Below are 144,179 nucleotides of genomic sequence, written 5' to 3' on the forward strand. Positions count from 1 at the left end.
GCAGGCAGAGCGCTTCACTTCTCCGTCCCCTCGAAATCTTCCCTCGAAATAGAAGTAGCTTTAGAGCGCACCCCTGAGGCGGCGGACCTGATTTCCGTGGAGGCTTGGCCGCCACGGTGCGCAGTAGTCGGAGGTTGAGGTTTTTGCTTCTTTGGGCGAGTTGGCAGCCAGGGTGCCAGGGCCCCCGCGAGTAAAAGAGCACAATAATCCAAGCGGCTGGCGAAGCGTTCCGGCGTGGTTTTTTTCAGTTCGCGTGACGGCAGGAGCTGACTTTGGCGCAGTACTTGGTGCTGGTGTTATGACTGGTTTTGGGCCCGGACGGCCATCTCTTCGTAGCTGGGCGCCGCCGCAACACGAGCAGCGACTTGTGATCCCAGTTCGATCCATTCAGCTACTTCGTCCGCGGAATCCGGATGAGGATAACCGTTTCTCGCAGAGTTTGATGTCCATGCCTTGAAAAAAGTACTTCACATTTCATGCGTTCCCGCCAGTCTAACGGAGGAAGTTTACTGGCCGCTGCAATACGAAAATTCCAGGGCATATTCAGCGAAAAGAACAGTTACCTTTGCTGGGATGGTTTTACTGGTATGCGCATTGCCGCAATGTTTCTGCATCAGGATCCCTGGAAACGAAGACGTAACGTCTGGAGGAACCCCCCCCCACTGTGCGAAAGTGTCGCATTCAGCCTACCACGCAATTACGTAGAGAGTAACTGTAACCATTCAGCAGCTATGCCATCCAGCACTGGATCCAATGTCTCGGACTTTTTCACGTTCAGAACGCATATAGAGTCATCATACTCTTTGCATATGGGCATCGAAGGTTGTAGGATGAAGTAGGAAGTTTCGATGCAGTCCACGTCAAAACGAGCCGGGATGGGCGGTCCTGTAAAATCCTTCTTTCAACAGCTCGAGGCGCGTGTTGAGGCTTTGTTGCTGCAAGGAGGTAAGGTGGCGGGACTGGCGGAACCGGGAGTGGCTGAGGCGCCTCGGGTTAGGGAGCCGCTGGAATCGGACCTCGAATTACCGTGCCTCCGGAGAGGAGAGGAGCTGTAGGTGCCCGGGAGACTCTATCTGGAGACCCCTGCGTCCAGTGTAGCCCACTGTTCCAGGTCGAGCTACAATTCTCTTTCTTTGCGTGTGTTAGGGCGTCCTGGTGCACATGCAAGGCCGCCCTTTCCACGATCCAATTTGGCTGCGTTCATCCTGCGTTGTATTGCTGTAGTCAGTTCATGCCGTGTTTGGATAGCCCTGATGCGCTTCTCGCTGGCGCTGTAAATCCATTTTCGATTGATCCAGTACTTTGTCATGGATTGTCAGATTCACTGCTGGAACTGTCGACGCATAGCTTCTTCTTTTCGCGATCCAACTCCATTTGGATTTCTCTCCGGCCGTTGCTTCTCTAATGGGTCCTTCGTTGCAGAGTTTCACGCTCCCTCTTTCCCAGAGTTCGCGTTGGCGCTCCCCAGGCGAAGTTTAGCTTCACGCAGCAGGGCCACTTTCATCGTCCCAACCTTTCCTTCGAGAGGGACATTGCAGGAACGGGTCAGGGTCGGGAGTTAAGTTCCACCTCAGAGCCGGACTTTTTTCTCGATTCCTCCGACCCGCTTCCACGGAGCTCTTCCATCCGCTTCATTTGCCCCCGGCTCCGGAGCCGAGGGTTTTAGTGTGGAACCTTCTACCGATCATCATGATCCGACGCTGCGTCATTGTTCCAGCCTCAGCCGTAGTTTTGGGACGCGCCCCGGTGCTGCGCCACTGCTGCTCCTTTGGGAATATCATCAAAGTATTTGCCTCTAGGAATCTTTCCATGGATTCCTGGGTGTCAGCTATTGGATGAAGTTTGTCAGTCCCAGCCAGTTCCTCAGGGACTGGCGCTGTTGCATTTGGGGTTTGTAATCGTCACTGCGTTGTCGGAGGGAAACTTGAACCGATCGAAGCAGGAGCCCGATCCATGGATAATGCACCAAACGTTGCGTGCATCTCCACGTAATCAGGACCCACCTTTGTTCAATCCCAATGAAACAAGGGCAAACTTGTACTGTCTCTAGGTCACCGGAGAGAGAGTCACGAGGGAAAGCGGCCCAGCTCCATCTCCTAGAGATCTCCTCGGAATCTGGAAGGGAAGGCTACAGGGAAACCCTCTATGGGGGCTATCGGTAGCGGCTTCCACATGGTCAAGAGTACTCAATCTCTGCATGCTCGAACACCAGAGGAATCCACTTCGATGTAACAGTAAAGGTTAAAATGGGATTCCTGTCATAATGTAAGGAATTCCAAAGAGCAGAAATAAAAGGCTTTTGAATATAAGTCCGTTTATTCAGACACATCTTAGAAAGCACACACACACGATATGACAGGAATGAGACCTCCGTACCCAAACTACGGAAGGTTATAACGCATTGCGAAGTCCCCCCCTCCCTGGGCCATCCGGGCCCATCTCATGAGAACGGAATGCTCATCCTGGACAGCAAGATAAGCCGTCCACCAAGGTTGTTGCTGCTGAATCTGGCCCGTCGCCCGGCTGGAGGCATTCCGTCAAGGCCAGCTGGCTGGGAGAGAACCAGGCAGAATTGCCATCCTTACAGGCACCATCAACGGCTGGTTCCTCCAAAAGCCCGGCGGAACAGCTCCGTCTTACAGGCCCTGCGGAACTCACCAAGGTCCCGCAGGGCCCGGACAGCTGGAGGGAGAGCGTTCCACCAGGCCGGGGCCAGAGCTGTAAAGGTTCTGGCCCGTGTGGAGGCCAGCCGTATCGCCAAGTGCAATCCTAAGCAAAGTTATACCCATAGTGCAATCCTAAGCAAAGTTATACCCATCCAGGCAATAGGCTTAGAAGGGTGTAACTTTGCATTATTATTTTGTATTCCACTGACAGGAAAACCATAAATATTTTAGGTTATATAAAGAAAAATAGTCTCTGATTGACAGTCTCAAATATATGTTTGTAAAACTGTTATAACTGCTAGGTTCATCCCACATAATAGCACATATTTCCACCCCAATTCCATTTTGCAGGATATTTAAACTTGCTTTCACATTCTTGAAATCTAAGCATTCTTACTTAGTGCTGTTTACTGCTGAATTCTTCCTTCCAGAATTCATTAACTTGGGGAAAAAACATCCATTACCATATACACGATTGCCAGAACAAGGATGTTGACCCATGATACTTTAGATTACATTCATAATTAATACACACAAATGGCTTTTACAGAGGCCAAACACAAAATTACCTAGAGGACACAGTAAATCTGCTCTGAGTTTCACGGTGAAATCCGCAATAACACTGAAGTCACATACAGTAAATAGATATTATATGGATTTGTCACATCTCTTTAAAGGAATCATTCTTCATGTGGAAGGAAAAACTGAGTGCATGGTGTGCAAGAGTATTGGAATATATTTGAAAAGGGAAAAGGTCATAACCTCTGTGAGATATTCCAGACTGCCAGGGAGTATAATTTCATAGAGTTCTGCTTCATAACCCTTTCTTGAAGAAAATTACTGATCTGTATTACTAATCAGGAAAGATGCACAAAGCATCAAAATATATTCTACATAATCGGCTAATATCTATCACTATAAATCAAGGCTTAGTACACAAAAGAACTCACAAATAGATGAATATCCAGGCTGTACTTGGGAAACTGAAAACTCTCCTTTCTCAGATCCTTGAATCCAGCAAATTATTCAAAGCAGACATTTAAAACCACAAAATTTGAGCAGGGCTTTCCTTCCCAGATACTATACTGCTAGAATCTTGAGTACACTTAAATACTATAAGTGTATTTAACACTGAACACCCTCCAGCTCTCTTCCACTGGCTGTCAGAAAGGGCTGCCTCAGGTTCTAAAAACATGAAGGCCTCCCATTCACCTCCAAAGATTTCTATACATTAAGTATAATTATCTATGTGATGCTCTTGGAAGAGATTACCTGGAGATTTTGAGCAAAGTGTCATAAATAAAATGATAACATATGACACTCTTTTCCAGCAAAATCCATGGCAGTAGCAGAGTTGTCAAGAGCCAACATGTCAAGAGGTGTACAGCCTATAGGAACATGAGGTCACCCATGTCCCCCGGCAACCCCCCCAGCACATGACTAAATGGCGTGTGCCCAAGCCGCACACCACCGAGCTCCCCCCCGGGGACGGAAGGTGTCGGCCAGCAGAGAGGTGGGGCTTGGTCCAAGCCCCACCGCAAGTCCCAGCCCAAGCACAAGGGACACAGGGCAGAGGGGGCCCAGAGGAGATTTTGCCCCCGGAAGTCATTTTCCCTTATTCTGCATGGGCTCCTGGGCAAAGATTCCACTTAGGCCCACCATATGATCCTGATCCAAACCAGATATCATAACAAAACAAATCACTTGTCTAGCTATTAGTGTGCATTTATAATAATAAAAGAAGCCACTTGTCTGTCCATTTATGTCAGATATAACTGATTAGAAAATAAAACTAGAAACCTCAATATTCCTACCAGTTTCAGGATGATCACGGGAGTCCCAGGGCCAAACATGAAAGGGAATATCCTGGCACAGGTAATCTCCAAAGCCTCCCCCTCAAATGCTGTTTGCAATGGAAGCTAAACTAAGTTCCAACTTCTGTTCCTCATTTATTACCACTAAGGCAGATTAATATTCTATTATCATGATGTAAAAGGTACTTTTACTAGTTTGACAGATCAAGGAGAAATATTAATTTCTTTCTTCTGTTCATAATGTTAACAAAGTTTGCTGCTCTACGACTATTAAATATGTTCTAAGTTGCCAACCAGAATGGAAAAGAAAGAGTTGACACCAAGACTGCAAAAAATGGTGAGGGGGGACAAAAATTAGAAGGAGGGAGAGAGGAATTGCAGATCATTAAAGGAAGAGAGCAAAATGAAGGAAGAGAGAGATGTGTTAGAATGGATTAGAGAAATGAAGAAAAAGACAAGATCTGTATGTGCAGACAAAATTTTGGAGCTGGTAGGCACTAAAGAGGGAAACCATTGACTGGAGATAATTACCTGATTGGGAGGCTGCATTCTGGCAATGACTGTAGCAGTGGTGTATATGCCTATTGGCAAGGTGGGCAGTTGCCCAGGGCGCCACCTTGTGGCGGGCGCCAAAAATGCAGGTTCGTTTGTGGGGTTTTTTTGGTATTTTTAGGGGTTTTCTGTTTTTGGCCTCCGGGGGGGCAGTTTTTAGGCTAGCAGCACCAAAATTTCAGGGATTTTTCAGGAAACTCTCCTGATGATATCACCCAGGTTTGGTGAGGTTTGGTTTATGGAGTCCGAAGTTTTGGACTCCCAAAGGGAGTGCCCCATCCCCCATTGTTTCCAATGGGAACTAATAGGAGATGGGGGCTACACCTTTGAGGATCCATAACTTTGGACCCCCTGAACCATATTAACCAAACCTGGGTGGTATCATCAGTAGGGTCTCACAAAGCTACTCCCTTTAAGATTCTCCCTTTAAGGTTGATTTAAAAAGAGAAGCTGGGTTCCCTAGTTTAAACACCATTGAAAATGATGCTGTTTAGGGGTGGATTCCAGGGAGCCCAGATTCTCCTTTTAAATCCACCTTAAAGGGAGAATCTGGGGTCCCCAGTTTACATAACATTGAAAGTGATGCTGTTTCCCCCAATTGGGGGGACTGGATGCAACACCATAAAATGTTTTCATATCAGCAATAAAACATTTTGAAAGCATTTTGAAAATGTTTTCAAAAAAATATTTCTGCTGTGTGGCATGGCCCATTGCTCAGATTTGTGAGTTGGGGCATATTCTATAATGTGATGGTGACTTTGAAACAACCTGGTGTGAAAAAATCATTGTTTGGTCACAGTGAGGGAGGCCGGCTGCCGGGGGGGGGGGGGGCAACTCAGGTTTTGTTTACTGGCTCCAGTTTGCCTACATATGCCTCTGGACTGTAGCTTATCATGGCTAGTGTTGATTTGCTCCATTGCTAATTTGGCTGATGGGTTTAGCAGGATCTTAGAAGCAAGAGTTTCTCTCACCTCATAGTAAATAGTGCAGAAAGGCTTGACCAGCATAGTCAGAACTCCTAATGGCTGCAGTTCCAAACTGCACTAGAAGGTTAAAAGAAGCAAATGCATTTTGTGACTTCAGCATGTCACTAGCTCCAAGGGCTCTCCAGCTGTCCTGGCCCTGAAAATTTGTCCCCCTAGACCCCTCACAGTGGTTCTGGGTAGAGATTGGGGATCTGATTTGAGAGGTCTCAGGACAGAGGGACCACACAATTGGACCAAGAAGTGTTATACTTGAATGGCTAAGAAAGCAGGTCTCTCCTCCAGGTGTGTTGTTGTTGTTGTTGTTGTTGTTGTTGTTGTTGTTGTTGTTGTTGTTGTTGTTGTTGTTGTTGTTGTTGTTGTTGTTGCATGCAAATATCAGTGAAGTGCAACATCGTAGCTTTCAAGAATAAAGTACTTATCTCAAAACCATTCTGCATGTTGATATGCGTGGACACAAGTATCTCCTCAACCACCAACAACAATTGGTGGCTTGGTAGCATTAAACCCCATTACAGCTAATGATTCAGGAACTAACATTCAAGGCTAACATTCAGGAAATGAGCAAGTGCTGCAAAAGTATAAAGCTGTGTAGCCATGCTGCAGTAGAGTCCTTCAACTCACAGGTGTTCCAGTTCCTCTGAGACTACAAGCCAAACATCACTCAACTGCCAGCTTGAACTATGACAGGATGGAGGCCCAGGATATATTTAGAAAGGATTCTGAAGCCAGCACTCACTCCCCATTACAGTGGCTGACTAAACTAGGTCGCTCATAATTACTAAACCAGTTCCCTTGGGCTCCTTCTTGGACTTGCATTTTTGGACTGGACAGCTCCAAGAATTTGAGACATCTCCATTGTTTCCATGTTCTCTGTTTCTGCTGCGAGAACCAAGGAATGGTTAGAGAAACAGGTGTCTTGCCATAAAAGGAGTGTACAGTTTTTCAAGTGCTGCAAAAGTCTGTCTTCTTAAGTTTAAGAAACTTGACTGTTTCTGAAAATAACTAGGATTGCCAATTTTCCCTCAAAGCCAATCCTTAAGGATCTTATGCCAAAAGATTTCATTCACAAACAGCATCCCCGTCAGGGTGTAGTGAGGTATGGTGGGAGCCAGGGAAGTGCCACGACTAGAGAGACTGAGAGGCCTTCTGCAAATCCATGCTTGGCTGCAAAGGTTAGTGGGTGACCTTGAGCCAGACACTATATCACAGATTAGGCTCCTTTATGGGGTTATGAAGTTCGACATGGGAGAAATGTATGCTGTCGTGAGCTCTTTACAAATTGGTTGTGAGAAAAAGGCAATAAATAAACATGATTAAATGGTTTCTTGCTGTTTATATATATATATAAGTTTTGTTTTAGGCTTCTACATCTGGTTTGTCAAAGGAAACAACCCAAGACAACTCCTTTTAGGGACTGTACAAGCTTCACAAAGCAAATTCTCCGAGAGCAACAGTGGTGTTAGCAGGATTTACATGCGGGCAAGGGCTTAAAGCTAAAAGGGCAGCCAGAAAGGGAGGGGGTCTGAAGAGAACATGTTCTGAAACTAGAACTCTCTCTCCCTGAAATGTGTCTCCTTCCTCAGGTTTAGGAAATGGATCCCTGCTGGGATTTCCTTTCAAAGGTGACTTGTAACCTACTCTTTAGGGTAGATTTCTGCAGGGCACTCACTAACTGTGTCTTTGGCAGGGTCAACCAAAAGCTGTGTGTGTGTATGTGAGTGCAATTTGGGTGAGGGGGAGCACTTGCTTCTCAAAGGGTGGAAAATACCCACTGCCTGTGGCAGCTGCAGCAGCAAAGTAGAAGCTCTGAGAGGAAGAGAGGAGAGGCACAATGGGCACTATGGAGTTTCAAAAAGACCTCAGTGCGGTAGCTCTAGAAATGCTTCTTATAGTCCAGCCTGAGAAGAGGAAAACCATGCAGAGGTTGCAGTTAGACAAACAGACGGACAGCCGTTCTTCACACCAAAGCCAAGGTAAAGGAATCTGTATTGATGTGGCAGCTTGCAAGCATGGGCAGTGCATGCAATCCCAGAAGCATTAACTAAAGGCTGGATGAAAGGAAAGATCTTGAGAAAGGAAACAACTTCTCTCACACACTCTTAACAATGTATAGAAAATCCCTTTGTTTTAGTTCTGTGAACTTTCAACTTATTTCCTACCAACCTTCAAGTGAAAAAGTTGGGGAGGTGAGAATCTTGTATTGTGTGCAAAGCAACACAGAGTATCTCTGTGGCATACATGGGGAAAGTCTATACAAAGGAATGTGGAGGATAATCACCGTATCATGTACAGTTGTTATGAGGATAATAACTGAACACTGTCTTCAATGTGTGATTTTACGGTGCAAGAAACCTACAAAGTGTCATTCAGAAAATGCCCTCAGTCTGCAGAGGAAGCCGCAGTGTGGGTTGAAACACAATGATTCTGTAATTCAATCTCTAGGCTGTTGCCATCATAAACAAAGGGAACAAATACTTGAGCAGTGTGTGTGTTTATATGTTTGATTGCATGCATGTGTGATTAAAGACTGGAATGAGCCGCTTATAGCTGCAGTCACATAAGCTGCAGAATCACAATTTTGCAGGGGCCATAATTTAATGGTAATCTAAGTACCCTCCTTTCACTGTACAGAAAATAAAATCGAATGAGTGGCTGTGAAAGGGGAATTCCAGGTGAAAAGCAGTTGGGCCACTGAATCCTGAAAACTGGTGAAATAAGCATTTCCATTGGCCACAGGGAAAGTGACTAAATGATATAAGACAATGAAGATGAGGAGGGGAGTGTATAGACTATCTTTGTTGTGGTAGTAACATTTTTCTACCACCTATAGTGGCCCTCTCTGCTTATGACTAACAGGCTCTCATTCACCTTGAAGTATATTTGCATTCCTACACAATATGACTTAATCATAATAGCACTCTACTAGTAGACATAGATAAGGCAGCGTTTTCCCTCATCTGCAGTATAACAATGATTTAGCACTGGACTTTTATACAGATTTCCAAGAATATGTATGCAAAGCACTTTGCAGTGTTTTATGTACCACATGGTTTATGTACCACATGTATCACATGGTTTTATGTACCACAGCGTTTTATGTACCACATGGAACCTGCATTGTGTCCAAAAGTATTCTAACAGTCCAATAAGGTCACCAATATTCAGAATGGGGAATGGGCTGGGTAAAATTCTGGGAGATTTTGTGTCCTAGGGCCCCTGAAGCCAGACAAGTCATGTATATTATATATTTGAGCTGGGCATGGGTGGTGGTGGGCATTCCAGAGGGAATCTTTGTCTGGGGCCCTGTGATAGCTCTTGGCAGCCCCCATTGCACATCAGAGGATAAGACAATAGTGGCTTGTATAAAGCTACTAATAGTGTCATCCTACAATATCTAAGCCCATTGACATCAACTAACTTAGAAGAGTGGTAAGACTGCTTAGGAAGGCATTAATATTGATTTCATAATAGAGGTGAAGTTGAATGAGGACCTGTCTCACAGCTTACATTCTAAGCAACTGAACTACACTAGTTCTCTGGTACAAAATCCCATTTACTTTTCATGACAATGGGAGTTAACCAACCTATCAGTATTATGATGCTAGATTTCTTCTGCATGTGGAAGATCCCATTAATGTGCCCGCTATGCAGTCAAATTGGCAATAAGCAGAAAAAGACATTTTGCAAAACTTAATCCATACTGAAGAGATCTAATTCTTATGGGAGGAAGAAGGGCCTATGTACTGTAAACATGTATCACGTACACAGTTCACAAAGCATTTTGCGCTGAACAATATATTAAGAAATAAAACATCAGTGACTGAGGTGCATTATTGTGAACACAACATTATTAAGAGTAGATGGAGACTGTTTTTTATTGGTAACATCTTCCAGAGAGATAACTAGATAAACATACTAAAGCAAAACAAACAAAAACAGTCTAACGTACCTTATGAATTTAAGAAAAGTTACATTCTTACAGACCAGTGACAAACAACCTTTAAATGTATGATGTCTTGAAAACCTGATGGGATTACCGTAAGTCAGAACTTTGCACAAGGGTGTAACTCTGCTGAGAACTACAGTATTATTTTGGCATAAGGTTTTGTGAATGAAGTGGGCTCTAGTGCATAACTGATGGTACCACAATAAATTCACAGTGACATTGGATTCTTTACTGGTTTTTATTACTTTTCTTGGGATGCTAAATCACTTTTTTCCTGATTTTCAGTAATTATCTGTAGTAATACAGATAAGAGAACATTGCAGATCTATCAGCATTTGTTTCTGTGGGTATAGCACAACATAAATAATCTCAGCAGTTTCCCCAATGCCTGATTTAAAACAAACCAGACAATTACTGATCTAGCTAGCTCTGGTGATATGTGGCTAATGCAGAAATAGAACTATACCTAAGGAACAGGAGTACCAACTTCCAGGTAGGACCTGGGGATTCCCTTAGATTAGAGTTTATCTCCAGACCACAGACATCAGTTTCCTTGGAGAAAATGGATGCTTTGAAGGGTGAACTCTATAGTATTGCACCTCTCTGATGTCCCCATCTTCCTCAGGCTCCAACCACAAATCTCCAAGAATTCCCCAACCTGGCTTTGGCGACCCTGCCCTTCCATCCCCTATTGGTGGCCAGGGGGCCTGACAACCATACCAAGTAACAGGGGACACTGAATTTCAGAACATTTCAGTGTTTCTAGCACTCGTCATGTTTTTGTGATTCTTTTCTGTTTTCTGATATCCTACTAATCAAGCTGCATACTAAACTTCAGAAAACTAATCAGAGGGCCTGTAATGAAATAGAAGCAGGCAAACATTTCAACATTTTAAAATCTTAAACAATAACATGATTCGAAAGCCAGTTAAATTTCTGTTCTCAGATGACTTAAATTTAAGTAGCTCTTCTGGCTTTTGTAGCACCATTGGTGGATAAAATAATTACTGAATGGCTCTTTTTAGTTTGTAGTTCCAGGCCTACTTATTTCAGAACAAATACCATTGACCTTTGTAAGATTTTCTTCTGAATGCACATTAAGGTTGCCAGGTCCCCCCTGGCCATCAGTGGGAGATGAGGGATATGGTTGCCAGATCCAGACTGGGAAACTGCAGGAGATTTGAGGATGGAGCCTGGAAAGGATAGGGACCTCAGCGAGGTACAAGAAGAAGAAGGGGAGCTAAAGGTTCCTGAGATGTTCAAATTCTATACAGTGGGAGACACAGACCCCCAGATAACCTTCCTTAGTCTCACTAATTTCTCTCCTTCCCCTGGTCAAGGCACTCTCCACTCTTCTACCTGCACAGCTTCCCAATTCCTTGTCATTCCACTTCCCCCTTTCAAGAACCACACGTTTGCAGTGGCTGCAGTAGGTTTTGGACACATGATACTTTTGGGGGGGAACTTACAGTGAATTCTGAACATCTACAAAGAGAGAAGAGTTTTGGAGGCTGGTGACCAATACCTGTTTAGAATGCCTGATTTGCCCCTCTTTCCCACCTCCCTGCCTTGTGCTCTGCTGAGACACTGCAAGACCTGGAGCAACCTAGAGTTGAATGGGGCAGAGAAGGGGATGGGCACTTCTCTCCCCACCTCTCCACACTTTAAAACTGTGAGTTGTGCTGTGCTTGGCTTTGCCAAAGGTCACAAGTAGACCTGAAAGACTTGACCTTCCCCAAAGAGCCTGATTTTACACCTTGTTTGGAGGTTCTAGCAGGGGAGCGCAGCTATCATATAGCCTTGACCGAAGAACGATACACTCCTTCTATCTGGGATGGTCGTCCTCTTCCACCGAGCTTCGGGAGGGATGCACATGGAGTGGTGAGGGAGGTAAGGGACACCCGCCTAGCCAGCCAGATCAGCCGAATCAACCCTGGCGATCAATGGGGTGACAGATGTCGCAGCCAGATCGCCCTCACATCCGATTTTACACCTTGAGAGTGAAGGAGGAAAGCAAGAACAGTTCATATATGTTATGTGCCATCAAGTCATCTCTGATTTATTAATCAGTGACCTGCAACATGTCTTCTAATTAGCAACTTTGCTCAGGTCATGTAAACTGAGAGTTATGGCTTCCTTTGAGTCAATCTATCTAATGGTGGGGCTTCTTCTTCTCTATTTCTTCAACATTTCCTAGCATTATTATATTTCCCAGTGAATCTTTTGCAGAGACTAAAGTACTGTAGCTTCAATAATTTTAACTTCTAGCAGCAGAACTATCAGATACAGATTTTCTTGGGCTGTACTTTTTCAGACTGTGAAGGAGCATAAGGTGTGTTTAGTATTTCCCACATCAAAATTATGTGTTCTGTTTTTTAAAAAAATGTCTGGGAAAAGGCTTGGCAGAAACCATTCCCCTAGGTTGGGTTTTTATGCATGTAGAGGGGTTGAGGGAATATTCAAACATTACAGAAAGATAAAATAATGGAAAAGTGTAATAATTCATTAAGAGTTCATAGAGGTCAATGTAATGCACTCTCATTTTAAAGAGTTGATTATTTATGTTGATTGTATACATATATGTAAAGAAAAAATATGGATATAATATATGAGGGCATCATTTTGTACTTTTGCCTGCTTTAAAAAATATAGATTCACCCTGAAAATAATCACACAACTTTGCTTAGAATTTCTCTGCAGTTTCATCTAATTCTATTGGGAGAATGCTTGATGAGAAATCCTAATAGTGGATCAAAAGCTGCTAGATCAAAGTCTGTAGACAGAAGCAAGCCTGCCAGTCTTCAGTCAGTGGAGAATAGTTATCCAGGAACAAGTGTCCGGAAAGCGACACTGTAATGACCTCATATCAATCAGACTTGGATTTCTAAGCAGTGGAGTGGATTCGTTAATTAGATGTTTAATCCATAATATTAACTACTTATTGTAATCATTTTAGCCTACAAAGTGCTTCTAAAAAATATCCACCTCATTCTCCCTAACAACAACTTGGTGAAGCACACCTTTCACGTTTCCTTTTTCCAGATGAGGCTATCAGCTATTGTTACAGCCAAGTCCTCTCATCCCATCTATAAACTAAGATCTGAAAACTGTGTTCTCAAGTGAAATAAGATTTTACCTACCAAACCAATCAGATTTTACCTACCAAACCAATCAGCAGGAATATATATATGCATATGTACATATGCATGTATATGAATTGTTCATGTTGCATACTATATGTAACCCAAGGCAAACTGCATAATGTCATGCATTCTTAGATTTTGTTGTTATTTTAAGAAAGTATATTCATCATTCACATGATCACAGGAGGAAATTGGTACGCATGAACTGAAGATGCTTACAAAGCCAGAAGGTCTTTGAGATACTCCTGTTCACTTGTCATAGAAGCAGTTCTTCCCTTCTGTTTCTTAACATCTCTTCCTTATTCTCCCATTTTCCACAGAAATAAAATACTAAGGGCCCAATCCTGATTGGGGGACATCAGCCTGTGGGAGCAGTGGAGGGCCATGCTGGGCACCTACAATGGTGGGGAGATCAAAAACACTGGTGTGTGTGTGTGTGGGTGTTGCACAACTGCACAACAACTACACCCAGAAGTATTCACCACCTGGGAGCTGTGCCAACTTCTGAGTGCAGTAGGGGGCACATGGGGGCCTTCCCAGGTATGAATCTGACTTTAGTTGGCTTCTACCCCTGAGAAGTGTGGTGACGCCTGTTTATCCTATGGGGATATTTGGGCAACAGGAGGGTTTTTCAATTCCCTCCTTTTTGCACTGCCCAAAGCTCATTTGAAGGTGACATGGCGGTCCCTTCACCTCACCATTTCTGGCCACCGCAGAGCTCCCCCATCATCTGGATTGGGCTACCCATTATCCTGATTTACCCAAATAAAGATAACACTATACCCCAAAAGGTGGCCCAGTACAAAAACCAATCTCAAAACTTCCTTTTGAAATGAACATTTTACTACAATTGTTTGTAAGAAAACTTTTCTGTCTAGTTTGCTGGCTTTCCATGTATGTTATGATGAAGGAAGAGATGTACTTGGGGAAACATCAGGGTTGCCAGCCCCTGGATGGGAGATTCCTGGAGATTTGGGAGATGGAACCTGGGGAAGGTGGGGTTTGGGAAGGGGAGGGACCTCAGAACTGTGTAATATTTTAGAGTCCACCCTCAAAATCAACTATTTCCTCCAGGAAGAAGACGACAAAGAGTTAGATTTATATCCCCCTTTTCTCTCCTATAAGGAGACTCAAAGAGGCTTACAATCTCCTTTTCCTTTCCCCCGTCACAACAAACACCCTGTGAGGTGGGTGGGGCTAAGAGAGTTCAGAAGAACTGTGACTAGCCCAAGGTCACCTAGCTGGCATGTGTTGGAGTGCACAGACTAATCTAGTTCCCCAGATAAGCATCCATAGCTCAAGTGGCTGAGCAGGGAATCAAACCCAGTTCTCCAGATTAGAGTGCACATGCTCTTAACCACTACACCATGCTGGCTGTAGGAGAACTGATCTCTATAGTCTTCCAATTAGTTAATTCAAGGAGATCTCCAACTCCCACCTGGAGGTTGGCAACCCTAGGAAGCATTTAGTCACCACCAGCAGACTGAAATAATTAGAAGCCAAGGGGAAATGTAGCACACTTAAATGGGCTCTGAGAAACTTATGTTATAATTTATCATATTGTAGGTTTTCAAACGGATGGGAATAGAAACAGGCCTCTGCAATACCAAGGAAATTACCATCAAGGTATGTCACTTTCTCTCACACTGTGTCCATCCATGTGAGAAATTCACCCTGTCATGTTGCATGCTATTATTTGCTAGAAACAACCTTATTGTGTCGGGAGAGAGTGAGTCTTGGGAGTTTAACTATCCTCTGCTTGGATTTGATAGCCCAAGGCAAGCTGTTGCCTGAAACAGAAAGTCTAAATGATGCATGTATTCTAACAAGGCAGTAAAAAAATGTAATAATCCTATTATACAAAAGGTTAGCCATGGTGGCAACAACTCATGTCCAACCAATCGCCACACACAATTCACTTCCAGCTAGAGGCATATTGGGGGGGAAATGACACCCGGGGACAATACCTGCTCCAGCAACTTTCTGAGGCAGGCTGCCAGGGGCCCCCCACCTCCAATAGAGGTGGGGATGCCGGCAGAAGCCGGTGTTGGACTGGGAGCCTTCCGCAAGCTCAGTGGGCCTGCGGCAGGCTTTGGTGCATGGGAAGCAATTTTGCAGAGGCCCCCCACGTGACCTGGTGGGCAACACCAGGTACAGGGGATACCCTCTGTCCGATATGCCCCTGCTTCCAGCCAACTGTCATGCACACATGGTTTGGGAGCAGAGTTAACACAGAACAGATTTTAAAAACACAAACAAAACAGTGGAATGTGGCAGTTACTCACTCTCTCACATGCTTGACCTTCTTTTCCACTGCTGAATAATTACAGTTCCGTACCAACCGCAGCTGACTGAGGGAGGGTCGCAACTGTTGGTGGTTGCAACGGCCAGTTCTCAGTCAGCGGAGAACATCCAGGAAGAGGAGGAGGAGGAAGGAGATGTTGACACAGGGATGAGAGGGGAGGAAAGGCATAAAGGACTGCCCCCCTTGATCGGCACCATTAACCTACCAACAGTTTTCTAGAGACCATTGTATTTGTTTGTACAGTGGGCTTTGCTGTTAGTAATTTAAATAATTGACAATTAGCTGTCCTTTATCAGCATTCCAACATCTGTGCTTATCCTGGCTAATGATTCAGCCCTGATATCAACATTACTGGCACCTTTGGGCACCTTTTTGACTTTCCCCCCCAAAATATGGCAAAGAACAGACAGGAACTGAAAGGAACTGGTGTACATGTAATAGGATTTTTTTTTGTATTGGATAATGGGATTGGAAGAGAGAACTGACTCCCAAAGCCCCTTAAACTGACAAACATAATGCATTGTTATTAGTAGCAACCTGAATTTTCACAAACATTTGGCCTTGTGCAGCCACTCATGCAAACACTCCCATTCTGCTAATGACAAACCACAATAAAGCGTGCTCATGCCATGTCTTATCCAATGCCAGCTGTCACAGAGCTAATGTCCTAAAGCAGGAACTCTTTTATTTTACCAAGAAATCTGCAAGGCTGCTAAGAATCCTCCTGGATTCCAAGTCAGTAATTCCCTCAGGGACTCTCACACCACCCAGACCCATCCCTAAATCATATGCAAACAAATAACACAACTTCTTGTTAACAGGAATATGTTAAATTGGATCTCTATATGTAAAACATGCATTGTCTTCAATCCATTTTCTCATATTTATGGCCTATCCTGCCTTCAAGCTGCTCATGGTTCGCCCTTTTTAAAAATCTTTACAATAACTCTGAGGCTGAGAGAAAGTGACTGGTTTAAGGTCACACTTCTTACTCCTCTCCCTGTATTTGAATGGATGCAGAAAGAGTTGCAAACTGGCCCTTTAATAAAGAATTAATATATGGAAATGGGCAGCTGAAGCTTTTCATGGCATGGAGGTAAATAGCATCTTCTGGTAAATCATTATTTTAAGCCTCTATTCCATGTTTTAAAAAGACATTTTTTCTCCAGACCTGTTGGTAACCCTAGCTGCTGAATTTCTGACTGTACACCAATGCTGAAACTGCCTTCCTGTGGCACAAGATGACCCCTCCCCCTGAAATTTGTCTGCCAACCTCAGCGTCACTGGAAATCTGGGCACAAAAGCATTCACTAAATCCAATAATAATTTACAGCAATGTCCACCTTCTCTTGGGTATTTACTAAGGATCTCTACTTAGATAATGCAGTGTCAAAAAAAATCTCCTTGTACTAGCCTGGAGGTGTCAACAAATCAATTTCAGGCACTGTGGTTGGATTACTATACTTGTGAAGTCTGACACCATGAAGCAGCCGACCTTATTTTTGAATGCTATGATGTAACTGCAGATTGAGCCATATTAAAACAAACACATGGCCATCTCCTACACTGCAGCAATATCCCATCATTCATGAGCCTGAGCCATGACAGACATAAGATATGTGGTACCCAGAGTGGCAAATGCATTTTTGAAATGCTGCAGCTTCTCTCTGGAGATTGTCAAGATACAGATCTCTGGAAGAATAAGGATGCAGCCTGGCATTCCTTTACACAGCCTGATCCATCATGAGAACTTGGAGCAAGTAACAACGGTAATAAATCAGTATCAAATTGCAAGGCCAAAATAACAGAAGATAGCCCAAGCCCTTGTCCTCTGAAAACCAGTTTCGGGAAGATAAAACTACTTTGCTGTATTAGACAAAAGATCAATTTTGCCCAATATTCAGTCTCTAACAGTGGCCAGGTCAAAACAATGGGCTCCCAAGCAGGAAACTATTGTTGCAACAAAACCCCACAGCTTCTCATACATTTTCATGGCTTGATGCTGGCATGTTTCCAGCCAGGAATTCCTTGGGCTTAGAACGATCCTCAAAAATGCTTCACATATGCGGCCTTATCAGTGAATGATATCTAAGCAAGTAATCTCATTGGATCTTGAGTTCTGTGGTGGGATAAAGGAAAACAAAAATAAAATAAATAAAAGTAATAGAAAAGGCCTAAAATCTGCCAAAGCAGGCTTTAAAAGGTAAATCTAACCCCTCCAGTTTGCTCCTGCCAATTTACTTTGCACACAGCAACCCTTGAACAGCCCTCAAGAGGAGCCCCCTTTTTGTCACAATTATATAGCTTCAAGCAGGGCTTAATTTGAATCAGAGCTCTGTTCAGAAACATGTGCCTCTGAACATATGCCTAGTGCCTTTCTCTCATCATCAGTGCATAACCACAGAAAGCCCAATCTAGGATTAGAAGAAAGAGATTCTGGATCAGAAGACGTAACGTCCTGACAAATCTAAGTGCCAGTACAGAAAGAAAGAACCTGAAGATTATGAAACTATTGATCTTCACTGTAAGAACTGAATCGAAAAGAAAGGTACTAGCCACATAAGAGTCCTATAGCACAGCCATATTTGTAATACCATATACAAGTCTGGCATCCCCATCTCAAAAATGATATCAAGGATGTGGAAATAGTACAGAAAAGGGAAACCAAAATGATCGAGGAAATGGAACATCTTCAATATGAGGAAAAGATGAATAGGCTGGGATTTTCTTTTTAGAAGAGACACAAAAGGGGGGATGATAAAAGTCTATAAAATTATGCATGGTGTGAAAGAGTGGACAGAGAGAACGTTTTATCTTCTCTCAACATATAGGAATGTAGGGACACCTAATGTCATTGATGGGCAGTTTGTTCAGGCAGGTAAAAGAAAGTGTGACTTTATACTATGCATAATTCACTTGTGAAACTGGTTGCCCTCAAATGGGGTGATGGCCCAAAATGTAGGTGGTTTTAAAGGAAGACTAGACTAATAGAATCTGTCCATCAAAGCAGGATGCTGGACTAAACTTTCTGCATTTACTAAACTGTTACAGCAGGTCTGCATTTCAAATGAAATTTGCATTGACAATTTTAGAGAGTTCCATTTCAGTGAACTTCAGTGCCAAACTTCAAATGTTGTGACTGAAATTCAGGTTTTGTTACATTCCAACAACTCAGTATTAGCGCAGAAATTTAAAATTTATAAATGGAAATGTCATTTTTTAATTTATATTTTGTTGCTATGCTGTCTATATTACAAATTAATTTCAATGTATTTAGCTTTCAGGTTGTACAGTACACTGACTGTTGTGAAATGTACTCATTTTTGTGCACATGTTAAATATTTCCAACATCAACTTTATTGTTGCTTTTGAAATTTTCATTAAAATTTAACTTCATCTTTAACTGTTCTATCATTATTTTCTGCCAGTGGGGAAGTAATTTCTATTTTGTTGGGCATCCCCTCTTTAACCTTCTGTCCTGTGTAGGAGTTTTGTTTCATTGTTGTTAATATAAATGTATTTTTAAAGCTGGTTTAAATGTTTTTCTTGTTCGCCACCTTGAAGGTCCTAAATTGGGTGGGAAGGCAGCACAAGAATGTTATAAATAAATAAATAGCCTGATTTTGCTATGACTGGTACCATCACTGCAATTCTATACCATGACAGAAGTCCTGTTCTTGTGGTTGTAATACTTCCTTTCTATCACCAGGTCAGGAGGTTCAGATGCAGCAAATCATTACATCCTGCTCAGATCAAGGTATGTGGTAAACTACTTAATGAGATGGCAGTTTTATGTGCCAAGGCTGCAAGTTCTGTGAGAAAGGTTCTTCTGGATTATCATAAAAAATCAAAAAGCACTTAGAAAAGTCACTGTGACATCCCTGAACAATAAAGTCCAAGAAGTTCACAGAAACACCATGAAATTCATGTCTGAGATCTAGCTTCCACGGGGTAGAATAATTATTTTTTCTGTTGCTGTTTTCAATCTTATAGACAAGGTAAACTCATGCAGACTATGAATTTACTTCAGTATGAGAATATGGAGAAATGTAGCTGGTAATCTGAATAAGCCCAGTCTAGATAGATACAATTCAATGATTTGGTCCAACACGATAAGCTGCTTGTCAAAGTGTGTGTGAGGAGAAATATATCTGCTCCTCATTAGTTTATTTTGCTATGCAATCTCGGGAACATTTTTTAACTTGACTTTCTAATAAAACCAATCAATATAATAAATGTTTAAGACTTAAAGATGCAAAAGTATAGAATTTAATTTCCTAGAAGGAACTAGCCTAGTCCTGTCCTGGCTGGCCCAGTCTAGGCTGATTTCATCAGATCTCAGAAGCTAAGCAGGGTCAACTCTGATTAGTAATTTGATGGGAGACCATGCCAGGGTTGTTGTGCAGAGGAAGGCAATGACAAGCCACCCTTGTTAGTTTCTTGCCCTGAAATCCCAATGGGGTTGCCATAAATCACCAATCTGGTGACACTTTACACACAGAGGCTCTTTCCGCACGGGCCAATAACAGCGCCCTAGGGACGGCAAAAACGCCTGCCCTGTGACTTCCGAGCTGTCGCGCAGGGCAGGGGGGGCATGTCCCCTGGCCTGTGCAACGCGCCAGAGGCCTGAGGATACGGTAAGGCGTTTGGGAAAGGGGGGGCTGGAAATCTGTGTGCGCAGCTTAGGGGGAACCCAAATGATGTTATAATTTAATATTGGGCACTGCTAGTCTCCTCTCCTTTTCTCATCTTGTAATACTTTAAATATAATTTTTTTTATTTTTGCTGTTCCATATGAACTTGTCTATCTGTTTTTAACATTCCTGCAGAGTTTTTTCTTGCACATAAATTGAAAGTGTCTGACATAAAAGGATATACACTGACAATGTCTGAAATGAAAAAAAATAGTTATATATATTCATTTTGGTCAAGTTCAAAGACCTTTATTAGGCATTAAAACATAGCAGAGCTAAGTAATCCAAATACAGTTTTACAAGATAAAACAGGTACTCCTGTTTCAAAAATGCATACATCAGAGCGAAAGAGGAGACCAGGAAATTATTTCGTAATAGTGAGCAAGAATTTGGCCACTATGTCCAATTGCTTGGGATTCTCTGTATTCAGAAGATAGTTCAATTTAAGATTAAAAAAGAAACTTGGATGGACCAGTAAAGGGATCCCCTAAAAAACAGGTTTGGTCTAGGCTCTCGTTAAATTTTGGACAAACTAATAGAATGTCACTCCAATGACTTCTCAGAGGTTTGACAGAGTATTCACAGAATGCACTTGCTTTTGCTGTGAAAGGTACCCATTTGAATCTCTCTGGAGAGAAAAGGTTATTCATTTTTTGGTATATATTCATTTTCTACTTTTGCTAATTTTTTTTTCCTAATACGCAAAACGGTATAATTTAAACTAGCTTTGTATGCCTTGTATCTTCATCCATAATGTTTTATAGTTGACTTTACTAAATATATTTGTTTGTCAGTCCAAGGACTGGACTGTTGGACATTTAATTGGATTTGACATTTCAATACATCCTGCTATCTTTTTAATATCTCCTTCTTCCTGCTTCATTAAAAATTTCAAGATTATTTTAGTCGTCTTCCTGTTGATTTTATAGCCTGAGTAAAAATTCATTTTTCTCCATTTGTTCTATTATGCATTGCATTGATAATTAGGGGTGAGACATTTTGTCATACCACATCACCAGCATAACTTTTTGAACTCTTCTCTGTCCGCTTTCAATATATATTGACCTCAGGAAGGCGCTCTCATGGTTTTCCTTTTAAGATATTTCTCAAACAATGATGCATAAAATAGATAAAATAGCATAAATGGCATACAACGATGCTCAGATTAATTAAATAGTTTATACTGAAAGCATGCATAATAGTACATTAGACATATGTGGAATCAGTTCATGAAGAACAGCTATGGTTTTGTTAAATACAATACAAATCAGATGAGCAAAAGATTAAACAGTGAGGGAGGAGGATGACAGAAAGAAAGAAATGGTCAGCAACTGATTAACAAAAAGCATGTAGCATTATGCTGTGACTTAGGGAAATAGTTTCCTTTTTTCCTATTCTTTTGGGTTGCGTATGTGTTTATAAATTGAATTGCTGTACCCAGTTTTGATCATCTTCGAAATTTTTATTGGTTTTAGGTACTCATGTAACAGTAGAGGTACATGCTAGAAATTCTACCCCACAGTTGTTCAAGAAACTCTCTTTTGGGAAAGGTACGCCATTTTTTAAAAACTAACTTTTTTTGTAAATAAGAGCAATACAGTTCAATTCACATGTGTTGTTTGTAACAATAGCTCATCTCAGAAAATATAATATCAAAAACAGCACAACAGACTGAACAGGAAAGATTGTGTTTGAAGACTGTAGTCTGATCCAAGGATCCTGAAATGCAGCTTCCGTTTTGAAGGGGTTTTAGTGAAACATATGATTTTTTAAAAAAACAAAAATTAATAAATGAATCTCTGTAGTTCCTCAGAATCTTGAAACCCCTATGACATCTCTACCGAACTAAAGAAACTGAGGTGCTAGTCTAGCTTGATAGCGGCTTAACCACTTATCAGGAGATGGTGTCTTCACTCCAGTCCTACTTTTCCGCAACAAGTGACTGGGGTTTCCCCTCCCCATTCCCTAGGCAGTCAATCTGTCAGACTTGACTATGTATTTGGTGGTGCAGATGGATCCTTGGTCCAGCAAATGGGGCTGCATAGGGGAATCTGGGTTTGTTTACATGATGCCAGTTATCACAGCATGATTACCTATATATCAAACACATTTGGGTGGAGGGAGGACTGATTACTGGAATTAAACAGCAAATCATATATCAAAAAGATCAAAACTCTTTCAAAAGTATACAAAATTTGTTATAAGTTTGACCGTCAAATCTCCAACCCTCACAACATACCAGAGACACATGGATACACATCTGTTTTCAGTCACATTTAAATTCATGTTTTGGCAGTTTTATTAGTGGGAAATTCTTACTTTTGTGGAGCCAGTTTTTCAGTTTTCTCTCACACTGAAATGTTTAAGAAAAGAAGAAAATAACCAGAAGCTATATGACACAAAAGTTTGGGGGTATCTGACCTAAAATCCTAATTTGGATATAATTGCTTCACAAATATACACATGACAAAATAATACCTGCAACACCTGCAGGACATTTCTCTACCTATCTGTAAGAATTCTGTCTCTGGGGAAAATTAAGATTCTTGAAAATAGAATGAGAGACTGTTCCGTACTCACTTTCTCCCTTTCTTTTCTGCTTTTTCACTTATTATTTACTGTCCACGGCCTTTCATTCTTTCTCATATTCTTTTCATAATTCCATAGGTTTTCAAGATAATGGAAAACGTAGGCTCCGCCCCCCCCCTGAAACAGATCAGCAGCATGGTAACTACAGGGCTATTCTGTGCCATCTGTCTAACATGTACACTGTTGTTTTCAAAAAAAAGGAACAAAATATTCTGAACAATTCTGAACAGGAAGTATTATTTTAAATGTAAAAAATGAGGGCACAAACTTATCTATATGTTCATGGAGATGGATTTCTGCACACTGATCAATCTTACCAACTAGCTTGCACTCACACAAATGGGGTCCTGGAGAAAGACATCCCCACATCCAGCACCAAAGGCAGAGTATGTGGTGCTACCTAATACATGTTTACTGCCAAATAGATGATCAATGATACCAGCTCAGATCATCTATTTGGAGGGTCAAGGAAGCTGTGTCCCCTTTGCCCTTCCCTCGACACTTACTGTATACTGATGTGGTGCACCACACAGGTTACTTACCTGCCTTGTGTATGTATTGAGGAGATTCTGGGGATAAATAATGCTTAACAGCGCCATCCATGACTGCACACAAATATGTTTGGCTCAGGGCCAGAGACCCATGTAATGACTCTCAAAGCCAGGAGCTTTTGTTTGATTGATTAGTTTACTTATGTATGAATTATATGAGATTCCTAGGGAAGCTTAGCTTGTAGCTTGAATATATCCCACTGGAGTTTAATGTGCCAGATTAGAAGGTATTCTAAGTTCCACAGAGTTCTAGTCCAAAGGATAGCACACACTGGCAAATGTAGGGATAAGGGTACCAAGTTTGGTTGATACTGAAGGGAAAGGGACGAACCCGTTTTACCCCACATTCAGACTGTGGCAATACTGCACTGTTTACTGTCCCCTTATAAAAGCAACTAGAGGGTGAGGGAAGCAGCCAGAGGAGGTTCTTAGAGGGTTGTGTGTCTCCAAGATCCTCTCAAGTCCAGGATCAGGCCAGTTAAATTAAATAGAGTAAACCATCTGATACATCTGCTATACCTCACCTCCCCCCCCCCTCCCGGTGTTTGTGCCCACCCTTCATATTAATAAAATGACATGGATTCCAAAGTATCCAGTCACTAGTGCTTTGAACATGCTGTTACCAGTTTGGGACAGGGGTATTCTTTGGAGACTCAGTAATGGAGACTGGTGGGACTTCAACAGGACAGTGTGCCGCGCCTGGGCCATGCTCCAATGCAGCCATTGAGAAATCAGTTGATCAATAGGCCCAAGATTGCCAGGGCCCTCAAAAGTGCTGTGAACTAGTTAGATGTAAATTTCTTTCAAAAAATCAGCTCCTTCCCATGGAATACAGGCAAGGCAACCAAAATATAATTTTACTCTCTTTCAAGCTGCTGTCTATCCATCTCAAATAACCAAGTTGTAGTCCACACTCTTCTTGACTGCAGATATTCTGCATCACAGACATAGCCATTTATAAATCAATATATGAATGCTAAAATGCAACAGTGCCTATGGGTGCGGCCTGCTTTTAAAAAACTGGTTAGGAATTATGCATCATTTAGAAAGCATAATATTCCCTTTAGGTGTTGGCAAGTATTTCCAGAATGATGCTCCCCTGAAAGAACTGCATTAGATTAAGCATACTGAAAGCGAGGCCCGTCAGTTTTACCGAATGTTACCAAGTGTTTAAATATTGCCTTCTTTCAGTGTTCACAACATGCCAGAAGCTCGGTATGCAATTTTAACCTCTACGAATGTAGCGTGGCAGACTATATATGAGTTATTATGGTGCACTTTGGCTGGAGGCAGCCTTTTACGATTGCTGATACAGCAAGACTGAAACTGATGAAAGCCGGTGGAAGAACTTCCCACAGCTCCCAAATGTGCGAAATGAAGTACCTGTTTTCTGAGCAGTGTTAGAGGCAGGGAACCTTTTGAAATTAAACCATGACATCTGGCTGTAGCTCATGCAGGTCCTGTAACAACCCTCTTCGATGAAGGTAGATGAACTCTGAACAAACCTGTTACAGACAGATGCCTTGTTAGCGAGTGCTTGCATTTGAGACGAGACAGATGGCTGTTCAATATTCAGGCAATTGAGCTGTCGGGGACATCTCCTTCTTTCACTAGTCACAATCTGGCAGTAAGGAACTGAATCCAGAAGCCTGACCAAAGAAATACTCTGGTATGCATCTGGCTTTGGTAGGTTGCTTACGTTTTTTCTTATGGCTGTATTTTGACACAGCATAAAGTTGAAAAGCACTTGTACCCGGCTTCAAAATTCAGGAAATGTGTGATGCAAGTTAGACCCCACACCTATGGAGGCATGTTGCCTCTGGTTCACAATAGATGTGAACAAGCTTTGCTGTGTGGATGTTCCGGTTCCAGATGGCCATCATTTGATATACCAGATCACTTTCTCCTTACAGCATTACGCGCCGTGTATGTGGGCTGTGACACCAGCGAGGCAATAGGTGCTATTGCAGATTTTGGACCTCCCTTGGGATAGTAGCGTGAAGAGGTTTCCATGATGACGGGGATTCATACATATCTGTAATTTCAGAGAAAAAGAAAAAAAGTTTACCAAAGTTTGCAAGATCTGTTGGATCTTTGGCGAGGCGATTCTACTCTGCATGTGGCCTTGGCCTGCTGCTTCAGTTCTTGTATAAAACTGGCCTCACTTTGCCTTACTTGAAGTAAAGCATTTTTTCCCTCTTTACCTGCACTTTCAAGGAGCCCTTTGTGCATCCTACGTGATATGTAGCATGTTACCTATGGCTTTCTAGTTTATTATGTCTTCTTGTTGTGTCCAGTCCTCCCTGGGTTCCTGTTGAGGATGTTCTTTTTTGTTGTATTTCACATTTTAGAACTCGACGAAATCCAATTGATGCATTTCAAACCAAAGAGATGCCTTTGGTAGGTAGCAGATCTCTGGTTAGGGATTAAGTTTCAACAGATGTTGCATTTTTTCTCTACTCTGCTTTACCCATGTTTGCCTTTGTAATGTGTATGCCTCAAACTGCACATGTAAACCTTTATTCTACTCATATATCTGCTTACATTGCATGTCACCCTTAGCGGTCCAACTATTGCATCTAGGAGAATGTCAGCCACCACAGGATTTAATTACCTGAAGAACTCCTAGAACTTTCCAACTGAACAGACTAATTTAGAAGCCAGTTACCGTGGAGAAAATGCTTTGGAGAATACAATCTATGGCATTACATCCCTCTGCAGCCCATCCCTTTCCCAACACCCCACCCCATCCCCAGGCTCCCCCCTGCCTCCTCAGGGTCCCAACTGAGGTTACAATCTGTTGAAAATGGCATCTTCCATGGCGGCATCAGGGATTCCTTTCTGGCCTTTTGAGCATGTCAGTGTGCCTTTTCCTCAATCAGTAGCTTGATGATTGTATTCTAGCATTTTTCAGCAATATAGAGTTTACAAAATTGCCCCTATTCACTGCTTTGCATCTTGAGGGGTATCATCGCCATAAACCAGCTTTAGGCCGCAGAAACTGGGTTTCCAAGCCTTCGGGTGAGGTGGAATTCTCCCAAAATCCCGGCTAGCTGGCCCCTCCCACATTGCCACCAAGTTTAAACCTCCTCTGGAAAGAAAATAACTGAACATTGGTAGACTCAATGGCATTTTCAAAAAACTCCCAAACTCTATCTCCTCCCCAGGATCCACCCTCAGATCTGCAGGAATTTTCCCCAACCCAGAGACACAGCAAGCTTTCCATTAAGAGAAAGGTGTAACATCAGGCATCGAAACCGATACGTTGCAGGTGCCCATTAGCGGCAATTACTGCTTCCTTTGAAGATGATTGTTCCTAATTGCATGTTTGTTTCCAGCTTACCCATGGAAGGACCAAGTCGCAGCTTGAAGAATCCCATAACGCTGGGCCAGAAGCAGGTTGAGAGAAATTGGATGCACATAGCCAGCAAGGTAAAAGCATTATGAAGATCAATGTATTGTAGAGGCTTTCACAGCCTGACTCAACTGATTGTTGTGGCTTTTCAGACTGTGTGACCATGGTTTGGCAGATCTTGTTCCTAATGTTTCCCCTGCATCTGTGGCTGGCATCTTCGAAGATTAATACATCACAAGAGAAATCAATGGCCCGATAGGCATTATGGGCACTGCAGGGGCATGTAGCCTCCCAAGAAGCCCCAGGTCCCGAATTAGCCTATAAGGCGGAACTCTCTGTGAAGGGCCAGGAATGGCAGACTCCACTTCCTGCCCCCCTCCCACTGGCTGGACTCCCAGCCAGCCAGCCAACTGATCCGCTGCTGCCACCACACTCTGAGGCGGAGAGGCATAGCTAGGAAAGGAAATGGAACCCAGTGTAAAATCTGAGGTTTTGTGGGGGCCCCAGTAGGCGGCCACTGTGATGGAATCCACCCTCCAAAGCATCACTGCTCGTGCCATGGTGTTTAAACTAGAGGCCCAGGTTGCTCGCTTTTAAATTATGCCATCTTGAGGGAGAATCTGGGGCCTCAGATAAGCAACATTGAAGATGATGCTGTTTCCTACTCGGAATTAGTTATCCCTACCTCCCTGTTACAGCATCACATTCAATGTTTAAACTGGGGACCTCAGATTCTCCTTTAAATCCCATGCCGAAGAGGATGGATTTAAAAAGGAAGCTCTAAGGGGAAATTTGGGAGGTGCCTGCTGTCAGAGATTGCAGATTTGTTGTTAAGCTAAGCAGCACCAATTTACAGAACCTCTCCTGATGAGTACCTCTGGTTTTGGTGAATTTGGTTCAGGGGGTCCCAAAGTTTATGGACCTCAAGTCATTTAACCCCATCTTCTAATTGGAGTCCCCATTTCTGAAGCTTAATGGGGATGGGAGGCTCATTGCCCAACACAGGGTCCCCAGTAACTGGACATTTCCCTGATTTAAGCCTCACCAGCCTAGACAATGTCTCATAGAGAGTCCTCTAACGAATGTTATGACGAAATGTTGGTGCTGATATCCTAAAACTGGAGCCTCTGCACGGGCCAAAAAACCAAAAACCTAAAAGATACAAAGCCCACAAAACCCAGCAGAAGCGGAGCAGAACAAGTAATGGGAAGTGAGTTGAACCTGCAGGAATTTACACACCCTTCATCGAGAAATACACACTTCTGTCTCTGAGTACACCTCTGAAGATGCCATGGCACAGATAAATGGAAATGTTAGGAACAAGATCCAAGCCCATACGGACCATGACCCACACAGCCTGGAAGAGCTGTGCTGAGAGATCATTTCATTATACGAGCTCAAATTGGTTCCACCACTTCTGCCAGACTCCTCCACATTAGCTGTGCATTTATCCTCCTTTATGGGTTGATTCCCTAGTTATTCATGTGACTATATTTGAAGTGGAATGTCATGCATACTGGCAATGAATGGAAGGATGGACCAATGATATCAATTCACTCGACTAATTGTTTCTTATTCCATTTTCTATGATGATGACATTTTCCGTGTTGCTGGATTTTAGCATGTTCCCTATTTTATAGAATGTCCATGCGACATTAATGTGAAAGGGAAAAGTTTAGCAGCTAAGTAATAATCCAAGTGTGCAGTAAATCAATATTAGCATGTTAGGTTCAACCATGTTTTTTCCCAATTAGAATTGGCCTTTATTAAATTAATCATGTAATGGATTTCCTGGGGAATTAGATTATTGATTGATATCTAAGAGTTTTCTTGTTTTTTGATATTATATAATCTGTTGAAGTCTGAGGATGAACAAAGGTCTATTTATCTGACTTTAGCTCCTTCAGAATAGCCTGTTGATTCCTGGATGTAATTGCATGCTCTGGCAGTTCTCTGCTCTCTCCTTTAAGATTCTAGGTGCTACTGAGTTGTTTCTTAGATTCTCTGTAGAACATATTCTCCCTCAATCATTGTAGAGGAGAAAAAGATTTGGGCAGTTCAAAGTTCCAAATGTGTATAAGGATGTAAGAAGAGTCCTACTTGCTCAGACTAATGGGTGATCTAGTCCAGAAGCCTGTTTCCCCCAGTGGACAAGTTGATGTCCTATAAGAGAGGCTGAGAGACTAATTGCCCCCCATTATTGTCCTTCCCCATACAGTGTTCCAGTAGTATATTGTGCTTTGAGCGTGGGGTTTCACTAGAATAGCCACTGATGTCTGCCCTCCATGAACTGTCTACTACATTTTAAACTACTTGCTGAAGAAATTGTGACAGATAGAGCATCCTGTTGGCAGCAATTCATCAGAGTGTCACTTACGTGTTGTAGAAGGCATGAACTAGGGATCCAAACACAAGCGTGGATTTTCAAATTGTGAGGGAAGCCTGCACAAAAGAAAGGTTATCTTAAAGTCTATTATTTGGGAATTTTTTTTTCTAATAAATCTTATAGAGATCCCCACACACACATATATTATAGATTGATTGGGACTTCATCCCCCCACCCCCAGTTTTTGGCTGCTTTTTTTTCCTGTACTGTAAGCCTGAGGAAGAGAGTCTTCAGAATTGGCTTTTCAAATATCTCATTTTGGACAGTGAGAATTCCACTGATAAAAGATAAAAGTATGCTCCAAGTCCACCCATGAAAAAATTTAACCAGACAATAACAGATTCCTCCAGGTTTCACTTTAAACTCAATTGATTCATGATTACTGTGAGTTTTGATTTTTTGCCCCGAGAAATCCAGTTTTTAGCATCCCAGATAACTAGTCTTTCAGGTTTGGCTGGTTCCTAGATCTTTAGAATAACTCTAACATTCTTTCAGTATACTGAGAGTAGTTAGTGAAAGTAAATGGCGATAGACAAATCTTACCTTTTACCTGAGGGATAGGACACTAGGACGACATGATATGCCATAGAAAGGAAAAAACCCATGGCTTAAATAGGATGTAGTTGGCAATGACTGGAGTCATTGCCCTAAGGGGATGAAGTAAAGGGAGAAAGTAACCTATCTACGCAACACCATTTAAAGGAGATTTGTAACTTAAACAACAGATGGACTCCTAAATGTGAGTGAGGAGCTGATGAAAACTTCTCTAAGGGAACAAATAAATAGTAGAATGCTTGGCACTCTGGATTTAAACTCCCAGACCTATAAAACTGACTTCAATCATAGCACTGACCTGAGTTAAACTGTAGCTAGTGTGTGCTTTCTATATAGCCAGAAATTATGCCACGTCTATTCCATCCCTTTGTCAACAGTAAATTCACCTCCCTTTTCGACATGGGAGGCAAAGTGACATGTATTGCTACTCTTACCCCCCCCCTATTCAGCTTTCTTCTAGCGCTTGGTGCCAAGAGACATTTCTTTTCAAATCACATTCTCCTACCCTGAGTTTGTGCTGTTGCCATGACATGTTGCCTGTGGGCTTTTCAACATCCACAAAATTTGCATGGGGAATTAACAGGGTGAAGTTGTCTTGCACTTGTGCAGATCAGTGTCCTGTGGCACATGCTTTTATTCTTTCTCCACTGCCCCAATAGCTGACTTCTAGTACTCCACTACTTTCAAACCTGCAGAAGTGGATAGGAATACAACACTTATTACACATATTTAAAAGGAACAAAAATTAATATATCAATACACTGATAGATTGATAGATTGTTATATTGATGTTACTGCCAGTGGGAAACGATGGATTCTATGGTATGGATGAAGAAGGCAACTAAAACACTTCCCCTGGATGCCCTGATAATGGGAATTTTTTTTCTGCTGGGAAACTGCACTGATCACAAAGAAGCATAGGGAAACCCAGCAAGGATTTGAGCCGTTCTGCCAGCAGGTCTGGCAGTGCCTAATTCCGCAGTGAGTAGAAAACTCCCAAATCAAAGTAGAATTTCTACAAATACAAAATATTCATGCCATGTATTTATGTAGTGATCACTGATCGTTGCTAGTTGAACAAAAGGTTTCAAGTTGGGATTGGTGGAATTCCCTCCCCCCCGCCACCAACAAGTTGGCACAGGCATGGCAGGCAGTGTGTTCACCAGGGCAGAAGCCAGTGTGGATCCCCAGACAAATGGAGGTGTTACAGTTGCAGTTCACATATATTTGGCACATTTTTCACATTATTAATACATCGATGCACTGATGTATTACAAAATACATGACAAATAATAAAACAAAATCCATCAGAAGTCACTCAACCAGAGAGCTGGAGAACAAAAAAAATGGAAGGATTCTGAGGCAGGGATGAGGAGAAGAGCCAAGAAAGATGGGAGGAGGAGGATGGGGATGACCCCAAGTGTAGGGGGGCCCACAGTGATGAGTGGGGAAAAGGAGGGAGGATGGAAGGAAAAAAAAACCCTGAAATAAGGCATTTGCATGCATTTTGCTTTGCAACTTCTCCTGTGAAGTGAAAAAAAAAAAAAAGGTTGGAAGTATTCCCGCCATACAGAAAAACACTTGTGAGAGCACCTTTTGCCAAAAAAACTTTCTGAGATTACTACTGGAACGGTTGCGCCATGAGCAGAAAATCCAACCCAAATCCCTTATATCCAGGTTGTTACATAATTAAAAGAAATCTGATCAAAAAAGCGAAATTTTGGTTGAGGCGGGGGGAGCACATTGGTGCCATAATATGGGCCTATGGAGATGCAACAAGAACATCATTTGATCCAACCCAGTGGTTTGGCAAGTGATGGGGAAAGGCAAATCAGATGCACACTAACGACTAACTTTGAGACAGAATTGGCGGCGCATCACACAGTCTGATTAGAAAACTGACAACCTACTTGAAGTGCTCTTTGTAATACGAATTTGACTACCAAAGGTGGTAGTGGAGAGATCTGGTAAAAACCCAACATGTGTGCTCTTATACAATGCGGCACATACTGACCTTAGAAAGTCCAGAGATGCATCTGGACATGGATATTTTACCCACCACATAGAGTAAGCGAGAGACTTCTACCTAATCTAGAGAAGCTATGGATAATAATGCCATACCATTGTTTGCCTTATTCAGTGGTTCTTAAAACTCCAGATTCTAATACCTTGTGAGGAGGCCTGGATAGACTATAGGGAACACTAGGAAGAAGTTCACGGAAACTTAACATTCCACTATTATTACCAGCCAACCCCCCCCCCCTCAAAAACAAAAGAAGGAAAGCTGTCTATTTCTTAGATTTGTCCATTCCCTGGAAAGATGCATATACATTATTATTTTCATCAAAACCATTCTCCCAGCTTGAGACCCCACTGTGAAGATCCTGTGGCATCACAGAAGGCTCATTAATGTATTTTATTCCAAGAAATGGTCAACAGTAAAATTCTAAAATTGGAGAACCTGTCCAGGTCCTTTGTGATTTAGTACTAGTCAATCCCATACTGAATTGCTTAGAAGTCTTATTTGAAGACATTCAGAAATTCCTAAATGGCCAGCTAAGCTCCTGTGTCAGCCTACAGGGAAGCAGCAAAATCCACCAACACTACCGGGACGGATTTTAGCAAAAGGAAGGGGGGAATGAGGAAATCAACAACAGGCACTGGCTACCAGTACTAAAAAAAAGCCAAACCAAGACCCAGAGACATTCAAAGGCAACTGCAAATAAACTGTACCCAAACACATGCTACTACAATGATTACCTGGAAATGGGTACAGTTGTGAATTGTGATTACCGACTAATCAACAAATGCAGGCTGTAATGGCGAACTCCTGCAGACACATGGGCAATTGCCCTCCTCACCTGTAAGGAGGAGGCATATAGTATTAACCCCACCACATAATCATTCCACAATATGCCATAGAGAGAAACACATCTCACCATGACATGTGTCTGAAGACACCAGCCATATATGCAGGTGAAACATTAGAAGTAAAAACTACCAGACTATGGCCACACAGCCAAGATAAGCTACAACACATGCGGATTGAGTTCTGATCATTGATACTTTGTCTTTATTACAAGAGATTTCTGTTTGTAAAATGCAAGGATGTATCTTAAGAAAGCAAAAACCTACCTTACCTGCCTTGGAGAACAGGAATTCCTAACATGCATGTTCTGATAACAGTAAGAGATGTGGTAGAGACTATTAAGAAATGAAACCAGGAAAAATCCCTAGTCGAAATGATTTGTCAGGTTTGCATTATTATTAATCTTTTGAAAATGAAATTTTTACAACTGTTACATAATACAATGAACTCCATCTTGCAAGGAGGAAAGATGCCAAAGTCTTTGAAAGAAGCCAATATAACATTAATGTCTAAAGAAGCGCAAGACATAATTTTGACAAGAAATTATAGACCAATATAATTACTGAATGACTGTGTTGTTTACTACAGTTTTAACTGTAGACAGAGAACTATAGACAGAGAAAATTGTGTTACAAAAATTTATTCATGAAGATCAATGTCGATTTTTACCTATAAGGATGGTTAAGGGACGATTCTACAACAGTGTTGAATATCTTGAGATATCTGGAGAAAAAGAATGAAAAATTAAGCAGCTTTCATCTTTCTAGATGCAGAGAAAGCATTTGATAATTTGAATTGGTATTTTTTGTTCAGGGTCTTGGAAAATGTTACTTTTGGGGAGAATTTCTAAAATGAGTGAAATTGATTTATACATTGCAGTCCAAATAATTGTTAATGGAGATTTGACAAAAGGATATGAGATACAGAAAGGAACACAACAAAGTTGCCCCCTATCTCCTCTTTTCTTTTTGCTAGTTCTTGATGTGCTGAATAGAGATATAAGACTAGATGAAATGATTGAGGGTATGAAAATAAAGAGCTAAATTAAAAGCATTTGCTGATTACTTAGGCCGTTTCCACATGGCCACGATTGGGGTTGGGTTACGGTATACAAGCGCCCGACCCAACCAGGAAATTCTCCCTATGCCGCAGAACTGTCCCAGAAACAGCCGGGGAGAAAGGCAGCGAACCGCAGGTGCCATTAAGCCCGACCGACCTACCGTCTGTGGCCGTCCGGCGCATCACCAGGAGCCTGGGGACCGCGCCCCTGCCCTCTTGTAGAAGTGCTCTCCCAGCGTCGGACAGGGGCGTGAATGTCCCCAGGCCTCGGCGCTTTGGCTGGCAGCTGGAGGCTGACCTGAACTCCTGTGACTCAGAGATCAGAAGAGCAAAAGGGGAGAGGCGCCTTCGAGCCGCTGCCATTCACACGGCAGCAGCTTGAAGCCGCCATTTTCCATAAACTGTTTCGCTTGGCAGGGAACAAGGTAAGGGAAAACAGCAACCCGGCGCTTGGCAGCCGGCTTAGTGAGGTGGCTGCAAGAACTGGCTCGCCTGTAACCCTAATTGAAAGCGGCTCCCTAAGGGGCGTTTTTGCCGTCCCCAGAGCCCATTATATGACCGTCTTGGAAAGGGCCTTATTGTTGGTCTTAGAAACCCCCTTCAAGGAAGATGAATGATGGTGGGCCAGAGGGCAGGGCTGACCTTTGTTGGCCTTCGAAGTTTACTCGAGTCGAGACTCTGTTCACTGAAGGCCAGAGCCGCAGCGGACAGATTCTACAATTTTAGCGTGGCATATATTCCCACTACTGGGAGAGTTCGGGGTGTGTGTGTGTGTGTTTTTAACTTTTTCGGGCTTCCTGCACTGCAGGAAAACCCTTTGGAGAGGGTGGGGGGTGCCAGAATGGCACCATCTCTGCCTGCCCATCAGCTCTGAATTGTATGCCAAAAACACCTGTGTAGCTCTCATCACAAGAAGCCTTGTTCAGATGAGATATGCTATTTGAAAATAGGTGGATAATACATCATGATATTTTAGATTTCTCACAAGAACATAAGAACAAGCCAGCTGGATCAGACCAAAGTCCATCTAGTCCAGCTCTCTGCTACTCGCAGTGGCCCACCAGGTGCCTTTGGGAGCTCACGTAGCAGGATGTGACGCGGCAATGGCCTTCTGCAGCCCTGTTGCTCCGATCGCACGATCACCCTGGTCCTGTTAAGGCATTTTGCAATCTCAAGATCAAAGAGGATCCAAGATTGGTAGCCATGCCAATCGACTTCTCCTCCATAAAATCTGCTCCAAGCCCTTTTTAAAGCTAGCATCCGGGTTGGTGGCTTCATGCCACCACCTCCTGTGGCAGCATATTCCAAACACCTTAATCACCGTTGAAGCGTGAAGAAGTGTTTCCTTTTATTAGTCGAAGTCTAATTCTTTTCCACAGCATTTTCAGTAGATGAATGCCTGGACACAGGTTTCTAATGTTGGTGAAGAGAGAAAAAATGTCTCTCTGTCCAGCATTTTTCTACCCCAATGCATAATTTTGTAGACTTCAATCCTGCCATCCACCCTCCAGCCGCCTCCTCTCAAACTAAAGGGGGAGTCCCCAAGCGCTGCAGCCTCTCCTCATAGGGAAGGTGCTCCAGTCCCCTCAATCATGTGCCTTGTTGCCCCTTCTCTGCACTTTCTATCTCCTCAAATATCCTTTTTTTTGAGATCACGTGACCAGAACTGGACACAATGCCTTTCCCAAGTCTTGGTCGCTTAGCACCACTGCTTTATATAAGGGCATGACAATCTTTGCACTTGGGGAATGTAAAATAAAATTAAGAAAAGAATTAATGGCAGAAGAGAATTGGTTCCTTTGGGCACAATTATTAGAAAGGTTTAAAACAGATAAAATATCCTATGGTTCAAAATATTCTAAGACTGAATTTGAAGTTGAATTGTGCTTCAATGATGACCATGTTAATGCCTAACTGTATAAACTTTAGTTGAAATGAAATTTGAAACAGAAGAAGAAGTGAAAGAAGGCGTAGCAAAATGGGCTATTAATTTTGGATACAATATACAAATGGAATGAGAGAATATGTGGTTAAAAGATCTCAAATTTACTTTAAGTACTAGTCTTAAAGATAACTTTTATAACATTTGTGGTATTTGTTGCTAAAGAAATTGGCAAAAATGTTTTAAAATCTTCTGAATGTATATTGAAGATGTGGACAGTATAAAGGGACTTTTTATCATTTATGGTGGACTTGCAATAAAGGTTAAAAAATTGGATACAAATACTTTTAACAATTTGGAAAATCGCAAAGGCTAGTATATAAATGGATCAAACATTTTGTTAGGGGAGTCTTATGGATAGATAGCTTAAAAATGGAAGTTTGTTTTTATATCACATCAGCAGTAAGAATATTATGTGTTCAAAAATGGAAAACTCCATCTATATCTACAACAGAAGAATAGCTTGTGAAGTTGTTGTTGAGAACCCTGAGGTGGAAATAAATTTACAAACTTACTTTTTTTGATCCCAGAAGAAAATAAATTTTCTATATTAATGGACAATTGAAGAGCCCAGAATATGAACTTTTATTGTAAAAGAGCTAGAAAAAAATGAGTTGATGATTTGTGGATTTGAGGAATAGAAGAAGAGTAAAATAGATATAACAAAGGGTGAGCCGTAGTAGTAGTAGTAGTAGTAGTAGTAGTAGTAGTAGTAGTAGTAGTAAGTCAGTACTAAAGTGCTAAAATCTAGTCAAATTATTCTAAAAGAACAGGGGTAGGGAACCTCTGGCTCTCCAGATGTTCAAGGAACTACAATTCCCATCAGCCCTGGAAGCATTAGTATCAAGCCATGGTAATAAATAGCTGCTGAGAGTATATAGTCAGGCCTCTTTCAGATGAAAACCACAGGTTCATCTGAACCCCTGTTCTAAAACAAGACAAGAGACAAAAATAAAACACTCACAGTAAAGCACGATCTATTACAAAGTTAAAGTTGGTTGGCCACTCAAAATTGAAGTTTTGTTTGCAAGGATTTTGGCTTTGATCTTTCTAGTCACAAAGACAAAAAAAATAACTCTGTATGGAACATAAGAGTCAACATCAGATAATAAATGAATTAATTTCTCAAAGTTTGAAATCCTGTGGGTCCTAAGCATTATCGTTTCAATAAATTTATGCTTGGGTTCTGTGTATAAGGGGCAAGTTAGAACAAAACATGGGATGTCCTCCACAACTGCAGAAGTGTTTATCCATTGGGATTTGATTATATTGTCTTGTTAGAACAGTGGAAGGCACTGTCTGAAACCTTTAAGATGTTAAGGCCAGCCTAAGCTTGCATACTAAGATATTTACCAGGTAAGATACTCTAATATGATCCCTTTTTATAATTTTGTACCATGGTGCAAACTGTGATTGTGAAATTGTTACGCTGGCAAACATAGAATCCACTCCCTCAACTCAGTATTATTTCCTATATTATGGAGCAAGTCATCTGGTGTAGCACTCAAAACTTGATCCTAAATAATCTGAATGGGTCTTGTCAATTCTCAAAAGGCAGTTAAAACACTGATGACTAAAGCAGTCCATCTTGGATGTTGTATTTTTTCTCAATATTTCAAAATGGCTAAATAAGCACAGGCTTTGAGCAAGGGCAAAACCAACCTCTGTCCTCAACAAACCTCTGGTGAACCCTTTGGAAGTGATGAAACTTGTCCTAGAAAAAAATTTCGAATTACTGCTAGACTATTAAGGACTTGTTCTTTCCAGCTCCATACCTGAATGCCATATAATAAAAGAGGGATGATCTAACTAGCAAAACGTTTTAAGATTGAATCTGTTAGAAACTCTTCTTTGGTATAATAGAACCTCAAGATACTTCCAGATGTCTTTAAAGCGACAGCTCTTGTCACTGCCAAGTGAGCATTCCAGTTCAAGGTCTCATTAAAGGTAATTCCCAGAAATTTAAATGTGCTACATTGTTCAAAGGGAATGTCCTGTATGCTCCCCGAAGACCATTACTTTTGTGTTTGCATAACTGATGGTTAGAGCCTCTTCTGAGCAATATTTACCTAAGGAACGTAGCCAGTATTTCTTTTAGATGAAGAGAGGCCCCCTAGATTTTTAGGCCCTAGGCTTTAACTTGCCGAGCCTATAGGTAAATCTGGGACTTTATATAGCAATCTTTTTAGGTCAGTTCTGGTAAGTGAGATTAGCCCCATGTCATCTGCATAAAGCAAGATGGATATTTTCTGCTGGGCAATAGAAGAGGACCTTATTACCGGGTAGTAAGAATAATTAAGAATTAATTTTACAGTTGAAATTACATTCGAGAGTAAGTAGTAAATTTTTAATTGTGTTTCATTTGGTGCAGATTAAATGAGCCCTTTTCTCCCCTTATAATGTGGTTTTTATGTACTTTTTGTGTAGCTATTTTGTTGGGGGAGTTGGGTGGGTTCTGTATGTCTTCAAAGTCTTTTAAAAATCCAGAAAAGGAAATTGCCTAAGAATCCTGTGGAAGCCCCTTTTAAGCTCCATGAATAAAGGAAGGCAGGGTGTACACAGTAAACGCATAAAATTCAAGATTTTGAGATCTAACAGGTCTGGGTTGGATCTAACAAGGCAGAAATTCTGCTACTGGAGGTCCCCCTCCCCCTCCCAGCATGATTTTGGGTAGCTGTAGGAAGGAGGATCAAGATAGTCACACTCCATGGACAAATGTCATTGTACTACAGAAATGCTGTGCTGGATCCAGCTCTGATTCGAACATCACATAATTTGCAATGGCATGAAAATTCTAGGTTATATGTAAAAAAATAGTTTTCTGTGAATGTACAAGGATAGCGGGAGTGGCATCACAGCAACAGGCTTTCTTGTCTTTGTGAGTGTAGAACTTGACTTGAAGGTCTGTCTACAAGGGTGTATCCAGGAGCAGAAAAGCTCAATAATAAGCTAGAGGATCAAAAATGTACCTGAGTTTCCAGCCAGTCCTGTTTAGTGTTTTGGTGTGACAGCCCTCCCCTACCATCCCCACCATATTTGTATCACATTGCCCTGTGATAATAAACCTAGCTGGAAACTTCAACCGAGATCCTGTTCTGACTTTGAAGATTACTGACTAATCAGGATCTGATTGCACACAAAACCAACATTTGCACATTTTGAATGGGAGAACTGTAAAGGTATCTACTCATAAGACCCTGACAATAAAGATTCGGGTATCTGGTTTACCACAGATTTTGCAACTTCCCATTGCTTGTTTTGTTCAACCCTTTTGGCTGAAATTTCCACTTTGTTCCCTCAGGATATGATGTTGTGGGCTTCTATAATAAAGATCAGCTGTCTTTCAAGCCCAACGATGTCCTTCAGAGTGGAAAGAGCATTTGTGAGGGATATGCTGGCCTCTTTGAGCAAATGTGCAGGTATATTATAGTTCAAAAATGTTTGCTACATATGTTTTGGTTTCACTGTCAGCTATATTAGTCTTACATCCATTTACATCAACCACCACTTGAAACATAATGTTGAAATTGTACTATTGAATAGCAGCAAGTACTAGAAAGGTCAAATTTTCTTCTTCCCCTCCCCCAATATAATTTACTTTGTGCCATCTGCTGAGGCTCACATTGCATTAACATAATGGCAGATGAGTGCATGGAGATAATTTAGTTAGGAGAAGCCGTACATTTTTTCCTTGAGTATCTGAAGGTTAAAAGAACAACAGGCCTGTAGGCGACAGAATACCATATGTAGCCCTTTGCATGTAATACATGGTAAACAGCACTGCACACTGAGCTTGAGCATGCTTTTTGCGCTCACCTTCCCACACCCAAAGCTAGAGCTTTCTGTCGCTTCAGTCAGGGGATGTATTGGCATGCAACAACCATTATTAACTTCTATCTGATAACAGGAAGAGACCCCACTGACTCCTTCAAAGCAGGACTTTTCTATTCATTTATTTTAAGAATTAGACCTGGCAGTGTTTGTACTTGGCCTCCTTGGAAACTTTTTTGCAGCCTTGATTTCCTGCACCATCCTTTCCATCAAATACAGCCCTTAGCTGAATCAATAATTAGATTTCCTTCCAAAACAGTCTTCATTCCTTGAAAATGTGCCTGTCCTTGATAACTGACATTTAAAAACTGTAGAAAGGGAAGCTTTTTTGTTGTTTTAATTACAGCTTGGAGTTCTTCCTGACCAACCCTCTGGGATACAGGAAAAGTAAATATAAACATGAAACATTAGAATTATCAGTGATGATTTCATAATTGATTTTGATTAACCAAGCCAGCAGTTCCTCACCTAACCCAGTTTGTGTGCTTGGCAAGCTGTAAAACAAAGTGGATGGTGATGATGACATCCATATCCAGATGTGAATGTCCTCCATCTGTAAATCAGCATTTGGGTGCACTTGGTGCCATCTGCACACCACTGAATTACTTTCAATGAGAAGTGCATTCAGATGCACATCTAAGTCTATATCCAAAATCTGCCATTGCTAGTCACATGTCAGGCTCTGTTTCCCCCCTCCCCCCACCATCCCTTCAGAGAAAGGACAATGGGAGGGCTCCATTAACTAATGCTATCATATTTTGATGACCAGTCAAATGTGGCTAACATGATCCTGGATTGGTTGGGATCACACTATGAAGATTGGTTGGGACCACACTATGAAGAAAAAACTTGGCCCAAAATGGTAAGAAAGCAATAGCATATCAGGGCTGTGAACAAATGCAATATACATGAAAGAGCACTGCAGCTGGTGTTTAAAAGGGTTTTGCAGCCTAGAACAAATACAGTCCAGTGCAAAAATTCCACCCATCACTATTTACATTTTCATGAGATCAAAGGGCAGGTAGATGTATTGATGTCACTTACCCCCCTTCCCCTAGAATGAGACAGACTAAATTCTCTTTCACACAGTTGTCCGAACTCAGCTTCTAAAAATAAAATTAAGCAAAGCACCACAATTTCCCTTGTTCATTTTTTTGGGGCCACAGCAAACACCAACAAATGCTGAATTAAAACAAATCTTTCTTCCCAACCCAAAGACTTAATGTATGGGATGAAGGGCAAGAAGAAATTTTGCTAAAGGTTCATGGTTTGTGGTTGCTGTGACATTTGTCAATCAAGGCTTTATGTGTAGGGTTAGTAGCATTAAGTCAGGACCATACCTTCTAAAGATGGTACTTAGGGCAAGTGTTGAGCTGCACCCACCCTCCACATGGAGTTGTGGGAGGAGGGGCACAGCTCAACACTTGCCCTAAGTACCATCTTTAGAAGATATTCTCCTGACCTGGAGGGCACCCAGTTCAAGGATGGGCTTGGCTGGGTCTAGCTTTAAATTGCAGGCTCTACCTCCAAAGTAATAGGTAATATGAAAGACCAATGGCAATCAGAGCAGGCATTACTAATCTTACCACATTCATGGTCTGACCCAGTTGGGCACTTTCATAGCTTTTCAAGAATTCTTTCCGACAGCAGCTGAAACACAAGAACTTGTGGACTGCAAAGAGGGAGCAAATCATAATAATGGCTTACAGTAGGTATTTTTCTCCATGATGGAGAACAATTTGATGGAGCAAAATGATCCCCTCTCAGCCATTCATTATTACCTTACATTCAGAATAATACTTCTAGCTTTTCAATCATCAGGTTTCTAATTCAGCATGTTTTAATGGCAAGCATTTTCAACACAGGACCAGGACCTCTCATAGCCAATGTTTTGGCACTCAACCATGTTTGTGTAGAGTCCAAGATTGCTAAAACAGCTGGGAGATGTCTCTGCACTGACAGCTGCTTAACTTGGCCAGTATTCTGTGGCTCTGAAGCCATGAGGAAAAGAAGGGCATCTGCAGAGCCTGATGAACTTTGAAGGAACTTTATGTGAGAAAAGCCCTCCTTGCAATATAATGGTTAACAGAAAAAACAACCTCAGAAGCAAATGGCTTCATCAATGTATCAGCAGTCTCTGTTGAGGATATAAATCATATTTGCTACAAGTGCATTAAAAAAATGCTTAGCTGCTAGTTTGGCATAATGAAATAGAATCTGCTGCAAATTTCAGAGCCTCACTGACTTGGGCAGCTGGTTGAGTTGGCAGACTACAGTTTACAACAGGAAAGTTAATTGACTAAGGGCAGCTCTAACTGAGCAAACAAAACACCTGCTTGGCAGGGGGAAACTGCAGTGTGTGGATAGGTTTATATTTCAGAGGTTTAAATCAGAAATCACTGTTGGCGCTGTTACTGGCCAAGCTATGGCTATTATGGGAAAGACCAACCAACCAACCGGCCATTTGTGCCATTCGTTAATTATATAGACTGTGACCACATTGCCAATCTTACACAGTATTGGAGGCAGCTATCTCATTTCTTCCCTTGCTGAGCAGAAATAACATTCATGCTCTTTTCCTAGACAATTAGTATTTTTGTTATCTTTTTCTGAACTACTTTTCTTCTCACCGAAGTGACCAAGCCCTATGGTGTTGAAGAGAAGGTCATGCAGTTTGTGTAACACCATTGTAACATTTTCTAGATTGGTTTCTATTCCCTTCTGAAATACAGGCTAACATCTTATTTGCTTTTAATTGTCCCCGTGCACTGAGCAGATGTCTTCACTGAGCTGTCTGCAATGATTCTATCAATGTCTGCAATCAATTCCAGTTTTTCTTTCAATCCAGGTTTCCACAAATTTAATTCCATTTACCACCACATTGCTCAAGCTACTGGCTTTGTTAAGTGTTGAAGGAGCTCTTTGCATCCCACTGCTAGCCACTCACTCCTAATTGATGAGTCGTTAACAATAAGAAGCAAGAACATGGTGAAGCCATGGCTATGCCGCATGCAGTACTTTAAAGCCTGCTTGTCTATGCTCACTGCACAGCTGGCCACTGCCTGCATCCACTCAGGGGTGCCATGCCATTGATCTGCCTGGGACTGCCTGTTAGGGGCTATGCAGGGCCACGTTTCTCATCTGGTCTAGCCTACATTAAGTCCTAAGTTTGGTTTGGGAGTGGAGGACATCAAATTTTGATCAACCAGTTGCTAATGTGCGGAAGTTGCACAAGAGCCCTCTTGAGCCCTCCAGGGGAGGGCGGTATATAAATTAAATATCAAATCAAATCAAGAAAGCAAGCCGAAGGAAGGAAGAGCTGCATCCTAGTTGCCGCCCATATAACGCAATGCAGACCATTTTCTCTTTCCTGCCTGAGCCTCCAAATGTCATAGGGTGCTTAAGGAAACAGAAACTTTTTTTTTCTTAGATGGATAACATTTTACTTCTCTAGGTATATCTCCAAAATGCAAAATATTTCATCATCTGTTGTGGCGAGAGAAAATGATTTACCGTATTTGTAATTAACCCTAAACGAGACATGATAGGAAGGACATTAAGCAAAATTTGACCTTTCTTCTTCTTCTTGTTGTTAGTAGTAGTAGTAATGGTGATAGTAGCAGCAGCATGAGTCACAGCTGCATCACAAATATAATCAGCAATGTTGAGAAATAGTCTCAAAACTATGGAAATATTTGACAAGCACATAAGACGGGAAGAGTTTGTGCATGACCCTGAGCAAAGGAAGGCCCTGCTGTGGAAATGGTTCAATTGCTTCCTAGGCCCCTTCTTTTCTTTCTCCCCCTCAGCATTGCAGGGGTGCAGTGCATGAACTTGTCTGGCCACTCCAAAGGCCATGGTTACAGAACTGGGCAGACCTTCACAGAAGAATATGACCATGCCTGGAATGCTGTTTATCTCGATGGACGGTGGCATTTGGTGGACAGTACCTGGGGGAGTGGCTCTATAGATGACTGCTTCAGCAAATTCACCTTCAGGTACATTTCTCTTCTTTCCATGACTGGAGTTGGGTCATACAGTGGCAGCAAGTCTCCTTATTCCATTCAACAGGCATCACAACTTGCAACATAGATTCAGCTGCTCCACATTTGTATGCATATTTTTAATTTCAGTTTCCTAGCTTGCAATATTGAAGCAACTGTTTCATATAAATGTATCTATTTTTCATTAATTGCAAACTGTTGAATTAAAAATGTAAACATAGTTATCCCTTCTACCCCATTTGTCATCCGTGGATTTACAAGAGTATAACTATTCTTAAGGACTGCACTGTTAGGATACAGTGAAGTCCTCACTACGTAGTCATTGGATTGAATCTAACCAACTTTTCCACTGGTTAAAAAAAGGAAAGCTTCCCTTTTGACCCCAACATTTTGTGCTGGAAATCATAGAATCCGCATGGATAACAGCCATGTGAGGCAGGTGAGATTGCACAAGATTGAATTTAAAAGTTGGCTGGATCCAACCCATCATTCCATTTACTTCACTATTCCATCCCGAAGATATAATCCCTTACCAGACAAGAATTAGATCAATACTTTTATTCTGTTGCCAAAAGACATGACAACCTTCCTCTTGCTCTTTTGGGAATGAAACAGTTAAAGACTTCAAAGTCATCTCTTCCCCTGGTCCAGCTGAAAATTAATTCAGAGAGTGTGCAGTTTACATTTGGAGCTTCCCAAATAAACCATAAGGAGAACAACCAGCAACAAGGAGCAGTGACTTTCCCACCTGAATCGCAGCCTTTTGAAACAGACATCACCATCCATGTGGAGGACAATCTGAACTTTTCTGTCCCCAGGGGAACCAGCTTTCCTCAAAGCCAGGGAAACCCCAGGCGGTGCACAAACGAGCCATGATGCTGCAGGGACACTTCCCAAGGCATCAAGTCTGGGTCTAATAACCTATGTGGAAACAGCCTCAGAGTAGCTGCATCCTGTCTTCTAGAATGCCATTGTTTTCCGATGTGAGTTCCAGTATTACACTAGGGAGAAGTTTCTATTAATGAAACTATATGAAAGAAGAATTTTAAACTTTCTCACACACAGTGCATGATACTATGCATAGCTTTCACTCATGTTTTAAAACCAATACGAAGCTTCAATCTTGGATCTCTCAGCATCCTGCCTGTTTTGACCCCAAGCCAAGTTGATCTCTAGCCCAAATTCTGCTTTTGTTGTGGATAATTCTGTTGAAATTTTTTATGGTCCAGTCCCTGTTGCATGTATTCAGAAGTAAATCCAATTAACTTTGGCTAACATTGCTTTGAGAAAAAATATGCATAGTTTTGCAGCCTTTGTTAATTTCGGTGAAAGTCTAAGTGCACAGAAAGATGGGCACGTTGCTAACACTGCATTTTCCTCTCTCTTCTTCTTCCAGATACAATGAATTTTATTTCCTTACCCACCCTGCCCTATTTATTAATAATCACTTCCCAGACAACAGCAACTGGCAACTACTCAAACCAACTGTGACACTGAAACAGTTTGAGAGCAACATGTTGTACAAAAGTGACTTTTACAAGATGGGATTGCTGGCAGCCCACCCAGAAGAACCAATTATTCAAACAGGTACAGTCATGCAGACTCTTGCCACAAGCTGACATTATTATAAGGAATAGTTCTAGCTTATAGCTGGGGGGTGGGGTGGGGGTGGGGGAGAGAGATAAGTAGCAAAGATTAGGATCTAGGCTGGTGCTTCATTTCTTTGAAAGATTAGCTCTGTGGGACTAAACCCTGAGGTTCTGGCATTCTGCAGCCGTTCTTGGCTATAATCGCCATCAACCTTAGGATCCCAATCTCTGCAAAATTCATAATGCTACCACAGATTAGATTGCACGGGTCCAGACCAAGTTAAGGAAAATGGGTGTCCGAAGTGTAGCATCTTTTTGGGGTGTATGTGTAAGTTCACCAAGTTTCAAAAGCATCAAGTGCTCAGCTGTTCCCTTTGGTGTCATTCCGAACTTAACTGCAGGCTGAAGAATCTCATTTTGGAATCTTGTCTTTTGAACTCTCTTGAGTTCCTCTGAACACTGACAGCTTCTAAGGAGTTGCAGTCAAAAGTGCAGGCAGCTTGAGCTATAACTGAACGCCACAGATGCTTTTTTCATCTTTTTTCCTCCAGAATGATGAGCATTTTGTATTGCATTTATAATAAAATAGAGAGAAAACAAGTACCCCAACCAAATCTCCCTCCCAATCAACCCTCTTGTTCTTTATTCTGAATTTGGATTTGACAGAAGCTTGACAAATTCTAACCAGCCAACCATAATATTCTCCCTTTTCACTGCCAACATGATTGACAATACTTGGGATATTCTATTCTCTGGGTCATTTTCTCCCAGGGCTTTTGATTGATTTGTGGTTTTTTTTAATAAATAGAAAGAAACATCCCAGCCAGCCTCTTTCCTAACCAGCTTTTTTATTTGCATGTCACAGTAAATGGGAAAGTAGCAATAACAGTGGAGAGCCGTTCCCCCATGCTGTTTATGTTCGAGTTGAAAGGGGCAAAGGAGTATAGCTTGATGACTCTGAAGAGGAGTGGTATGAATCTGGAGCTCTATCCGCAGAAGACAGGAAGCCATAAATTACAGATCTTTGCCAAGCCATCCAAAGGCTCAGAGGAGCTCTACAACTGTGTCCTAGAATACACCATAGAATGCAGCTCTGTAGACAGGAATGTTTGCTTTCCAAAGGCACTCCATCAACCTGTAGGACACAACTGGTCAAGCGAGAGGCAAGGGTTCCTCAAGCCTTCACAGAGAGGCCCAATAATCAATACCAATGATGGGCGCTGTGACCTCAGCTTCATCCTCAGTAAAGACTTGAGTGTTCTAGCCTCACTGCATTCTGACAGCAAAAGCTTAACCGAAGACATGAGTAGGCGCCATATCTTGCAGGTTTGCCAAGGAAACAAGGTCGACTTTAAGATTCATCTCCCTCATTCAGGAAATTTTGCTCTTAAAATTTTTGCAAAGAAGAAGTCAGATCCTGGCAATTATAACTACATCTTCAACTACCTCATCTCCTGCCCAAATGCCGATGTCAAGTGGCCAGTGTTTCCCCAGACATACAGCAAGTGGGCAGAAGGCTTTGAACTGGTGGAGCCACTAGCTGGACGTCTGACAGCCAATCGCAACATTGAGTTCAAACTCAAGCTTCATAGCATTGCCAAGGCATTTGTTCAATGTGAAAAAATGTGTCCCCTCTCTTTAAATAAGGAGGGCTACTGGGAGGGATCATGCAGCACTTCTGGATGCACAGAGGTGTTTGTGATGGTGCTGGAAAATGCCAACCACAAGTTCTACTCTCACATCTTGAAATATGAAGTGGAGTCCCAGTAAGAGGCCATTGTGATAAGCCCACAGAACAGCAACTTTGGACATACCAAGAACTTGTACTCTAATTCCAGAAATTGTGGGGTGTTGCTAGTGCCTGTGAAGCAGCAGCGATACAATATAAGTAGGTCACAAGAGAGTTTTGTTCTGTTGGTAAGTTTGTAAGAAATGTGAAAAACTCACAAACACTTACCCTTGAAAATTCAGAAAAGATTTTCCAGATAGATAATTTCATTATGATGTTCAATATTCTATGATAATACTGCATAACAGGGACATTTCTCCTCCACATCACCAAAAGATATGAATGCTGATTTAATGGGTCTGTTCAACAAATACTTTGTTGTGAACAAGACAGTTGAAATTACCACTTATTTTGGGTCAGGGGGAGAGAAGGAACATACAGGTTGTGGCATCAATGTGAGTAGCTATGGGATTCAAGCAAGACATGCCCTGTCTTGCTTGAATCCCATGACAGATGACTGTCATCTAAGTGGAAGTTTTCTTGTGCACTTCATTGTCTTACAAATATAAATGACACTGCGAAATAAACATGTTTTTACACCAGTTCTTAAATACAATTAAAAATACTAGTTTTTATCTCGATAGGTTGTGCTGCTTTTTTTATTAACCTAAGGAATGCTTTATGCATTAAAAAGTAATCATGGCTGCTTCTCCAAGACGACATTTCCCTCATTTCATTGCAATGACATTCACAACAGTGGAGAATCCACACAAGACTTCCCTCTGTATTTTCCTTGTAGCTGCCAGTCTCTTCCACCACAAGGGTTCCCAACTCTCGGTTAGGAAATCCTTTAAAAAAATGTAAAATATTTTTCACAGTGTATGGGTTAGGAAATTCTTGAAGATCTGGGAGTGGAACTTGAGGAGGGGCTGATTTTGGGGGAAGGGAGCCCAGCAGGGTTTGTGATGCCATTGAGTCTACCCTCTCAAGTTGGTTCGGACTGGTTCACTAGAACCCGTAGCTACTTTTTTTGTGTAGTTCGGCGAACCAATTGTTAAAATCCCACCACTGCCTGTTAGTAGACTCATCTACTTGCCTCCCTGACATCTCCAGTCCACTTCCTCTTTTTGCCCTCCCGGAGCGTGAGGAAAACGTGCTTGGCCGCCTCAGTGGTGGGTCTGTAGGAGGAGAAGGGGCGGGAAGCTCTTTTTGCTATTCTGCCACATTACAAAAGGAGGAGGTGTGTCAGCACTGGTAGAAGAAAGGCAGCTTCTCAGGTTTCCTTGCCCTGCCAGCCTCTCTCCCACCCGCAGCAAGCTTCCTGGCATGGATCAGAGAACCCCCTGCTTTTACCTCCTCCCTGACCCCACTCTCATTTGAAATCAAAATGAATGTGTTTTCCCCTTTGTATACATAGAGCTGCTTGTGATTTTTACACCTTACACATTTAACTGAATATTTTTTGTGCATGTGAAGTTCACTCTGATATTATCTTTTCCACTTGTACATCCCATTGAGCTAGCAAACAAGAGTCATTTTTTCTGGAGGTCCTGTGTCTTCTTCTCTTTCCTTAAGATATTACTTGTTTTCATGCAGATTCTTCTTAAGTTTTATTTTAAACACCTCTAAAATTATTTAAATTATTATTAAATTATTAAATTATTAATTAGATTATTACATTATTGGAATCCCACCACCGTAACCGTTTGTTAAATTATATGAATCCCACCACTGGAAGAGAGGAGTTTTGTGCAGTGCAACTTCCCGCATCTTCCAGTGTGGGGCATGTTCTCTGCCAAATCTGGTCAGAGCAATTTCTCATAAATAGCAGCTTTCAATCTGGGGGCTCCCTCCTGCCTCACATCATGGTTGAAGAGTGCATAAACTCTACAGGAAGAGACAACATGCCCCTCACCCAAGCAAACGAGTTCTAATATTTGTTCAACTGAGATATCTTCGAGCCATAGGAATGGCATTTTCTGAATTTTGTTCTAAAGGACACAGATGGAACAACTAGTGCAGCTATAACTACTACTCATCTATGAACTTGAAAACTGACAACTATCAACTATAATATTACTAACTAAAACTAGTGATTGAAAAAAACAGTAGAATGGTTGTTTTATTCCCTCACAGAAACGCGTTCCTCCACTGGGTTCATCCAATCCCCATGGTAGCGAAGAGAGAAGAACTGGAAGGAGAGTGTGTCCCATCCCTCCATCATATGACCTTGAGAGGGAAAAACCATTAGCCAAAGCACATGACGAGGGGAGAGGAGCATTCATTAGTTGGCTGTCACTCCAAAAAATCTAGTGAAAAGTCTGCATGTCTGGTCTGTGACTGCACAGTCCTATGTGGGACTGCACAGAGGACACAGTGATGGAGGAAATTCTCAGTCTGCAGGTTTCTGATCACAGTATAGCCTGTGGTGGCAGGGGAGGAAATAATACTGTTCTCCAGTCTTGCTCAGCTTCCAACCCAGCTCTGAACACCAGTCCTATAAGAAAAAATAGTAAAAAGCCCTCTGTTGGATGGGAGCCCAAAGACAGCTCTGAGGACAGAAGGGCCTTGAAACAACCCTGATGTTGGCAAGGAAATTAACAATCCCATCCATATAATGAAGAAATCTTCTTTGATTGTGATCTGTTAGGGAAGATCACAGTAAAGCAGGTTTGAGAAACAGTGGGGCAAAGTTGGGGATATCCAAGAAAGTAGACAATTGGAAGACAAACCTATGCAGATCCTCTACTTACCTGTTTTGTCACTGTGTCCAAAACAAAATATCCTTGGGTTGGATCCAAGAGTTTCTTGCTACTAACTGAGAAATCTTTTATTAAAAGAAGAGTCCTTCCCCTAAACAGGTTTCTCATTTAGTGGAAAGAGCCCCTGGATCTCAGGTTACTAAGATTTAGTAGTAGTAGTAGGAGGAGGAGGAGGAGGAGGAGAAGGAGAGGAAGAGGAAGAGGAGGAGTTTGGATTTTATCCCACCTTTCTCTCCTGTAAGGAGACTCAAGGTGGCTTACAAACTCCTTTCCCTTCCTCTCCCTACAACAGATGCCTTGTGAGGTAGGTGGGGCTGAGAGAGTTCTGAAGAACTGTGACTACCCCAAGGTCACCCAGCAGGAATGTAGGAGTGCAGAAACACATCTGGTTACTAAAGCAAAGCTTTAGGGTAAACAAGGACAACATTCAACATTAAAATGTAACTCAGTGTCCTATCTAGAGACAGACATTTGAATCTTTAAGTTAAAAATGAGTCTATTTCTTTAAAGAAACTCATGTACTGATTCAGAACATGCTTTTAAAAGAACTTCAATCTGATTAAACATGCATACCCTTGATGGTGTTGGAGGTCTTCCAGTGCTCCAGTATTAATTTTTGATAACACACTTAATTCCTTCATTGAATAGGATACATTTTTTGCATCACAACCCCCACCCCAAAAAGCCCCAAACCAGTAATGGATTTTCCTGAATGCTGTTAAAATAGTATGTTTTTTTCTGATTTCATGGGAATGCACATACTTTGTGAAAAGTCCTTTTCAAACTGACCATTTTTTCAGCTCTATTGCTAGGACGAAACAAGCAAGTGCCAGTTTAGAGTTTATTCCAAGGATCAAGAACCCATCGCTCAAACATGTAGCAAGTTGCTTGGCTATAGGAATAGCAACATATACTGTCTGTGTGTTTATATACTGCGGGGTGGAGATGGGATTGTCTTATTTATAAGACTAGCATGCCTCAATTCATACAAATCTCCCTCCCTCCTGTAAAATGCAACACTGGGTACGTAGAGCTGAAAGAAACTTGTGGAACGACTGCTGTGTTAATCTCCCTGGTCCTGCAGAGTGACTGAGCCACACAGATGCCACAGCTGAGTAGACAGAGCTGTAAAGCACAGCGGCATTCATTCAGCGAAGAACTATTTTTAAAGTGTAAGTAACAAAGAAGGAAAGTCTTTTAAACAAAATGTGGGCAGTGGGAATCACTTTTCTTCCACAGATAACATTTTTCAGAAGCTCGGGTAACAAAGCGATTGAGAACATGTGCTGAGTGCCTTTAAATTAACACTAATGGTGCCAACCGGTGCAGGTTCAGCCAAAAGTAAAACCATCTATTTTCAAGAGGATTCGTTTTGTATAGGATGGCAGCCTGAAAGTGGCGTGGCTTTCTTCATGCAAGGAAACTTAGGTTGCAAGGTAGGAGGAAGTTCCAGCCTTTTTTCGTAAGCACATACATTCAACAACTGAGCATTAATTTTGTTCCATAGTCCTCCTTCTTCAACTTTGTAGGCCAGGGAAAAGGCTGAAGGACAGTCTTTTCTCCCACAGTTCAGAGAAGCATCTCTTTTCATTCTGTAGCACCAAAATGTCATTGCAGACACTTACCTATCTGAATTCACCTCTCCAAGATTTCCCTTATTACTGAAAATGGCTGACTGCTCATGGGTTTCAAGGGAAGAATGAAATGACCTGAGTGTATTGGGCATGTGTTTATATATTTTTAAAGTGCTCAATTTATTCTTTTGTATGGTTTTAAAAATAGCATGCTAGTTCCTTGGAGCTTTGGTAGCCATTCAGTTTCTCTGAGCAGGTCTGATTGATCCCCTCAAAAAAGAAAACTGACAGGCCTAGATAACACAGTCGCATGGATCCACTGACCAATCAGAAAGGAAGAGGGAGACACAATGATGGCTCTTTGTCAGAAAGGGTTGCCAAGTCTTCCTACTGCTGTTCCTAGCATTGTACACATGACAGGACATCCAAGGAAAACCAGGAAATGATCTCACATCATTCTGTTGGGGGAGGGATTACAACAGGCACAAAACAGTTTGCTTTCCTGCTTGCTCATTGAGCATGATATACCGAACTTTGGTTTATGCATTCCACTGTCTCAGCTCAGGCCTTCAGGCAGACTAGTTTTTCCTAACCATAAACCACTACTCAAAACCAGAACTTATTACCAGTTCACTGTGCTGGCTGTAGATAACCTGCCCTGTGCACTATGAAATTTTATCATCCTTATTTGTGGTATGTACAAAACTGTTTTTAATGCATTGCTATCTAATTTTGTAATTCCATTTCCTTGCATCGTTGTGTGTGATAAAATGCTGTTTATTTCATTGCTTTAAGTGTGTAATTTGCCTTGAGTCACAACAAGAAAGCTGGACGATCAGTGAATTGAATAAATAAATAATGTGCATAAAGATGATTCCTGATCACCTCTGAAGATATTAATGGACAGAAATGCTGTCTTCTATATCTGATAAATGCTAAATATTAGCCAAAGTAGAATCCTGAAATACTCTTTGAACACTTAGTCAGTGGCATAACTTGAGGGGGATCTGTGGGGGCTAAGCCCCGGGCGCCACTCCCAATGGTGACATGGGAAGGCACATTACACACCCCCTGCAATTGCACGCCTTCCCTGAACTTGTCAAGTTTAGGGAAGGGACACAGTTGAACACAACCACCAGGGCTGGCCCCACCCTCAAGCTCCACGTGGAGATGGGAATGAGGCCAGCCAGGCTCACCCTGCTCCCAAACTCCAAATGGAGTTTGTGAGCGGGGAGGCCCCATTTGATGCTGGCTTCAGGTGGCCTGTGTCCAGCTTTAAACTGCAGGCTTCAAGCCTCCTTCCAGTTACATGTACAAATGTACAAGTTGATTTCCAAAAGGTTTTTAAATATGTAAAGTAGAAGGCATACATCTGCCTCAGCCTCACAAACTAAAAGGAAACTCTTTGGTGTTCTTAAAAGTCTCAGTTCAAAGACAAAACTCCCCTCCAGCTTCATTAATTATAAAACCATTAAAGTTAACTGATTATTCTTAAGGGATGTTCAGCATTCCGAAGGCATGGAAACCCTGCAGCCACAGATAAAAGCACCTCAGAAGTCTGCAGTAGCTTTGTCATCACCCTCCAGGATAAACAAACTTCTTCCTCTTCCTCCAAAACATGCATATTTAAGAGTCTCAACACACAGTAAGCCCACTCAAGAGACATTTTGATACTGCTCATGAGCTACACATATACCCCAACTTTTTACTTACCCAGAACTATCAGGCATCTCTAGTGTTTTCTATACCCTATATATGCAGGGAACGACCAGAAATGCCAACCTCCTTATGCAATTGGCTCATATCAAGTTGCATGTCCATTTTGGGCCTAACAGATTGCTCTGCCAAAGTTAAGAACTGTCTCAGGTTCTTGGCACCTGTGTTATTCCAACTCTCTTTCCAAGAACAAATCAATGTTTCCCTAGAATTAACAGACAAAACTATCTCCATCACAGTAGGAAAATTCAGTAAAAGGCACAGGGCATGGGAGGAAGTTTTGACAGTTCATATCCCTTTATGGGTCAGAGATTATCCCAAATATGTAAGAGGTTTTTTAAAACTCAGAATAGCAAAGTTTAGATTTGGGTGGCTCTGGGCAGGCTAGATGATCAATCTAAAATAAATTTCCTCAGATGCACTTCAATTGGCTCAAACTAGGATAGGGTTTTCAAAATGTAAGACGTTTTTTCAAAATTAATTGGCAGGAAAGATAGCTAGGCACCACCATCTCAACTATGAAACTCCAAAGGAAACTGCTATGTGAAAATAACAGTGTTGTATATGTCACCTCCTCTTTAGCTTTAACCAGAGGAGAAAATTTAACGCTGTCTTCACACATACTTATTTTTATGCCTGGGATATATTCATTCAATTGAAACTTAAGTTTCAATCTACTTCAAGTCAAATCTCTCTTCCCTCCCATCTTACAAAAATATCCTTCATATTTTTTTCTTGCCCAATTCACTGCAGATGACTGGAGCTGTCAATTATACAATGTGAGAGTACTTGCTGGTATCATATGACCTTTGCAATCAATATCATATAGTTAGGTATCAAATGGTCACCCTCCTATTGGGGAGATGTATAGCTGTGACCCTAACAGCTATACTGGCTGCTGCTCTACCCAAAGCAATGCAATTGTCTTATGCATTGTGCTGCAAATGACCGAGTACATTTCTTGCCATTCACACCCAATAGGATAGCCTTGCTGAAAATCTCAAACACCTCATAGTTTGTAGAGTTTGCAGGCCAAGGTTGGTGAGACTACAGTGGCAATTTCAGTGACACTTCAGATCAATAATAATAAACTCACTCTATCTGGCTGCATTGTCCAATTTGAGTGGAATTGCAGTCCTGGTGGCTAAGTGTGATTTTGCTCAATTGCAAGGAAGGAAAGACATGGGCCACTCCTGTTTTTAATTTAGCACGAACCTGGATTTTCTAATCCATTCAAACACTAAATTTAAATAAATGACAAATCACCACTCTGATTTAATGAATTTCATATGAAACTGCACAAGGATGTTACCTGGATTAGTCTGGTCTTTCCCCTTAATGATTAGGGGAATTGGCTGGAAGCCGACCAGCAGCGCAAGAGGAAGGTAAGTGATCTCTACCAGTGTATACAAAGGTCACTCCCCAAAGAAATCCACTCAAAACCAGGATTGAAACAAAAAAGGGTACAACTTTATTAAAAATTATACAAATACACTTGAATTCTGTGTGCTTGCAAGTGTATTTGTATAATTTTTAATAAAGTTGTACCCTTTTTTGTTTCAAACCTAGATAATACAGAGATGAGTGATAGCAAGAATAGAAAGAGGGTGTTGGGAGAGTGAAATTTATCATTCACTTGATGAACTTGGGCTAATGATATGAAATTAAAGCAAAGAAACTCCGGAGGTTTGGCAACCCTTAATAGTTGAGCAGGAAGTCTCAGATGGGCAGCCCCATTCAAAATCCAAGGCAGCTGGGTATGGTGCCACTGCCATGCCACCTTCAGAGGGATTTCAGGCAGATCAGGGAGGAAGAAAAAACAAGCAACAACCCTGTCCTCCTGAAAGCCCTCCATGGGGCCAAAAGGGTAGTGTAACACTGTGGTGCTGGGTACTGTGTGAAAGCCCAGGTGGTTGACTGCACCCCGGGAACATCCCAGCCCCCCTCCCCTCCTGCACTAGCATCTGATTGGATGTCAGTGCAGCTTTGCTGCGGTGACTATTTCCGGGTTTCGTCACTGAGGGGCAACTGGATGATGGCACATTTTCTCCCTGCACCACTGGGGCTGCCCCTTACATGGTGGAAGGGGCGAATGCACTCGCACGAGGCTGTGCCGCTCCCCCAAGCTCTTTTGGCGCCCCCTCTGGAAGGGGTCATAAGTTAACATTTGGGGAGAAGGGTGCAGGACAATACAGTAGGCTTGTTCTTGAGATCAGGTTGTGGACATTTGCCAGTTCTTTGTGAAACTAGAGCCAGGTGCACGATCTCAAGGCTGGGCCGTTAACTAGATTCCAGTGGCTGTGCCCTTAGGAGGGGCATAGTCTGAAGCCCTGCATTCTTAGTTCGGGAGGGGAAAGAATGATGTCATACGTCAAGCAGACCCTCTTGATATCAAACCCTTGAATTAAGATTGGCATCCGTTACCCTTGCTCTGCTCCATGAGACTCAGTTGTGCATGCTATCAAGGTTATGACTGGTAGGACACTGTAGCAGAAATCATCCCCCTGTCTGATTATAGGCCTGCCTGGTATCAAGGAAGGATCCATAAATATCTGCATATTAGGGAAACTCCATTCTCATAAAATTCATTTCCTTGTGCAAAAAAAGATGTAGAGCTGGGTTATAAGCATTCAGCCATCTGGAGATTAAATCTGAATAATAATTACTAGAGGCAAGAGGCCTTTATAAGAAGACAGGACTCTTGCACACGGAGGACAGAGCACATTCATTTTATTTGGGCAGAACAACCAAGTTTTCAACCACAGGAAACACTTTTTGTCCATTTTGACAGGCATTATTTACCATCTGTACAGAACAGAGTAAATCAAAAATCATGTTATTGTTTTGGCATGTCTTCATGTTGAGTGTGATTCTATATCATCCATCAGTGTCAAAGTATTGTGGGTGCAGGTGCTGGGAAAGAGTGGTGTAAAGCCATAAGCAGAAAAACTCAGCAAGCATAGCACACGTTAGCAAGCTAGAAGGCTCCTCTTGGACATAAAAAGCATTTGAGATGGATATAGAAGAAACGTCCCCAAAATCATGATCTGAGCAAACAGTTGCTAGTGAAGTGCAGCAGCAGAGTATGATTTATATTCCAATTTCTCAACAGTAAAGAGTCTCAAAGTGGCTTAAAAACCCCTTCCCTTCCTCTCCCTTCCTAGGGCTGAGAGAGTTCTCAGAGAACTGTGACTAGCCTAAGGTCACCCAATAGGCTTCATGTGTAGGAATGGGGAAACAAATCCAGTTCACCAAATAAGAGTCCACCAAACATGGAGGAGTGGGGAATCAGACCTGGCTCTCCAGATCAGAATCTACCACTTTTAACTACTACACCACACTGGTGGCAACATTCTCAGGTTTTGGCACCAAGATTCACTATATTTAGAAATACAAGCATTTTCATATTTTCTATCAATGTGATGTTATTAAAACTACCATATGGCAGAGGCAAATGATTATGGGAAGTAAGCAATTCCACATCAGAAGTCCACATTTCTGAAACTATAACAAAATGAGAGGTGGTGAAGTGATTGGTGAATCAGACAAGGGTTTGAGAGACCGAGGTTCAAATCTTCACTCTTCCGTGGAAGCTTGCTGTGTGACTTCGGAGGTTTGTCACTCTCTAAACCTACCTTTCCTCATAGGTTGTTATTGAGAGGATAAAATGTAGCAAGGAGAATGGTATTGAAAGCTTTTTTTTGAACTGCATTAGGAAGAAAAGTGGGTTATAACTATCTAAAATTTATAAAAGGAAAAAGAAATCTTCTCTGTCACATTCATGGGCTTCTTTGACTTGGGGAAATAAAGGCAGGCTGAAACACAGATCAATAGTTTTTTTTTCAAAAGTCAAAGTTAAGGATTGGCGGCGTTGGGGGAATGGTGAAAGCCTGAATGTCTCTTCACATTTTGAAATTTCACTGTAAATTAAATTTTAGGTTTGGTAATCCAGAGGTTTGAAATCTCATTGGAAATTCAGCTAAGATTACCCAAAGAGCAACTGGCAGACAGGATGAGTTGGATGGAGGGAAGGGTAATTGGTTTTTTCAAGGACAAGCCCTATTTTTTGCTGGAGCTAAACCACCTCTTAAAAGCTGTCTGGTACACTGACCAAGCTCCTAAATTTGTTCTTACGGCTGTGAACAGCTGCTTTGTACTCCATAAGGCAGCTGTTGTATAAGTAAAATGAATCTCATTTATCGGTGTTTATGGCTTACATGGAACTTCACCTTCTGAACTGACTTACCTTATACAATAAAACTCCTTCCGTTTTTTTAAGAACGTTCCAGCGGAAACAGCTGATCATTAATTCAGCATTTGGCATGCAAATGAGAATGAGAGCAATAAACACAGGAAATGTTTACCAACACTGTAGGAGAACGAGAACCAAAACTGCAGACCATTTACACGTTTACGCAGTTTCATAACATGTAGCAAATGATCGTGAAAAAAGATTGTCACTTGGTACACAAAGCAGCCATTGTGATGGTCTTTATTTATATAAAAAGGTAAAATGAGAAATACACTAATATTTCTTCACTTATGTACATAAAACTATTTTAAATTATTTCCCTCGAGTCTGCTATGCAACTTCCTCCCCTGGAAAGCCATATATTGCTTCAGATAAAACTCACTTTCTTGGTTTTACCGCTGCTGAACAGCCCAATAACAGCTGCATGGACCACAGGCACTTCTACCCACTGCTGGATGTGTCTCAAATTAAGCTGGCTCTCACCAGTCTGTTCCCCTCGAAGCAATGTCACTGCTGGTGTGTGTACTGTTGCACTGTCTTTTCACTCTCCCTTTTTAACTCTTCAATATGCACATCTAAGCATTCCAAGATATGCTGAGACCGTATTTCCTCTTCTTCCAGGAACTTAGTAGCGATCACACCAATGTTTGCAGTAGGTAGGGGGCTCTAAAAAGAGAATGCAAGTGTTGAACTCTGGAACTGGAAGAGTCTTCTGACCACATGCTAACTTTTGTCATGAAACTGTGATGGAGAAAGCACTGTACTACAAACATCAATTTACAGTGTATTGATAGAAATCCACAAGCTTCATCCCTTCATGCTGAAAATTTCATTTGTATTTATTGCCAAGAAATGTAGCTGCACTGATTGAAGCATTGTCAAGTCATTTTACGAACAACATCCACACCTTGTCAATCACTTTAGTGACATTTCAGATGTCTTTAAAATGGGTGCTGTGTGGTTTCCGGGCTGTATGGCCGTGTTCTAGCAGCATTCTCTCCTGACGTTTCGCCTGCATCTGTGGCTGGCATCTTCAGAGGATCCTCTGAAGATGCCAGCCACAGATGCAGGCGAAACATCAGGAGAGAATGCTGCTAGAACACGGCCATACAGCCCGGAAACCACACAGCACCCAAGTGATTCCGGCCGTGAAAGCCTTTGACAGTCTTTAAAATGATTAGGAATCCGAAATTTCCTTGGGACATTAACTCCTCAGTTTTCACCAATGATACATGGGCTGGTCTAACATGTTTTGTTTTTCTGAAGTAAACCAGCAATCTTGCTTTATGTGACACTATCTAGCTTTATACAAGTTTTGACCTGAAGAGAAATGACATGTTCATCAGGCTGCTAGTCTGCAAATAACTACAGCACTCTAAATTGGAAGTGGTGAAAGTATAAGCAAAATGCATAAAAAAGACGGACAAAATGTATTCCTGCAAAAGCTTTTGTGAGTCAGAGTCCACTTCATTAGATGCATGAGGTGTACAGGCATTAGGCCAATTTACATACACCGTGGAAAGATGGAAGAGGAAAGAACGTTATAAAGAAAATCCAGTTTAAACCAGATCCAGTCAAAAGCGAATATATTTCTGTAGCCAAGTCTTCCAATGGTAGAATGGCCAACAACCTCAAACACCTCAAATTGTACTTCATCATCCTTGGGATTATGTTTATATTAGCTTTCAGTTTGGTTTTAAGATGTCAGTGTTGCACAGGGCTGCAAGTCCCAATGAAATAAAAGGGACTTAGTCCTGACTAAACTTTCTCAGGATTGGGATATACTTTTTCATGCTTCCCCAATCCTTTAAAATCCTACCTCAGCAAGTATATGGTATAGAAACAATCAAGGCTGAAAATGTCAAGAACTTACACAAAGTTTATGCACCCTGATGTACTTTGCACAGGTTGCATAGAGGTCATTTGGTGCCCAACACTGCCTCTTCAGAAGATACTTAAAGTCCAGGAGTGGAATGACAGCCCCCAAGTGGAATTACAGCCTCTTGAAGTGCCAGAAGTGTCCAGTGACTGGAATGACGGTCCCCAGAATGGAAAGGACAGTAACTGGAACCAGATAAACTGCTTTGGGACTGAAATGACAACACCGGGAGTGGAATGATGGTCCCTGGGAATAGCAGAAGTGTTTTGGGACTGGAATGACAAAGCACTTCTGCTTTGTGGATTGAAAGTACATTATTCTACAAGTGCAAAAGTGCCCTCAATCTCTAGAGAAGATGTAAATGGAGTGGCAAAGGCTAGGACCTGGTTCTGCATGCTCAGGTGATGAACTCTCCCGCTTCTCTCTTTTTTCTCGGAAGTAAATACTATCTCATTCAATAGGGCTTGTTTACAAGGCAATCCTATGCCCACTTATGTGGAAGCAAGCCCTGTTAAATACAGTAACTTACTTATGAGTAGACTTGCATAGGATTGTGGATTTTGTCAGGTCTAGAAGAGATGCATTACTTCTTAGTACTTCTTTTAAATTAAATTTTAAACAGCCAAAGAATAAATAGATCTGGTATCCTTCAAGGTTCAAGATAGCCTTTTGATGTGGCCAGAATTTTTATAGCTCATGAAGCTATAATCTGCAATCAGATAGTTGTGTTCTTATATCTGTGTTAAAAAAAACTTATTAATAACTAAGTGCAATAAATATTTCAACAAATTCCACATTAATAAGTGCATTAAGTAAATGTTGTTTGGATAAATTGTCATGGTTACAAAATGGGCAAACCTGCAGTTAAAATGCATAAAAACAATTGCTGTCAAAAAAACCTGTTCCAAAATTTTTGTGACAATAAATTAATCGGTCACTGCACCTTGTAAATCTGAATGTGTGGATCACCATACCAAAAAGGTTGGGAACCATTGACATAGAACATAAACCATGACTCATAAATAACACTGTTAAAATAACCAGACCTGAACATTTTCAATAATTAAGACTTGCACTGCTAGGTATAAACAGAAAGCCCAGATAAACCGAAGTTAGGCAACAGATATTTAATTTCTGTGCTAGAGTGGTTCCTGCTACTTGGTTGCACTTTTTCTGCTGGATAATCATGAATGCAAGTGGGTAATATCACTGCACACTTTGAAGCAGCTTCCAGTGGTTTTAAAAAGCCTTGCCCTTCCATGTTTTGAAAACATCTTATCCATGTTATAGGTCTTCTAGTTTACTAGATGATGTGGGTGATCACAGATTTCTTTTGCTTTCTTGTGTCCACACGGTTCCTCTCGACAAAGGTTCGGATGACAAACAGGAATTGACTGAGTCTGTCCACTTGTGGAAGCAACTTCAGAGCACCCAGGGATATGTGCTTAATTGCTAGTGCTGAACCTGGCAACCTCATGAGTAAATGACTCCCAGAAAAGAAAGCACGTGCACTTGAGCTGACAGAAGGGAAAGCAATGAACAAGCCCTCCTTGTTCTCCCAGGTTTTCACACATCTGAAGTGAAAAACTCAAGATCTGATCAAGCAAGATTCAGCCCTACACTCCTGGAAGCTGACAAAATTATAACCCTGCATGCATGAAGGCAAGAAACATATGACTTACTGACTCAATCAAACTTGGGGCCATCCGTTTCCATGCTCTTTGTGTGAGAAATTCACTGCCATCAGAATTCCTGGTAGACTTCACTCAAAAGACACTTTTATGTAATTTGGAGGGGAAACTTTTCACACAGTTTATCTGAGAGACAAAGAAATCCCAGCACTCTCAATTTGGTGCATTCACATTTTTTCCTTACTACTTACCAAAGACAAACATTCCCTTTCATGACTCATGTTACACTGTTCTGGCACATCATCAACACGTTTCTTGTTCCCAAGCTTCAATGAATCTGACCCCAGGTGAAGGTCACAAGACAGGGCTTCAGTTGAGGCATCCCTACTGATGTGAGGGGGTAACATTCTGAAGGTTTTCCGCTCTGCTTTCTGGATTTCTTCTTCATAGAGTTGAACAGTTGTGTCAAACTTAACCTGAAGGGCTCTCATTTCCTCTTCATGCTTGCACTGCAGCTCCTCCACTCTCCTGGACATAAATTAGTAATAATTTAAAATCATGACAGGGCAGCTCATTTTACCTAGAAATATACACAAAGGTTAGGGTTCTAATGAAATGAATGCCATTGCTTCAGGTAAAGATCCCAGAAGCAAAGAAAACATGTAGAGAATTGAAAATGAAACAGCACAATGGCTCTTGGTGGTACTCAATATATAGGTTAGTATTTATTTGTTTGTTTGACTTCTATACCGCCCACCCCCAGAGGGCTCTGAGCTGTGTACAACAACTGATATGACCTAAAATAAAAACAAGAGCACATTCAATAAATACATACAATATAATAAAATTAGGGCTCTAAATTTCACATTAAAACCATTTAAAACAGCACATAAAACTTTGCGTCCGGCAATCTAAAAGTCCCTCTAAGGAGGGAATGGAAAGGCCCAAGATGTAAAAGGCCACAGATGATAAAAAGGGAAGGAGATACCTTTGCCACTATCAATGATCCCTCACAAGGCCTGCAAGGGGTCAGAGGATAGATACCAACTGGCTGGATGTGTGTATCTTTTTTCAATGTTTCCTCAACCCAGTTTTGATAACAGTGGTAATAAATGGAAGTATAAACGAGAACTCACCCACAATCAAAACAGAAGTTATGAAAAATGGTTGGAAGTTCTAGAAAGATAGTTCAAAATGGTTTCAGCATTTACTATTGGCTAAAACCAGCAGCATCACAGACTTCTCAAGGCTGCGCAGATTCTTACCTGGCCTCTGTATTCTTGATCTCAGTCACTTGTTGCTGCAAATGATGCAAAATATTTTCATATTTGCCCCGGGAGACCTGAGAGGAAACTTCCAGTTTGGCTTGAGTTTCTGCTAGTTGTTTCTGCAACTGCTTGTTCTCAGCCTCCATTTTATTTAGGGCCTTGGCATAACTGTCCTGGAGTTCTGCCACAGATGTGCTTTTCACCTTACAAAGACAAAAATAATTCCGTGAGTGGTGCCTGGTTTCATTCACAAGCCCAAGTCTCTCTAAAGTTAGAACTGCAATTTTAAGAACTAAAAATTCCAAGTCTTCTACCACGGAAAAAAATCCCTTAGAGTAAAATCAATCACAGGTTGTCTGACTGAGTCTATATCTAGACAGACTGAACTAATCAAACCTACAGAGGTACCAGCTTCCCTCATTCGTCTCAATTGGGCATGAACTTCAAGACCAATTTGTGATCACTTAAACGACAGCCATATTAAATGTGCTCCAGCTGTACAGCTCACCATTTTACACCCACAGCCAATGGGACTGCCTGCTTGGAGCTGGGTGTACTTTGAACCTCCTGACATTCCATTCGTTTGAAACTGCTGTGTGATTAGTGTATTTGCTGCCTGGAAAGAAAAGCTTAAATAACCAGCTGGGACTTACTCCTCTAGAGCCATAAGTCCAAGATCCTATTACAGACAAAACCAACCACACTTGCAAACACAAATCAGAGCATAAGGATACCAGCTCCACAGCCTGCAGTAAAGAATGCCACTGCCAATTTTTCATCTCAGGATTTTGCAAGCAAGCTAGTAAAATTATGTAATTCAGCTCACAGTCAAATCATTATAAAGAGCTTGCAACAGATTCAACACTTCAGAACGCACTGTAATCTCATTACAATTTTTCAGGTGAGGTTTTCCTTGTTTCAGATGAAAATATAGGACTTCATGGTTTTTCTTGTTTTGTTCCCCCTCTTATGGCCAAACTGGACAAGAAGCTGATAAATTTAAAGGGTGACACTTCACCTCAAACATAGTTTGTGTGAAAATTTATGATGCCAGAATAAGGCATATTAAATTTCCAGCCTCCTAGCCTTCCCTGCTTGATAAAGTTTGCTGCACAAGTTGTCTAATTCATTCTCAACCTGTCTGGCTGTGGACAATTGATGTTGCAATGGTAAGTAGCTTACAGAATGAAGGATTTTCCCCCATCCTCTGAGGATTTTTCTCCCATCACATGCAATGGACTTCTATCTTACAGGTCCAAGTGACCAAGTCAGATGCCTCTACTAATTGTTTCCACTGAAAAAGCACTGTGAAGGTCTGATCACAGATGTTCCACAATCTCCTCCAAATTGCCCTTTATTCTTTCTCTATTGCTTATTTGATGTCACGCAATGGAAAGTTAAAAGCTAGCACAGACTCTAAAGGACTCTTGGAACATTTCACTCCGAATACATGGAACATTTGTAAACTGAAAGACTCAAGCCTGCATATGGGGAAATTCCCTGCCTTACTCTACCTACTGACCTAATAAAATACTACTCCCTGAGCTGAATACAGAAGGATGCTCTGAGCCGCAAGCTTGCCTCTTAACACCCTACCTCCTTCACCACAGGTAGATGAATTCCTAAGCCATTTCCAGGCTTAGGAAGCATCCAGGAGATGCTTTCTACACATAAATACAATAAATTTGGGGTTGAATGTTCATTTCTATTCATGGTAGTAGAAGTGGGGAAGATATGAGGGGAAGTGCGCCGAGCCAAGACAATCAGAGTTATGTAGTGATCACTGCTGGACAAGGCTGGGGAAGATCCATGTTCCAAGCATGGCTAATTCATGAAGTTCACTGGGTGACCTCAGACCAGTCCTACACTGAGCCCTCAAAGGGTTGTTCAGAGGGGGAAATGGAGAAGAGTACAGATATGCTCTCCCACTGCACTGAAAATGAAATTGACTAAGGATCTTTTAGCCATTGGAAAACATTTTCATCTTGGATACACTGGGTGAGCCTGTAATATTATTGATTTGAAGGAGCACAGTCCCAAGTCCAGGCCCTTGAAATGAAACTGACCAAGGCTTTTGCTGATGGAGAAATGAACCTCCAAGCAATACCAAGGGGGAAAAATTAAGGATATAAAAGAACCATGGATCTGGAGACCAAGGAAATAAGAGGAGGAAAAGGGGGCCACTGACCGATGAATACGACCTAATGTGCAGGAGACATCCCATGATGACTTGGGGCAAAGTAATCAAGCACACCTGGTCAGCAGCTTCCCAGCATCTGCCATACCAGACACTGCTACTGTCCAGACACAACATTTCTCACAAGACTGCTCATTATAAATGGCAAGCAAAAGTCTTACTGGCACGTTCACGTGACAAGCTATAAGACGGCAGCTGGAACAAGGTTAGCTTAAAACAATGATCGCATTTTTACAACACTGTCTGTGTCAATAATCTTCTCCAGAGATCATCCACGAAGAAAAGTAATCTCCCACTGGCAAATCTGACTCCATTGCTAATATGGAAAAATTCTATCCTGCTGCAGCTGTATGGAAGAAGCAAGTCCTACCATTCCAGCAACATACGACCAGGGTAGCAACAGCATCATTATTGTTGAGAAAAGACTATAAATGATATATTTGTAGCACTGTAATCATATATTTGTAACCAGCGGCTTCACAGTTTTCTCTGTGGCAATATGTCTGGTTTCAAATAAGTTACTATGACTCTGTGGTTCAACCAAAACATCATGTGGACAGCATTTAAAGGTCCCTTTTTATAGCCATTTCCCACAATAGGTTTCTTCACAAATCTCCACTTACAATGACTTACACTGACCCCTAGTGGTCACAACAAACAAAATATATGTACTAAGAATTCCATGCCTTTTATCCCAGCCCTCAGCATGTTTACTCAAAGTCAGTGCTGTTGATTTCCCTTAAGCTCCACTGAGTCCTTGTACACTCTCCGTGCCTAAGTCTCCCAACTTCAGTAGAAAAATATCAGATCACCTTTCTGCTTTGTGTAAATATGTGAAAGTTGTTCTTCTCGGCACGACAAACACAATAGCTAAGTGTTATTCAAAGGCGACAAGCACACTTCACTGGAAATGTCACATCCCTGTCATTTTGTACCCTACCTTCTGCAGCGTTTCTGAGAGATGGTGATTTTCTTGTCTGAGAGATTCCAACTGAGACAGGACAGCCTTCAGAAAGAGATTTTTGTTTAAAGTTAGCACTTGATTTTTCCAGTTGTTAGGATATGCTACCCACCAAGATCATTGTTCAATCTGTAAACTTATTAGAATGCATGAAGCCCAGCTCTTGTCTTGGGAAGATTTTTAGTCCTTGGCACATTTATATTTTCAAATTTAGACAACAGCCCTAAAGGGCCAGAAAAAAGTATGCGCCCAGGTTTCTATAACCATAATTCAGAATATCTGAAAGCAGGCAAGGCATTTTACCATGTGTTCCGCTGCCTTTCGCTCTGCTTTATCAATCTCCAGTCTTAGCTGCTGATCCAAGTTCAAGGAAGAATCATTAACCGAGGCAATTGCGATGTCGCGGTGGTGTAGCTCCCGTGTTAGCTGGGAGACCTCCTGCTTCATTCCTTCCAATTCACCAGTGTGACTTTGCTCCACGCGGGACAACTGCTCCTTCAACTAGACAGGAATGCATACAAATTTTCACTAATACGTTGCAGAGGTGATCAGCAAATGGATTCGGGATACTGCGGCATGGGCCAACATCAGGTTTTCTGGAAGCACACCATCCCCAAGTCCCCTGCCTGTTTGTTTTGAATACTGAACTGCAGTCTTACTATGCAATCTAATACTTTTATCTCACTTTACTGTACACAATCACCTCCCACATTCTGAAGATGTACTTGGCTGAATCAGGTATTCATTCATGATAAGCTGGCAAATTATCTGCAAGCATATCAACAAACTGTGTTATTCATGTTTTGGTAATTGTAATAGCCTCTGTCCCACTCCCACCCTGTGCTATTAGGCTTCTGGTGAACACAGTAAGAAGAGTTGTGGTGTGACAAAGTATAGTCCATATGTAGGAAATACATGTTCTGGTATGTGGTTTGTAGCACTGATCCAACATGGCATAAGACTAGACCAGGACAACCTCCTAAATATTTTTAAATGTTTCAAATAAAATGTTTCCCAAAATACATCAGACAGTGCCTAGAGAATACTAGGTGCGATGGAATTGTGGCACAGGATGTATTGACTGGCATCCTACATCCTGGTCACACGTCATCATTTTCTAGTACTTAATAGCCTATATTTGACTCCAACAGTCTACATTGGACTTTCACACATACCCCAATGCACAAAACTATTTTAACTCACCACCATCCCACAATTTCTTTCTTTTTTTTTTTTTTTTTTTTGCAAACAAGGCCCTTACCCTTTTAATCTCAGCCTTGGCCTGAGAAAGGTGCTTTTCTGTCAACTGCAGCTCAAGGAACTTCTCATTCAGCTCTTCATTCAGTTGGATACACTTTGCACTTGCTGGTTCTTGGCTAGAGTCCATAAAAACAGGCTAAGCAAAATTATCTATAAGCTACTGCAGCAGCACAACACAAGGCTCAAGGCATCTGGCAGCCATTTTGCTTTCCTGAAACCTCATTTATAGCCCAGAATATTCTGGTGCATTGCAAATTCCACTCCACAAATACTTCTGGACAGAGCCAGATGACAGGAACTTTCCTTGACAATTCATGGTCAGCTCAGCTATTTTAACTGAAGATAACTCCAGTTATCACTTTTGGCCAATATAGCAAGCATACATTGATTCTTGGACTTTACGTTTACTTATTTATAGTATTTTATAATGCTTTGCTCTAAAGCAACATACAAAAGCCATAAACAGTACAAGTCCAATACTAAACAGAGTGGCACCCTTCTTAGACCACTGACGGCAATGGACTTAAAAGGGTATAATGCTACTTAGGACGGCATTGTAAAGCATCCCAGTTACCTACCTTTAAAACTATAGACTATCAATTTAAATCCACCTAAGTATACAAAATCAAACAACAGATATGCAGGTGTTAAACCGCTAATAACCATTAGGAACAAGCAATGAAAACCAATGTCACCTACCAAAGATCAACTGAAACAGATCACTTCTAATCAGTCTTCAATATATTAGCAAGATGTATCAGATTAATCGCTCAAGGTAGGAAGTTCTGAAGTTTGGAGAATGTCAACTATACCTCCACATAACATGGTATCTGAAGTACCATCTTGCCTATGATCTCAAATTTTTGGAAGCCTCATAGGAAAAGATGCTCCTTGAGTTATGGAGAGCCAATGCCACTTAAGAGTGTTATGGCCCAGACCTAGAATCTGAATTGAGCCAGTGCCATTGTTTCATTACAGTCACAATTTAATGGTAACAGCTCTCACAATGTGTATTGCTGAAACAGAATGCCTCTGTTTCTAAATCACCTTCATAACACAGTACATTACAGTAACCTAACGCAGAAGTCATGAAGACATGGATGGCAATGACCATGTTTCTCTCAGAAGTAGATGCAGCTGGAAAATCAGGCAATGTTTGAACCGCACCACATCCAACATAACAGCATCCAGGAATAAGGCGGTGTCAGTAGCACCCCAACCTGATTGTGTGAGGAAAGACAGCTCTCACTACTTTTAGCTGGTTTACAAAGTGCTCCACAAGACTTATTTCCATTTTGTCTGGATTGAATTTAAGATTTTCACTCTTATCCAGTCCATCACAAAGCTCAAACACAGAAATCAACTCATATAGGCAAAATGAAAAGGTGAACTAGAGCTGAATATTACCTGTGTACTGATGGCACTGTACTCCTGAGCTCCAGGTGACTTTATTCGGTAACTTTATACAGATGTTAAACAAGGTAGAAGATAAAGTGACCCTTGAGGAACTCTGTAGGACAATTCTGATGGGAAACAGGAATAAGCTCCTAAAACTACCTTCTGAAATATACCCTCCAAAGGAATGGCACAACTAGGAAGCAGCGCTCTCAATCTCTACTGCTGCAAAGTGTTCCAGAAGATTATTGTGGTGAATAGCATCACACTGAGACATCAACAAGAACTAACAAGGTCATACTCATTATCCTTCTCACATAACAAGGGGAGCAAGGTTGTTGCCCGCCCCAAACCTGGTGGAAATGGATCCAGGTAATCAGCTTCACCCAGGAGCTCTTAGAGATATCCAATCTATTTGATCATCTTGCCCCAAAATGTTACAGGAGCCTATATTTATTCATACTGGTTGGATTCAGAAATTTTTTGAAACCATGATCTGACAACTGCTTCTTTCCAAGCAGCTAGCAGACAGCCCTCTAACAAAAAAAGTAGCTACTAGCTGGTGACCCAATTGGCTCATCTGTTACAGATCAAGTCACAGTGAAGGATAAAGGCTGAGGGGGTAAATAATAGACGGAGCACCAAGCACCTAGTCTGCATCCTCAGGCAAAACTGGTGAAAATATATCCATACTGTGGTAATCAGTGGGGGCCTCAAGGATCTCAGATGCAACCAAAATAACATCCAAGCCAAACTGAATGCAAACACTTTATCCACAAACTTCTTTGTAAAAAGAGTCGTAGCATATTACTGATGACCTATGGGATCCTGTGAAGGACTCTGAGTCAATTTTTATCTAACTGGAATAACTCCACTGGACAGTGACTGCAGATACAATGTTAGCAGAGAAATAAAGTTTCTTATTCCAGCTCTGGGGGGAAAAAGAGGCCTTCAAATGGGCTCTATAAAGTATATGGCTGGAGTCAGTCTGGGTCTTCTATCACTTGATGGTATTGGGGAATATTTATTATTAATTGAACAGCCAGCTATCCTTTAAGACAAAGGTCATAGCTTACATACCCCAAAGAAAATTCCCCAAAAGCAAAAACGGGCATTTTTAAATCATTACCATATGCAGGCACGATGACATTTCTTTTGGGTAAGAAATTTTTGGATTGATCATCTACCTGCCCACATGGTGAGTCACCTCAGCTTATAGACTGGCTCTGTTCAGATGTTCATGATCTAGCTGCAGCAATACATGCTCCAACAATCGCCCACCGTGGCAGATTTCTTGTGTTCCCTCACTGTTCTGTGGGCATTTTTCCAGTGACTTGTACAAAAACCCAGGTCAGTCCCTAAAAGCCTCCTGCATCCAAACAAAATCTGCAACACCATTTTCCAGTCTATACGCAGACTACCCCTTACACATGAGAAATGTTTTCTGTACTTTGCATGTTCAAAGTATCAGTGAAACTACAGCAGAAAGCTACTAACACTCACCATCAGACCTACAAACTGAGGAAGGCCTTATTTCTCAGCCTTGACTTATTTCTCAGCCTAAACAATAGGCTGGCAGAAGTAACAGCTAACTGTTATTGTCTTTCTCACCCTCCTAACAGGGAACATTAGTAACTGAGGCTGATTCCGCATGGGCCAAAAACAGCAGTGTGAAAACGGTGTGAAAATGGTGTAAAAGGGTTTAAAACGGTGTAAAAGGGTTTATACTGTTTTCGCACCGTTTTCACACCGCTGTTTTTGGACCATGCGGAATCAGCCTGAGAGGGTTTAGGGAATTTACATCTAGATTCTAGGATGCTAGTAAAGAAGGAAGGAAGAAAAGAATGATTCAGTCCCAGTTTTATTACCACACACTTTCTGCTTTGGACACCACCCAGATTTAGAAAGGCCATGCCTGACAAAAAGTCCTCATCTTCAACTGTTTGAAAGATGTTGTCACCATTTAGAATCAAAAGTAAAGAACCAGAATGTTGCCCTGGTGAGGAAAGCATAACCCGGGTTATAGCAAATGCTAATGATTAGGTACATTTAGATGTCAAGAACCATACCTGATGACAGCTTCTTTGTTGCACAAGGTTTCAGTCAGGCTGGATACCTCTTGCTGTAGCTGTACATGTTGAACCTTTAAGCTGTTGACAAAGTCCTCCTGAGAGAGCAGTGTGGCCCTGAGTTCCATCTTCTCCTCATGTAAAACCTTCAGAGAAGTTGGAAATGACTTATACATACACACAATGAACAGGCTTAATAAAATGACAGATATAGATGTCTAGATTTCAGATAAGCATTGTGCCTGCACATGCATCAAGTCCAACTCCTAATTTTGAGAACCTAAGTTGACCTGCCCTTCTGATTCCAAACACGGTTTCTTCAAGTGACAGAAGGCTGCCATGCAAGAATAGGGAAAAGCCCATTCAATTAACATCTTGCCTGCACAATGCCACTTCTGCCAGCCTGTGTGTTCCCACGGAATTCAGGCACTAACCTCCAATGAGTCCTTGGAAAGTCTCAGCTCATCTTGAAGTCTTTGTTGTTCTTCCAGTATCTTTTGGTTGATGTCATTCAAATCATCCACTCTCATACTCAATCTCTCTATTTCCAATTCATTAGCACAAATAGTGTCATTGGCTCTTTCCAGTTTGCTCATCAAATGTTGGATTTCAGACTGGCTTGAGAGCTCTACGGATTCAAACATTTGTTTTCGACTGCAGAGCTGAGACTGAAAACACAGAGAATGATATGTTAAAGCTATGCAGCATACTACAATACTAAACATAGGTACTCAAATATGAAATACCTCGTGTCTACACTTCACAATGTAATGTGTAATCTTGTTTCCACTGTAGAGATATACATTCATAGTTGAAAGCTCAGCATCTGAGCAGTCAAGTAAGAAACTCCAGATCTCCACCAACTAGGTACTATCTGCTTGATTTTCCTTCTCCATTTCCTTCTTAAATTTTGGTTTTTTGTTTGTTACCCTTCCCACACCTTGCACAGCATAGTTTCAGCTACTATTAGCTGAAACAGTGGCGTAGGAGGTTAAGAGCTCGTGTATCTAATCTGGAGGAACCGGGTTTGATTCTCCGCTCTGCCGCCTGAGCTGTGGAGGCTTATCTGGGGAATTCAGATTAGCCTGTACACTCCCACACACGCCAGCTGGGTGACCTTGGGCTAGTCACAGCTTCTCAGAACTCTCTCAGCCCCACCTACCTCACAGGGTGTTTGTTATGAGGGGGGAAGGGCAAGGAGATTATAAGCCCCTTTGAGTCTCCTGCAGGAGAGAAAGGGGGGATATAAATCCAAACTCTTCTTCTTCTTTTTTCCAACTGGCAACTCCCTCTAGCAGAATTTAATCAGATGATAAGACTCACAATAATGGATATAAATTATGGGCAGAATGGTAGCAGCTGACCATCAGGAAAAAATTTTACAGTAAGAATAATTCAGCAGTGGGACTGGCTGCCTAGGGAAGTGGTGAGCTTCCCCTCATTAGGAGTCTTCAAGCAGAGGCCGGATAAACACTTGTCAAATATGGGTTAGGATGATTCTGCCCTGAGCTGCTAATCTCCCTCCACTCTGCCACATAAAGGAGGATACTGTCTTGTGCTCTGTAAAATGCCATGCACATTGACGGCATAATAATAATAATACTTTTACGAACCCACCCAATACCTGACTACGACTGAGCTAAATCTTTAGCTGTCCATATGTAAGGGGGAGGGGGAAGGGGGAGGGGGAGGAGTTTGGATTTATATCCCCCCTTTCTCTCCTGCAGGAGACTCAAAGGGGCTTACAATCTCCTTGCCCTTCCCCCCTCATAACAAACACCCTGTGAGGTGGGTGGGGCTGAGAGAGCTCTGAGAAGTTGTGACTAGCCCAAGGTCACCCAGCTGGCGTGTATGGGAGTGTACAGGCTAATCTGAATTCCCCAGATAAGCCTCCACAGCTCAGGCGGCAGAGCGGAGAATCAAACCCGGTTCCTCCAGATTAGATACACGAGCTCTTAACCTCCTACATCACAGCTGTTTAGAAATACACAGGATCTACAAATTTACTCACTGCAGTTTCCATGATGGTAAGTGAATGTGGCAGATACGCAGGTCCCAAAGGCCTGCCTTCTCCTACTTTGAGCTGGAGTCTCACTGCACTTGATAAGATTTATGTATTTATTCAATTTTATAGGTCGCCTCATCCCCGAAGGGCTCTAGACGGCTCACAACAACCCCGAACAACCACACAGCAATCTAATTAATCCAATAGAATACATAAACCATCTAAAAACAGAAATAAATTAAATTAGAATTCAAATGCAGCAACTCCATTACAGCAATACAATTCATGATTAGTGGCACCCGATCTAACAGGCTGGGAGGGGCTGGCAGCGCCAAAAGATGGAACCAGCACGTGCTGCCAAAGATGGTAGATTTGGCAGACGTTATGAGGGGGCAGCTGGTCCGCGGCCAGCCTCATCAAAGGCCCGGTGGGGATGAGGACAGGGCAGCAACATCTTGTTTCTACAGTCATGTTCTGAATCCCTTTGAAGCCTAGCGCAACTGAAAGGCCAAGTCCCATACACACACACACACACACACACACACACACATATACTCCTGCAGTTGTACTAGACCTTTAGAGATGCTCCAAGCACCTCCAATACTGAATGCAGCAGGAAAGAGCCCTTGCTCTCATCCACACAGTTATACTGGGCTTCAGAGGTGCCCTCAGTGTGACACAATAGGCAATATTATAACCCTTTCCTCTGGCTGAATATTATGGTTAACCAAAATCTGTGGGCAGGACAGCCACATCTTGCCTCTATGGTCACGTCCTGAATCCCTCTGAACCCTACTGCAACTGAGGGAGTAAGTCCCACCACTCCTTCAGTTGTACTGAACTTTTAGCAGTGCTCCAAATATCACAAACTAAAGCTTTTAATAACTCTCATAGAGGATGGGTGACAATTCGATCGATCAGGTTGCAATGCAAGTGGCATCTCGCTATTAGTAAAGTTCCAGATACTTGAATTAGAAGTACTTTTTGAAACTGACATTGTGCATGCAATAAAAGGCAAGAAAATACTACATGTCACGATCCTGATTTGTCTGACAGTCCATAAATTCATTTTTCCTCATACTGCTCACCTATCTAACACCTTGACAAAAAAGCTGAAACAGCCAACATTTCTGTGCTTCAGAAAGTTGGCACTGCACAGAAAGCAGATTGGCTGTGGTAGCCAACAAGGCAACCGCCACCCTTTTTGGCAATAATGTGTGGGAAAACTCATGGGATGGAACAAGGGAAGAAAATATTCTTGAAGGCGCATGAATGAGCATAAATGAAAGGTATTTTGTTCTATTTTCGTCTGCTTGACTTGTACGTGCTGAGCATGACTCTACTTCGAGAGGAAAGGCGTGTCAAGGGCTTTGCAAGAGCAGCTCCTCCTCTCCAATTGCAGCAAAGGTTACCAAAGGAATCTAGCACTTTTTCTATGTTAGGTTGGTCACCATAACTAACACGTGGGAGAGGGTGAAAACAGATACGGGATCTGCAGCCCTTGCCCCCAATCAGCTATCACAGGAAATACGATCCTTTGTGTCAGATGGCTCTTCTTCCCTTCTCTAGCTGAGGCTTGCAGGGCAATGAAAGTGCATGAAGTATTTAACTGCGGATACTTATCTAAAGACCTACCAAGACGTGCTCCTTCAAACACCCATTTGATTTCAATGCGGTTAACTCTCAGTCACATGCGCGTATGACAGCCTTAGGCACATCCAGACTACCTTGGAAATTAAAACCCTAGTTCTTATTTTTCTGCTGACCTGCCATTGAAACAGCATGCCACCCAAGGCTCCCAGGAAGTCTGTTTTCAGAAGACTGAGCTATCCAGCATCTACACACACAGCTGCAGTGAGGCATTTCTCTCAAAAGGACTCACACTCAGTCCAAACAAATCTGCCAGCTCAAAGCTGCCATCAATGTCAACTTCAATCCCATCATTGCCAACTTCCGCCAGACAGAACTTCGATTCAATAGCAACTCTGGAGTCCATTAAGTGCAAAGCTCCCAGCAAGAGCTTCTTATCAGTGTCTGCTGTGATTGTGTCAGAGCAGGCTTCTTCACAGCTGGCACCTGGTCGGTTAAACTAAACTCAGCTGTAGCAGCACTAACCTCAATAAGCAGATTAATTTTTCAGAAACAGCAGAGGCTTTGTGGTCTTGTTTCATGAGACACAAACAGCAGAGCAAGGAATTTACACTCTTTTGGTTATCTTGCCACATGAACATTTCGTCAAAAAGACACTTTTACAAAATACACACATTACATACACTTGGTAGCATGATGTCTGGTATCTGAAGGGATGCTGCTTTGACCAAAATAGCATTTTTTAATTTTCACCCTATGTAAGTGCTCCCTTTACCCACCCACCCACCCACAAAGTCTTTCTATGGCCTTTCCCCTGTTGACACTTGACAAGAGGGGAGAATTTGCCTTTCAGCAACTGAACAGATTTCATGTTATTTCCCAGCAGTATGTACTGAATAAGACAAAGTTGTTCCATTGTGAGATTCAAGGTCATTTCAATGGCAACCTGAACTGTAGTGAGGCTCAGGGGGTTGACATAAATCCTTTCTCCTGCCTTCCAAGGCAAACAACTCATCATCCATTAACTCTACCTGAATGTGCTCAGACTGCTCAGCCAAAGCCTTCCTCTGCGTTTCCAGCGATGCCACATGCTGCTGGTAATGCAAACGCTGTTTCTCCCAATCGAGAGATTTTTGGCGGAACTCCTGTGAAAACAATTGCAATTTACTGTCCACATAGGGGTGCTATATGTTATTTTCTCCCTTGTCATCTCTCCTTCTTTGTAATCTTCCATACTTTTACCCACATCAGGAACCCCATTTAGCCAGCCACATGATGCAAACTTTCAGAAAAACGACTATGCTTTTATATTAGTTCCCACCTCCCAGGATTAAAATTCTGAGGTCAATTGTTGCTTGTATTGATGCTGAACACTTAGCAGATTCAGGACTGCCCTGATAGATTTGCTGCCAAGAAACTGAAAGTTCAATTTTCCAAAAAGGCTGCTACACAGAATACATTGCAAACACAGAGTAGATTGCAAACACAGAGTAGAATATCAATAAGTAATAATAATGGGTCAAGAAACCACACACTAGCGATCTTACCGAACACTTAGAAACACATCTGAATTTGTCACGGTAGAAAAGCAAAGAGGATTGTGCAACACTCATTCAGAGATCTCTCATCAATGGGAGGAAAACCCAAATGCACACCCCAACCCTCCAACTACTACATACTACCTGCTTTCAACATTTATCACAGTTCAATAGAATCTGCTAAGGGGCTTTCAATACAACCACTTTTTTGTGTCACAAATATATACTCATTTATTTCTCATTTGCTGTGAACATGTCATGTATCATTATCCAACCTAGTACCAGAGTTGTCAGCATATAAGGTTTTCCAAGTATTCAAAGCAAAATACTGATAAAACACTGCACTTCCTCTCAGGTGATGTATTGGTTTCTACTATTGTTCTGGTTTCTTGTGAGAAATGGCAGTACTTCAGATGAAGTAGGACTAACCTGCAAAAGTCTGGCTGAAGTGGGCACTGGAATCCAGAGCCAAACCATAGCTAAGCACAGTGGCCTCCAGCAGTAGGCCCAGCCTGCTTCCTACTTTCCTTCCCACCAACCAGCCAGCCTACTTTTACTTGCCCCCATGTCCTCAGCTTTCTCTCCTTCCTTATCCCTGACACCTCTCCCCAGGAAAACCTGACTCAGGTGCATTTTGACAGTGGGTCAGGACAGACTGGGTTGAGTTATGTGTCGGCCACCACTGCTGGGCCAGGCAGAGTTGAGAGGACAGTGAGTTTCCACTGGGCTTGTGCTTGCCAAGTCCTCCTCCATCAAATATGTCATTGGAGGGAAGAGGCTGCTTCAGACATTCCTGCTTCCCCTCTCCCCACAGCTTTGCTTTCAAGAAAGACTTGACAATATTGTAGTGGTTTCTAGCAATGCTCACCACCACTGATAATTCTGTGAGTTTTCTTTTCTTAAAGCTAAACATGTTGTTTTCTGTTATTTTAGGAACTTCAGTTTCCCTAATTTTAATTTTTTAAGATTTCAGATTTTTTTGGAACCATGGGACTTTTTTGTCCCTCGCTTCCTTTTGTAGCTCTATCACGCATACCCTCTACGTGCACTTTGGATATAGATCTATTAATATCAGCAAGAGAGGGTCCAGTCCACAAGCTGTGCTAGTTTTCTATATACAAGGTATTCCTGGTGAAGGTGAACTCAACAAATATAATCCCTCTTCTGAAAAATGAAGTCATGCAGTCCACTCTACGATCTGAGCATTCTGTCACCCCATTACCACTGCACTGTGTTGCACATACACACAAGGCATCACAGTATCCTTCATCCAGTCATCTTCCTACCAGAGCCCTTCGGGGGAGGGGCGGTATATAAAACCAATTATAAATAAATAAATAAATAAATAAATAAATAAATAAATAAATAAATAAATAAATCTCTTCTCCTTCATTACCAGAGCCTACTTTCTTCACACTACAGTACAAAGTTATTTTTATGTGTAGGGAGGTAGGGCTTTGAGCAAATTTAGTATTTAAAAAACAAACACTGGATCCTAGGCTGCAAGTGTGCACCTGAAACAAGGTCCAGTACCAACACAATGAAATGCAAATGAAACTAGACTAAGAGCTCCAGTACAGTGATACCCTTAGTGCAGAATGCTCTAAGCAAATTATCCTGCTGATACTTTTACCAATTTGTTCTCTTTTCCCTCTCTCACTCTGCTAAATGGTGCAATAATACACTAGTTACTGGCAAATGTTTCAAAGGCTGTCTGGAACATGTTATATATGCTGGAAGGAGAAGTTCATTAATAAAGCCAGTTATTTACAAACCAGATCAACACACTTTTAAGCAGCATTCATAAAACAATATTCAGCTTATTTTAACAAGCCTTTCAAAATGAGTCTCAACAAAAGAAAAGGTGATCAAAAGCACCATTCACTTGCCTAGAAAGAGGTTTTTGCAATTTAAAGTACGTTGAAATCAGGATAGCATCCCAGACTTCTCCTATAAAACTGCATAAAACTGGGAACTGTCGGGCAGTATATGGCATGTGCAGTGCTGTCAAGTTGTAGTCAGCTCATGGCGATGCCAGAAACAGTTTGCAAAGCAAGCAAGAAGCCACAAGTGCTTTGCCATTGTTAAGCACCCCCCACTCAAGAGTCTTCCTTGGTGGTCTCTCTTCCAAGAACGCCCCTCCTTGGCTTCCAAGATCAGACTGTGCCATGCCGCCTTCACTCCCATCAGGCACGGTTCACAAATATAAATACAAAGCAACTTAAATCACAGATTTAAATCAATTTACTATTTAAGTCTTTTACACAGAAAAACAGGATATAATTTAATGCATTTGTTCACACATTGCTCATTGGTTCACACTTAACAGACCATAAGATTAAGCTTAACACTTGTACTAAATTCAGACTTTATTTTAAACCACATTATTCCCTAAAAGGGACATTTACTGTAATGATTTCTTTAAAAACAACAAAAACAAATATACAATCTTTTAAGCCAATTATTTTTATCAGCACTGCTCCCCAATATATCCACATGCACGTGTTAACCATAGATGATAGGAGCAAAGCATGTGAAGGGGGAAATGCTGCAACCCAAATGCAATCTCAGAACTGCTTGGGATGGCAACGAAGTCCCTAAACCAGCTATAATGCCGACATACACCAGTGTAGTGCTGTGAACCCTGCATAAGCATGGCTGCCCTGGTTCAGGAACTAAAACAGGCCATGTCGAGAGCAAGTGGAAGGAGGAGCAAAACTCACTTGGCACGCTAAGCCCCTGACACCATCCCCCCATTATATTATGCTAGCAAAATTGCTGGCATAGCTACACACCCTTTCATTGAATTCAGTAGGAATGACTCTTTCCTCCAGCACACACACACACACATATATATAATCAAGCGGCAGCTCTGAATTATAAGTCAGTAGCTGATCATGGCGCATGCAAGCACTTCATCATCTCAGCTAGGATACTGATGTTTCACATGATAGGTCATGGACCATACTTCTGTGGCTTTAATGTGCAAAATGCCTCTCTAACGGCCAAACAGTCAAGGCTGATAGAAATCACAGGAAGGAGGAGAGGGAGGAGTTCAGATTTATACCCCACCTTTCTCATAAGGAACCTCATACCTATCTTTCTAATACAGTTTGATGGACTGGGTTCTTCAACAAGGGGCTCACGCTGGGGAGGAGATGTGGAGATCCTCCAGTATCCACACCATTGTACTGTAACAAGGGCAAGTTCCTCTATGTTCACAAACCTCTTGATCCGTTTTGGTCTGTGAAAAACCATGCTGGCTACATGACAGGAGAGGGCTGGAGAACAGGAATGCTGAGATGAACAGCAGCAGGCAGTAGCAATTGATTATATGAATCCAGCACAGCAACTACTAGATAGGACTGGGCTAAAAACAATTACTGCAGTTTGAGGCTTGCCAACCAATATGAACAATCTGTCCCTGGTGACTGGATCAGACGGTACAAGGCCTCAGCTGTGCCCAGGACTCTTTCCATGGCTTTATCAGAGCGAGCTTCGTGCTGAATTTGAATCAGGCCTCCCTCAATCATGTTAAGTCTATGCAAATACAATTGTAAGTTCTTTTTTGCTTCTACTAATGTCTGCACCCCCTTGCACTGCTCTTCAAGGTATTATTTCACCACATTCCACGAGTGGAGCTCACAGGTAGGATTCCTACTTGGTGTACCACAGTCCTTCATACAGTAGAGTGTGCTGTGTTGCCTTTTTCTTCATTCCATGACAGGGGTTGGGTCAGGATGACATCATGGAGGCAAGTGGGCATTACCAGTCATTGGTTGGTTCCGTGTAAATGTAGCTCACGTGCCAACATTCTCAGCATAATTTTCTGCAGTTGCTTGGCATTGGTGGCCTCACTATGGACTCCACTGCAGTTGCTATGCTCTCAAATCTTTGAGGATGGATCTTTTTGCCATTTATTTTCTCTTCCAAGAGAGCATAAGATATCAACTAACTACTGCTAATGCTGCACTTGTGTCTTGGTCCTTAGGAACAGGCTGCTCTACAACTTTGTTCAGGAACTCTTAACTTTAAAAATACTGAAAGTGGGGACTTGCTGTCTTGCAGCAGCTTTAGTAAACTGTAAGGAAAATTTTTGAAACTAGGCTACAGTTAGAACTGGTAAAATGTTTTAGATTCTTAACGTGCAGATTTCTCAATACTGCCAGGCAGTTAGTTTTAAATCTATTCAATCCAGATCATAGTTGCATTTTATTCTCCCACCTCTAGTTTCTTGGTCAGGATGCCTACTTCAGACTTCTCAACGTCCTCCCCAAGACATCTGGAAGTTTGTCTAGCTTCTTTCAGCTGTTTCTTCTGCAGTTTCTCATAACTTCTCTTCAATCTGAGGAGCTGCAAGGAAAACAGATAATTTTGGAGACTATGATGCAGTTCTGAAGTAGAGTGACATTAGTTTACTGAGAACCAAAAGCCAGAACCGAGTCTGAAGAGAAGGCAAGACAGAAATATTTTAAATAATCTAAATGTATGAAAAATATCAAAAATATTGCAAGTTAATAGAATTGTTCACAAGCATCCTAACTGATGCAAATTTCTTTGCCTAGTTACATAATGTTGGTTGTGGACAAAACCTCTAGTTCAACAGCAGAAACATGTCTTGCCATTTAACCTTTTTAGCTGCATTTAGGAACTGTCATTTCACAAATGATCTTACAGGATTTGGAACTATTACTATAGAAATTACTTGCATGATAATGCAGATTAATTACTTCTCCATAAAAAATACTGTTTCACAACATGGAAGTTCTGTTTAGGTATACTGGCTAATTGCCCTTAAGAGCCCCCTCTTCCAGGAATTTGTCGACTTCCCTTTTGCAACCATTGTCACAAACACTAACAGTAAATATATATATATATATTGTGCAAAGTAATTTTTTTCTCTCTGTCCTGAATCTGCTGCCATCCATGCTCTTTAAGTGACCTCAAGTTCTATTGTTGTAAGAAAAAACGGAAGGAAACATTCTCCATATCATGCATACTTTCATGAGGCTCTATTACGCTACTATTTCTTTTCTTAACCAAAAAGTCCACAAGGGCTTTAGCCAGTTCAAGCACCCTCTTGTGCAGCTTTTCTTATCCTCTAAGTCAGTGACTCCCACACTTTTTCAGGCTGCTGCCCCTTCAGCTCCCAGGCCACATCCCTGGCGACCCCTTCCCTACACACACATATACAAACACACACCTCTTTCTTGATATTAGGTCTACTGCAAATTCAAAAAAACTTCTAATATTGAAAATGCATGTATCTATTTCACAAATAAAACACAACCTAATAAAACAAAACCAATTTATTGAGCCGTTATAGCGATATGGAAAGGTATTGAAAGTAAGGAAAGGTGGAGGGAAAGAAAGAAGGAGAGAGAGAATGTGTGCACATCCTGGCTGCTGCCCAGAGAACTCAATGTTTGTGGCAGCTTCTTTGATGGAGAGAAGGTGATCCATTCCCTGTCACCAGGGGGGTTTTACAGAAAGTGGTGACTGAGGCAAGCGCTGAAATTGCACCCCTCCCAACACCTGACACTCTTGAACACCCTAAACTAGAAGACAGCAGAGGTACAGGGGCCATATCCCTTCAGCCTTGTTCTAACTAAACAGGTAAAGGTAGTTGCTTGTAAGAACTTGGGTCATTACTGACCCATGGGGTGATGCCATATCACAACATTTACCAGGCAGAGTATATTTACTGGGAGGTTTGCCATTGCCTTGTCCAATCATCTTTAATGTTTGCTACATGGGAAACCCTCCAATTTGCATATTTTTACTACTAGGTTGGGAAACCTGGATCCAGCATCCATCAAGAGTTATATCTGTTCCACAGGAGAAGAAAACAAATCCAAGATATAGATATGTATTGTCGAAGGTTTTCATGGCTGAATTCAACTGGTTGTTGTGGGTTTTCCGGGCTGTGTGGCCGTGGTCTGGTAGATCTTGTTCTTAATGTTTCGCCTCTATCTGTGGCTGGCATCTTCAAAGGTGTATCACAGAGGGAAGTCTGTTACACACTGTGTCCATTGAGAAGGGAATGTTTAGTGAGGTATGTACTGTCCATGTCCCAGGGTGGGGAACCAATCAGTAAGTATTTGGGTGGAACTTGTTATGCAGGGTTGTGAAGAGGCGGAGTGAGAGGAAACTGCACCCTGGGTGTGCACATGCCCTGCGTCCCTGCCGCAGTTCCACCCGCCCCCGCCTGGCCACGCCTCTGCTGTGGCTCCGCTCAGGGCATCGCCCTCCCCCCCATTGGCGCTACACCACTGGGGGTGTGAGGGTTCCTTCTCACAGCCTGGAAAACCCGCAACAACCAAGATATATACATTTTTCCTGCAATCAAATTTTGTTATAAACATCAGTGTAACTAAGCTGGATATTTCAAATGTTATCATATGCTTAAAGGGAATCATATTAAAGAAGGAAAACTAAAACAAGGAAATCCTAAGCAGAGTTATTCTATGTCCATTGAAGTCAGAAGACTTAAAAGGGTGCAAGTCTGCTTAGAACTACATTGTAAGTAGCTCTTCCTAGCACCACTGCTAGTAGAACGCTCTCTGCTACAATCTTTTTTCATTTGCTAATGTTCTTCAGCCTTGTAATGCTGCCATTGCAGACGTCAGTCTTTGCCATTATCTGCCACTGTACCTCAGTCACATATGACAGCATCCTTACTGTCCCCATGGGGGCTCCTCCTAAAACAAGCACAATTACTTATGTTGGAATGAAGAGACTTCTAAAAATGTGGACAGATATCTTCTGCTTGTGAGGGCAAGACTGCAAAATTAATTTTATTTATGAAGGAGGACTTCAAACCAGTTTTACAGAGACAAAAGGTTAATGCACAGGATTCTCTGAGAGGATTTAACTCCAAGCATTTGACAAGTGAGGAGAGGACAAAAAGTGAAGGCTAAATATGAAATGCTGTCACACCACCTGCAGGAAATGTCAGCACTCAAATTCATACTGGAAACAAAGGCACTAGTCTAGCATGGTTTTTTTATCCTTTTTTCTTAAGAAATTTTAAATAAAGATTTAGGCTGTAATCCTACACACATTTCCTTGGAAGTAAGCTCCATCAGACATAGTATGATTTACTTCTGAATAAATATACCAGGTTCAACTTCTGTGTGTTTTTAAAATAATGCTAAAAGAACATAACAGCCACCGTGAATCAGTCTGAGGCCCATCCAGTCCAGAAGTCTGTGCACACAGTGGCCAATCAGGTTCGACTTAAGCGGGGAACTCCACAATTTAACTAAATGTCATGGAAAGAAACACTTCTTTTCAACTGTTTTGAATCTCTCACCCTTCATCTTCAGTTGATGACCCTGAGTTCCAGTACTATGAGAGAGGGAGAAAAGCTTCCTGTCCACTCTCTCCACACCATGCATAGTTTTATAGACCTCTGTTAGGTCTCCCCTTACCAACCTTATTTCTAAGCTGAACAGAACCACTGGCAGCACCACTGAGTATTAAATCCAGGGTTGTCTCCGCTCTGGTTGGATCCCTGACCAACTATAAGAGGGCATAGTCATTGATGATATCTAGAAATTTTATCTCTTTGGCTTGACTGGATCGTGCACTTATCCAGTCAATATTAGGATAGTTAAAGTCTCTCATCATTGCCACCATCATCTTTGGATGACTCCTCGATTTCATTCTCCGTCTCTAAAACATCCTGAGCCATTTGGTCAGGGAACTGAAAGGATGTCCCCAATACTAAATTACCTTTGGGATCCAGTTTTGTTTCCCACAAGGATTCTGTGAATGAGTCTACCCTTTTTATCATTTCTAGTATTTTAGACACTAAGCTTAGATGTACACAGTAATACCCCTTCTAATATGTTGTTTCTACAGAGTTTGTATCCAGGTATCTGTATCTCACTGGTTCTCTCCCTTCCACCAAATTTCTGTAATGCTCACTATATCTATGTTTTCCCTTAAAACAAAGCACTCTAACTCCCCCATTTTTGCTTGGAGGTTTCTGGCATCAGCACAAAATCACCTTCATACTGTCTCTCTTTTGACCTCCCTGGCATGCACCCTCAGACTTTCCTTAAATGGCTATCCTGCTTTACATTATCATTCACTTTCATATATACCCCATCCCCATGTGGGCAATCAGAAGCATTTTTCCCTTTGACCATTTGGATGAGTCTTCCCGAACTGGATGCTTCTCAGCATCTGTTGGCTTTCCTTTTAGGTTCAATTTAATAGCTGCTCTGCCACCTTTTAACGTTGCACTCCAGCAATCAGGTTCCATCCTGGTTCAAGTGGATCCTGTCCTCTTTGTACATGTCATCTTACCCAGTTCCTAACAAATCTAAAATCCTCTTCCCTATACCACTGTCTCATTCATGCATCAAGACTTTCCAACTGTGCTTGCTAGCTGGTCCTGCATGAGGAACAGGAAGCATCTCCAACAAAGCTACCTTGCAGGTCCTGGCTTTTAGTGCCCTGCCTAGCGATCTAAATTTGGCTTCTAGAACCTCAAGACTACACTTGCCCACACCGTTGGTGCCAACATGCACCATGACCACTGACTCCTCCCCAGCATTATTCATTCTATTTATAAGATGCCCTTGTGTCAAAGCCCACAAGGCCTGGATCTCATCTGAAAGAGCGTTCTACCAGACTGGGGCCACGGCCAAGAATGCCCTCACCCCAACCTCTGATGGGGTATTTTATTGATTAATTTTGGTGTGTTTACCCTGGAGATGAAAAGGGATAAGTGTCCTCCCCTTTATGCCCTGTGCTTCTCCCATACTGAGTAAAGAACAAGTGCCCTGGCTTCCTCAGCCTGCTAAAAAACTCTCACAGATGCTTAACTCACTAGGCTACTTCTCCTTATGCTAGGGAGGATCCAACTTGGAAAAGGTTAAAGATGTTTTATAGACATGGCTGTTTTATTTATTTATTCTTGCATTTATACACCACTCTTCACCTAGTGAAAACAGAAATACTGACGGATCTATTCATGGATCTCCTATTTCATATATTGCTTGGTCATAAGCAAATTATTAAAGTGTTTAGGGAACATTTCTTTTTTATTAATTCCTAATACAGGAACAATCTATCTTTTATCGCTGAACTGAATATTTAACATTCCAAATCTGAGCTGAGTCAACCAAGCGTTCTATGCAGGGAAGTCCTTTGCCTCTGTTCCAATAACACAGGAAAAGGAAGAACAAATCAAGGTGCACACATCCTATTCAGAGAAACAAACACACAACCTATATGTAGAATGAACTATTCACTTTTGACTGCCTGTATAGTTTCTAATCTTTGGTTTTAATTGAACCTTCCCATTTGAGCATTCCAAGTTATACAATTTTGATGCTCAGCTTTAAGTTTAGCAGAATTTTAGTTTTAGAATAATTATTTAATATATTCCCCTGTGGGCCCCCCCCCCCCCCCGCCCAAACAGTGCTTAGGTGGTAAAGGAATAGTATTTCACTATACCTATTGTCATAAAGGACCTCAAAACATTAATAAATCTCTAAAAATGATTCACATGTGGCTGTGTTAATCTTTATTAAAAAATAACCAGAAAATTCAATCGCACCTGATGACTATTTTTTTTTTTTACTCACAGAACTTGAACTTCTGTAGGCTATTACCTACTTCATCAGATGCTAGTGGAAATGTTAACTGCAAGCTGTAAATAAAAATAATAGCTAGTCTTAAATGTGCAAATGGATTATTTAACATTAAAATGAAGTTCTATAATACCCTTGGGAAAAGTTAAAATGTTTTTCCTAAAAAAAACTCATGAATGTTGCAAATGTGTGTTATTTCGTCTCTACCAAGTTATTGTTTTAGTACTGCCATTAGTGGATGGAGTCCTTAAAAAGATGTTTTATAGACACAAAAATATAAAATAATTGCATGACAGCCCGTGGAAATCTCAATATTACAAAATAAAGTTACTTGTTTAGAAGCTCACCTCATCCTGAACTTTCTTTAACTGTTGTTCATATTCCATACGCATAGTCTGATTGATGTGTTCCATCTCCTCCAGCTTTAGGCACAATCTCTCCATCTAAAACAGCGGATCAGATCACATTAGCACAAAGGTGAAAATAAATCTAGAAAACTTACTAGGTAATGAAAAAAATCATAGAGGCAAAGATGTGAAGGTCATAATGGTAGACCTATGAATGATAAGAACATCCCCAGGTCCCTAAAAATTAACCCACATTTTATACTATTTGCGGTGGGTTTTCCGGGCTGTGTGGCTGTGGTCTGATGGATCTAGTTCCTAACGTTTCGCCTGCATCTGTGGCTGGCATCTTCAGAGGTGTATCACAGAGGGATGGCCACAACCAGTTGAATCTGGCCATGAAAGCCTTCGACAATACACCAAATTTTATACCCAGAGAGGTTCAAATCCCATCGTGCCATGAAACCTCCCGAGTAACTTTGGACCAGTTCCACATTCTCAGTCCAACCTACCTCATGTGGTTGCTGTGAGCATAAAGTAGAATGCATGCTGCCCTGAGCTTGTTGGAAGAAGAGTGAACTAAAAATGTGGTAGGATTTTGCCACAATGATCCTTTGCCTTACACTCAGTGAAGAAAAACGATTGCTGAAAGACTTACTGGGTTGATTAGTTGAGAGGGATAGTCTCACAGTTGCAAAATGTGTTTTGAGAGAACCCGTGCATTTTAAAAAACAGGAGGTATCTTAGTCAAAAGGGGAAAGGAAAGCAAAATTAATTCTCAGAGATCAGCAAATATCACCAAGGTGAAAATTCTTTGTTAGACCAAAAAAAAAAGGGTAACTAGCTGGTCCAACTACTGGGAATTTATATAAAATATCATTTATATAAAACACCCAAACAACTACCTGTTTTGCAAATATGCACTGGAAGTCCACAGGGAATTGTCAAGGTGTAGGGAGACGTGGGATTCACCCATCTCTTCTTCTAGTAAAGAAAAAGGCTTGAGTGGTGAGGAATTTGCTTGGCCTGAAGGAGGCTGCACTTCCCCAAAGGAACTGGTTGGAAACTCATATCTCCTCTGTGGCACGTAGCACCTTTCATCAAATTCAGTTACCGTAATATGTCAACTATAGCTATTCCTTGAAAAGTGTGATTTGGGCATGGTGATCCATGCTCAACTAGTCCAAAATGTGGCAGTGAGATTATTGTCAGGCCTGGATACAGGCATCTTATCACACGCAATTGAAACATCAACACTAGCTGCCCAACTGTTTCCTGGCACAATCTGAAGTACTGGTTCATCCCTTTCAGGTCCTAAATGGCTCAGGGCAGCGGTATTTGAAGGACAGCCTCACCTTATATTATACAGTTCAGCTATTAAATCATAATCTCAAGCCCTGTTCATTGTGTTTCTATCTGCTTAGGTGAGATAGTTGGCAACCATAGACAAGGCCTTTTTCAGTGGTGGTGATTCATACTTGGACCCCCCCCCCCCCCCCCAGCATCAGGAAGGCTTACTAAACATTTACTTTTATTTCCTTTTGGCAGCAGATCAAAACACTTCTCTTTATTGAAGCATTTATCAACAGGATCAGTCCTTTATGGCCGTTGTATGATCTGCTCCAAGCACAAAAATCTTGGATTTCTGTTTGTTTTATGATTCCATTACCCTGTTTTTATTGGCTTGTATTTATTGTTGATATTATATTATCATTTAGTTGTGAGCTGCCGTAAGCACGTAATGGAGAGCATTCACTGGTACACCAGTGAGAGAGAGCATTAGGCCTGTGCTCTACCAGCTGAACTTGTTACCAGTTGAATTCCAGATCATTTTCAAGGTTTTGGTACTAATCTTTAAGGACTTGAGAGGATTGGGACCATCGTATCTTCAGGACTACATCCCTCCATATTGCCCATGGAGAACCCTTCAGTTCTCTGATGGCAATCTACTGGTGGTTCCTGGACCCAAGGGCATTCGGCTGAGTTCCACCAGAGTTAGGGCCTTTTCAGCTCTGGCTCCTGTATGATGGAACTCACTCCCAGTAGACATGAGAGCCCTGAAGGATATACCGGAGAGCCTGTAAGCAGGGGCATTGGGGAGGGGTGGAAATGGCGCCCAGGTCCCCCCCCCCCCACGGACTCCTACCCCTCACCCACTAACTTTACTTTTAAAACTTACTTTAAAAACAGCCAGCTCCAGCTGCCGGGGCCTGGCTGGTGGGGCGGGGTGATGGGTTTTGGGGGGCCCCATCCCCGCCCACTTACTTTATTTTAGCCACAGCCAGCTGAAAAAGCAGCATACTCCAGCTGCTGGGGCCTGGCTGGTGCGGCGAGTGGGAAAGGGGTGTGCCCCCCATGGAGCCCCACTCCCCGCCCACTAACTTTACTTTAAAAACTTACTTTGAAAAACAGCCTGCTCTGGCCACCGGAGCCTGGCTGGTGGGGTAGGGGAGGGGTATGGGGGGCAATTTCCATGACTAGGAAGGGCAGGATATTAAATCAAATCAAATTTTTAAAAATAAAATAGAGGCAGCATTCCATTTTTTAAACGATATTATTATAATTTGAAAAAATTACTAATGGATGTGTTGGATTTATTTTACAGCGTCATTATTTAGAAACTGTTCTGTTTAAACAAGGAAGTTTGATTCAGCAACTGTCAGATGCTGATATAGCAGTTTAGGATACAACTTTACACATGGTTAATTACTATAGTGTCATTTTAGAGAGAAAGCAAGATGTAGTTGAAACAAGTGAAGAAAGGTACTGCCACGGAAAATACCTCTTTGTGCTTTGCATCCAACACATTCCGAAGAGAGGAGAGCTCCTGCTCTCGGAGATCCAAGCAGGACTCCAGTGCCTGCGTCTGGCTTTCCCATTCAGTTTTCTTATGAGCCACCATAACGTCTATTTGCTTCATCAACTCTTGTAGTTCAGCCTCACACGAAGTCAGGAAACCACTGTCGACAAGACAATAGCTTGTTATGACCTTACAGCTGAAACTAAAATAGAGATAACAGGTATGCAAAGCTTCCTTTGCCTTTGTCATGCACACCAAGATTATTCCCAGCTAGAAGAAGAAGACGACGACTTTGGATTTATATCCCCCTTTCTCTCCTGCAGGAGACTCAAAGGGGCTTACAATCTCCTTGCCCTTCCCCCCTCACAACAAACACCCTGTGAGGTGGGTGGGGCTGAGAGAGCTCCGAGAAGCTGTGACTAGCCCAAGGTCACCCAGCTGGCGTGTGTGGGAGTGCACAGGCTAATCTGAATTCCCCAGATAAGCCTCCACAGCTCAGTTGGCAGAGCTGGGAATCAAACCCGGTTCCTCCAGATTAGATACACGAGCTCTTAACCTCCTACGCCACTGCTGCTCCTACGCCACTGCTGCTCCTTTGAAGCTACAGCAATGCTTCTAGTTGCTTGTAATGTCCAGGATTTCAATGGCAAGAGATACATATTTTTTGACAATCAAAAGCTATAAGGCCATTCAAAGACAATATGTAATCAGCAGTGTGGTATAATTTGCGTGAATAGTAGATTGTTCAAAATGCACAAGATCAGAATAGAGGGAATTTGATCAGAAGCTAGGGTCACAGACATATATAAAGAGCTAGAAGGCTTTATCCAATTAAGAGTCTGACAGACTTTAAGTAGAAATTTTGGTGATCATTTAAATTTCAGTAGTATTAAGGCAGAAATCTAAGGCACAATCAGATGGGAAAAAAATTCCAGTGAGCTGCCTGATATACTGGATCATGATGAAAGGCTCTCCACAGTTAAAGAAAATTTGGACCAGTTATTGCATTTTTCTAAAAATTTAATAACATGAAAACAAAGATGCGCATTAACAAAGAGCTCACATCAAAAACCGGATAGGTAGCTCATGCAGCCTTACAATACTTTAAGTACCCCTTTTATAAGGTCCCTACTCTGAGGAAGTGAAACACACACTAAATTTTAAAATAAAACAATATTTCTTCTCTCTCCCTCCCCAGTGACAAAAACGAAGTGCAATGAGGACTATCAGGGAAGAGTGCACTCCTAGCAAGTCCCCACTAGCAAGTCCCCAATGGCGCAGCATGATTTTTTTTCACATCCACAAATGAACTTGCACATCATCATATACTGTATCATTTGTGCACTGCAGTGATAATTTATGACTGGGTTATCCTGTGTGGAAAAACCAATTCAGTTTAACTACAGCACAGCAGCCAATGAAATGCCAGAATAGGCCTGGATTAATGCACATACAGGATTTTACATTAAATGAATTCCCCAAACCAGTATAATTCCATATGTAATACTGGGCTGTCATAGTCAACAAAAAGTTTTCTGCTGACTTGAGCAGGATTTAAAAGCCCAAACTGCATACTTTTGATTATCCTGCTGTTACTCCCCACACTATCCTGGGTTGCGGCATGCAGTAGGGAAACCAAGGAATAGCCCCGAGTGGTTGGACTTTAGTTAGCAGGAGGAGGGGAAAGCAGGGCTGGGCCCCAGGTTAACATGGCCAAAGACCCAGGTCAGAAGGGCCAGGAAAGTGGCATTTCTGAGCAGCAGAGCTGCTGACTGAACTCACAGGGCTTATCTATCTCAAAGCCTAATCATGTGGTAAGGGGGTACAGATGGAAAATTTTCAGAAATTTTAACACCTAAGAAAAAAAATGACCACCACCACCACCACCCCCCGGGGAAAAAACCAACAAGATTGGGGGGGGGGGGGAGGGGAGAATTGGAATATATGCAATACTTATTCTTCTATGAAACCTAAACTCATTTTACTGCTTTAAAAACATAGAACACATCATCTTTTATTGCTGACTTAGTGAACAAAATGCCAATATTTGACATATTTATAGAATTTAGAAGTTATAAATGCTCTAATTCTGTTCAAGCAAAATTACAAACATACCCAATACTTGAAGGAAAGCTACAAGCTGGTGCACCCTATCTTAGCACATGACCCTTAATTTTTGCTATCAGGTTAGAGAGAGCTAAGTTCTCAGCGAACCTTTCAGTTTTCCTCTGAGACTTTGATGCAGTTTCTGCCCCATCTCATTCTGATCTTTTTTCTCTCCCCTTTCAGGTAAGCTCCTTTTTACCCCGTCTGTAGATAAATGAGTCACAATGGCTTGAGGGAAAGGTGAAAAGGCTGGTCTTCTTATCAAAAGGATAACAGACAGCATGCAACTGTTGAGAAGCAATGAAAGCCCCCCACGCCCCCCTCATAAAGATTCGGTATCCTTCTAGTTGCAGAAATGCATCTTGGCTTTAAGAGCTGTACATGTCTATAGTAGGCCCACCTTGTCTTTAAAAGCACTTCAGTCAATCTAAAACAGAAAGTTATTTCACAGGATATTTTTTCAGCTGGGAAACTAGGAAAAAGACCTTCAGGAGGGGGAAAGTGTTTTGTTTCCAAATTTTTCAAGTTTTTATCCAGGCCTTCACATCTCTATAAGAGTGTGGTGGTTAGAGGGTACAATTTTTTTAAAAATAGTCCCTTGGCAATTAACGTGGCCTGGGAACTGAACCATAAGCCCAATGGGAAGAGCAAGGGATAGGTGGAACTCCAGGCATTTCTGGCATTTGAACCCAGAACTCTGTTACTGCAAGCAAGCCAGAACCATAATTGTCCCCTCCACCCCATGTCTGCCTTTATTGGACAGACTGGTGAATGATGAAGCATCTGCGTGGAGGTGGCCCCTGGCCCCAGGGACTTGACACTAATAATGGGCAAAGAAGCTTGCTTAAAGAAACAAAAGATATTATTCACTTAATTAGCATCTAAGATCATGCACACAACTATCTGGGAACTTGATATTTCACACTTAAAGCAAGTTATGTTCAAATTTAAGCTCTGCTCTCTTGCAAAGAGTTTTTAAGTCTACTTCCACCCACCAGAGATAATGTAAAGCCCAGTTATTAGCACTGCAAATGGGGGTTCATGTTATAGATGCTGACAAATCCTTAAGTACAGCAATATGGATGACAACACAGTAATGAGACAAAAGACATTTGCAATCTACTAGACAGGATCGGCTCCCTAGAGCTTCTGGCATTCCTTTCTTTTACAGTAATCAATTAAATTTGCTCAGCTAACTTGTTTGGGATTCAGTAACTTATAGACCAGAAACAATACTAAGAATTTCATGATGCAGCCCAGGAGAGAAGTTCTCACTGATTTTTACCCTTTTAATTTGCCTGTCAAATACAAGACACTGAAAAGAAATGGAAATCAATACGTTAAGAGATTGAAATTCCTCATTTTCCCCAGAGACTCCGCACACTTTTGCAACTTGACAGCTTTTCTATCAGGGCAAAATACTTCTCAAAAAACTCAACTTCACAGTTTGACTCCTCTATTGCACCAGACGACCTGAAAGAAAGTCACAACTTTGCTCAGGAAGGGCATTTTTAAACTGTGAAATTAAAGTAATCAGCTTCTTACATCCTTATATTTAATCAAACCTGTTTAGCCAAGTCCTGTCAACCCTGATTTACAGTAACTCTCCTTGGAATATGCAGAGGCATATCCCAGCCATGCTATGAAACAGCCTGGATCAACCTGGAAATCAACTCAGGACATCTAGAAGGCAGATGAGGTGTTTCAAGTGGAGAACTAGTGCTCTATTGAGCAGCTCACCCTTAAGTATGATGATATAATTAATGTTCAGGATCTGAGATCTCCAGTACTGAGAACTTGGTCATTATTTTCATATGCTGTAGCAATATAATGCAACACTGTAGATGTACTCTTTTAAATGAGCAGAAAACCCAGCATTACAGATCAACTAAAATTATAAAACAAGTGATCGGAGCAGATTCTAATTCTTTCCTCCAAATGCCTTTCAAAATAGAAACATCTTGTCACCTTCAAATGTCAGGTTGTCAGTTGAATAAATCAGAAGTCCAGTATACTTTAAAGACTAACAATATCTATCCCAGCATGATCTTTTGTGAATCAGAGCTCACTTCCTTAGAAGCAAATGGAAAGAAAGAAAATAATTTTCCTCATTATATCCAAAACATTAAGAGAATGGGAGGAAGACAAGGGAGTAGTTGAGCAAAGAGAGGCCTGGTGTCACATCAGGTGTGACTGACTGTTTAAGGTCGAGGAAGGGCATTCCATAGTCTGAGAAAGTCCTATTCTGTTTACCCAGTCTTGCTTCCATCATCTGGGACATATGGAACAGAGCCCCAACAAGAACTCTACAGGTAGATCTGAAGGATAGAGGCAGTTCTTCATGTAGGTTGGTCATAGGCTGTTTAGGGCTTTAAAGATTGTCACCATTACTTTGACAAGTGCCCAGAAACAAACAGGCAATGAGACTGACACAGTACTGACTTTATAGGTTCAGAGGCAGCATCAGAGGATGGCAGTGGTTTCTATGCTCTGTTTGTTGATCCTCCAGAAAACCTAGTTGGCCACTGTGTGAACCAGATGGACCACTGGTCTGATCCAGCAAGGCTCTTCATACCTTCTTATGCTTACTTCAGGACTCTTGCTGCCACATGTTGAACAAACTCTATTTCCTGGATACTTTTCAGAGGGTTCCCCAAACACAGAGTATTACAGAAGTTCAATCTGGATATGCAGCAAGTGAAACTGTGGCCAGATAATTCTACCCTAAGAACTACAACTTCAGCCAACAAAAAGTATTCCTTGCCTTCTCAGCAATCTGATCATCCAAACAGAAGGTGTAAATATGTACACTACGTTCTGAAATATTTTCCAGCATATATTGGACATGCCTGATAACCCATCAACCCATTCCCCTCTCATCGTAATACTAGAATGTATCAAATATGCATCTTTAGACAAAATAAACTCTGTAGAGTAATAACTTTGTCTTTCATTCTTACTGAAACTGAAGTTGCAAAAGATACAGTCCTAACCACATCATTGAATGCAAGTATTAACTGCAAATAATCTATAATTCAGACTGAACAATTCTTCACAGTACTCAACAACTAACCTTTCAACCAACATTTGCAGTTACGTCTTTAACAAAAGCTTCATATGCGAGAATTGGAAACACTTGGTGAGCAAGATTTCTTGAAAATTCTATGTACATTTTCATGCTTTATCCAAACAAAATAATCAGTGGTTTGGTAGCACCTTATTAATGGGAGAAATCTAAGCTCTGACAGGTTTCATGTAAGTAAAAATGGTGTCCCATGTACACTCCTGAAACTGCAACCCTTATTTTTAACATCTGACTGACAATTTCCATCAGAGTCACTGCACATACGAATAAAACACTTCTGAACAATGCTAGCATAACAAAATATGCTAGGCATAATAAATGTGGAAACAGCACATTGCACTATTACATAGAAATGCAGATATGAAGCTGCTTTATATGGAACCAGATCACAGGTGCATCAAGGTCAGCACTGTCTATTTAGACTGGTGGCCTTTCACATAATCTACTCCCTGATTAGCCAGACCTAGTGGTGATTGAACCTGGGATCTTTTGAATGCCGAACACGTGCGGTCCCACTCAGCCACTTCCCCCTCCCCTCCCCAAGCTTCAGGAGCCAAGACTGCCTTTGGTGTAGTGAGAAGAACACAGAACAAAAAAAAGCTGGAGCATGAAGTCCATGTACAAAACAAGAAGCAGTATGCACATACCTGCCTTGTCCTTGTCTTTGCATTCTTTCTAGCAAAGCCTCCATTCTGACATCACATCCTTTTGGGCAGCTGAGAAATCAAACAAAGCAAAGGTTATGTTACTGCAATTCATCACCATGTCCAATCCCTCTCCAGGTGACTGTGATGTGTGTCTGACAATTGGGAAAGGGAAAGAAAAGGTGAAAAATTACACAATTTACAGTACGAATGAAGGGAATAGATGCCACTTCAATAAATTTACAGGCCAAATTTTGGACAGGTAATAAATAAAATCCAAGGAAAGAAACCAGAGTTACTGCTCACTCAATGCCACATTTTGCTAGCATTTTACTTCAGTGTGCTCATGATTTCTGACCAAGAAGACAGAACAGTAGTGATATAATCTCTTCTATCTATAACATTTTACATCACCAATAACAAGGGAATAAATACAAAGAACAGGTTGCATGCAGTCTGTTTCTTCTCTTTTTTGAATTTTTGCCCTGCCCTTTCTCAGGGTAGAACACACAGGGCTATGAGAAATTGTTCATCCAAAAACAATCCTCTTAAAATGTAAACACTCATACAAGTGAAATATCTTTTTGCAGAATCATAACTTTAGCTGAATACGACAATTTTTGCTGTGTGCATAGAGGTCAGACAGACCTTAGATAACATGGTCCATTCACCATCATTAGTTAGAAATGACCAATCTAGTAGTCATTTTGGACACTCATCCAGTTCAGCACGGGCATTTAAGTTAAAGGGACAAAGCGCATCATTCCCACAATATAAAGTAATAATTGCTCAATTCCTCCACTCAAAGGCATACAAGTATGAACATTCAACTCATGTAACCCTTGCCCCACACAGTAAATAAGGAACGGACTAATCAACTGTTTGTGGTGGGTTTTCCGGGCTGTGTGGTCTTGGTCTGGTGGATCTTGTTCCTAACGTTTCACCTGCATCTGTGGCTGCCATCTTCAGGGGTGTATCACAGTGTGTGACAGACATCCCTCTGTGATACACCTCTGAAGATGCCAGCCACAGATACAGGCGAAACATTAGGAACAAGACCCACCAGACCACGGCCACACAGCCCGGAAAACCCACCACAAACAGTTGAATCCAGCCATGAAAGCCTTCAACAATACATTGGAGCTAATCAAGTCTACTTGAGGGAAGACCTACATGTGTATTGCTCAGGTCACTCAATGCCTTAAATCTGAGCATACAAATCTACCCCGGACTGGAATGTATGGTATCATTACTCTTCAAATCTGAACATTAATTTCTTGATCACTATCCCAGATACAGAAGATCTGAAAGTTGCCTTCTAGTATTTTCAAACTTAGATGAGCCAAACAGATGTATCATCTCATTTTATTTTTCCTGGTACAGTAGCTACTAAGATTTTCACCTTTGATTAGGTAGAAAAACAACAGCATATAGCAGTGGTGGCGGAACCTATGGCACTCCAGATGTTCATGGACTACAATTCCTATCAGCCCCTGCCAGCATGGCCAATTGACCATGCTGGCAGGGGCTGATGGGAATTGTAGTCCATGAACATCTGGAGTGCCATAGGTTCACCACTACGGGCATATAATATAGGATGATGTGCTCATTCTTTTAAAAGTTCAATAGCTGTTACAACATATTTATCTATTGTTTGTACTATTCCTCCCATGCATCCAATAAAATCAGTTTTTACCAGAAACTATGTTGATACTAAGATTCCCTACCAACATGAGTTAAATCAGTTTTTCTTGCAAAGATGCTAACTTTGATTGCATTAGTGTACTGCACATGCCAAATATATGTTCTCATCACTTTGGCTGAAAGGACATACTTGACCTCTGACTAGATCTGAGAGCAGGCAAATTCATTCCGACAAGTCCCCATAAAATTCAGTAACTCCTTCCATGTTGCAATCCTACTGACACAAACTGCACAGTTTAAGGAACAAAATTAACAAACTAACTTTACTTAACAGCATACAAGTCTACATAGTATATCAATAGCCAGCCTATATTAAGCTACATTATACAGGCATCTACAGAAAAACCCTATGCAAAGTTATGTCACACTAAGCCCATTGCTTTCAAAGGGTATAAAATGCAGTAATTTTGTATAAGTGTACTATAAAAGCAGTACAAGATGCATAATAGCCAGCATTTTAAAATAAAAGGACAAAAGGAAAAGAGTGAAAAAACCCTCCATCTCTTAGTTTTATTTTCATCAGCTTCTTGATTGAGCTCAGGACAATTGAGAGTAGATAAAAACTCATCAGTGGATATACACAAAGCCTTGTCTGTAAATGCTCAGTTATCCAGAGCCTTCACACATTATCTCAAAGATGTCCATAACATAAGAACTAACTCACATATCAGAAAAGGAGCCCTAAAACATTACGTAACACAAAGAACAAAAACAGACCCCAATTCAGAGAACTTAGATGCCAATGAAAGACTATTATTATTTTACTAGTAGTAAAGCCCATTGGATTAAAAAAAAAATACAACAGGCTCTAGAAAACTGTTGGTGCCAATGAAAGACTATTATTATTTTACTAGCAGTAAAGCCCATTGGATAAAAAAAATACAACAGGCTCTAGAAAACTGTTGGTGAATTAATGGTGCCCACCGAGAGGACCAACCGTTCCTGCCTGTCCTCCCTCTTGGCGCCGCAATTTACCAAAGATAAAGAAAACCTAACCTAATTATTAAATGGGAAAAAGGCATAATTACAGATTCCACACACACACAAAAAGGCTCCTCTACCTTTGCAAAGAGGCTCTCCTTTCTCAGATTCCCCCACCACACACAAAGTCTTCCCTAACTTACAAACAGGCTCTCCTTTCTCAGATTTCCCCATCGCCACCACCCTAACTTTGCAAACAGACTCCTCCAGTTCAGCTGAGGACTGACATAGTTTGTCCCATGTTCCCAGGCAGAAAGTTCTTCAAAGTTCACCACAGGGATCTAGTCCTGGTAGGGAGAAACATACTGGGGAGAGGAGGGGATTATGGCTTCCTCCTGCACTTTCCCCCCTTTTCAAGGCTTACCAGGGAGAAACACATTCTAGGGCAGTGGTGGTGAACCTATGACACAGGTGCCAGAGGTGGCACTCAGAGCCCTTTCTGTGGGCACACGTGCACAGAGTTCACCATGTGGGGGGGAGTCAGAAAATCACACACACCCACACACACATCTAGGCTGGCCTGGGCATGATCCTTTACCTGGGAGTAAGCTCGGTTGCTGGCAATGTGGCTTACTTCCGAGTAAACCCTCCTAGGGTCATGATTCACCCATTCGAAGCGTTGAGCAGTTGCTTCACCAAACTTACTCCTGGGTAACGCGCGCCTCGGAGCCAACTGTTTTTTCTAAACGAAAACCTCAGTATTCAAGTTAAATTGCGGTGTTGGCACTTTGTGACAAATACATGGGTTTTGGGTTGCAATTTGGGCACTCAGTCTTGAAAAGGTTCTCCAAGCACTGCTCTAGGGAGAGCAGGGCTTCTTATAGCAAGAGCTGCTGAGAAGTGTGGTCCTTGCCCCTCAGGGAGGACCTGGAATCTGGGCCCTCTGGGATGGCCATGCACCACACTTCCCAGCAGCCCTCGCTTTTTCTGGTTCATCGTGAACATGCTGCTTGCTCAATTACAGTACATAGTAAGGTAAAGTCTCTCCAACAACTCATTAATGTAAAGTATTCACACAAGGTCTTCAAAGTAAACACTTTAATGAGTTTGCATTTAGGAAACACTTTAATGAGTTTGCATTTAGACATACAGAAGTGTAGGCTATTGGCCCAAAGGATTAAGCATAATCTTTTCCACAAGTATGTGGAATTCCTGTTTTTTATATTTGAGCCTATCTGCCCAGTTTATCATTGGTGCATTGCTTTCCATTATTCATGGATGTAACTGTTCACAGAAACTGCTCTTCCCTCACTTCTTTCACTACAAACACATAATCATAAGTAGAGCCTGATTTTCTGAACAAATCTTTCCCACCTCCCCACGCTTTCCACAGTCTTTTGCACCAAGCAAAAATTGGGTTTTGGGGGTCAGAGAACTCTCAGGACAACATGGATGCAAATAGGAAACTGTAACTTAAGTGAAAAATCCATAGGAAAATAGACAAAACCTTTCTCTTTCACTTGACCCAACCATAAAGACAACTCTGGACTTATGGGAACATTCAGATAAACATATTTATTTCCATGTAAGTATGCCTAGATCTGCTATCTTGTAGCTCATTTCTAAATATATTTATTCTAAAACAAGTCACACTTCCTCCCCCTAAAATGTGCATAGATTTACTTTTTAAAAATGTAGTTATTAGGATTTTCTAATAAACAGATAATAGATAAATAAAAACACTCATAACACAAATACCAGAAAAATGATGCCTTATTCATTATGCAATCAATTATAGTCTCATTCTGATTAGAAACTTAATATGCTAATTACACAGCGTGTCTAGGAAAGGATATGTTTAGAGCTGACCCGTTTAATATAACTACACTTTATCCCAGCTGAATAATGAAAAATGTGAAAGGGCAAGCATGCATCTTTGTTTTTTTAAAAAACTGACAAATATGTACAGTTAAGTGCATTTATTGGCACGTAAGTTCCAATTACTTCCGAATAAGCATGTGCTAACACACTCAAGTCGCCCAATAACCACAGAAGTTGGTCACAAGACCCCTCGCAAAGAAGTCCAAAGAGCTGCCAATTTTTCAGCCCGCTGTATTTTATACATAAACTAGAAATGCAGGAATTACAGATAGTTTTTTCTGCTGTGCAATCCGGCCGCAATTGAAGGCGCGGCTAAAGACTTGGCAGCCCTAGCAAGGCAATGCAGAGCCAGGGGCGGGAGGAGAAGCAGAAGGGATGGAGAGCAGCAAAACCACTGCATTGTAGGAACTCCCAGAAAATATGCCGTGCATGTTCAAGACGAGAGACTCAGGACCCCACCTAAGTGAGCCCACAACAACCATCGCGCTATCTGGATCCAGGCGGAACGACCCCGCCGGTAAAAAATGAGGCGACAACGAGAGGATCTGTCTCTGCCTCTCTCCCGCTGCGGACTCCACAGAAATGCCACGATTAGACCAGAGCTCTCCACCACTTCTGGGGATCCCGCAATCTGGGGTGCTGTGTGGTTTCCGGGCTGTAGGATGCCAGCCACAGATGCAGGCGAAACGTCAGGAGAGAATGCTGCTAGTACACGGCCATACCGCCCGGAAACCACACAGCACCCCAGTGATTCCGGCCGTGAAAGCCTTCGACAATACATTGATCCTGCAATCGTTATAAACCGTTACCTCCGTAGCTGGGACTCAGTGGTGAGTTCACATCTCCGAACTTGCAAGCTTTTCAGACGACTTGAAACATCCGCCTTTTTTGGCTTCATCTCTATGGTTCACATCCCCTGGAAGAGCCGCCTATATGACGTCACATCCTGCGCTTGCAGAATAATGGTTCCCTGGCTGCAAGTGGAGGTCCTGGGGTGGGCGGGGGTGTAACGACTGATGGCCCGATCCGGCGCGGTGTGAGAAGCGGACGCTGGAGCAGGCTGTCAGAGAGAGAGAGAGCGCGATCGTCCCAGGTTGGTTGGTACAATCAGAAACATATACACAGAGAAGAAGGGTGCAAGTGCGCTATTAATGTACAATAAACTGCCTAAAGCATACAAACATTTACATGTATACTAATTGCTATATTGGGCATAGTGTAAATAGTAGGTTTCTCTATACAATCATCACATTGCCCAAGATATATTGTAAGTACAATCGACAGGTTTAGTTGTGAATCAAAAATTGGTTAGGAGAAAAAAAGGGTAAAGCGGATTTAGCCGTTGCAGTTCGTTTCCGTATTATTTTAGCCAGAGGGAAGGTCATAGCTTTCTTTATCCTTAATCAAATGGAAGTATCTGGTGTTTCATTAGGAAAACGGTAGTTTTTGTCAGTTTCTGTAATTTAAAAAATGTGAAACGCAGAGTTATTATGGGCTGTTCTTAATGCTGCTAAAGTAAAAAAAATAAAGATTAATAAATGGAATTAAAGTTTTGGGGAAGATTAATTATAGTTTGATCGTGTTATGAGAATATAGGATCCATTGAAAAAGACAATATTGTTAGAAAAAGTTGAAGGCAGATAAAAAGGAAGACCAAACATGAAATAGAATGGAGTCACGACTTTCAGTCTGCAAGACCTGAGCAAGGCTGTTAGCAGAACATTTTGGAGGACATTGATTCATAGGCTCATTCCGCACATGCAGAATAATGCACTTTCAAACTGCTTTCAATGCTCTTTGAAGCTGTGCGGAATGGCAAAATCACTTGCAAACAGTTGTGAAAGTGGTTTTAAAACACATTATTTTGCGTGTGCGGAAGGGGCCATAGGGTCACCATAAGTTGGGAGCAACTTGGCAGCACTTAACATATGATTATTAATGCCTTTTTATTTTTATTTTTTTAAAGCTTCCAGTAAAATGTTCATAATAAAAAGGAGGGTACAGAAGCTGTGAAGCCTTGCCCCAGTTTTTTAGCTGGACCTGTATGCAATCCAAAGTGTTCCCATGAATGGTGGACAGCAGTTATATACTTTTCCAAAGTTTTTGTCTTAAATCCCACCATTAAAAGCTCCACATTGAGTTTCACAGCCATGGGATACGAGAACAAGATTAATGGCATAGCAAGGATTAATAACTTAGCACAATCCTCAACAGAGTTACACACTTCTAAACCCACTGATTTAAAAACAGATTTAGAAAAGTTAAACAGCAGGAAGCATAAGGGAAGGCTTACCATCCTTGTAAGGCAGGGCATTAAGCAGCGTGGTACCTCAACCATATTGTTGCCCAGCATAGAGACGTGGTCTCTCAATAATTTGGGGGAAATTAGCTCAGAGCAGACTGCTTGTTAATACTGCAAGAAGCTAGGTGGGAAATCTTTAATACCAATTTATATGAAGATCAACTCTTGGAATATAGTGCAAATTTGGCAACTTTTATTGTAGGGATAAGATGTTCACAAGCACTTGATTCAATTCAATAAACACGCACACACACAGTTCCTAAGATATAAATAGGTTGGAAAAAAGGTTTGGAATAGAAAGGGGTATGGGCAATACGGCCTGATCGAGATGTGAAGAAGATCTGGGATTCAGAACCAAACAGCCAACGTCTGATTCCAGGGGGAATGCTTTGGGCACAGTGACAAAGATGGAAAGGTGTCAATGGCACTGGGCAACTGGCCCTTTGGAGGATATTTCTAGCGTGAAGAACCACCCTTGGGGGGTGTCAGGACGACCTTTGGGAAGTGTCTGGATGGATTGTTTGAGAAACAATAGAGTATATTATAAGATGGTCAGGAGACGTTAGTTACAGAAGGGAGTATCTGGTTTAAGATAATCAGGGAAAGCAATGTCATCAGAGGTCCTCTTGTGGCTGGAAATGAATATCCATTCAGCAGGGCTACTGTATCGTGTTGAGAACAAATTCTTCTTTGGCTGTAGAGCTGAAAATGTGCTGCTGTGGCCAGCAGGCTGAGAGCATGAGAACAGAAAGATAAAAAGTTCCTGGAAGTTCCTTGTAGGTAGACCTGACTGTTGCCAGAGAATGGGCTCCCCATCTCTGCAACACCAGCATCACCCTTTAGGCTGACACATGGGCAGGGATACCTGTGAATAAGCATTCCCCCTGCTATGCCAGGGTGGTATGGTAACAATATATGTTGGGATCAATGCTAGTGAATTTATCTTATACATTTACTCCTAAATTAATGAAGTAGAAGTGAGCCAGGATGTGGCTAGGTTTGTGGATGGATCAAGGGATGAAAATACATGCATATGAGACCTGGGCAAAAGATCATGAGTGAAACACAATTTCTTTCTTTGCATTATAGCTCCTTCTAAATTGTACAAAGATGGACAGTGAGGTACAGAGAGATGGGAGAATACTGGATTTGATTGATGATGCATGGAGGGAAGATAAATTACCATATGAAGATGTGGCAATACCTCTGGTAAGTGAGTGTATGAAGTGTTAATTTGGAATGGTTTTCCTGTGTCAGTATCTAACTCTCTTTTACTTATTCAAAAATGTTCATCTTCCCATTAAGCCTGATACATTTCACCGTAATAAAAAATCATAAGTAAATTTACTAAAAACTAAATAAAACATATTAATCACAACACAACAATAGAGATGTGACAATGAAAATGCAAATCTATGGATAATTCAGGGGTGTGGCATGGAGTTTTCTTATCTCATCATCTTTAATCCGTTTCTTGGGTAGACATCTTCTACTTCTATTTTTTTAATTTTGCTGTTCATGGCAAATCAATAGCTTAAAAGGTCAAAAGAAAGGACTGCTGTTTTTCAGGCTTATTCAGTTTTGTGTTTTGTTATCACTGCATCTGAATATTGACATAGTGGTTATCTTTGTCAGTGGGTGATAGGAATTAGCAAGAAGTTTGATCATTTTTTGAATCAGTTTGTGTGGTTTTTACAATTTTTCTATACAGAATCTTCTGGATGACAAAGTCTATGAATGATGGACAGCTGTTATAACAAAATTGAACCTCCCTTTACAGAGGCAGCATACTTGCTGGTACCAAAGAGGATAAACCAGAGGTGTCCATTGTTTTCACGCCATGTTTGTGAAGGCTCAGAGCCATCCTGTTGACCACTAGAAGTAACAGCGTCCTGGATTTGATGGATCTCTGTTTTATCTAAATTCTCAGCTTTTTTTTTTTAAAAGGAAGCCTATCGCCCGTTCCATTTCAGAGGTATGCCTTTCCTCTTAAGTCTCCACACAAGGAGGGTCTAAAGGCATATTTTTTAAATTGAAGGCTGGAAATTCAGAGGCCCTATGCATATCGTTAGAATATTATTCAATTGCCAATTTTAAGAAGATCAAAATGCCCCCTAATTGGGGTGTGTGTGGCCAATCTGGGGGCAGTATCAAGGGAAGGGACTACTGTGTAGCTGGAAATATCTGAACTTTTCCAACCACATGGAAGCCATTCAGACTTTACTACTGTCTTTCCTCAAACGTCACCATAAATCAAGTTTTAGAAAGATTGGAGAAAAGCTGGGGAAGTGCTGGGAGGTTCACAAATGCACCCCGATGCTATAGGAAGGCAGAGAAAAAATTGCTTCCCAAAAGCATTGAGTGCTGAGCAAATCAGCTATGTGGAAATTGCCTTCACATCCCTAAACAGACTACTTTCTCAAATAATAGAAAGCGAGTTAACTGGCTGCATGTTATCCATCTGATGACTGGGGTTAGGGTAGCCAACTGAACAAAGAACTGAGTTGGAGAGAACAGCACAGAAGGCATAGCTCTGACACCAAGGCCAGACACACACACACACACCCATGCATCATCTGGTTGGCATTGGCTGGGTGGAGGAGACTTGGAGCAAAAGGTCGGTCTTGTATACTTTTCCAAGCCCCTGCATTCAGATGGATTATTATACATCTGAGAACCGATTATTCCATGATATGTATAGCCATGTTTGGAGTGGCATGCTTAGCTGGCATATCTGTTTTTCTTGCTGTCACATTTATTGGTATTCATGTTCATCTGTGTTAAATATTTCTCTCTGGGCTTTTGTATTTTAAAGTGTTTGCATTCCTTTGACAGAATGAGCTTCCTGAGCCAGAGCAAGACAATGGTGGCACAACCGAATCTGTGAAAGAACAAGAAATGAAATGGACTGACTTGGCTTTGCAATATCTTCATGAGAACATTCCTCCAACAGGAAATTAGTCTATCAGTAATACCTCCTGTAGTGGTTTCTCTAGAAAATGTTTCTGGCAACTTTTCATCACTCTGAGATGGAAAGAAAAATTCCTGTTCCTGGGTCAGGGATCCAACTTCTGGCTGCACAAAGCTCTTTGATATTTTCTAGAAATTTGAAGTATTAGGGTTTGGGTCAGTTTGTTTTTAGTGATGTCTCAAGATTAGATTATGCAATAGGATCCAATAATACAAAATCATATCACTGTCATAATAAAAATAAGCAAAATGTAGGTGGTAAACATCTGTCTTAGTTTGGGCGTTAATTATTAGGACTTTTATATTGTAAAGTTATGGGAGGCAAAGGGTTTTTGCTTAAGTTCCTTTTCTGAGGAGGGTGGGGACAGGCTTTAAGCATCTCACTTTTTCCTCCTTAGTATTTGTACAAAAGGAAGTTGTACAAAAAAAATTGGGACAGTTAAAAGCCAAGGGGGTAGGAATCATCTTATACTGGGCCTGACTTTTATTTCCACAGTGGTCAGTCCATCTACCATCTGCAGCCAGAAACTGACTAAGGCCCCTTCCACACATGCAGAATAATGCACGTTCAATCAGTTTTAATGCGCTTTGCAACTATGTTGAATAGCAAAATCCAGTTGCAAACAGTTGTGAAAGTGGATTGAAAGTGCATTATTCTGCATGTTCGGAACCGACCTTTGATAGGGCCACATCCAGTTGAAATGGAACAATCTTTCCTTTGGAAGTAATGGCTATCATTGAAAGATTTTCCTCTGGAAGCAAATAAGTAGGACAGTATCACAGCAACAAAACAGCATTTGGTTAGAGACCCATTTCAGCTAAACTTTGTAATCAGTGTCTGAAGTGAAAGGAAATAGTTGGTCAGAGCCACCTTAGCATCTCTTCAGATGCAAAGATTTCTGTCCATTGATTTTTGCTTCTGAATGTAGCCAAAAATACCTTTCCTGGGGAGATGGTCCCCTGTTCCCCAGAAGCTACATTTTGGGGCCCAGCAGGAATGATGGAAGTGAGAGAGTTGAACTCCGCAGGCAGAAATCTTTTGGTCTGTGGAAGTGATCCGTAGATCCAAGCCAGAGCAAATTGGTGAAGGAAGTTGTGCCCAAAACTTTATAAATCCAGGAAAAGAATGGCCAGTCTGACATCTGAACTCTGTAATCTGCAGGTTCATCCCCTTTGCAAATGAAGTTGCTGATTCTTCAGTCATTTAAGTGGATCAGGTGCTAAATTTGTTTACAGCATTTATAGCCCACCTTTATTCCCTTTCAAGAACCACAAGGCATATAACCGTTAAAAACATAAATGATAAAATACACTGTAAAACCATGAAAATCAATCTCCTCCCAAACATACATCATTACAATTATTTTTAAAAGAATTAAAGTGCATGCAAGACAATTAATATGCATACAAAACATAAAATACATTGGTTAGGATTATTGTAAGGATTATTGCGGGAATGCCAAAGAAAAAATGTCTCTACACTCAATGGAAGATGGCAGCAGGAAGGGACCATGGCTTTGCTAGCTTGCCTGTTGTTCTGTGAGCAATAAATAATAGTGAGGAGATGTTTTGAGTCAGAGGAAGACCCTTATAATGCAGTAGAGAGTGCTGAGTAACAGTCCTCGGCAATTTGTCAGCGACAGCCTCCTTTCCTAGATCATCCAGCAGAGGTCAGAAAAGTACAACAGTTGGCTTGGCTGTGAATCAATCTATTTGTACCATAATATGTATGTAGGGAACTTGCTAAACTATATTCTTATTCATTGTGGGTGGAATTGGATAGGAACTGAAAAAATTCATCATCAGTAAAAGTATTTGAGGAAGCTCATAGAGGATGGAACTATAAGCTGTTTATTTATTTTGAAAATGTCCATCCCGCCTGACAGCTGACTGGCTCGTGGTATAACTGTCACCCCAAAAGGCACAGTCGAAGTAATCTTAGGGCAGCATTGGAAACAGCTTACTGAAATCAATGTTCACCAAAATAAAAGCAAATCTATGTAAGGCCATGAAACCATAAAAATTAAAATTAATGTAGTAACTGAAGAGAATTAACTAAGGAAAACTAAGGCTCATTCCGCACATGCAGAATAATGCACTTTCAAACTGCTTTCAGTGCTCTTTGAAGCTGTGCGGAATAGCAAAATCCACTTGCAAACAGTTGTGAAAGTGGTTTGAAAGTGGTTTGAAAACGCATTATTTTGCGTGTGCGGAAGGGGCCTAAGATATAAATAATATACCTAAACAAACAAGATTTTATCATAAATCTAGGTGAACAAATGCATCTTCCTCTGCTATTGGCACCTCATCAGACCCAGTACCTAGCAAACAGCAAGGAGAGGGCTTTCCACAACTGGAGTGCCTTAATTGAATAGGATGTGTATCTTGCAATACTCCTTCTTTGGTACAGGTCACCAGCAGAAGAGGATCTGAGACCTTAGTCAATGATCAAGAACTTAGTCAAAGTGGTTAAGAAGGCCCAGCAGAGATTGTATTATCGGAGACTTTCAAGGAAACAGCAACTGAATGAAAAACTGCTGGTGACCTTCTACCGCTGTGCTATGGAGAGTGTCTTGATATACTGCATCTGTGCATGTTTCGCCAGTTGCACAGTGGCAGATAGGAAGGCACTGCAAAGGGTGATCACTACTGCCCAGAGGATTATTGGCTGCCCTCTCCCCTCTTTGGAAGAACTTTATAATTCCTGCTGCCTAATGAAAGTTCAGAATATTCTGAAAGACTCATCTTATCTGGCATACTTTCTTTTTGAAATGTTACCATCTGGCAGACGATATAGGATTATAAAAACAAGGATAAATAGGCTTAGAAATAGCTTCTATTCTAAGCTATGCTGAATTCCATGGTTTCGTGTTGATGTGGTTGGGGTTGTGTGGGGATGGGTGGAGGAAGGGGAATGTGAGGATGGGGTGTGAGGTCTGAAATAGTGTGCATTGGGGAATGCTTGTAAATTTCGTTGTGCATGCACAATGACAATAAATACTTCTTGTCTTATCAGGAATATTGTGCTCCAATGGAATGTATGCAGCTACTTCCATGCTTTGTGAAGCAGGACTTTCCTGCTTCCCTTTTCTAGTATATTCAAACCCCTGGCATTTTGTTTCTCAAATGGGGGCTAAAATAAAGGTCTGTGATGGGAAGAGGGAACTGGAAGTCACCTCCTGTTCTGTCAATGGAAATGCTGTTTCATTGGGGAAAGTGTATGATTGGGTATACCAGCCCATCTCAAAACGTGGTAATGGGTGCTACTTCTATAGAAATGCAGCTTCAGAAGGGGGAATTGTGCACCAGGGAAGAAAGGTCTGCTTAACCCTTTTCCTACCTACCGTTTTTCCTTAGCAGGTTGGAAGCCTTCCTCTCCACTTTTTTGCAGATGGAGTTAAATGAATTTGGAATGCCACATAATTGGAATTCACAGAAGTGGTGTGTGGGAGATCAGTTAAGTTTTCTTCCTGTCTCCTCGTGCCAGTTGTACCTTCTAAAACAAATTTGCCTCTTAAAAGTAGGTTCTGGAGTTTTACTGCAAGCCTTGACATGTAATGTGTAAATCTCCTGTCAAACCACCAAGTTTTCCTTACTCTGTGGTGGTATTTGGCTGTTGGACATTAGAAAGTCTGTACAACAACCCTACAACTTTTGAGTGTCCAACCAAAGGCAGTCTACCTGTAGTCTTCTTTACCATTGTTCTGGCAGCTTATAGAGTCTAAAGTTTTAAAGATAAATCATATAATCTAAGAAGATCTTATTTTGTATTGGCTACTAAATGTTATTAGATTTGGCTAATGGCTATCATCTTTGTTGGATTTTTTTCTTCATTATTTTGTTACGTCTCCCTGGGAATCCCACACCAGGCAGGCAGAGTAGTCCTGTTTAAACAGATTTGTAGCAGTTATTCACTGAACTCCCCTGGATAATTTAGTAGCCTGCGTGGATTCAGCATGTTGTTCTTTATGGGTGGCCTGTTTTTCCTCATCAACTGCACAAATTCAGCTTCTTGAAAGCAACTTGTTTGCAGAATCCCATCACGTTTTTGACTGCAGTTCCACAGGAAGTTCCCAGCATAGTGTGCAAAACACTGGCAGTTATGGGTGCATCTGTAAAAACATACAACCTGTTTTATACAGCCAGTAGGGTTTATATATTTTCCTGCCTCTCAACATTATATGACACTTTTTTTCCAGCTCAGAAGAACTTCAAAAATATACCATTGGAGAGTCACTGTTAAGGGAAAAAGTGGCAAGGTCTGCTGGGCAAATGCAAGCTTTCCACATGCCTCATGGGTCTCACTGGATTTGTGGCTTATGTGTTTTAACTATGCAACATACTTTCCCCTTTATATAATACGGGGGGGTTTAATGTGTGCTTTGTTAGACTGAAGTGTGGGCGCAGTCTTCATAAATCACTTCCTTCACACAATCAACCTTATTCTAAGCAATGTAAAGTCGCTCCCCAAGTTTTTATAAAAATTGGGTATGTCATCATTTCATGTTATGTCCAACCTGCTAGTTTTTACAAGGCAATCAAACCAATATTACTTCTTGGAGGGACTAGATTTACTTGGGAGGAGAACAGGGAAATTCAGAAGTTCTCCACTTAGCTTTTGTGTAACAAGGGAAGGAACAACACAGAATAAAGTGATTTATTGGCTGATTTACCATCCCAGTGCCTCTTCCAAAGTATCACAAATAAACCTACATATGCATGAACAATCTGCCCCCTCCCAGCCCCCTTGCCTCACTTTTTTAGCCTTTTTCCTTTAGGTGGACTTGTAGGAAGGACTAAAAAAACAGGTCAAGTAAAAGCCAATCCAGGTATTCACAGATGAGGTGACTTGTGTGTGTTAAGTGTCATCAAGTCACTCCCAATGCCTGACGACCCTATGAATGTCCAATATTTCTTGCATCGTTCGCTACTTACCGCCGGGCAGGAGTTCCGTCAAGGCAGGCGGGAGCCTTCGTTTCTTCGCGACGCAAGCCGCGGCGAAAGCAGGCAACGGGAAAGGCCGGCAGAAGGCAGGGCTGCCCGCGACGACAGCCGCCATTTTCGCCTGCCAGGGCGCCGCAGCCCCGCCCATTCGCTTGCCCCTCCCGACCCCTGGAGGTCGGAGGACAGTGTGGGCGGGGCTGCTACTTCCCGCAGGGCTAATTTGCGAAGCCACACAGTAAGTGGGCTGGGAGGGAGAAAGCGTCGCCCGGGCGGGCTACGTTGCCCGCGACCGGGCCATTAGTGGAAGTCGATCTCTTCCCAACAACAACCCTTTAAAGGGGTTAAAGTTGTTTCAGGGCGGCTTCTGACGCTGCCCTGGGGGGAGGGAGAGAAGCGTTATTCGCCGCTGCTGCGTTGCAGCAGCGGGCGCTTGTAGGACGGCGGCCTGGGGGCGCCTTTTTTGGCGCCCCCAGGCCGTCGTAAACGGGCCGTGCAGATACGGCCAATTAATTGCCTCCAAAGCATCCTATTGTTAACAGCCTTGTTCAGGTCTTGTAAATTGAAGGCCATGGCTTCCTTTATTGTCCATCTCCTGTTGAGCCTTCCTATTTTTTGTTGTTGCCTTCAACTTTTTCTAGCATTATTTTCCAGTGACTCTTGGCATAATGTGATCTAAGTATGACAGCTCCAGTTCAGTCATTTTGGCATCCAGGGAGAGTTCATGATTGATTTGATCTAGAACTCACTTAGTGACTTAAATGGGAGGCTAAAAGTTGTTCCTTGAGATCCTCTCTTAAGGCCCTGTTCTAGGCACAGTAGATGTTTCATGCAGCTATCTGAAAGCATATTTAGATGAGCAAGAACGAAACAGCCCAATCTGATGTTTTAAGCTGCAGGCTGGCATGCATACCCATATACATATACAGTAGGTAAGGCACACACACACAGAGAGTCTGGTGTTTCACATACTGGGCCAGAATGCCTACCAATAAGGCGTTTACTTGCTAGTAAGGATCCAAGCTAGGATTTCACGCATTAGTCTGGTTCCCTATCCGCATCAGTTCAAAAAATATTTGCACATGTTCTCACATTTGAACATATCCTCAATAAATGTCATCCTTGACCACTAAATGATGGAAATTATTATGTAAATCAGCTATTTATTGAAGGGATTAGATAGCTGAAATTTACTGGCAAATGTTCTGGTTTTTCATGGGTCTCCTAAAAAGACCTGGTGGTAAGCGTCAGCTTTTACCAAATTTCTTGCATTTGTTCTAACACATCCTTCTACATATTTTCTTCCAAAAGAACTTCTATGGCCTAAACCACTTCTACCTAACAACTGTTTTTCAATAACTGTAGATGTGTCAGTTCAATGGTTGCAAATGTTGGTAGCCTTTCTTTTCTCTTTTCAGTTCTCTAAAAAGTCTGGAGTTGGTGTGAATTCAGGCTTTTAAATCTGCATCTGTTAAAATGATATTCACACGCTGGCAATATAAAGACACTGTTAAGGAATTATACTTTCAAAAATGCAATGTGTAAAACATTATGAATTTAAAAACAGCAGCATATGTGTGGTTGAGGTTGTCCAGTATCATAGATGTACTTCCTATTATCTGGGGCTTATCTAGAGACATGGCTAAGATGTGGGGTCTGGTGCAAAGAAAAGATTGACTCTTGACATTATATTTTCTGACTCAACAGAGTGGCTATGAAACTGCCAAACACATGCAGTCCCCCCTCCTTTTTATGTGGTAAATATGGGTGTGAATCTTAAAAGATCCTAGAGGGATGTCACAACCTAGTAACTTTCCCATTAAAAGACACTCACGTGTGGTATGACACCTGGCTACTTCCCAACAAATTTGCAAAATGTGAGCAGGAAAGCAGTGGCGTTCCTGCCTAGGGACAGGGGGTACCCTTATAGCCTCGGCTCTCCATTTGGTCGCTACATGGGGCCTAACATTTCAGGGTCGTTGTGTGTTTTAAATGTTTTGGCAAGCTTTCACGCTCTGGCCTGTAGGAAGCATTTGTATATTATCGGGTATTCAGAATTTCAGGGTACTATCCAGAGATTGTCCTGATGATACCAATTTAAATTTGGTGATGCTTGGCCTGGCAGAAAGTTATGGACTCTCTAAAATAAAATTCTCGTCCCCATTACTTTCAAATGAGCTAACTGGAGATGGGGCTATCTACTTGAGGGACCAACTTTGCTCCCCCTGAACATAACTTCACCTCAAACTTGGGTGGCATCATAAGAATAGTAAACAGATGATACCTGAACTTTTGGTGTCACTTAGCTTTAAAATACATCCCTTTCCAGGCACCCCAAGAAATTTGCCAAAGATTCTTTGTTTTGCAGTGACTTTGCTCCATTAGGGAAGCAATGGGGAATTTCTTGGAGTGTGTAGGCAGGCTGCACATTTTGAAGATAGAGGCACTGTGACTTTCTTAGGGATACTCCAGGAGGCATTCCTCCTGCAATAGCATCCAGGGTTTGGAGACTCTTGCTTTGGGGTTCAATTCTTTATGGCCCCCAAAAGGCTTATTTTTCCCGCCCTGCACATGAAAGCCTGTGGGCTGAGTTCTCTCTTAGAACCTCTCAACTCCCCACTCCAGAAGCAAAGCCCACTCAAGCTTGGATGTGCTATTACTCAAGGCCTCTTGAGCTACCTTTGAAAAGTGCACCTCTATCTTCAAAAATGTGCAGCCTGCCTCATTAATTCCTCATTAACTACAATGGAGCAAAGTCACTGCAAAACAAAGAATCTTGGGCAAATTTCTTGGGGTGCCTGGAAGGGATGTGTTTTTAAAGCTAGTGACACCAAAAGTTCAGGGTATCATCTGTTTACTATTCTTATGATGCTGTTTGGGGGTGGATTCCACTGGAGGTGTTTTGTGAGAGATGATGCTGACATTTGTTTGGTAAATGTTTTGCTGAGGGTGATTTGTGAGAGATTTACCTGCTTAATACCCACTTGCACTGGCTTGGAGTTGTTTCTCAGGCTAACAACCTACCTCATAGGGTTGTTGTGATTAGCAAATTAGGAAATGAGCTGGTGGGGAGAGAGCCATGTATGTTTTGGATGGGAGGAGGCCTGTGAGCTGGTACAAAAAAATCATTGTTTGGTCATGGTAGAGGGTGGTCACCATACTGTATGGGCGCCAAACTCAGGTTTTGTCCCCGGGCACCAGTTTGCCTAGGTACACCCCTGCAGGAAAGTCCTAAGAGTGGAAGGAGCTTTTAAAATACTTTTGAGGAGGGAAGGTAACTTTAGCAATCTACTGTAACATTCCCCACAAACTTGACCAAACAAATTGGAACCTAATCACTGGTGAGAGAGAGGGAGAGAGAGAACTTCCCTGCCACTCAGTCTTCCCTTATCACCTTTGTCTTCCAGGCCCAGGATTTTAGCAGTGGCAAGCGTCAGCTTTCTGCTACAGCTGGGCTCATGGCCAAGAGTGGAGGAGGGAGGTATTTCCTTGTGATTTCTCCCTCATCCTTCTGTTGAACAGCTCCCTCAAGCCACTGAGAGCCATATTACATTTGGATTGGACGTGTACACATACAGATGTTTTGCATTCACTCTTAAGAATGTAAAACATGCATGCAAATTGCAATATAAAGTGATGTTGGCAAAGACATTGTAATGTGTACAGGCACAGAAAAGCAATGACTGGCCGTGACTTCCTAATGCAAATAGGTATTGTGATAAGCGCATGTTTGCTACACACCTTCCTCCTCAGGTTCAACTAATCAGTTATGTGCTGTTTTATGGTCAGAACTCAGTTCCAAGGCATATGGTAGCCGATTCATGTTATGCAGAGAATGGAAGCTTCAGCTTCCCATTGTGCTTCCCATTGTGCTGACCTGAAATGGCCCCCAGGAGCACTTATATGCATATGAACTGTAAGGATTTTACATGATAAGCTTAGTGCACTTTCATTAACCAAAACAAACCAATCTGAATAGCCCAAGGACCTTAAAACCAGTGTTGTTACATCACTGTTAATAAACTGTTTAAAGGTTTGCTGTTATTAAGGACATGCTCCTTTTGCTTCTGTTTCTATACTCTGGTTTACCAGCAGAGAGATATATACGTACATAAGTTCTGTCAAGTCATAATCAACTTAGGGGCTTTCAAAGCAATGACAAGCAGAGGGATTGCCTTTGCATTCCTCTACACCAGGGGTCCCCAAACTTTTTAAACAGGGGGCCAGTTCACTGTCCCTCAGACTGTTGGAGGGCCGGACTAAAAAAAACTATGAACAAATTCCTATGCACAAATGATTGTAAAATGTTTGATTTCACCTTTCAGCCTTTCTGTCATGGTCTATTTTTAGAACAGAGACCAAAGTATGTCAAGTACAGGGTGGGCTCCAAATATTGTTGGGGATGCTGTGGAATACCTTCCCCTGTAAAAAAAAAAAAAAGCAGAACTTTCCCAATGAAGCATTCCATCTAACCCAGGATCAGGTATCTTCCTGGGTTCTTTCCTCCCTAGCAGCCAGCGAGCGATTCGCCAGCCTGGCTGGATGCCAATGGGAGTGAGGCATGGAACAGAAAGCCTGAGGAGCAAATACATATACTACGGAGTGGCTGGAGAAAGAAGGGCATGGAGCAGGCGCTGCCACATGTAAGGTTTCCAACTCTGGGTCAGAAAATTCATGGAGATTTTGGGGGTGCCATCATGTAACTGCAATCAACAGCCATTGGGGCCGGTTCCTCCTCTCCCTCGAGCCCCCACTGCACATGAATGGAGCCATCACCGCCATGCCTGGCGGGCCGGATAAATGCCTTCAGGGGGCCACATTTGGCCCCCCCCCTCGGGTCAGTGAGTTTGGGACCCCCCTGCTCCTCACACAGATTGGGGTCTCCATCCAAATACCAAGCCTTCTCAGCTTCCAAGATCTGACAAGACCAGACTTTATCATGCTGCCTTCCCTCCCAGAGGCATTTGTGCCTGTTGATTAATCCAACTATTGTACAAGGGGGTGAATGCCAGATTCTTTGCTGTAGTATTGAAGGGACATTTTAAATTAAAGACAAAAAAGATGCTATTGTTTTGGCTTTCAACACACCTCAGCTTTTGAGGGCAATGAGCATGCTATTGGCGCTTGTAGTGATGCACTGCTGACCCAGCAGCACCGTGGTAGAACGTTAGACGCTTTAACAATGGACCTTACGCCTTGTTGGTCGCATCGCTAATTTCAATTCTCATCCCCCCCTATGAGTCACGGTCATGAACTGTCTGGCTCAGTTACCGGGCTTAGGGACAATGGTCTTGCCCCCAGGTGAGGATTAGGTTTCCAGACGCTTAATACGCCCTTCTCCCAAGACGTAGCCAGGTGAGATCATGCATCATACATGATGATCTCCAGGTCTCCCCGTCTCCCGCCATCTCCCTAACGCACTTTACACGCCTACAATGAAACCTTTAATAAAGGTGCGGTGAGACCAGCACAGGGCAGAGTTGTCAGATCATGAAACCCGCTGGCCTGTTGCTGACGCCGGGCCAGATGAAACCTCCTCCGCCTCGCTTCTATTCCTTAGCTGTAATTTACCTCCCGCGGGGTTGATCATGTTGGTGCCGAAAACTCGAATCCTCGGTCCTTTCCACCCTGGCTCTCATCAGCTTCGGGGAAGGGCCGCCGATATCAAGTCCGCTGGATCGGGCGATCCAGGGACCACTGGTTTATCGCCTGTCCTCTGGATCGGGCGCGATCCAGAGACATCGGCCCTAGACACTCTTCGTCCGACGAACACCGGTGAGTATGGGGATTTGCAAAAGCAGGGCTTCATGACGCTTAACGCTGACTTAACTGAAAGCGCAATCTAAAATGCAGGGTCCCCGTGAAGAGAAGGAGCGGCGCAAATTGGTTGAGGAGATTTCAGAAGCTCAGTGTCCATGGTACCCAGAGGGGGGACATTGAATCTTAAGGGACTGGGAAAACATCGCGACTCTTCAAGACAGAGCCTCGCCGCCGATGTCGCTACTACCGATCGGAGATATCGTTTTGGTCGCCATCAGCCTGCAGATTCCATGGCTCCCTTTGCTGTAGGTCACTTCTCGACCTTTCACCTTCAATTTCAACCCCGAATTTCTATCCACTAAATTGACTTCGTCCCTCCTTCTGGCCCCCCCCGCCTCTTTCCAATTCATTCAGTCCTCCCCGCTCAGCCGGGCCTCCCCTTGCTCCGCCTTCATTTTCCGGGCCACTGTAATTCCTCCTCACAATGCCACGGGTAATGGCGCTGGTTTCAAATCCCCGCAGAACGATAGATTAATGATCTGCAGAAGAAAGAAACCCTGACGAAGACGATGCCGAGATTCTTGCATTGTGCCTCATTCACTTCACAGATAATTGAGGGGGGAGGGTGGCGCCATTCCGGCGGGTTGTCGAAAATCACTTCCTTTAAGCTATAATATCCTCACTGGAGTTCGCCGCGAAAAGCTAAAAGGGACGAGGGAGTCACCTGTACCCCTATGTGAGAGGTACTAGAGGCGGTCATGAGGAATCACTTAATGGTTCCGGACGACTGGAAGACCACCCGCATGCCCTGGAGCCCTGCACAATTTGTGATCTGGGAGAGCCGAAGTTCCGCCGCAATGCTTTAGCAGGGCAGTTCGCCCGCGGGCGCCTTGGCACAGCCTTCTTCAGCTTTACGGCTTTGATGCCTTCAGTGCAACCCCAACAATCAGATCGGGTTCTGCCGTAATAACACCCTACGGTCGCTTCTCTGAATGCTTCTACAAGGCGCTTTTGAAAGTCTCCTAATGCCGGGCAGCCAACCCAAGTTTTTCTAGCACCGCAGAAGCCTCAAGAGCCCTATGCTGGAGTTTGTGAACAGGCTCCAGGAGGCCCCTCAAGAGGCAGGTTGACAACGCAGGGAGGCCCAGGGCTAACTCTTGCCTTTGCCAAGGAGAACGCCCGCTGGAGTGCCGCAGCCATCACAGGCCTAGAAGGAACTCCCCGAAGGCTCGGCTACGTTCAAAGCTTGCCAGATATCGGGTCTTTCGCCCCATCGCTTTCAGCTCTTCTAGTCGCTGCCTCCGCTTCGCCATGAGGCAGCCCCGACGCAGTGTTTCACCCGCGTAAGCCAGGGACATTTCCCGGAGGAATTGTGGCTGCCCGGGCGGGGGCCTACAACTCCCTGACGGAGGAGGGTCTCTCCCCAGAGGGCGGCGACCCCCAGGAAAGCTCCCAGGGCCGGCTTTCCCACGCCTCGCTGGGAGGCCTGCGCCTGGCATCTCCTCAGCCTCGGAACCAAGATCCTCGTGACTCCTCAAACCTCTTTCCCCCGAGCTCCCCATGAGATCTTCGCTGGCTGCTCCAGCCTGTATAGTGATCCTATCCCCACGGAGACCATTAGGCTGGTCTTGCCAAAGCTTCCGCCACTGAACAGGGGTTGTTCATCATCCCTGGGTCATCGGACCCCATGCACCAGGGAGCCATCCATATCCAAGTATGGACAAACATCCTGCAGAAACTGCCAAGTTCACATCGAACACTTTCGACTCTCTATGCTCTCACTTGAGTCTAACGGTTCAGCTTAATCTAAATCTCATTGCTCTCAAGCCCCTCTACGTCATACTTCCTGCCTGCTAGCCCTTCTACTTCCAGTGTCACCATGCCTTCCGCCAGTGCTCCCAGAATGGCACGCATTTAAAAAAAAAATTCTCTGCATGAGTCCACAGTCACTGAATTGTGCAGCAGAAAGGAATGCTGACGTGAAGAGGACTGCCGCTGAGCTCCTCCTCAGAATGCCCCATAGCCAATCTACAGGACAATGAGAGGCATGGAAAGGGGAAGATGTCACACAATGGCCTTAAGCCAAAAGTCCTTCGTGAAGAAGAAGCCCCTTGGCCCTCTCCAGCTGTAAGGTTCAAACCAGATCTCATAGCCTCTGAGCCTGTGCAGTCTTCTAAGCTCAAAGCTCCCAGTGGACAGTGCAAAATCAAGCCAGCACTCCCTCAGAGAGAGCAAAATCTCAAATCAGAGCTGTAATCCTCCCTGCTACTTTATATGTGCTCTGGTATGCCTATGTATGCAGTTCTGCAGGTATGTCTTGCCCCCTTTCAAGAGACTCCTAAAAGTTTCATAGGGATTTTTCCATTGCTTCTAAGCTATGCCTTGTGCTTCAATTAAAGTTTTTCCTCCTTCTTGATTATGTGTGCCATCGCCTTGAAAGGCTTCTCGGCTTCATTACAGCATCCACTTTAAACGGGACACAGCTCGTATGCGTTCTCAGGATACCCATGGGACCTGCTTCTGTCAGCCTATCTTAGTTTAAACCTTCAAACTTTTCTTCAAACTCTCTCTCCTTGAGAACCTTTTTACCTTCGGCCCATCTGGAGCTCTTTCCACTGCTACATTGGCGGGCGCAAGCTTACTGATATGAAGCCAAAATCATTTTCATGCTCCCACATTCTCTGCTGAGGGCTCCTCACAGTCACAGTGCCAAGGGGGGGTCTCTCAGCCACACCTTATCTTACACAGCCTCCGGCTTTCGTGAAGGTAGGGAAGCGAGCTCAAACCGGCCAAGTCTCACGGAGGGGAAGGTAGGAGCTGACTTCCCAAACCCTTCCCCCCGCCTTCCTTTTCTGCACACCTCCCTCTTTCTAATGGGCTGACGCGACTCCCCCACCTCTAGATCTAGGATCTGATAAAGGGCTTTTGCAAACCCTCTCAATTTGCTCCCGTGATCAAACCTCAAGCCCAGGAACTGTTTTCTTGGCATCTTCTATATCTTCCTATAGACGCTTATATTACGATATATGACTATAATTGTAGAATTGTCTGCTGTTTTGCAAAACCCACACCTTAGACGTGATTGGGATTGTTTCTTGACAAACAAACATCCCACCTGGATATGACTCTCTCTCCCTTCTCCTAAGCCTTCGGCAATTCTCACCTTGTATCTCTTAACGCCTTTGAATGTTGCAAGGATCGGCATCGAATGGGCCAACTGCTACCAATCTAAAAGCTTCACAAACAACGAAAAAGGGAGTAGTTCCCCCCCCCATTGACCCAACTGGGGTCTCATCCAGCAGACCATATCCAAAGTACTCTTCTCTTAATTCTCTTATCAAAATTGCCAACTACTTGTGCCACCAGGGCTCGGGCTTTCCATTGTCATCTATAAGAACGCATCTTCAACCTGGGCCAGCACGCGAAAACTCCTGGGGAAAGCTGCCGCTGTTTTTTTCTCTTTCTATACAGGGAGTCCAGGGCTCACCATGCCAGGCCAGCTCCTATCCCGAGATGGAGCTGGGCCTCCTGGAGGACTCCCGCCGCCCTGTTGAGAGAGCCCGATCACCCTCCAGCCTGGCCAAGATGGGGAGCGACCTCTCTGGAACCAGTACACCCATTCTTCCACGGAGATCGCAGAACCAGGCTGCCATTCGGGCCAGCTATGGCTCAAAGGTTGACGCTTCGTGTGTCGCTTGCCCTCATCTACAGCCATTCTCTCCCTCTTCCGTCACTCTGGCTGAAACTTCTTGGAATTGCAGCCAGGAACATTCCTGATAGATTAACCCTGAACTCTCCGCTGTTTTCAGCTTTGAATAATTGTTGAACACGCTTCTCTCTACAACCTTGCTCGTGGAGAATCACTGAACCTGCAATGCTAAAGACTATGCAGTAGCTCTCCTACTTTGAGAAATCCATGGACTCTTAACGCCATTTGTAAGTTTTGCAGAAGTCAAACAGCAAGATGCTACGCATTGACAATTATGCAACCACGGGTTGCCTTCCTTCCTTCATCATCCAGCCTATGTATCGCTTAGCCATGTTTTGCTGTTTAAATTTATTGTATGCCCTAGTTTTGAAGTTATGTTATTTGTTATTGCTGCATTTCCGCTTCGTCTGTCTGCCGGACTTTCTGCTACCCCAGGCTCCACCCTTAGAGCTCCGACGCTGCCGGCCAGCCCGCTTGCTCTTCGATCCTCCTGTCGAAACGACGCAGCTTCTCTCCAAGGCGGAGCTCTGTCCTCTCAAGAATTTCCCTTGTGGCTCTGACTTGTTTCCTGTAACACTAAGACTATTGGTCATTGGCCTGTGTCTTATGGGTCTTTTAATACTCCATTGCTCTGGACGCATTTGGCCTCCGAGCAGCAGGAACTTCGCCGTTTACCCTAGACAATCATGCCGCTTATTGATTACTTATTGTTATTACATCACCGTTGCTGTGAGAATGTACATATAATATGTGTTGTTTTAATCTTCTGATAATTCCTAAATTGATTCATAAGGAAAGTACGCGGAGCTGCAAGAAGTTGTATCTTAATCTTGAAGTATGATGCTTGTCTCATTGGTGGTCAGCTCCTCTGGAGCTGGCTGCTGCCGAGGATGGTTGAGTGTTATTGTACAGCTCTGCATTGGTTTAATTGTGTGCCCTCGCTATCGGATCTTGTTTCGCTCAATGTGTGTCTATTGCCTGTAACGTGCAAGAAGCCCTCAATCTCCTTTTACCCCGCAGCTGCCCTAATGTTACACAAGCAGCTTGGTCAGCTTGACCAGATGGCGGAGGAGACAAGCCGCCCCTTTAAATCGCCTCTTAGCATTTCGTCCCCTTTTCAAAAATGTAAAAAGGAGGAGATGTAGTGATGCACTGCTGACCCAGCAGAGCACTGCGGTAGAACGCTAGATTTCAATGGACCTTACGCCTTGCTGGTCGGATCAAGCATCCCCACTCCTCATCCCCTATGAGTCACGGGTCATGAACTGTCTGGCTCAGTCACCGGGCGCAGGGACAATGGTCTTGCCCCCAGGTGAGGATTAGGCTCAGACGCTTTACGCCTCTCCTCAAGACAGAGCCAGGTGAGATCATGCACTCCATGATGATCTCCCAGGTCTCCCGTCTCCCCGCTTCATCTCCTACCCACCTCCTTTACACGCTCTACAATGAAACTCCTAATAAAGCAGGCGAGACCTCAGCATTGGTGGGCAGAGTTGTCAGGATCATGAAAACCCGCGCTTCCTGTTGCTGACGCTCACTAGATGAAACCCTCCTCCTCGGCTCCTCGGCTTCTATTCCTTAATGCACGCACTCCTGGGCGGGGTTGACTACAGGCGCTTAATTATGTAAGTGCTAGCAGGATAGCTGTTAGGATTGAGAAAGTTTGTAAAAGAATAATTTAATGAATTTTAATTCAATTTGATATATTGTGCTCTATCCATGTTGTTCACCGCCCTGAGCCCTTAGGGGGAGGGCGGTCTATAAACCGAATATATAAATAAATAAATAAATATTGTCAAGAGCGTGGCCATGCTTTGTTTACTGCATTGAAAACACCAGAGTTTAGTTTACAGTGTTTCATCTGATATACCAGCTTTCAGCTCTTAAAAGCCCTCTCACAAGATATTCATTCTATTTGTTAGGCATTTTCTCTCACAACTGTAGATTTCAAAAGTGAAGACTATTCTTATATCAAAGGCAAGTTTTGGAGTGGGGCTCTAGTGGCTGCTGTGAGAGACTCTTCTTAGTTCAAGCCCTACTCACAGCCATTAGTTTCAAACAACTTTGCACCTACCGAGTACTTGATAATACTTAATGAGTTCTTGATGTTCCTCTGGCCCCACAGCTCTTTTGCAGTTTGGACAGCATAACAAAGTGGTAAAAGACATTCTGCTTACTAATCCTGAATAGAATTTGGGGGGTAATTGCAAACTGCATGGCCTGTGTCAATCACTGCAGCAACCAAACCAGTTCCCTCACATAAGGTAAGAGCTTCTAGCAATCCCCAGATGAATAAAATATTTTTGCAAATTAAGCCAAAGAAACCCCTCTAAACCGTCAGATGAGACTGAAGATGTTCCTGGAAGCACCGACTGTTGAGGGCCCTTTGATGGTGAAAGGAAGGGGGGTTAGAGGGAGATGGGAAGCTTGACCCGCTGAAGCCTCAGATGTGCAGGTAAATATTCTTCTGTAATTTTTACCAGAGAGGTCAAAAAGTGTTTGATGGGAACTGAGCATGCTCATTGCCCTCAAAAGCTGAGGTGTGTTGAAAGCCATTAAAAGAAGAATACAAAAACAAAGGATGATAAGGAAATCGACCCACTCAGGCTTGCGATAACCTCCAAAGGAAGATTTGGAGAAATAAATCCTCAATTGTTCATTTTCTTCCTTTCCCCAATGATTCTTTACAAGTTGTGCATTTTTATGTTTTGCTTGCTTCCTTCTTGTAACCCCAGTGCTTGAATTCTCATACTGGCGCTTAATTATGTAAGTGCTAGCAGGATAGCTGTTAGGATTGAGAAAGTTTGTAAAAGATTTTGTACACTCAATCTGTGTTCAAAGTTCTGGGGTGCTCCAATCCACATACACAGTATGAGTGAGCTGTGACTGTCCTGTTCTTTTCAGCATATGCATTTCTACTGCATGTAAGAACCATTCCCCAGACAAAAAATGGATCCGTGTGTTCAGTTCGCTAAACATATTGAAGACTGTTTGTAGGTAGCTGAACAGCAGGTGCAGAGGTTTATAAAGAGTTGTATACAATAGTCGTGGTAATTTTACAAATATAATGCATTTTATGATTGCATGTATGAAACCTTAATTACAAGGTACATTATTGTGAACAGCTAGATACTTTTCAGACTGCTGTGGCGTTGTAATGAAAAACATGCAAAAGCAGTTATTCTCAAATTGTGGGCTAGGAAAGCTCCACAGTGGTACATAACTTTTTTGCAGGGTGGCTATAATGCCAAATGAAACAGGGTGAGTTGGAGTTCTTTTGCAAGTGGGTCTCAGAAAGTACTGTAATTTTAGAATAAGATCTCACTTTTAAAAGTCTGAAAACTATTCTAAAGAAATGAACAATATAGATATTTTAGATTTATTGCAAGAGACCCAGCGTGTTGAGGTTGAGAGCGGTGGACTCTAATCTGGAGATCTGGGTTTGATTCTCCACTCCTTCACATGAAGCCTACTGGGTGGCCTTGGGCCAGTCACAGTTCTGTCAGAACTTTTTCAGCCCACATGGAGGCAGGCAACAGCAAACCACCTCCAAATGTTGCTAGCTTTGAAAAGACTTTGGGGTTGTCACATAAGCCAGCTGTGACTTGACAGCACACACACACACACACATTCATTGCATCCCATAAAGTCCTAATAATAAAGTCCTATCATTTTAGCAGATATTCAGAGGCAAGTAAGTTTTTAGCTGAATCCATGCAAATGGCTCCAGCTCTATTGGCTGTCTTCCTAATGTTTTGGGTTGCTCTTTACCACTTGTCTATAAAAACATAAGACAAGGCAATATGGTGTGAGAGTAGGCATGCTGTTCATTTGAGAAACCATCAAGATGGTCACATATTTATTTTTTTAAAACATCGCTTCTGAAGAACTCTGTTGCAGGGCACAAATTGTGCATCATAACTCTCCCATTAAAAAAGAACAATCATCTGATAATAGTTTACTGTCCTCTATTACAACAGAATCTTTACCAAACTGGCTTCCCTTCTCAGTTGAGAAAGTCTTAGTGAATAAAACGCACCACCTCCTTATTCAGAAATGGAGTTTAATTTTGGCTGTTTTGAGTTCTACATAAGATTCTGACTCACGTTTTTTAAGGTTTAAAGTCAAATTATGGATGGAAGGGCGAAGACAAGTGCCATCATGGGGTAGAATAGGAAGAACATTTGCTATCATCTCTAGAATCTGAGGTGCTGTGTGGTTTCCGGGCTGTATGGCCGTGTTCTAGCAGCACTTGCTGCTAGAACACAGCCATACAGCCCGGAAATCACACAGCACCTCAGTGATTCCGGCTATGAAAGCCTTTCACAATACATCTCTAGAATCATTTCTTCCATTTTAGAATTTGCAAGTGCTAATGGCAATCTCCTCAGCATCACCTTGATTCAGCAGTGGTTCATCAAGCCATTAATTACACCACAGAACTTCATGAAGAGACAAAGCAATTGTCACTGCCAGGTACCAGAACATCTAGCAAAAGAGAAGGCCAGTTAACTATAGGAAAAAATGAACCTTCTTGCTGAATGAGAAACATAGATATTTTATATTAATGACATTAATTTTAACAGATACTCAGAGATAAATTCTTTGTTGTTGATCATATGCTATGGAGCAACACAGTATATATTCGATATTCACCAACATTTAATGGAGAAAACAGATAACCTGTTGTACATTAGATGAACACGGTATTCATTGTGTGGTGTGAATCCTTTAAATGAGTAAACCAGTTCCATAAGGAGTGGAAAAATGCCTCACCAAAGAAATTCTGTACCCCTCTTCAATCAGGAAAACAATTTTTCACAACTTGAAGGCATATATTTATTTGTTCTCCAACGCTGGGTAAGAGTTTGCTATGTGCCAACAATGTAGCATGTCAACCTAATGAGAAATCAGGCATTCCAAATATGTTAGTCATATATAAAACCCATGAACATTCACGGCATTTGGATGCCCTATTTTGTTTTCTGGATTGCACCCACAGAAACTTGCTGACTACTAGAAAGAGGCAGTGTTTCAATGCAATCCATTCCATAAACGCAGGGTAAAAAACCAATTTCAAGCAAAGAAGTGGGAAAGGATAAGGGTTTTTTTTCTTTCCCCACTCTTTTCCCACTAATTTCCAGTACAACCACACACAGGCACATGCACACACAAATCAAACATTGCTTAATGCTTAAGCTTTTTATTATTTTGGGAGATAATTTAAGAAGCAAGCTGTTGTCGGCAAATGAGGCAGTATTGGAATTTTAATGTGGACCATCTGGAGTATTTGCTGAAATATTAGCATGATGTGGTAATTTTGGAGTGTACGCCAGGGAATGGGGGAATGAGCTGTTGGTTCTTGTTGCCCTAAAACACCAGAACAATCATAACATACTAACTTTCCCCCAGCACACAAAAGATGATACAGCATGTATATGGGGGAAGGCATTAGGGTATGTGTTTGCTCTCTTCTCCCTTCCCTACATTTTCTTTGGCCGAGGGGGAGGTTCTTTTCCAAGGAGACCTTGAGGTATGGGGTTTTGCTAGGCCCTTTGCCAGCTCGCATGGAATCTGGGTCACCATGGAAACTGGCCACGAGAATAGCAACAAACAGAGGCAAAGGAATTTCAGCGTTGCCAGCCAGGCCTCACTGGAACAAGAAAAGTTCTCATTTAAAAATCAAGAAAAATAAAAGCTTGTCCAAGGAACACATAGGGGCAGAAACACTACTAGGAAAATCACTTACTGCTGGGGACTGTAAAGCACTGTAAAGGGGACAAAAAGTTCTTCTTGATCTTGTTCTTCCTCACAAGGAGCAGCCAGTTCATAGATATCCATAGTGAGGACATATCACATGAGGGCAATTGTAGATTAGTGGGGGAGGGGTCTCTGTGGCTTGACTGCCCACCTACTCTCTCGCCCTCCTGCTCAACACAAGGGCCATGCTCCAATACTCCAGCCACCTTCCCGGCTGCAGGGTGGGGGGAGGCCAGCTGAATGTGCTCCCATGTGACCCACACAAGTGGCGCCAGGGGCTCCCGCTCCCCCAGTTACATGTCTGCATATGACTCAAGGAGCTTGTAAAAATGTGGTTTCACATAGGACTTCCATCTATGAAAAATATCATAGAGCTCTGCATATTCGCTACACAGAAAGTCCTCAAATTTATAGCTATTTTTATACCCTTTGTAACTTTTGTCCTGAATACGAGGACAAGTTTGTGTAGGCTGAGAGATCGCTGCATGTAAAAGCAAACTGCCAGGCCCCTGTAGGGATGGTCAAAAAAAGAAAAAGGTAGAGGTCTTTACATACTTGGCAGATTCTTCAGTTGTGTGAGAAAATATGGATTTGAAAGTTAATTAAAGGGGAAAAAACTTCAAAAAAAGCCTTTTTAGATCCAAAAATACTCCAGCAGAGATGGAATGTGAAGTATAGGTAATGGGAAAAAAGAAGAGCCTGCTCAAGACCCAAAGAAAATCCTGAAAGAGGGAGGACTTCCAAATTGCCCACAATTCCGTATGCTCCCCTGCTTGTCACAATACCTTTTTCTCACCTCAAGACCTGAATGTGAAAAGTGAGAAATTATGGAAGAGGATCGTGATAGAGACCTAACTTTGCCAAACAATCACAGGAACTGAAACTGCTTCATCCAACCCTCAACAATATTAGAGGCTCTAGAATTAGGGTTGCCAACCTGAAGATATCCTGTTATTTCAACTAGAGTTGCCAACCTCTAGGTGCTAGTTGAGGGAACACAGCTCCTGGCCCCCGAGCAGTGGTGGGATTCAGCAGGTTTGCACCACTTCAGCAGAACCGGTTGTTAAAATGGTGCTTGTAAACAATCAGTTGTTAAATTATTTGAATCCCCCCACCGGAACCAGTTGTTAAATTATTTGAATCCCACCACTGCCCCCGAGGCGTTGCCATGGTTATAGGGGTGTGTCCCCTTGTCTCTGCAAACTTATGCAGGGAAGAAGAGGTAAGTAAAAAAAACAAGTGGCGCACCACCATCCGGAAGCACCTCCGGGGCCACGCGCATGGGAGCGTGGAAGAGATGAATATTTACATGACCATTTACATGACCATTTTAAAGGGGTCTGTCACAAATCTTGACTTTTGGCATTAATCCCTTGGCTAACAGAAAACAGCCATATAATTATAGTGACTAGGTAAGCCTGTATGACTAAAGGATTACACAAGTATCATTCCAAAATGGATAACGTTCAAGTTAACATCTTTTCATTGACCTCTGAATGTTCAGTTTTGATCTAATACGTAGATTACTATTTTGTTACATTCTGATTTAATTGGGAAATCTAATGCAGCCCTCATGTGCTAAAAGGTTGGGGACTCCTGTTCTAAGGAGAGGTCAGAGATTTCTTGTTCTATCCCCCCTTTTCAGGCCAGTGTTGGATTACTGTCCTAAACCACAAATCTTTTCATAGTATACTCAGGATTTCCACATGGCTTGCTGTGGAACAGATGGTTGGTATTGAATCTGAGAGGCCAGAAGGCAGAACAAGTTTAGAAGGAGGGCCAAGTGGAAAACATTTGAAAAACACTGCTTTAGAGAAACACTATATTTATACATCCCACCCTTCCATGCTTCTTATCTCCTCATTTCCCCTTCTGTTGTTCCTTTGATCTCTTAGCAGACTCTTAAATTGTAGCCTTCCTCTGGTATTCCCTTTGCTGTCTCCAACTCTCAACACCTCTACCTTATTTCACAAAGATCAATCACTTACACCTCACTGCTTCCTTCAGTGGTGCCCATACCTTACAAACCTGCCAGAAGAAGGGGGAAGAGATGTCACCTATTTAGGAGGAAGTGGTGTTAATGCTACGCTCATCCCATCACCATTTTCGCAATCTAAACTGATCCCACAAAATGTTTAACTCCAGAAGGAAAAAACCGACAGGCCTGATACAGACATTTGTTTTGTTCTTCCCGCAAAGCTGTTTCAGTGGGGTGTGTGCATGTGTGTGTTACAGCTTGGGAAAAGGGGCAAGGGAAAAGGGAAACTCTTTATCAGTGCTACAACCTCACTCCAATCTTATCCAAATCAGATGTCCTTGAAATCCTACCCCCAACATTTTTAGTTTGTATCATAAGGTTCATGACTGTAAACCATTCTATTTTGAGCTGTAGGGAACACCCTGGTCATATAAAATGTAGGTGCTAGATATACACAATAGGGTCATGTGTCCTTCATCCCCAAATACTAACCAGTTCACATTTCTCTGTCATTGAAAAACTCACATTTTTAAAAGTACTAAAGGGAAAAGTAACCAATAAAAGGAAACACTGAAAATATGGAAAATATGCAAATTTAGATTAATCATGACATGTTGACAAAATCAAACCTGAGAAGATTTCTTTGTATCTTTGCTTATATTTCTGAATGTGAAGAACAATTTGAAAATATATCTGCAGCATGAACCTGAAAAATTTAGAAACCAAGCATTAAAAATAGTTAGTTGCTTTAATTTAATACCATTTTTGAGAAGTAATGCATTTTCCAGAGTGTTTGCTTATAAATAACGAACCTTTGTGGTTAGATGCAGATGTCTAGTTTTCTTTGCTATACAAGCTGATATTCCATTTAAGGTGAATAACAGCCCATCTGGAACTGGCCTGCATGCTAGTAAGGACTATGTTGAAGGCCTTGTCCTTCAGATAGAATGAAGCTGGAAAATCTCTTCTTTGGTTATGCCTGCATTGGGGCAATTTTGGATGCATGCTCTGAAGTGATGGTGTAAGAAGAAACAGGGGAATGAGATCACAAACTTTTGAACAGGGAGTCATCGGGTTTATAAGCTGTTCTGTGAAATGAACCATCCAAACAAAATGGAATCACAGGCATTAAAGAAATGTATCTCATATCCTAGAAATGACCGGGATTCAAGGGACAGCATATGGGAATATGGAATGTTGGAGAGACAGAAATAATTCGATAAAAAATTGTGGCAGCACTTTTCTCCCCCCCCCCCCCAATATTGAAGATCTCTAGACCACAGGCGTCAAACTCGTGGCCCTCCAGATGTTCATGAACTACAATTCCCATCAGCCCTTGCCAGTATAGCCAATGCTCATGTTGGGAGGGACTGATAGGAATTGTAGTTCATGAACATCTGGAGGGCCGCGTGTTTGACACCCCTGCTCTAGACTCTCACACAGGAATTAAGCAGGCAAAGCTTTCCTCTTCATTTACCTGTTAAATTCTGTTCGGCAAACTTTCAGACTGGTTGTTAAATTTGCATATCAATTCCCCTTATATTCTGATCTCACTGGCATCTTCCTAGAGCATATTTTGTTCTGCTATGAGATTTGGTCCTTCATTCTTAACTGGCTAACAAGAAAACTTTACTAGGTGAGTTGGAAGCTCTTGTTTTTACAGGGATGTGTAAAATACACACACAGTAGGAAATGCAAACATTCCAAACATACCAAAGGAACCATGGGATTATCATTCTCCAAACAGCCCAGAGTAAAATATTTCCTGCATATGGGAGCACTGAAAAACCAAGAATTTAACTGTCATATGAATGGTTGGCCACAAATGCTGGTAAAGTGAGCTTGAAGCAAATGTGAAAACTCATCAGGGAAGGAAAAATTAGTCACATTCTTTCAATGCCCAAAGAACTGGTTTTACCTTCATACAGGTTCTACATTTTGCTAGCTGCTTTCATGAGAATGTATATTAGCTTCTTAGTAATTCAATGGGTGGCCACTGTTGTGGGAGTACTAAGGCTTTTCTGAGCTTACTGATATCGGTGAAAACAAAGTGGGGCAGCATTGCTTGCTTTTGGCTCAAGACATCATTTCAATGGTGTACAGCTGATGTGTCATTATTTATTTTAGCCATTTTTGGCCTGCCTTTCTATTAAATTGCACTTAGGAAGGCTTACAAAGACTATAGAAAACTACCTTATAATCTCAAACAAAAGCGCATTCCAAAACAGAATCACACCCTTCAACATTCATTGGGATTTAGAAGGGTACAACTCTCCCTAGGATTGCAGTGAAGAGAAGCAGAGTGGCACATTTGTGTCCTTTGGTCAACAAAATTTCACACAGCTCCTGCAGCATTGGCATGGCATTAACAGCTTGTTTTCCGTAATAACTGAAAAGGGTATTAACTTTGGTTTTTTGGAACTTTTGCACCTTGAATAGCTGTCTGACACAACATTAAGCAGACAAATGTTTCCTCATTCCTACATTTAAACATCAGGAAAAGTACTAATACTAATGACACAATAAACCTTGCTTATGATGGGGGACATTCATCCTATCAGAAGGATGTTTCTGAATAGAAAGCACTTTCTGATCTACTCAAAATGCTTTGAAAAATGGTTCTGGATTATACTAGAGAGGAGAAATGCACTCTAGTCAGTGGAAAAATAATGTTAGGGTTCTTGGACTGGCAGGCCATTGGTGTGGTAGGGTGGATTATCTTGTGTTAGGTGTTTTAAGAGGACTATATCAATGCTGATGAAGCTAAATGAATAAAAATAAGGGCGGGGAAGGGGAATGCCTCATTCTCAGATCATGATTTTAAGACCTGATCTTGTCAGCGTCCTGTGCAAAATGCTCTGCAGGCATGCAGGTTCTAAATGGTGCTCATGTTATGCTGCATAATATTTTCTAAAATAATTTGATGACATTTACAAAATTGTCTGAGTGGAGGCTGACAGAAAGCATAATTCATCACCAGATTGTCAGATAGATACAAGTGACAGCCATACATGTTACAATAACTCTGAGCTTGTTTTGATATTTCCCACATACTGCCTAAAGCAAATCAGTTTGACCTTAGCCTAGACCATGGGGAAATTTTTAAAAAGAAACCCAATCTTTGTAAGCCATAATAGCCTCTATGAGGTCATCTTGAATAATAGCCTCTCCTGGAGGAGCCATGGCTAGCAGATTCTACGTTCTTCTGTCAGGCGTCTGCATTCTTGATAGTGTCTCCAGCTCTGGGTGAAGAAATACCTGGAGATTTTGGGGGTGAAGTCTGGGGAGGCAGGGTTTGAGGATGGATTTCAGCAGGGTGCAGTGCCATAGAGTTTGCTTTTCAAATCTACATTTTCATCAGGAGAACTGGTCTCTGTTGTCTGGAGATCAGTTGTAATTATGGTTGCCATCTCTGAGTTGGGAAATACCTGGAGATTTTGAGGGTGGAGCCTGAAGAAAGAGGAGTTTAGGGAGGGAAGGGACTTCAGTGGGATATAAGGCCACAGAATCCACCTTCCAAAGTGGCCATTTTCTCCAGATGATGTGTGTCATATGGAGCTCAGTTGTAACAGTGGGAGATCTCCAACCGTCCCAGTCTCATAAGTCAGTACCACCTCCAATGTCTTTCATCAAGTCATCTGGGAAGTTGTAGCAAGAGATAATAGAATTGAAAAAATAATATACAGATCCAATTGGGATTTCTTTTGTTAGAGAACCTGAAGGGCCCAATTTAATTTTTGCCAATATTTCAGAGTGCAAAAGAGATATCAGAGATGTCTGTCCAAATGTATTTTAATTAACTTCTGCCAAAGCCTATTCCTGTCAATTGAATTGAAGGCTTACTAGCTTCCAGGAGCATGGGACCATATGCACAGCCTAGGGAGAATTTTTTAATGGATTATGAATCTGACCTACCAGATGGCAGAGCTGCAATCCTAAGAACACTGGATACTATCAGATTTATTTCAACAAACATACTGCCTTGAGGTTTAAATCTGCACATGCTAATACTTTAAAACTGGAGCCCCTCCAAAAAAGGGCAGGCAGAGTGAAAGAGTGAATGAAAGGACAGCCTCCCAACTGGACCAGATAATGTGCCATTAAGTAGGCTTCAAATGATTTGCAGGGTGCACATACACAGCACTGCCTGCCAGCCAAGCCTCAATCTTGAGAAGCAAAATGGCATCTGGGGGAGGGGGATTTGGTTGGAGGAATATGTGGGAAGGGGAATCTCATAGGCTTCCCTGCTAAGAGTATTCTTTCCCTCTCAACGCAAGGGCCAGTCACCCACTCCTGCAGTCACAGATGCATGAGAAGAATCTTAGCTGGAGAGTTTAGGGGAGAAGATGCACAAGCAAAGCAAGATGTCAGAGCAACCAGCTCTTGTTGAGGAAGGAAGAATACTTTTGCCTGTAGCAGTAATCTCACTAGTAATCTTTTATTTATTTATTTATTTATTAAACTTTTATACCGCCCCATCCTCTAGGGGCTCTGGGCGGTGGAAGCCACTTGGAGGCACCTTGATGGGCAGTGCCTCTAGAAATGTTCAGTATGCGTCTGCTGTCACCACTGCCTCCCTCAGGGCTGAACCAGAAAGCATGGCCTGTGTCCGACCCCCAAGAAAAATTGTTATCCCTCTTAACTGTTATCCATCCTCAACAATGATGGTCCTGCTCTTCACAATTGGGCAAGACAGCTATGCACTCTTTGACTTTAGTATCCAGGTATGAGGGGAAGGAGTGTGGTTCTGTCGTAGAGCATCCAGGTCAAAGTTTTACTCCCCAACATCTGCAGTTTAAAAGATCAAGTACTAGGTAATGTGAAAGACCGCTATCTGAGAACCTAAAGAGTTGCTGGTCTGAATGCACAGTGCTGACCTTGATGGTTCAGTGGTCTGATTGAGTATAATGCAGCTTCCATGTTGTCAGACTTTTAAATGGTCTTTCACAGAAGTATGAATCTGAAGCAGAAGCCAAGATCAAGAACAGCTGTTGCACTTGTTCATTTCTCTCTTGCCCCCTCATACACTCTTGGTTGGAGCTGAGGAATTTCTTAGCAATATAGGTTTTTCACAAAGACCTGAAACCTGACATACAGCAGTTAGATGTTGAAAGAAGCAGAGGCTCTTCCAATTTTAATGTGCTTATCCCGCCCCCGCCCACCAGCCCAGCTCTTCAGCCTTTTTTTGGTGCTGTCCCAGAAGTATAGCTTTTGTGCCTTAATTTTTCCACACCTATTTGAACTTCCTTTCATGGTTTTGTGATTCATCATACTTTCTACCAAGAAGTGCTTTCATAATTGCCTCTGATATTCACAAAAGGAAGAATTCGAAGAGCTGGATGGATTAACATGGACTACAAGTTTCATCAAAGACATTCAAACAAATTCAAAGAAAAAGCATGAAGGTTTGATGGGAAAGTCTGATTTTGTAACCAGGGATTATGAATGATTTGGTCAATGCTAATCTGCCATTCCAAATGAAGAGCTCTTTGCACTGGTTCTTTGGTTAACAGCTAACTGATAGATGAACAATGATTTTCAGTGGTCTACCCAGCTTGTCTTTTAGCTAAAACCTACTTGTGGAAGAGATTCAAAACTCAACCTGATTGGCTAGGTTTGGTTGTGCAGCATATTTCCTCATTCTGAGAAAAAAGCACATGTCATTTGATTTTGATTTGTTATGGAAGGGAGCTGCCTAGCAGAATCAAGTCTTGGGGATTCATGCTGCTTTTAGTGAGTGTTGTCAGCCCAAGTGCCTACTTTATTGCTACTTGCTCAGTCTATTAATAAACATTTTAGGCTGCATGCTTACATACCTACAATCTGGAATGGATGTGGATGTATCTGTTGTGATCCAAGGTTTGTCTTCTCCCGCTATTGTTCAACAAACAAAGCACATATGGCTTCCAAAGTGAAGGCAGATTACATCACCCCCTCTCCAATACTGCAGGCACTTGGGATCTTTGAGCTCTAACGAAATCCTCCAGCCAATTTGCCTGATTATACATTATGGGGGCTATAGTCCAGTTAGAAAGTAGATCTAAGAAGGAAGAAGTAGCCTCATGGCTGATACTGGGGCCACTCAGCACTATGCCTATAACTGCAAACTGGAAGAACTGGTTTTCTCCAAGCCCCGTTTGGGGAAGTAGATGGTGTATAAAAAAACAGTGTGTGCACTTCCACTGTAGGTTGATTGGTAAAAGATGTGTATCTGAGTGCATCCTCATTGCAAAAGGCACTACAAGCCTTCAGTCTTCTTTCATTCAAAAGGGAACTTGCCCTTTAGTGCCATCTCTTTTTCAGAGTGCAAAAACTTGCTGGTCAGAGAGAGCGAGTTCCTTCAATTTCTGAAGAGTGGTATTCATTTCTGCATATCTGTTCATTGCTATATCTTTTTAATACAATTGGTTCTTTAATTAACCAGTTAAAAAGGCAGATAGTTATTCAACTAACAATTCTTTAATGGGTTGACAGCTCCAGCAGGCATACAAACATGATCCGCATACTGGACGCTTGCCACAGGGCTTGTGCCACACAGCAGTGCCCTTTGCCTCCAGCAGATGAGTATCAGATTAAAACCGCGCACAGGCAGGGGCGGCTGTTCTGTTTGGTTCAGTGTTCCTGAGGCTTCACAGCTCATTTCTCATGTGTGAATGTTTCCCAAACATGGAGTGGTCATGTCCAGAGGGAGTAAACAGCCTCTATGGGTACATTCCCTGCATCTCTAACATTCAGGTTACTACTCTGGAATGCTGAACAGACAAAGCAGGCTTATTCTTATCAACAAGGGAGAGAAGAAGCAGTTCTTGTTGCTGGTTCCACCCCATGGTTTTCCTGTGAACAGCAAACTGCATGGCACGCTGATCAGTGGCAGCTCCAAATGCAAGGCACAGTGTTTTCAGATCAATCTAAACTCAAGATTAGGAGCCATAAATATATTATGAGGCTGCAGAGAGGAACAGAGAAGAACATAAATACAAATTCAACATGATCTTCACCTCTGCAAAGGGAGAGCTGGATGCCGTGAGACCTGGGGGCTGCTCTTGGATTAGGAGGGTTTGTAGAACGCCATAGAACCAATCTGAGGAAACAAGTTCATTGAAATCAGTTGAGGTTTCTGTTTCATTTAAATAGGAGCTGGCTCACAGATGTGTTTGCAAGCTGATGGAGGAGCGTAATGAATAAAATTCATGGGGGTGGTGTGAGAAGTTAAAAGCGGACACTAGACTTTCTTTTTTTAGCTATGTGCAAGGTGAGTTTCCTGTCAAGTCACTGGCCTGCTGTGTTATTATTCCTCTCTTTCGTAAACATGATGTGTGTTCTGTACAACATTCCTTTTCAGTCATATTTCCAAATGAAGTTGCAGGACAGTATGGGGGTGCATTATTCCTAGTATTTGTCCCTGGGTTTTCGACTGCCTGTGGAAACTTTTCTCCTTCTTGACTCCCACTTTGCAGCAATCCTTTTGGAGCATCCACACAACATCATACTCCAGTTGCCTCCTTCTCAAGCTTTCCCATTCTTGGAACATTCTTTCTCAAATCTGGTTTGGTAGAATCTTTCTAGAAAGAATGCAGTCCAAGAGCACTAGCCATCTGGAAGGGTTTTTTTAAAAAAAATTAAAACAATCTCAAACTAACTGCTCATTCTGGACAGAAAAAACATCTGGGAGGTTTTGAAAAGATCCTGCCCTGAGTGCCTTTTTTTAAATTCAGCCTTCACCCCACCCATCATTTCCCCCACAGCACCAACAGAAGGCTTTTTTGAGGCTTCAAGATAAAAAACCAGTCATTTCTATTTCACCACCGGGCAATAATATAATTGATCGATTTAATCAACTAATACCTCAGAAATCCCAGCTTTCTTTTAAAAAATGTATCTACACCTTTTTGTTGCAGAGATAAAAGGGGGAGGCAATTTCTCCTTATATTACCACAGCAAAAGGAGCTAGAGACTTCCCTTTTTTCAAAAGGAAAGCTGGGAATTCCTAGGAGCCACAGTTCATGGTAACAGATCATTATAATGTTCTAACACTACAGGGACCAGCAATTAATTTTAGAAGCCTGAAAAAAAAGCTGTGTGGTTGCACAGCAGAGGAAAGGCAAGGGAAATGGTGACTAATGGAGGAAAGGACACGCAGTAGTCCTGTGTGGAAGCTCTATTGCCAGTTCTGCATTCACAGCAGCAATGACAGGGAAATGGAGAATCTTCACCGATCTATGCACAGCCTAGAACTGTATCACACTATGATAATCCGAACCACAAATGATCCTGGCATCCCATGACTGGAATTCCACATGTATAAGTTGGACCTGAGAAAGGAAGGCAGCATGCAATGGCACATATCTTGTCAGATCTCAGAAGCTAAGCAGGGTCAGTATTTGGATGGAAAACCAGCAAGGAAGGCTCAGTAGATGAAGGCACTGGCAAACAACTTCTGCTTCTCACTTGACTTCTTCAAAGCTCTTGGTTGGGATTGTGACTTGGTGGCACATACATACATACATACATAATTTTTACCCAAAAAGCAGTTTTGGGAAAGGGGCAATCTGAATCAGCACTATGGAACTGGGAAAATGTGTTTTAACTCTCTTCCATTCTGTTCAGTTTCTGTGACAGAAAATAATCCTTACAGGTAGCTTTAAGGTTCGGGCGGGGGGTGGGTAGGGAGAGAAGTAGTAACCTATAGCATAGGTCCCATTTTTTATTCAAGAAATGTCCCAGGGTGGGGGGTGAATAACCCATCTTCTCTCTGCAGTGCCATGAGTTGTCCAGATTCCCACAGCTGCTTTTCAGGATCAAATTATACAAGCTATCTCCAGTATGTGGTTTGGCCCTTGATTCATGTACTACCTTGAGCACTTGATACACACACTTAATAAATAGCTCACTCAAGTGGTCTATTCATATGCACTATTTGCAGCATTCAAGGAGGAAATTAATTCAGTACTGCTGATCTGCTTTAATGAGAGGATAATTTGTTTCAAAATGTTTCGAGCACTATGCTCATGCATTGACTTGTTACTCATGAATAGTGACTGGCCAAAGGTAATGGTATGAAGGTGTGTTGTCTGATTTATGTTAATTTCATTTTAGGGTGTCCAAGAGTGTCTGCCTTGTAAAAAGCAGGATATGAAACAAATAGTTTGGAATGGCAAGTCGTAGAATGGAGAGGAAATAACTCTAAGCCAGTGTGTTTCTTGATAGGGCATGACTTCCTGCATTGGGAGGGAACCTCTGGTCTAGTTCATGTTCCCAACTATAATTTAGGAGGGCAGGCCTTGGGAGGGAAAGAGGGTGTGTGTATGGAAACTGCAGCCAAAGATCACGGCCAATGTCCCATTTCTCAAACTCAACCTTTACTCACACTGAAGAATGGGCAGAGATTCTAGGAAAGCCGGAGACCCGGAGGGAATGCTGTATATGTTATCCGTTATAATTAGACCAGACTTGTATCCTATTTCCCACCCTAATGTGCAAGGGATAAGGATTAAAACCAAGGCAAGCTGGGGGCAAGCAGAGGGTTTGGGGTCAATTAAGGCTGGGGCAGAAAACATCTATAAGAAATATCAACCAAAAAAAATAGGATAAATTGTCCCTGCAGATAATGATAATAAGTGTTAATGTCCAAATAGGGAGATGCATTTTCACATGTTTAGAGCCAGCTTGTTTCATTTACAGAGAAACTGCAAAAGAAGTGTGAATGACTTTCATGGGTTGTTAGAAGAAGCACAACCATTGATTCTTATGCACTATGATAAAATACTGATTAAGAGCAGAAATCATCGATGGAATCCTGACAAATTTTAGAATATGGAAGCACACCTATTTCCACTGTGTTTAGTACACTCCAGAGTACTGCAGAGGATTGTAGCAGACTATCTGAAACAGAATGTAGTTTGTTTCTCCTAAGCCGTTTCCGCATGTCACAATTATACTGGTTTACAATTGGAATCTTACAATTCTGGAATTATATGGGAAAAATGCACCATCAAGGTTTCAAAAGAGAACTTTCTCATGGGAGACAATATTGCTGATCTATCTGCCCTGCTCTGGATAGCAGTGGCATAGTGCCAAGGGGCGGGGTGGAGCACAATGCACTAGGCGTGTGCTGGTGTGGGGGCATGACATTCCAGGATGTGGGCGTGGCCAGGGAACAGGATGCAGTCATACCCCAAGCACAGTTCCCCCTCGCTCCACCCCTGCTGGATAGCCTAGGCTAGCCCAATTTCATCAGGTTTCAGAAGCTTAATCAGCATCGACTTTCATGAGTACTTGGATAGAAGACCACCAAGGAAGTCCAGGGTTGCTATGCAAAGGAAGGCAATGGAAAATCACCTGTATTAGTCTATTGCCTTGAAAACTCTTCAGGCTGAACCTCTGTGATTTGATGGCATTTTACACACATACCTATTTATAGAATTCCAAAGAGGCTATTTATGGACTCCTGAACAAGGGGACTTCCTGTGTCTTGAATGTGCCTATGGTAATTTCAGAGAGACTCCTCAATGGATGAAGAATAAGAGCAACAGACCATGCAGGGGGCTATTTGCCTGACCTGTTCCTTTAAAAATAATCAAGGACACTGTATTTCTCTCCAGTTTCAATTAGCCAAGTCCCTTTATCTCAGAAGCGTGAAGTGTGAAAGCAGAGATTTTTCACACGGGCCCTGTTACATGCCTGCAGGTACCTTTACTCTTATCAGATGACTGATGCCCAGCTGCAGGATGTGACATGGCCCAGTTATCTAGATATATTCTGGCTGGAGTCCTAGGAAAGAAACTTCTGCCTTGGTGTTTTATGTCTCAGAAATGTGCCCTACAGGTCTGTCCTATGTCATTCTAAGAAAAAGAGGAAGAAAATAAATCTACCAGATAAAATGAAATGTAATCCCCAAAGGGGTGCTGAGTGACCTTTAGAAGTCTTTCTTGGAACCTGATGCAAAAATCTGTTTCAAAGATAGGTCGATTCTGCACAGGCCAAATATAACAGGTGTAGGACATTATATAAATCCCTCTGTAAAGTGTGTGGGAGGGGGGGGGCTTGTATTAGGTCCTCCCTTCCCAAAACAAGTTTGGCCTGGTGCCTTATCTCTCTAGCCTGGGATTTTTTTGAGGAATCGCTAAACCAAAGTGATCTTTTGCTACGTAACCCTAGGTTGAGGCTTCTCCATGCAAGTGGACGCAACAGGCAGAAGACACTTTATTTCCCTCCCTTCCACCCATTCACATTAAGTTCTGCACCATCCACCGTCGGGGAGAATCCACCCGCCATTCTGTGCAGGTCGCCCAGCAGGCTGTGGGCAGATTCTCTGAGCACCTGACAGGGCACAAAGTCCCCCAAGCACATTTTCGCCCCATGGCAGTGAGTATGACAGATCTACAGCAACGCATTCATTATTGCCCGGCAGTTGCAGGGAGGTCCCTTTTTCGGTTGCGTATTGCACATGTGCAGCTATGCAGGTGCAGCCAATCGTATTGTGGGATGACCAGCATGACTGTGGGGGTTCATTCTATATACCTGCACAGCTACGCATGTGTTGCAGAACATTTTTTAAAAAGAGAGAAAAGCATTTCCATGTGAAGGCATGAAGGCAACCCAGGTTGTTTCCATGGGCTCCAATCGCTGCCTGAATGAGTGAAGAGCACACACATGAACAGTAAAAGGAAAACAGGTTCCTTTATAGCAATTGCAACCTGTTATATATCTGCTGTGCAGAATCTATCATAGTCTCATACTATCATGACTATAGTCTTGAGAGATAATTCTGGGAAGTCACAAGTCCCCACCTGGAAGTTGGCAACCTTAATTTCAAATATCAGAAGGGAAAGCTGTGTTTAAATAACTTCTCTGCCATGAAGCTCCCTGCGTTACTTTGGACCAGTTCTTGTTTCTCAACCTAACCTAGCCTTCTTGTTTCTCAACTCATGGAGTCTTTGGGAGGATAAAATGTACTGCTCTAAACTCCTTGGAGGATGGGCTAGGGGAAAGTTAAATAAATTAATAAACTTACGTTAATAAAGCAATTCTTAAGGTGCTTGGCACTGCCTGCAGCCTGGAGGGGCACTCAACTGGGTTACCCCTACTACCCATGCTGTTCCCTCCTTCTGTTGCCTAGAGGCACTAAGCTAAAAAACTGTTTTTCCACTGCTCCACATGGCCTGATAAACAACTGCCAGGTGAAGTGAGGGAGAGAGAAAAGACGCTGTCACTGCTCAGCAGAAGAGGTGTGGGATGGCCCAGCCTGCCCATATAAGGCTGTGACTCCACCTCCTCCAGGCACGGCTCTCACTCCCACGGGCAGCTGGATGAGCCAGCCCCATGCCAAGTTGGATGCCAGCACTGAGCCTGCCCCTCTCCCTGCCCCACCCCCTGGCAGCAATGGCAGCCAAGGTAAATCTCAGCTGCTCTATATGGAAACTTCTGTCCACCCACAGTGCAGGTGCAAAAACAACTAATTACTTGCTTACATTGACAGTTCTATTGCCTTAGACCAGGAGTCTGCAACCTGCGGCTCTCCAGATGTTCATGAACTACAATTCCCATCAGCCCCTGCCAGCATGGCCAGTTGGCCATGCTGACAGGGGCTGATGGGAATTGTAGTCCATGAACATCTGGAGAGCCACAGGTTGCAGACCCCTGCCTTAGACCATATGTGTCAAACTCAGGCCCTCCAGATGTTCATGGACTACAATTCCCAGCAGCCCCTGGTAGCATGGCCAATTGGCCCTGTTGGCATAGGCTGATGGGAATCGTAGTCCATGAACACCTGGAGGGCCTGAGTTTGACACCTATGCCTTAGACAGTTTCCCCCTCATTTGCTTGCACTGTTCTCCAGTTCTTCAATCCTAGCCTCATTGCATTGTCTTGTTTGAGAGATCCTTGCGTTTGACTGAATTGTTTTTATCATATTTTGTAATCCACCTTAAGTCTCTGAGAAAGGAAAGTTATGAACAAATAAAATAAGCTTTATAAATATCACAAATTGTAATACATTAAGTTAAAATACAGTTTGATTACTAAGGAATTACTTACCCATGATCATATTGTGAGTATGTGAAGTAACTTTTGCAGGAAATCCTATAAAACCACCTGCCCAGAGAGATGCCAAGCTGAAAGCAATGAAGTGTGCAACTCAATGCTATGCAACATGCCATCAATTCCAAACACTGATCAAAATCATCAAAGTGATGTGGGGGTGAGGGACTGGAGTCGCATGTAATAGTTCCATTGTGGTAAATCTGAAAGCTGATAACACTTTGGGAACTTCACAGCACTCCTGCTTAGGTCATGATAAAGGCTAATTGAAGCATGCCAGTAACAACTCAGAATCTATTGCAACATCAGGGAGAATTTCCAGGCTCATTCTATGTGTCCTCTTAGCTCACTTCAGCCAACCCTAAGTACTGCATGATGGATACCCAAATGATGTGTCATGCTGCTTTGTTTCATGTTTATATTATTAATGTTCAGCATTTGCAAAATTCTGCATTTGTGGTGGGGTATATGTGTGACGGGGGAGGGGGTTGCAATTAAGAAGCTTACATTCTGTGACATGAAAATTAACATTCTGCATCCAGAATAATTGTACATTTCTTGACTCCACATGACACCTGATTTTAAATTCCTAACCATTCTTTTATCTATTCAGTCATATGAAGGGAAGTCATAAATGTTGTGGTGTGCCTGTCCCATGATGCTAGGGTAGACAGGGCCGCAGAGTCATAGATGTAGGGCTGGACAAAAATAGGTCAACTGGTTTTCAGTTTCCAAATTCAAGTCATGGCTTCATTCCTGACCTCTGTGATTGTGGCCAATCCCCTGTGACATGAATAACACCACTTCATTGTATGAGAGAACCTTAAGGTATCCCACAAAGCCTTCATTCCTCTGTGGCTGCATTTTTTTTGCAAAAAGAAAAAAAGCTTACAGACAGAGTAATTTTACACCAGGAACAATTAAGATCTTGTCTCTGTTGGCCTATGCCTCATCTTACAGCTATGTAAGTGGTGTGGTTTTGCAGAAGTGGCATTCACAGAGAATACTTCGATTGCTAGTGTTTAAAATTGGAATTTGCAGTTGGCTTCTGTAAAAAGATCCAGAGAATTAAATATCTGTCATTTGGCTAAGGGACAACAGGAAGAGAGGCATGATAAGGCTTTGAGAATAATAGTGGAATCGTTTCCCCTGAGAAAAATAAAATTCCACAAGTGATGCAAATCTGTTAATGTAGCACATCTGTCTTATGCCGAACACAGTGAGGTGATTTTATGTCAGCAAATAACATCTACGTTGCATGTTCATTAGTCTCTGTGTCAGAAAGGGTTCGTCCCACATAAACTGGGGTGGTGGGGTGCCTCATGTGAAAAGCCAATTGCTCTGTCATAGAGCCATGAAGAAAGGAACACTTTTTTCAAACACATGGATTATTCCCCATGTTTGTACAAGTAATATGTAAAGTGACCCATGCTAGGATGGGTAGTTAACTGGCTCTCAATACAGAATGTGTCAGGGTCAGTACCAGGTCAGAAGACTTGTGAGCTGAGCTGCCATTGTTAAAATGGTGTACACAAAATTGACTGTACTAGGACTTATTTCTTTAAAATGTTGCTATGCTTTATTAATTTACCAAAGGAGAAAGGTAATGTCCAGATGCACTGTAACCTCTCTTCTTTTCCATTTCTGTTCCCCCTATCCTTCAGACTCCCTAACATATTCTTCAGGGTGCATCAGTGCAGTGCACAGGAGACATCAGAAATGGCTTTAACCCTGGTGGAGGTGTGGCAAAGATACATTTTTTTTCACCTCCTGTGGTCCAGCAAGCTGAGAGGAGGTGAAAGCGAAGGAAATGACATAGGAATCATTATTTCCAGTAGGAACAAATATAAAGAAACAAAAAAGAACGAATAATGCACAAAACAAGGAAAATTACAAAATTTGACCTCTCTGAGAAAACAACATGACATGCACATTACATACATATGTGCCATCAAGTTGAAACTAATTTATGATAATCCCAGGGAGGGGCTTTCAAGGCAATGAGAAGCAGAGGTAGTTTGCCACTGTTTTCCTCCACAAAACCTCTGTGGATGCCCTTCCTGCTTAGCTTGCAAGATCTGATGTGATTGGGCTACTATACAATGCCTGCTTTCCTCCCAAGGTGAGAAATAGAAACATCCAAAGTAATGCATCTGGAGGGTCTAGTGGACAGTTGTTGTACTTGGACCAGGGAAACCTGGGTTCTACCTTAGCTGTGAAACTTGCAGCATAATCTGTCTTGCATGATTATTATGTATAAAATGGGTTAACCTCATGTACACTGCCTTAAATTCCTTAAGAAAGGATGAGAATTAAGTGCAGTCATAATGACTAATAATGCGAGTAATGCTGAAAATATTTGCAGTTGCTAGCGTCTTCTGCTCACAGATCTGCCCATGCTAAGCAGATACTATAGCTAGAATTGGCAAAGAGGAATCTGAGGAACTGGGATAGCTAACTAACCCCCAGGCAGTTATGTTGGGAGCCAGGTTTTGGCACTATAGCTGTGAATAAAGGCCAAACTAGATGTGTGGATTGTGGCACAGCTGTGCCTTTGTTTCATTGGGCTTTGGTAAACAGGGATCAGTTTCCATCACATGGTCTTCAGTGGCTTCAGCTGAATTGACTATGCAGTTGTGCGGTAGAAAAGGGGAGAAGGTGGTTCCTTTGCTTGCTCCCCTCCAATCTTTGCTGATATTTTATATGCCATGCAGCCTGTGTGACAAAGGGGGTAGGGAGTAGGGATAGGGACGGAGCACCAGGATTTCTGGGAAGAATAGGAGCAAGTGGTATCAATGAACCCCTGAGTGCAGAAGGGGTGGTACATGGCAGAATTGCCAACACAAATGATTGGGGGGTGGGGCAGTCAGTCTGTATGAATGACAGTATTTGGTGTGGTGCAAAATCTCACTTGTGCCTGGGTCCCTTTCAAGGCTGATGGGCAGATAGCACTGTGTGCCCCTCTGAAACTGCAAACAGCTGAAGTATGCAGGACTGCTGAGGAATTTCTACACTGTGTCTCTTTCTCACGTGGCCAGTTGTATGAATGGATAGCACAGTGCTTCCGAGTATATGGATTGTGGTCTAACATCTTCCACCTGTTTTTCTGCTGAGTGGGCTGTTGAAGATCAGTAGTTGAGCTTTGAACATCTTGTCAGCATCCTTTTAGTATGATCTGATCCTTTGTGGACCCATTTGTGCTCAGTAAGCTGCTCTCTAGGAATGCGGAGTTGGAAGTAATGTGTCCTCCTGTTTCTGTCCTAATATTTGTATCTGCCTTTCCTGACAAAAATGATCCTTAGGATACCCCTCCCCCAAATCTTGGATGGAAAAGGTCTGGGATGGGGTTTCTTTTCCTCTGCCATATGAGCTGCAGCAATGTACAGGTGTTGTGTCTTGACAGGGCACAAGGGTGTGCATCTATCTTCTGTACTTGGTACAGAAGAACATGATTATGGGAAGGGATGTGATCCTGTATTTGCTGTTAGGTTTGAGTCCAGTAGTACTTTAGAGACCAATGACAGATCCCGGTGTGAGCTGTCAAGAGTCAGAGCTTCCTTTGTCAGACATGATCCAGCCCTGACGATCTTGTTGATCTGTGAACTGCTACTGGACTGGAATCTTACTGTTCAACTGCAGACCAACACAGCTGCCCTCTGAAACTGTCTTCATCTGTTCTGTGTTTGCTTCCCAGCTCTGACTGGTCACCCCACAGTCTTTCTTGTGGTAGTTAGGGGTGCTGTGTATCCATCCCACTTTGTGCTCTCTATGTGGAAATTGGGTTTTTGTTCCCCATTTCCTGCTCTATGAAGTATAAGATACCTGCCAGCCATGCTGGCACTGCACTGACATTGCAGTGCCCTGGTCCTAGGGTGTTAGGATATGGCTGCCTGTAACTGTCCAGTTTTCCGTCTTTCAGATGCTGAAGCAATCAGCTGTGGCCTTTCTTCTATGTCCATTTTCACAGACTCCACATACTGCAAAGGAACAGCCATGTCAGTCTTCTCCCCGCCCTTCTAGAATTACCAGCCCTCTTATATGTTGCTGTTTGATGACATTAACTTGCAAGAGAGATGCTAATAAATCTTCCACCCCTAATTCTGTATTTGATGTTGCAATCCTTTGGTGTTTGAAGCTTCTGGCAACAGCTTATAAAAAACATTCATAGAACCTTTAAATATTTGTTTATTTACTTCGTTTATATCCTGGCTTTCTCCCAGTGGGGACCCAATGTGGCTCATACTGTTCTCTTCTCTATCTTTTCTCACAACATCCCTTTAAGGTAGATTAAGTTAGATCAAGGTCACCCAACAAGCTTCCATAGCTGAGTTGGTTTTCCAACTTCGTCTACACTGGTTTAGTCTACACTGCATGGGATCTGTACATTTTAGAGAAATGATCAATCCTAACTCAGAACTGATTTAGTTTTCCTGTTTGGATGCTCCTAAACATATCTAAACAGTTCTCTGAAGGCTAAATGAGACAGGAAAGAATATTTTGCCTATTGCCAATGTTACCATTCATGCTTTTCCCTGCAATTCAGTCTGTGCTACTTTACAGAGGCACACAACCAGAACTACAAATCAAAACTCTGGAATTTAATCAGGCCAGTTGTACTAAGGCCACAATACTATATAGTTCACACTTACCTGGGAGTAAGCCCCATAGGATCAAGATGTACATAAAGGTAAAGCAGAATCCTTCTATTAAATGGGCTGAAATATGTTGTCAAGAAGGAAAAATGTCCTGTCCCTTTTTTTAAAAGGTAAAACTAGTCCTCTGTGCAAACACTGGGTCATTACTGACCCATGGGGTGACGTCAAATCACAACTCACAGTGTTTACTAGACAGACTATGCTTACTGGGTGATTTGCCATTACCTTCCCCAGTTGTCTACACTTTACCCCCAGCAAGCTGGGTACTCATTTCACGGACCTAGGAATGATGGAAGGTTCAGGCAACTTAGAACTGGCTGCCTGAAACCGATTTCTGTTCAGATCAAACTGTCCCTTTGCAAGGGGCTTAATGAGATGTTATTTGCCAGGTGATATTACTTACCTCCATAGCATGAAAATCTTTTCATGCCCATTTCCAGACATTAAGCGTCTGTTAAAGGAACAGAAAATGTCTTTTTCCAGACGGTTGGCAATTCTATCTGTAAACCAAGATGTAAATATCCTCTAGATGCAGTCTTAGGAAGCAGGGAAACAGCTCTACTCAGAAGTAAGTCCCATTTTATTCATTGGTGGCTTACTCTCAGGAAAACCTGCTTAGGATTGTAGCCTTGGCTGTTCTTCTGTTCTGCTTTTATCCACTTTCTAGCACTATGTGCCAACATTTCTAGGAAAAAATTAAATCATAGCAGTGGGCTGTTATAAAAATTCCTCCTGAAAGCCCCTTATGATCTCATTGGCTTGTGGCATTTTTTACACAGTGTGATATCGTATGGATAATGTGGATACAGTTACAAGTTGAATTGTTGCTAAACCATGAAAGATGGTCTGTTACATAGTGCAAGTTGAACATTCTTTCCACCCCTGAAGTTGTATTTACCTCCTCCAACAGGAATGTAGTTTTTAAACGGTTGTTTCTGCTTAGCCTAAAATCCAATCTGTCCTTGCCTGCCAACTGCTTGGAGAAAAAAAAAGTCCCACCCCTTTAGCAGAGAAATGGTATGTTATTTACCAAGTGATGTTATTTACTTCCATGGCTTTCTTAAAGGGACAGGACCTTTTTCTCCAGATCTTTTGGTAACCCCCCCACCCACCCACCCATCCCACACCAGTGCTGATTGCATGTAATGAACTAAGGTATTAGAGGAAGGAGGAGGAATCAGCTATATAATGGAAAACCATGTATGGAAAGCAGCGTTGAGAAATGAAGTGAATTAATTTTTCACTAACAGACTCATCTTGATCTACTGTCCGGCCACAGTCATGCTGATGATAGACTGACCGGGGAATCTG

The 144,179-nt window shown here is 42.2% G+C and overlaps 3 protein-coding genes across 5 annotated transcripts; 2 read left to right on the plus strand and 1 right to left on the minus strand.

Moving 5' to 3' along the window:
• The first annotated feature begins 7,754 nt into the window (after positions 1–7,754).
• On the plus strand, positions 7,755–47,157 carry KY (kyphoscoliosis peptidase). The gene is made up of 9 exons (XM_048506907.1): positions 7,755–7,991; positions 14,674–14,733; positions 19,122–19,169; positions 21,582–21,656; positions 22,774–22,833; positions 38,714–38,831; positions 43,053–43,241; positions 44,644–44,834; positions 45,702–47,157. The coding sequence occupies exons 1-9, from the start codon at positions 7,850–7,852 to the stop codon at positions 46,604–46,606; spliced, it is 1,788 nt and encodes a 595-aa protein (XP_048362864.1). The 5' UTR covers positions 7,755–7,849; the 3' UTR covers positions 46,607–47,157.
• A 9,936-nt stretch (positions 47,158–57,093) lies between these two features.
• On the minus strand, positions 57,094–98,712 carry CEP63 (centrosomal protein 63). Of its 3 annotated transcripts, none has more exons than XM_048505354.1 (14): positions 98,565–98,711; positions 93,253–93,321; positions 87,397–87,574; positions 84,618–84,713; positions 78,887–79,015; positions 74,156–74,269; positions 69,964–70,197; positions 69,530–69,675; positions 66,067–66,181; positions 65,109–65,306; positions 64,785–64,850; positions 61,645–61,850; positions 60,631–60,907; positions 57,094–57,535 (listed from the first exon to the last, which is right to left on the minus strand). In XM_048505354.1, the coding sequence occupies exons 1-14, from the start codon at positions 98,651–98,653 to the stop codon at positions 57,377–57,379; spliced, it is 2,076 nt and encodes a 691-aa protein (XP_048361311.1). In that variant the 5' UTR covers positions 98,654–98,711; the 3' UTR covers positions 57,094–57,376. The 3 variants fall into 3 exon arrangements, with proteins under 3 accessions (XP_048361311.1, XP_048361312.1, XP_048361313.1); XM_048505355.1 differs by having other exon boundaries at positions 93,257–93,321; positions 98,565–98,632; XM_048505356.1 differs by lacking the exon at positions 57,094–57,535 and having other exon boundaries at positions 60,852–60,959; positions 98,565–98,712.
• Positions 98,691–103,290, plus strand: ANAPC13 (anaphase promoting complex subunit 13). The gene is made up of 3 exons (XM_048505357.1): positions 98,691–98,848; positions 101,147–101,266; positions 102,893–103,290. The coding sequence occupies exons 2-3, from the start codon at positions 101,168–101,170 to the stop codon at positions 103,016–103,018; spliced, it is 225 nt and encodes a 74-aa protein (XP_048361314.1). The 5' UTR covers positions 98,691–98,848; positions 101,147–101,167; the 3' UTR covers positions 103,019–103,290.
• Positions 103,291–144,179: the final 40,889 nt, after the last annotated feature.

Source organism: Sphaerodactylus townsendi, linkage group LG08, assembly GCF_021028975.2.
Source record: "Sphaerodactylus townsendi isolate TG3544 linkage group LG08, MPM_Stown_v2.3, whole genome shotgun sequence".
NCBI lineage: Eukaryota > Metazoa > Chordata > Lepidosauria > Squamata > Sphaerodactylidae > Sphaerodactylus > Sphaerodactylus townsendi.

What these genes read in the sequence shown, in the direction of transcription:
- KY (XM_048506907.1), top strand. Translation starts at nt 7,850, where the DNA reads ATGGGCACTATGGAGTTTCAAAAAGACCTCAGTGCGGTAGCTCTAGAA. An exon ending in GAAACTCTCTTTTGGGAAAG is followed by an intron (nt 21,657 to 22,773) that starts GTACGCCATTTT and finishes ATAATTCCATAG; the next exon opens with GTTTTCAAGATAATGGAAAA. An exon ending in CTCTTTGAGCAAATGTGCAG is followed by an intron (nt 38,832 to 43,052) that starts GTATATTATAGT and finishes TCTCCCCCTCAG; the next exon opens with CATTGCAGGGGTGCAGTGCA.
- CEP63 (XM_048505354.1), bottom strand. Translation starts at nt 98,653, where the DNA reads ATGAAGCCAAAAAAGGCGGATGTTTCAAGTCGTCTGAAAAGCTTGCAA. An exon ending in TGGATGCAAAGCACAAAGAG is followed by an intron (nt 84,714 to 87,396) that starts GTATTTTCCGTG and finishes CCGCTGTTTTAG; the next exon opens with ATGGAGAGATTGTGCCTAAA. An exon ending in CCAAGGCTGAGATTAAAAGG is followed by an intron (nt 65,307 to 66,066) that starts GTAAGGGCCTTG and finishes ATTCCTGTCTAG; the next exon opens with TTGAAGGAGCAGTTGTCCCG.
- ANAPC13 (XM_048505357.1), top strand. Translation starts at nt 101,168, where the DNA reads ATGGACAGTGAGGTACAGAGAGATGGGAGAATACTGGATTTGATTGAT. An exon ending in AAGATGTGGCAATACCTCTG is followed by an intron (nt 101,267 to 102,892) that starts GTAAGTGAGTGT and finishes TTCCTTTGACAG; the next exon opens with AATGAGCTTCCTGAGCCAGA.